General features: G+C 42.6%; 4 protein-coding genes and 2 pseudogenes across 11 annotated transcripts; all 6 read right to left on the bottom strand.

Moving 5' to 3' along the window:
* Nucleotides 1-20,579: 20,579 nt before the first annotated feature.
* On the bottom strand, nucleotides 20,580-35,416 carry LOC114839783 (zinc finger protein OZF-like). 3 transcript variants are annotated; one of them, XM_034294541.1, is made up of 3 exons: nucleotides 35,184-35,416; nucleotides 34,418-34,625; nucleotides 20,580-22,303 (listed from the first exon to the last, which is right to left on the bottom strand). In XM_034294541.1, exons 2-3 carry the CDS (start codon nucleotides 34,620-34,622, stop codon nucleotides 21,138-21,140), a joined length of 1,371 nt encoding a protein of 456 aa, XP_034150432.1. In that variant the 5' UTR covers nucleotides 34,623-34,625; nucleotides 35,184-35,416; the 3' UTR covers nucleotides 20,580-21,137. The 3 variants fall into 3 exon arrangements, with proteins under 3 accessions (XP_034150432.1, XP_028977963.2, XP_028977962.2); XM_029122130.2 differs by lacking the exons at nucleotides 34,418-34,625; nucleotides 35,184-35,416 and adding exons at nucleotides 23,948-24,155; nucleotides 24,957-25,098; XM_029122129.2 differs by lacking the exons at nucleotides 34,418-34,625; nucleotides 35,184-35,416 and adding exons at nucleotides 23,948-24,155; nucleotides 24,710-25,097.
* A 13,223-nt stretch (nucleotides 35,417-48,639) lies between these two features.
* Nucleotides 48,640-52,499, bottom strand: LOC114839780 (zinc finger protein 345-like). Its single transcript, XM_029122099.2, has 3 exons — nucleotides 51,795-52,499; nucleotides 51,031-51,238; nucleotides 48,640-50,357 (listed from the first exon to the last, which is right to left on the bottom strand). The coding sequence occupies exons 2-3, from the start codon at nucleotides 51,233-51,235 to the stop codon at nucleotides 48,781-48,783; spliced, it is 1,782 nt and encodes a 593-aa protein (XP_028977932.2). The 5' UTR covers nucleotides 51,236-51,238; nucleotides 51,795-52,499; the 3' UTR covers nucleotides 48,640-48,780.
* A 5,978-nt stretch (nucleotides 52,500-58,477) lies between these two features.
* On the bottom strand, nucleotides 58,478-64,603 carry LOC105009847 (annotated as a pseudogene).
* A 3,416-nt stretch (nucleotides 64,604-68,019) lies between these two features.
* On the bottom strand, nucleotides 68,020-72,339 carry LOC117592756 (annotated as a pseudogene).
* Nucleotides 72,340-76,246: 3,907 nt separating this feature from the next.
* LOC105009211 (zinc finger protein OZF-like) lies at nucleotides 76,247-104,899 on the bottom strand. 5 transcript variants are annotated; one of them, XM_029122118.2, is made up of 3 exons: nucleotides 81,720-82,142; nucleotides 80,965-81,166; nucleotides 76,247-78,734 (listed from the first exon to the last, which is right to left on the bottom strand). In XM_029122118.2, exons 1-3 carry the CDS (start codon nucleotides 81,756-81,758, stop codon nucleotides 77,647-77,649), a joined length of 1,329 nt encoding a protein of 442 aa, XP_028977951.2. In that variant the 5' UTR covers nucleotides 81,759-82,142; the 3' UTR covers nucleotides 76,247-77,646. The 5 variants fall into 5 exon arrangements, with proteins under 5 accessions (XP_028977951.2, XP_019905144.2, XP_019905145.1 ...); XM_020049585.3 differs by having other exon boundaries at nucleotides 80,965-81,163; XM_020049586.2 differs by lacking the exons at nucleotides 76,247-78,734; nucleotides 80,965-81,166; nucleotides 81,720-82,142 and adding exons at nucleotides 95,438-95,508; nucleotides 104,041-104,248; nucleotides 104,713-104,899.
* Nucleotides 104,900-108,886: 3,987 nt separating this feature from the next.
* Nucleotides 108,887-128,402, bottom strand: LOC105007772 (pre-B-cell leukemia transcription factor 1). Of its 2 annotated transcripts, XM_010866823.5 has the most exons (8): nucleotides 127,081-128,401; nucleotides 120,856-120,929; nucleotides 113,273-113,517; nucleotides 112,973-113,163; nucleotides 112,708-112,843; nucleotides 111,775-111,931; nucleotides 110,739-110,823; nucleotides 108,887-110,566 (listed from the first exon to the last, which is right to left on the bottom strand). In XM_010866823.5, the coding sequence occupies exons 1-7, from the start codon at nucleotides 127,263-127,265 to the stop codon at nucleotides 110,780-110,782; spliced, it is 1,032 nt and encodes a 343-aa protein (XP_010865125.3). In that variant the 5' UTR covers nucleotides 127,266-128,401; the 3' UTR covers nucleotides 108,887-110,566; nucleotides 110,739-110,779. The 2 variants fall into 2 exon arrangements, with proteins under 2 accessions (XP_010865125.3, XP_028977990.1); XM_029122157.2 differs by lacking the exon at nucleotides 110,739-110,823 and having other exon boundaries at nucleotides 127,081-128,402.
* Between the last annotated feature and the right edge of the window lie 5,942 nt (nucleotides 128,403-134,344).

Raw genomic sequence — 134,344 nt, 5'->3', positions numbered from 1 at the left:
AACCAAGGATTTGAAAGGTGAGCAGCAGGGGTGAAAATATGATATACATTTTGGGGAGGACAATTACAAAAAAAAAATCTCAAGAGGTATTCTTGAGGGGACACCAAAAGTAGTGCTGTGATACTGTTTTAGTTTGCTTGCTACCGTTACTCTGCAAATTCAGCTAGTGTGTGTGAACCCTACCAACATAAAACAAACTTACTGGATTCTAGCAATGTGCACGGAGACACTACACACATTGCATTGCAAACTTCTCTCATTGACACAGATTCAAACAGCTGCAAACACTGGTTGATGTTACTGTAGCTAGCTAGCAAACGTCAGCTAACCGTTAGCTAACGAAGTGTGACCTGTATTCAATGCAATGAAAATGAAGGCTGGTGACGGTTATAAATGTGTTTTATTGTATTGAGTGGTAGAAGTTAAGAAATGTCTAGCATATCCTTTGTTTGAACTTCTTACTGAAAGTCTGTCACCAACGACAGACTGTCAGAGTTAATACACAATTTATAATTTGTTTTTACAACCACCTCTGACAGTGTTTTAGACCACTCAGAGTTATCTTTGAAATAAGGACATTTGCGTTATGAAATACATGAATAAACCCTAATCTATAGTGTAATAGGAAGTAACTAGCCCACAAGGTGTGACCCGATTTTTTGCCCAACACTTTCCCTGGCTGCCACTGATCTTGCTTAACCAAAAATGTTCTGTGTCGTCACAACTTTTGGACATATTTCCATAAAACAATCTTTTTTTTTTATGTCTAAAGATTTCCAGATATGTTTCAATTGAGTTAGATCTATGCATTATATGATGATATAATCCCCTTGTTTAGAGAGAAAATAAAGTAGTAATATGTTGGATAAGTGTGTTGAGGATAACTGGCCCCCTTCTACAAGAGCTAACTGGTTAGTGGGGTAGTTACCCCAGTAGGGTTTTACACATGTACTAAAATCCATCTCATCTGTTTTATGCATACACATTTTGTAATTAATACTAATTACAGTTAGCAAGCACAAACTGAGCTTGTGATTGTACAAATGACATGCTTAACCATAAAGAGGGTAAATAGCCACCTTTATGTACATATTTGTGATGTTAAGTGAATGTTACTGAAAATAAGTCTCTCATCAGGTTCAGAAGTAAATACGAGAGGGCAGTCGAGAGGGCAGAAACACAGGCTGCGCGTGCAGAGGACCAAACTCGCGCTCACGCCGGTGCCACTTGGAGAAGAAAAAAGAGAGAACAGACTGTGACGTTGAGAGAGCAGACACACAAGCCGTGTGAGCGAAGGACTAGTCGCGTGAGAGGATAAGCATTGTGAGAGCACAGAGGGGTTTTGAATTTCTCCACGACTTCTCAAAATTATCCTGCGCCTTCTCGAAACGTTGAACAAAAATATAATTCTAAAGGAATAGCCTGAACTGTGAATCTATTAAGACGTCCCTTGACCGAAGTTGCAATTGGCCAATGACGGAGTTCGATAGGATATTCATAAATGCACATATACACTTTAATAATATTTGGGGGGAAAACTCAAACACTTTTTTAAATTGTTATTTCGTATTACCATCTTGTAATATACACATTCTGTGAATGCGTTCAATTATCGATTTTTTTAATATAGCCTATATTTAAAAAGAAACTGCGTGGCACCTGCGAAAAGACTCAGGAGCTAGGATGCTAACATGAGTGACACTCCTAAAAGATCTCATATTTGGACACATTTTCTTACAAAAAAATTGGAGTATGCAGTATTTGCAAAGCGTCACTTTTAATTCGTTCAAGCTCCACCAACAATCTCCACAGGCACGTAAAAACGAAACATCCAACAGTCCCATTGACACAGCTGAAACTTGCCGTTATTGTATTACCTGATGCTAGCGATGCCTCTACCACAGCTGAATCAGGGACCACTGCCACAACAAGTGCATACAGTTATCAGACAAAAACAAATCTGCCACCCAGACCTCCAGTACATGCCAAAGGCCATTACCTCATCAAAGAAGATGCTAGATGATAAATTGTCTAATATGGATACCAGAGATTTCCAACCACATCATTGTTGAGGACAAGGGATTCAGATACTGTCCAGCTTATGTTCTTTCAAGCAGGACAACCCTTTCTAACACAATAGTTCCTTGTCTGTTTGAGGAATTACCGGCAGCACTAAAAAGTGAAAGGCATCAGCAGTTTGCCTCACTACAGACTGCTGGACTTCTAGAACAACGTGTAGTTTCATGTCTGTAACATGCCCTTTTGTAGAGGACTAAAAGATGGCGTCCTGCCTGCTTGATTGTTTTGAATTCAATGACCGGCACACTGCTGATAACCTAGCAGAAGAACTAGCCAGAATTACAACAGAATGGAAGGTCATGGAGAAAGTGGTGTGTTGTGTCAGTGACAATGCAAGCAACATAACCGCTGCAAGAAGATTCCATGGGCACTCCATTCATGTCTGGCACATACCATTAACCTGGTAGTTAAAGATGCTCTGGCAGAAATTAAACCAACTGTGGACAAAGTTTCTCTCTCTTGCAGCTATGTAACAGCATCTAAAATCATCATTCTTGCCAAGGGTCTGCAGTGAGTCACCGCCAACTTCCAGAGAACCACAACAACCACTGAACAAATAACAAAAATGTTTAACTCTGTGCATCGATGGGACACAGGTGCCACAGGACAGAATACAACCACCTCCTATCAGAGGCAGCTGGACCCCAGATTAAAAAAGCAAGCCTTTGTTGAGGACAGAGCTGTTGACGAGGCCTTACAATGCATTGCTGTAGCAGCAGGGACAGTCAACCTCAGCAACCAGCAGTCAGATCAGAGAGCAGCGGATCCAGTGGATCCACAGCAGAGGTCTACAATTTGGAGCATGTTTGAATAAGAGGTATTGCAAGAAGAAATCCTGGAGGTGAGGTCTTATCTGGAGGAGCCCAGAGATCTTCAGACCCGTTTGAGTGGTGGGACAGTCAGGCTTTGGTTTACCCCCAGGCTATCCAGAGTGAACTGGTCCAAGTGAGCTGGATCACTAAAAAGACTCAAAATTCCCATCACTGCCCTAATGGCCAGTGATAGTTCAGTCACGTTGTATAGGTCCCGGGCTTTTAAATTAGCCAATCAACGGCACTGTAACAAAAAGAAGATCTGTGATTAAGCAGTAATTCTACCAATCATGTTTGAGGTACTACATACTGTTTGTGAGCGCAAACACGTGTCAAGTTAGAGGGGGGGGGGGTCCAAGAAGGCGCAGGTGAATTCTGAGAGGTCGCAGAGAAATTCCACTTCACAATGTCTGTGCGCTTACAATGGTTATACTCTCGCGCGACTGGTCCTTCTTCTCACGCAGGTTTTGTTTCTGCTCTCTCAACATCACTTTCTGCTCTCGACTCAATTTATTCTTCTCCAAGTGCGTGCACGTGAGTTTTGAGACTGATGTGACGCCCATAAGTATCCAGACCAAAACTCTGTTACTTCACCTTTACACACTTGGTAGTCACTGTGTTCTTTAATGTTGGGCTTGCCAAGTCAAGTAACACTTATTCCTCCCAACAATGAGTCAACACAAGTCCATAACCACGTCATTACTCTAGAATTAGAAAATGTACTTGTTCCAGGCACCTCTGGAGAAATTAATATTTCTGTAAACAGATGTTGACCTGACCTCTCCATGGTATAAACATGGGGGGAGGGTCGTGGGTCTAGGGCCCCCCCCCCACAAGAAAAAAAGTATTTATAAGAGTCTTAAACATCAATATTTGCACAATCTTATATCTCCGTGTTGATGTTGTTGCTACGACATCATAATTAATGTTGCTCCAAGACCATCATAACAACTGACCTGTAGTTAGTTTGTTACCCCGGTCCAAAACAGAATGTTCCACTGCCCCCTACCTTTGATGTAAACCTAACCTCACATATAACTGGAGTTACATACCCAGTAACTACCGTTATATGTCGTGGAGCCCCCTAAAAAGGTATATTTGTTTGCCCCCTAAAAAGGTATCGCCCCTAGTGGTTAACAGCTGAGCAAGCGAGCCAGAGATGCACTCCCTGCCGGACACAAATAAAGAATATACGGGCCCTGGTTTTAACAGGGGCTGAACTAGTCTCGAAACACTGTGACGCACAAACAGCTGGGGAGACAATGTGATTCTCCTTGTGCGTTCCACATAATGCGCCAAAGCACGAACAGGGCACAATTTATGATGCTTCTCCTCCACAGCAACCTTGTGTGGGGGAGGACAGAAGGAATGCAATTTGATCACAAGAGACTTGTAGGAGCTCGTAATGATCTTGGGCACGAACGTAGGATTCGGCCGTAACACCGCCCTGCTTAAATCACTATTGAAGAACCAGCAATCCAGGCGAGCGGAGAGAGCGCAATGGGTGGATCACGCGCTTGGCAAAACAGAATGCCAATTGTAATGTTGTCTTCATGAAGAGGAGTTTCAAGGAGCTTTGCCCCAACGGCTCAAAAGCACAGAGTGCCACTGAGGCGCACCGATTCTGACCAAAGGGTGCAGACGTCGGGTGCCAATGACAAAATGTTTGACTAGGGGATGACCGAACACAGTTTTACCTTCTAGGCCTTCATGGCAAGCAGAATTCGCCAATACGCATCCTTTAATCGTCAAAGGCGACCGCTGCATATTAAAGATACTGTAAAAAAAAAAATTCTGCTCTTTTCCACAGGGGCAGCAGACAAGATCAAGAGATATTCTGCGGCACCAACTTGTGAACATAGACCAACAAGTGGCATATAGTTTGGAAGTACAGCTGGCTCTTGCACCCTGAATAGTGTGGATGATGTCAGCAGATAGCCGACGGCGAGCTAGCCTGTCCCTTTCAGGAGTCAAGCCGTCAAGGGGCCGTTCAGCACCAGAGGCCGTTTGAGCATTCCTCCCACCTGAGACAGTGTGTTCATTTAGACCTGACGAGCAACTGTATCAACTCCGGATACAACACCGTTGCTGGGTGATTAGGATGACACACAGTCGATCCCCCTTCACGCGTGCCAACAGACGCACTATGCACGACTGTGGTGGGAATGCATAAAGGAGACCTGGAGGCCAGGGGTGGTGCATGAATGCATCTGCCCCAGTGGTGGGCCATCCTGGTCCCTCAGAGAGAACCAAAGGTGACAGTGTGCAAAAAGGTCTACTTGAGCCTCTCCAAATCTCTCCCAGATGAGGGAGATGATGTCGTGGTGAGGGCCTCCTTAAGACATCAGATCTGCTCCCACATTCAGGGGGCCCACAATGTGTACCGCTGATAGGGAATGAAGATATCTGTGTGCCCAGAGCCATAGGCGCGTAGCCGACAGGTGAAATGCAGGAGACCTGACTCCCCCTTGTTGGTGGATGTAAGAAACCGTTGTCCAATTGGATCAGGACATCTTCGGTGACTACACAGGTGACGTGTGTGTCTGCACCAAGAGAACTGTCAAGTTCTAGCAGATCGATGCAGCGTGCGCTATGAGGCCACACGCCCCTCACTCCTTGACCTTGGCAAACGCCTCCCCAACCCATCAGAGAAGCGTCTGTGAATACTTGAACAATGGCGCTTAAGCCCTATTGTGTTTCTTGGTGTTCTATATTATTATTAGGCAGTGGGGAACCGTCAGGGCCCTCTATGCACTCATGGAGGGCCTACGGATTGATACAAATCTACATATTTTTTATATACTATAATTGGCAATTTTGTTTAAATTGATTTGATTGTTTTTTTGTCTTAATAAACAGCGCAGTAGTACCAAACAGCAGGCTAACGTTAGCTGACTTTCGCTAACTTAACCATAATGTTAGTTTGATCGAAAAATGAGAGAAATAAGCCATGTCCCTGTATAAAATAATGAAATGAGGTGGTTATCTGGCTGCGTAGGGATTGTTGAGCTAAGTAGCTACTTGGCCCCTTAATTACTTATACATCAATACATTTGAAACCTAGCTTGACGTTACAGTACTTATCCGTATTGACAACACATTTTGCAAGAACACGTGGTTCTGAACGTACTGCATGAGCTGAGGCAAATAATGATAACTTCATTTTTATAGTGCTTCTCTAGACCAAAGCACAAAGCGCTTCACACAGCAGTAAAACAGCAAAAGTAGGTAATAAGATGATAGCAGGTCCCTCATATACATGTAATGAACATGCATTTTGGTTACTTTTTAGTTACGTTCTCCTTTTCTACAAATGTTCTTAAGGTTACATATATTCTCATCATTCCAAGGATATACTTTAAAAGCAGACCTTGACCTAAATTTTAAAGGATACATTTAATCAAGAATACTCTGGCATACACAGTAGTCTTTTTATTGATTCAACAGTAGTATATGTGGCCTCATATATGTAGCCTAAAAACGTTTTCCCATATCTAATTGGTGAAATAAGGTGAGTATCATGTCATTGTGTCAATATGCTGTACTTTTTGTTTCATGAAAATTATTCTATTTATACCAAACTAGTTTTTAATGTAAAATATATTTAGCTAAAACACAGAAAATGATACTGACATATTCAGTCTCAAGTTTGGTTTTTACTGTATGGCATTATGGCATTGTTATTGTACCAGCTTGTTTACAGTTACATTACAAAATCCACATTTTGCCTATAATATTGCATATTAACTTTTTTGTCCACTTTCACTTGATTTTCACTTGAGAGTTTTATTTGCTCTCATGATCGTGATAAAAAACGACCAAGTTTTTTAGAGGACGACCACAATCATTGCTCATTGCTTGGATCGCATAATCTGGTCCCTGTCAGCGTGTGTGATGGGGAAGGGGTGAGCTGACAGTGAAGCCCAGCCACGGGGAAGGGGTGAGCTGGCAGTGAGGCCCAGCCATGGGGAAGGGATGAGCTGGCAGTGAGGCCCAGCCATGGGGAAGGGATGAGCTGGAAGTGAGGCCCAGCCATGGGGAAGGGGTGAGCTGGCAGTGAGGCCCAGCCATGGGGAAGGGGTGAGCTGGCACTAGACAGAAGGCCTTATGTAGGTGCAATGATCAGTGGGAATGGAAAACAGGTATATGTGATGAACAGGGACAGTCCGGGGTGAAGGTGATTAGCCTGTACAGTCATGCCTAGTAGGCCAGAGACGTAGTCCGTGAGCTGGTGCACCAGGGGGATTTGTGACACAGCAGTCAAACCATCTTTCTTTTCTGATTGGAAGGTGTTGTCTCAGGAAACAAGACACCATAAAACAGGTCAAACATGATCTTTAATTAAGCAGGTTTTGCATGAGCGCAGTTTCAAATGTTCTTTTAATAATCTTAATAATAATAAGTTTTATATCACTTTTGGTTTAAAATCAAACAATTGCTGTTTGGTTTAAGTGCAAACTGCCAGCTTTAATTTCATGTAATTGTATCCACATTAGATGAATCATTTAGAAATTGCAGCAAGTTTTGAATAAAGTGACACAATTTTACGTTATTTGGCTTCAATTGTTCATCCATAAGAGAGCTTTCATTGACGAGTCTTGAGTCTAGGCTTTGCATTTGGAGTCTGATGTCGGTGTCTTGAAACATGAGGACCAAAATAAATGTCAGTCTAAGTAAACCTGTCAATCTTGAAGTAAATCTGAATAAATCAGACACATTGCCAAGGCATTAGAAAGTCCAAAATCACATATGGTACATTAAGAAGAAGATAGTAAGCACTGGTGAGCTTAGTAATGGCACAAATAATGAAGCCAAAAGAACTTGAACATTCTACAGGTGGTTGGAACAGATATGTGAAGGTTTACAGTATGCACAGGAGAAACACCAGCAAAACATTAGATGTGGCAGGACCCAAGGTAATATATTTTTTGTAATTGTTTTATAAGTTTGTTAGGTGGTAACCAGTAGGGGGTGAATGATTATGTGTATTATGTATTGAATTGTATTCTACATGTTGTTTAAGTTTCTATAGTCATGTGAGAATATGGTGAGAACACCTACTCGCTGAACCATTCAATTTAGTAGACCGGGAACACAGTATAAAGGGCGCCAGTTTCCAGCTGCCTGTGTTGTTGGTTACGTCTCACTTCCTTGGTTGCTACCTATCGGTATGTACAATTGATGTTTGAATAAAAATCAGCATGATTTGGTATACCACACCATTGCTTTGGCCTCTTTGTTTACTGCATCATCCAGCCGCTAAAGGGTCATTCTAACAGTAACTAATGTTATTCTGTCCAAATACATTTGTACTTTAACATGGGGTATAATTGCATGTCACTTTGGGGACAAAAATGTATACTAAATTTGAGCGTCAATACCCAAGAGGATAGTATTTGGCCAAAATACCATTGCTAAGGGCTTTTCTTAGGCACAATGAATGCACATCACTTTGTGATGCATGAGACTTAAGGCTCACCTCTTTCTGCTAAACGGGCCGAGAAGATAAATATCTGCAGATCAGTGTCTGATGAGAGACCTTTTCTTGTAAACAAGTTCCTCTTTCATTGAATAAGATGATGTTTACTGTAGTAGCTCTTAGGTCAAAAGGGTGAGCAAAACCACACTTAAAAAACCACAACTGAGCCAAAAAAGGGATGTGGGCGACATCTGAAAACTTTCCCAACAGAGAGAGATCAGGGTGGTTACAATGAGAGTTGTTATTGCTCTCACGATAGAGAGAATAAATGACCAAGTGTATTGTTGTTTAAATAAAATATGCAATATAATAATGTTTCATGTAGAAAAGTAAAACTAAATTAGTCAGTGCTGCAGCAAAATGTGTGATAAGCCAGAGACACATCTTGTCCAGTTTGCTAGGTACCATTCATTGCAATGGACCCCATTCAGGTGCTGGAGACCCTTCTGCAGTGCATGGGTCCAATCTGCAGGGCATGGATCCCTTCTGCAGGGCATGGATCCCTTTTGCAGGGCACAGTCCCCTGATGTAGTGCCTGAATCCCTTCTGCAGGGCATGGATCCCTGCCCAAAGTCAGATGACAACCAGGAACCACGGAGTCATGTGCTTATAGAGGATGACCACAATCATTGCTCATTGCTTGGATCGCATAATCTGGTCCCTGTCAGCGTGTGTGATGGGGAAGTGGTGAGCTGACAGTGAAGCCCAGCCACGGGGAAGGGGTGAGCTGGCAGTGAGGCCCAGCCATGGGGAAGGGATGAGCTGGCACTGAGGCCCAGCCATGGGGAAGGGTTGAGCTGACGGTGAAGCCCAGCCATGGGGAAGGGTTGAGCTGACGGTGAAGCCCAGCCATGGGGAAGGGTTGAGCTGACGGTGAAGCCCAGCCATGGGGAAGGGTTGAGCTGACGGTGAAGCCCAGCCATGGGGAAGGGTTGAGCTGACGGTGAAGCCCAGCCATGGGGAGGTGGGGAGCTGGCAGTTCAATTAAAATATGTTGAACTGGTTCAAATCGTTCACTCATAAGTGTAATGATTGTTGTGGGAAATACCTCTAGTGGACCCAAGCAACTAAACTCAGGGTGTAATGCAGGTATCAGGACTGAGGCAAGGCCGGGGGGGGTGAGGGCTGGGCTGGTAGGCGGGGTAGTAGGGTTGGCCAGAGGGGTAAGGCAGACAGGGCGGCGGGGATGGCAGGCAGCATGGGCAGAGCAGGTAGGCTGGCGGGCAGGCAGGAGGACGAGGTTGTAGGCATGATGTGGTGGATCTCTGAACAGAGGAGAATAACATTAGCAAGGACAATCACTCAAACAGGTTGACTCTGAAATAAAGCGCAGATCGGCCGCAAGCGTTACTATCAGGTAGTGAATAAGCTAAGAACTATTAAGCAAATTAGCAGTAATTTACTTAACAGTAAATTAGCTTATTCACTCAGTATAGCCTAGTGTACACTTTATACAGTCGACAAGAACTCCTGGAAATTGCACAGAAAGAGTTTTTGACAACTTCCAACTTCCACCGGAGATTAAGAAGATGCTCCAGGAGATGCCATTTGCATCGCTGACTGGAAGTGTCTGGAGGTGGCATCGAAATCGTAACAAAGGCGTGGGAAGCGTGGAGGCATCCCAGCTAGGCTAATGCTAGCCCCCCAACAGCCTTCACTACCTAGCCTTTTCCTCGTTAACGTACAGTCACTGGTGAACAAAATGGATGAAATACGACAGAATCATCTAACAAAAATGTATTTTGGATTGCAGCATCATGATTTTCTTGGAAATGTGGCTTAACAACAACATACTCAACAACGTAATTGAGCTGGAAGGGCGCGATGTCTTCAGAGCAGATCGGACTGAAGTGGACTCCGGTAAGACCGGAGTAGGTAGGCTGGGCATTTATGTAAACAAAACATGGTGTACAAACACTAACTTAACTGGAGTCACTGCTCAACCAGTCTGGAGTACCTGATGATTAGTTGCAGGCCTTTTTACTTGCCTCAGGACTTTACATCAATTGTTGGTACGGCAGTCTACATACCCCCAGATGCTAATGCTACACTAGCAATGAATGAACTGCATGCAGCTATTAGCAAACAGCAGACAGAAGACCCGGATGGGGTTTTTCTGATTGCAGGGGATTTCAACCATTCAAATCTGAAAAATGTTTTTCCCAAATTCCACCAAAATGTCTCCTGCCCCACCAGAGGAGCCAATACACTTACACATTTAGCTTGGGTGTCTTAGGCAAACAGGACACAGATGGACAACGCACACACATACTGAGGAACTTCAAACCTGAAGACATAAGGGCAAATATGACACTTGTGCTGCATGTACACATATAAATTCAACACTGCTGTTGTTTGCTCCTTGGGGTTTAAGGCCGGGTGTCTCTGTAAAGCACTTTGTGACAACTGCTGTTGTAAAAAGCGCTTTATAAATAAATTTTGATTGATTGATTGATTGATTGATATAAGGTATAGAACATAAATTGAACCAAACGCAGACTTGTTTAGGCTACCTCAACCCCCCCATTATTAGGCGTGTTTGAATTATAAATAATGCTGTTATGACAATACATGTTCAGACATTGTGCGGCTACACTTGTCTCCAAAAGCTTTTGTAATAAACGGAATATGCGGTACGGTAATTGACCTGACTCCTGGTGTTTTATTCTCCTTTCCAACAAACCAACTTGGGGAAGTGTTAGACTTCAACACTACCTAGACTCCAATCTATCAAACTCCAGTCCGGATATTCCATAAGACCCACCAAGTGAGCCCTCTGATTAAAACCACGCACACAAGAACTTGTCGACCGAAGGAAAATGTGTCTCAAAAATGTGTAAATATAAAATTCAGATCCGTAAATAAACTTAAGATTTGTAAATGTAAGTCAACACTTGTAAATGTTTTATTTGTGAAATATGTTTTTACAAATTCACAAATTGTATTCATATTTGTGATTTTTTAAAATATATTAACAAATAATATTTTTATTTACAAAATATATTGACAAATCCTATTTTTATTTGAGTTGTGATGAATATACACACATTTTCTATATATATTTACGAATATTGAGATATCACATCTAACATATTTAGCAAGCTAACTAGCTAGCACCCTGCAACTATAAAGTAGGCTACAACGTACAGCAGACACATACAGTTGTCATCACATACAGTTCACATGCACATACACAAATGTACTGATTATCGATGCATCACACTATTATTAGTGTGAGCCCAGTGCACCAAATATTGACACGTTTCGAATTGGGATTATTATGACGATAATCACTTCAGGGAAGTGAATTTTCAGAATATTCAATGTACTGCCTTTTCAATGCAGCATCAACATTCACTTCTTTGACTTTTAATATTAGAACTGTTGACTACTTGAGAAACTTCTGACATGAACTGCCCTGTGATGAAGTGTTTGCCACAGACATACACTGGACGGGTCCCATAGTTGACCATTGTCACCCTCTCTTGGGATGGCATGAAGCCACCAATCTGTTTTTGTTGTCCTTTGCTTTTTTGGGAAGTAAAGAAAAGCGTAAACTAGGGTTTTTTCTCTTATTCGAAATGCAAAACATAACGCAGCAGGTTTTAGGCATGGTACCAGTAATATTTCCAATATGTTGCAAGGTTGTCTTCTATATTTTTACAGCATTGGCTGTCCCCCTAAAGGGGGCGTGGTCGTTCGGACGAGAGGAAAGTGACAGCTTCTCTCATCTATGATTCGGTGGTCACCCAAAGAAATATCCTCCAGGAGTTATCCTTTGGAGCACGTAAGCAAGTGTCAGGATCGTGAAAGCAGCTGTAAGGGAGTACAGGTGGCTTGGGCATCTGTTTCGGATGCCTCCGGAACGCCTTCCTGGGAGACCCCGGGGAAGACCTAGGACACGCTGGAGGGACTATGTCTCTCGGCTGGCCTGGGAACGCCTCTGTGACCCCCCGGAAGAGCTGGAGGAAGTGTCTGGGGAGAGGGAAGTCTGGGCATCTCTGCTTAGACTGCTGCCCCCGCGACCCGGCCCCGGATAAGCGGAAGAAAATGATGATGATGAGAAATGAACAACAAAACAAAATTGGGTGCATGGGTTCCAACAAACATGCAGGTACTGACAAATCAAACAAAAAAAACAGCCAGCCAGGCAGCATATCAGTCATCCAGCATGTCAGCCAGCCAGTCAGTCAGCCTTGTCCATAAGCAGGTCAGAAGCTGTCGCTCTCCCTCTTCAGGCCATGTAGTGGATTACCATAACAACCACCATGAGCTCCATTTTATGGCATTAATATTAATGGTATTACCATAACAACCACCATGAGCTCCATTATATGGCATTGCACCACCTATAGAGTAATCAGCCAGACACACAACACACACACACACACACACACAAGAAAATGCCTCCTACAACACTTTCTAAGAAAAGTCAAACCTGGAAGCGGCTCGCCTTTGACATAAGAGGCCTTGTCTTGCTTGGTAATTATAATTCTTTGTTGCCAAATACATTAATGTAAAATAATTAAATGTTGCAATTTTCCAGTAATTATAAACATCATATTACGTGAAGAACGAATTTGGATGATTTTATTATTGTAACCCGACACTGATCTTACCTAATTAGACAATTGCTGCGTTCCAGTTGTACACAGGTCGGAATTTCCGAGTTCCAAGTCGGAAGTTTCAACTGGAATGCCCCCACAAGTATAGTTAATAACACACTAGAGAAGGGATAACGTTAATAACACACTAGAGAAGGGACAGAGTTCATAACAGACTGGAGGATGGACAGAGTTAATAACACACTGGAGAAGGGATAGAGTTAATAACACACTAGAGAAGGGACAGAGCTAATAACACACTGGAGAAGGGATAGCATTAATAACAGACTGGAGGATGGACAGAGTTAATAACACACTGGAAAAGGGATAGAGTTAATAACACACTAGAGAAGGGACAGAGCTAATAACACACTGGAGAACGGATAGAGTTAATAACACACTAGAGAATGGACAGAGTTAATAACACACTAGAGAAGGGACAGAGCTAATAACACACTGGAGAAGGGAGAGTTAATAACACACTAGAGAATGGACAGAGTTAATAACACACTAGAGAAGGGATAAAGTTAATAACACACTAGAGAAGGGACGGAGTTAATAAAACACTGGAGAAGGGATAGAGTTAATAACAGACTGGAGGATGAACAGAGTTAATAAATCACTGGAGAAGGGATAGAGTTAATAACTCAATAACCTGGGGGGAACTGTTTGATGCATTTTTCCAAGATTGGGGGTGGGGGGTAATTTCAGCAGACAGGAAAATGACCTGGCCAAAATGTGCCCCCCTCCAAACTAAAAATGTGACTAGAGTCAAATACTTTTTGTGGGATACTCAGGTGGTCAACATGAGCTACCAAAATGATGAGCTACCTAATTTGTTTGGTCTTATCCTAATTTGATTTTATAGTTGCAGTAGGAGCACATTATAAATATATATTTTATTAAATGAAATATAATCATGGCTTAATTATTATCCTTACACTTTAGAAAATACTAGTCGAATAAGAAATGGAAGATATGACCGATTTTGCCAACGATTTGTTTATAGTAATACACTTGAAACAAATAGCCAACCGAAAACTGCAGACAGTGCCTTCCCACGCGATCAACCTGCCTTCAAAAATCGAATGAAACGCAGCCTAACGTGGTCATCGATTGGTGCCTTGATGTACACAATTAAAGCTTTTTGCTACGAAGAACAGTGAAATATCTAGGATAAACTGTCCTCTCAACAAGGAAACAAATCGAGAGAGTGCGTGTTCACGAGAAGGTGGTGGGGGGATTTTCGGCAGGGGGGGGGGGGTCATTTCGGCACAACCCCGGCAACGAAAACAATCACAATTCGCTCGTGGCCCCGCGAGTATATTATAAATTATACGAATTATCGTTAGACGAAAAACTGGGTATGTTGTACTTCGTTGTTACCTCTAGTTAATAATTGTTTCACAACAAACGTCTTTTAATATACAATAGCCTAAACTTGGTTTTCGATTCATTTTCATTATCCAGAAACATGTAAGTGCGAGATTGATTCGGCCAAAATGTTTTATTTACAATGATCTAAATGGATATAACGGCGAAAAACAAATGTTTTAAGTTCTAGATGTAAATGTATATGTAATAAGATTGTTATGAACCAAATTCAAAGGACTGAACAAGGCCGGGTTAGACGCTCCGCAGCGAATTTGTTCACAGTAAAAACCCTTGGATAATAGCATATTAGGTATGATCTGGTAGGGAGTTTTTTCAAAATATCACACTTTTACTTTTTATAAAGACGTATTTTAAGTATTCCACATTACTTAGAGGCACCGTGGTCAGATGTACACTTTCCAAAGGGAAATGAAAACGCCCGGTTCATTTCCCAGATTCATCCTGCTTTCCAGCTAGCATTTTTCAACTATACATCCTTTCAAATGTTTTGATTTATTAAGGCATTAAAGTGTCATAAGAAACACTAAATAAAACAAATTATTTAAACAACAATAAACTATATATTTTGCACTCAAATAGTTAAGCATTATCTGGATTAAATCTTGCACCACAACAATTAAATGATTGAGAGTTGGTGATGCTACCAACAGCGCCCTTGTCAGACTTGCGAACCAGTAGAGGTCGGTGTTTGAAAGTCGCAGGCACTGACCAACCATAGAAGTTTGTACTTTACAAGAGGCTTTAGATAAAGCATGTGATCAAACCAGGCTTTGGATGTCATCAATCACGTGGTATTACATGGATACAAGCCTCTGCCCTTTTGTATGGATTCGAATTAGTTGAACTCTCAAAGCAGGGATCATAGAAGATTTTTGTTCAATATCCTGATCAACTGTAACTGAAAAACGTTTGCATCCTTGGTATTGGTTGTTAAAGTCTTGACAATTAGGCTGTAGACTAATTTAGTTTCACATGTTTTAAAGCACTGTTGGAAACGGCCATGTCTTGAAAAACTCCATTAGATGGTTGCATGACGTCCAAATCTTCAAACTTTCTCAGTCACCTGATACTGTTGCACAGAAGCAAGCCTCGAAGCATCAATTTTTGTGTGTCCCATTACTAGAGGTCAGAAAGAAAATAATAGACAAGCATGGTAAAGGCTACAAGACCATCTCCAAGTAGTTTGAAGTTCCTGTGACAAACAGTGGCAAATATTATTAAGAAGTTTAAGGTCCATTAAAACTCTAGACCACCTAATTGGGCGCGGCCGCAAGAAGAAAATCAACCCTAGCCAACACTCTTGCCTTTATAATCTGAAAACATTTGAGCGGATGCACAGTTTAAAAAAAAAAGCTATCCGGAACGACAAGATGAATGTGGGACACCACCGTGCTGTTTAATTTCCCTTCCCAATGCACACCTCTAACCACTGCACCAGGAAGTCATGTAGGATACTATGGAAGAGGTCGATATGAACATTAAAAACGATATATTCCTCTCCAGCAGGTGTCACCACTGTGCAGTGATTTCAAAAGCCTTGAGAGAAGGAACTGTTTTTCAACCCAATTAGACGAAAGCCATATGTCTTATTACTAAAGTTCAAACGCCACATTGTAAACAAACTGAGCATGACGTTATCGTTTATTTTCCTACCCGAAAAATCTCACCTTTTATTTTTTGTAAACAAAAAATGAAATTGTGTTGATAGTTTACTCCTCCCTTCCCACCTGAGCCCATCCTTAGTACCAAATATATAGTCGAAACAGGAAGGTTTAGAGCCAATATTCGCATAAATCACCGGTGTTGCCCTGGTACCGAGGTGAAGCGCCAGAGGAAATGTGGCAAAGGAGAGGACAGTGGAGAAGACAGAGTGGGAGGGTCCTGGTAAGAGATGTGACTGGGCCAGGCCAGTGTCAATACACAAAACGAACCAATGGGCCGCTGTCCCTGCTTTATGGGCTGGTTGTTGGACAAAAGAAAAAATATATTACATATAGGGTGGCTCCAAAAGTGCCTCTGCCCACCGGACATTTCCCTGTATGCCAGATTACCAGTCCAGCCATATTCCTGGGCCTACAACAGTGCCTCAAAAGGCAGCCTCTCATCAGTCAAGTACATAAATCAATTGATTGTGTAACAATCTAGGACTCAGGGATTCAAAAGTCTGGTCATTTCTTAAGTATCTGTGTGTAATGAACAGTATCTCTATGAACACAGGTTTGGGTTATTATTCCACCAGAGTGATTGGAGATCAGTGCTGCTCAAGCCTGTTCCTTAAGATCTACTGTCCTGTAGGTACTTTCCAACCCTAATTTAGCACACCTACAAATTAGCTGGATGAAAAGCTAAATCAGGTTGGTCACAAATGGGGATAAATAGAAAACCTGCAGGACAGTAGATCTCCAGGAACTGGGTTGGGCAACCTTGTTGTAGATTAACAAGGAATTACATCATAATCTATATTTCAAAGTAACACAATTTATTTGGATCAAGTAATAAAGTTACAATCCATTTCATAGTTACATACCAGCAATTTTCAATGTCCTCCTAAATTGTATAAACATCCACAAAGTATACCATAAGTATCTAAAACACACTATAGCAAAAAACATGTGCTATGAGTATCTGTTAACAACATATTCCTAAATGGTACAAAAACACAATGTGTCAGGACTCTTTTTACACAGATCAGACTCCAATAACTGTTGGAGACATTACTATTCATCCTAATAGCAGTCATTTCTAAAACACACCCAAAATATTAATTAGCATTACATTACCTTGGCAAACACAATGAACACAAAGGATCTATCCCACTTAACCAATATCTAATGGATTGGGTGTTGCTGCCTGTTGTTGTCAGCCTGGCAACACAAACATTCTACAACAATCTGGTGAAGTTTAATCTATAACCTGTACAGTAAAATAAAGCATATTAGAATATTCACCCTTCTATGTGGAACAAGCGAAATCCAAACACTGCAGATAAAAGTCCACAATATAATTGATTTCTTTACATTCCAGTTTACTCAGAGTTTCACCCCCCTCCAGGTGAGCTGGGGGGGGGGGGGGGCTGATGGCCCACACCTGGGCCCAGTTGTTCAGAAGTAATCTGAGCAAATGTTGGCTTTCCGATTGGATCAAATCTTGAAAATGGGTTGTTCAAAAGAAAAAAAGGATATCGGATTAGATAATTTATTCCAATCTTGGTCCTGATCTGGATCTAACCTCCAGTATGTGTTGTTCAAAACATTTCAGTAGGATTGGGATCCCTTTGATCCATGATATCTGGATCCTCCTGATCCCTGTAGGAGGGTGGGTTCAGGGTGGATTTAATGAACAAAATGTAATAAAACTTTTGGAATTCGTAAGATAATTCAACATTTGCATCATGCAGTACACAGTATATACACTGATTCATATTTTGCACTTGATCTGTTACAATCAGAAAGTAGATAAAGTAGACATTAAGACACCTATTCCGTCAGAACTCTAAAGTGAAATAAATGTGTTATTGTCCCCATAACATAATCCCCCAAACAGTTGTCAATATCTTACAAAAGTAATACATTTAGCACTGTATATTAATTACAATGACACAATCATCAGAGATGAACCAGTAATTGAGGAAGTCTATAAGTCACTTCTTAAACAAGAAACCAAAAGAGCAGAAGTACCGATAAATCTGGCAGAGGAACAAATCACTTTTACCCAACTACAGTACACCAAAGCCCGACTGGATATCCACCTCTTAAAAGCAGGGCTTCAAAAAGATGGTTTCTCCACAAATGAACATTCCTTATTCCGTTAACTATTGGACATTTTGCCTTTTTATGATTTCAAACACCTGTTCTCAATATCCACAACGCATTTCTGAATAACGTATATTTGTTAGTTATTATTTATTTGTTGGGGGTCCAATGAGAGGTCTGACTGTTTAAAATAAATAAAAAATGGGTTGATTGTAGTATTCCATTTAGTGCCGTTTTCAGTGTCTTCATATAAAAACACTTGAATTGACCTCACACTGGCTATTCTACCTGTTGTTCTTTGCATAGCTGGTAGCCTATATTGTGATGTTTAGTCCCATTTAGAGCACAGGAAATCCAGATTTGGTCATCTTGAACAGTTTGTATCTGGATAACTGTGATCCAATCCAATGTGGCTTTGAAAAAGCGGCATGAAAACAAGATGGATTACCTGATCTTGAATAGCAAAAGATGGGAAAGAACTTTTTGAACAACTGGGCCCTGGTGTTCCAGATCTTTAGAGAAGCAAATGTAATGCAGGACAGCTGTTAAACATAACCAAAGGTCAGTAGGAAACTTGTGTCCAGACACTCCTCTCTATTGAAAACACTTTATTCATATAAAATACCAATTATTTCTATTTAAAGAGCACTTTTTACAATGACATGCACAATGTTAAAGGACAAGTCAGAGCCTTAAGTAATTTGCCATTAATTTATGTTTGTATATCATTTAATATGACACATTTTAGTTAGATTTGTGTGAGCACTTGTCAGTTGACCCACAATCCCCATCTCTGTGAAGGATCTTTCATTACTGTCGTTCATCCCAGATTACACATTTCCTTCAATATTTCAGTCTTGTAAGATTCTAGTGAACCCAGAGGATTCATCTTCACTTCACCCCTTGTTTTGTTAGTACTGAATTCAAACGTCCCTCAAGTCACCTTGTCCATTCAAGTTACTACCATCTGATAGTAGCCCAAATAGTCTCAAAAGACCCTCTTTGATTCCCCACTGATGAAGGATGTGTGCATCTGTGTAAATGTGAACTTGTGATTCAGTGTGTCTGTGTGATGTTCTCCAACTGCAAAGAGCTTGTTAGTGAGTGGGATTTATAGTTCATAGTCTCCTCCTGTACAGTAACTGACTGTCTCCAAAGAATTTAATCTCTTTCCAACACATTTTACGTTATTTAAGAGAAATTCTTTCCAAAGGCAAAACATGAGAGTACTCTCTTCTGTAAGTACTGATGGAACTGGATTTTGACCTGTTTTATATATTTCCAAAGAGTCAATAGATGAATGTGACATGTAAATGTAATAGTTAAAAGGAGTACCCAATATCAATACAAGTATCAAAGACAGAAAATCTCCAGAGATTTAAGTTTGTGAGAGCTAAGATGCATGCATAGAGGCAGGAAAGAAAGCCAGAAGACAGCGTTCGTAAAACAATCTGTTATAGTCCATCATGAGGGTTTGGGGGATGTGTTATGACCACTTAACCCACTATGTCATCAGTGGACACATTCCAGTCTATAGGAAGTGTCTGTTTAAAGCATCTAACCTACACATCTAATGCATTACATTTGGACTAGGACACAGAAAGAACAGCAGCAACAAATATTATTCAAATGACACCATATAAGACTCATACAGTACATTTAGATGATCAACAGGATATACACTACTGCTTAAAAAGTTTATATGTACTTGTTTTTGTTATTAAAATAAAGAACCCTGTCCAAAAAAGTTGGGACACTATAAAATGTAAATAAAAAAATGCAATGATGTGCTAATCATTTAAACCCTATATTTAATTGAAAACGGTACAAAGACAACATATCAAACGTAGAAACAGAAATGTTTATGTTCATTGAAAAATATGCCTACTTTGAATATGAGGCCAGCAAAATATTTGTAAAAAGCTGGAATGGGTGCAAAAAATTTAAATGTTGAGAAATGCAAAAAAACCTGGTGGAACATCTATCTACTAATTAGGTTAAATGGCAACAGGTCAGTAACATGATTGGGTATAAAAAGAGCATCCCAGAGAAAATTAATCTTTCAGAAGTATATATAGGGAGGGGTTCACCACTCCGTGAAAGACTGTGCAGGCAAATAGTGCAAAAATTTAAGAATAAAGTTTCTCAATGTAAAATTGCTAATATTTTGGCGATCTCATGTAGGGTACATGATATCAATAATAGAGTCAGAGAATCAGGAACAATCTCTGTACCCAAGAGACAAGGTTGAAAACCAGTACTGGTTTCAACATTTGACATATCTATGTATTATTGTCTATTCAATATAGGTATTAGAATGATTTACACATTTTTGTATTTGGTTTTTATTTACATTTTACACAGCATCCCAACTTTTGGAAATGGGATTGTAACATCAAATTGAAATACAGTGTACATGAGAATGACTATTGTAGCTGGAAACGGCAAAAAGATAAATTATTATTAAAATCATTATTTCTAGCTTCGTCACTGACTATATTTCCTATTAATTTTACTATATTTCCTACTCAATATAATTTCATGTGTATTCTTGGAAAACAAGGACATTTCAAATTTACCCCAAACTTTTGAACAGCAGTGTACTTCTGAAAGGATAAACTACAAAATAAAGGCTCATTGAACAGGTAGGGGGAAAAAATCTAGAATTTAAATTTCTCTCTTCTTTCAGTTTTATGTGATGAAGAATAAGTTAGGGCTTTTTGACAATATCCTTTCTAAAATCAAAAGTTGTGTAATCCTATAGAACTGATCCTGATATATTTTGAGGCAACGAGTTGATTGACACTCTTCCCATAGTCAGAACAGGAGTAAGGCTTCTCTCCAGCATGCAGGCACTGTTGAGTTTCAAGGCTACATGTTTGAGAGAAACCCTTCCCACAGTCAGAACAAGAGTATGGCTTCTGTTCTGAGAGCAATCTTTGATGACTAGTAAGGCAAGATGATGTAATGAAAATCACACTCAGAACAGGGTTAAGGTTTTTTCTCCAGGGTATGGTTATGGCTTCTCTCCAGCATGTATTCTCTCCTGTCTAGTTAGTGTTTGTGATGAAATGAAACTGTTCCCACAGTCAGAGGAGGAGTATTTCTTCACTCCAGTGTGTATGCGCTGGTGAGTTTTAAGGTTGCCTGAATTAGAGAACATTTTCCCACAGTCAGAACAGGAGTATGGCTTCTCTCCAGTGTGTATACGCCAGTGAATATTAAGGTGGCTTGAATGAGAGAAAGTCTTTCCACAGTCAGAACAGGAGTATGGTTTCTCTCCCGTGTGTATGCGCTGGTGAATATTAAGGCTGCTTAATTTAGAGAAACTCTTTCCACAGTCAGAACAGGAGTATGGCTTCTCTCCTGTGTGTGATCTTCGATGAATAGTAAGGCAAGATGATCTAATGAAACTCTTCTCACAGTCAGAACAGGTGTATGGCTTCTCTCCAGTGTGTAAACGCCAGTGTATTTTAAGGTGGCTTAAATGAGAGAAACTCTTCCCACAGTCAGAACAGGAGTACGGTTTCTCTCCTGTGTGCGTTCTCTGATGTACTGTTAGTCTGTTTGATGAAATGAAACCCTTCCCACAGTCAGAACAGGAGTATGGCTTCTCTCCAGTGTGTATGCGCTGGTGAGTTGCTAGGTTGCCAAATTGTGAGAAACTCTTCCCACAGTCAGAACAGGAGTAGGGTTTCTCTCCTGTGTGCGTTCTCTGATGTCTAGTTAGTTTATATGATGAAATGAAACTCTTCTCACAGTCAGAACAGGAGTAAGGCTTCTCTCCAGTGTGTATGCGCTGGTGAATATTAAGGTGGGCTGATTGAGAAAAACTCTTCCCACAGTCAGAACAGGAGTAAGGCTTCTCTCCAGTGTGTATACGCTGGTGAATATTAAGGTTGCCTGAATTAGAGAAACACTTCCCACAGTCAAAACAGGAGTATGGTTTCTCTCCTGTGTGCATTCTTTGATGAGTTGTTAGTTCATATGATGAAATGAAACTCTTCCCACAGTCAGAACAGGAGTTGGGCTTCTCTCCAGAGTGTATATTAATATGTCTTTTTAGCAGTGATATAGAAAGGAAATGTTTTCCACAATGGGGGCAGAGGTGAGACTTATCTTCACAATCATCCTGCTGTTGCTCTCCAGGTGTAGGCAATGTAAGAATTTCAGCAAACTCATCTGTGTGATTAATATCAGAAAAGTTCATTAGTGCAGTGACACTATGTCAATGCAGTTAGTTGAATACATTAAAGATCAATAGAACTATTCCAAGAGTTAAGAGTGATAAACATAAACATTTTCTGAAAACAGTTCCCCCAGGCATAACAATAAATTGCCAACATTTTAATTCATTCAGTGCCCTCCAAAAATGGTGTCACCCAGGGTAAGAAAACACTTTAAATGTCATTGTTGTTTATCAACCTGATCAGGAAAACAATTGTCAGGATAGGGCTACAAAGATAGTTACACTCCTGAAAACACTCATTTGCAATATGAGGGCAATAATTAGGAAATGTAAATCAACACACAGTCTGGGTAGATCAGATGGAAGGCAAACGATCAGTTCTAGTCAACTTGTTGGATTCAGGGAAAATGGGCAAGAGTAAAGACCTGATTGACTTTGATAAGGGCTAAATTCTTATTGCCAGACGACTGGGACAGAGTTTCTCTTAAACGACAAGGCTTGAGGGGTACTCCTGGTCAGCTGTGGTGAGTACCTACCAAAAGTGGTCAAAGGAGGGACAAGAATTATCCTGTGACAGGGTGTTGAGCCCCCAAGGCTATCCCGTCTGGTCTGAAGCCTGTGGAAGGAATGTGATGCTCTGGGCAATGTTCTGCTGGGAAACCCTAGATCCAGGCATTCATGTGGATGTCTATTTGACACCTGCCCCCTCCCCAAACAGCATTGAAGACCAGATACACCTCTTCATGACAGTTGTATTCTTTGATCGCAGTGGCCTCTTTCAGCAGGATAATGCATGCGGAGGACCAACAGCATATTAGGCAGGTGGTCAGAATGTTTTGGCTCATCAGTGTATACTTCATCAGATAGATTTTACTCAAGAAGAATATCAAGGGATTTTAATAATTCTGGAACAGATTTTGGAAATTAAAAATTATTTTCAATAAATTACCAAAAGTATTTTTTTTTCTAAGTACACAGCCCATTTTGCACATATCCCAAAATGATTGGAGGGCATTGTATAGTGGTGGACCTTTTACGTTGTGAGGCTGTTTTACTTCCCTGGGAACATTGTTAAAACAAATGATTATATGAACTCCAAGTACCAGAAGCTTTGTCTACATAGTTTCAAGTGATCAGAGATGGTGGATAGAACAGAAGACAAAACCCAACACTGCAATGGACCCTTAAACCACAGAGTCCATTTACAGACCAGGTCCAAGCAAACTAGATGCTTATAGTCCAGAGGAAAAGTAAGATGTCTGTGAGAAATAGAGGCATTTATCATCTCATTAGTTCCAAGCCTTTTATTCTGATCAATGGGATATGTAACATAGACCAGGGGGAAATATGGCCCACAAAGGCCTGGTGTGTATAATAGATTGGGGTATAATAAAGTGGGTAGTTGAAATGAGCCCAATATGGAGCCTGTGGAGAAACCCACCATTTCAGTCCAATGTAGTTCCCATGTAGCACCACATAAAGCTTGAAGATGGGACTCACATGGGTCTTGCATATGTTGCACAGTTGGGGACCACCTAACACCCAATGTAATCCTGAATCAAACCCATGTGGGCCATTATGGGCCCCACATACAAATGTTGGCTGGGATTAAACCCTCTTCATAAACCAGTCCTTACCTTGATTAGTAAAATCCCCAATCTTCTTCTCCTCTTCATATTTAATATCATTCGTCCCCAGTGTTTGACTGCAGTCTTCCAGCTTCTCTGATTTCATCTCTGAATCCACCAACGAACACTGAGTTCCACTGTCCCAATAAGGATCCAGTGACTCTTCTTTAGGCTCAGTGTGGAAGGAGAGCAGCAGGCTGGGTTTGTCCTCCATCTGCTAAAATAAAGACCAAACCAGACCCACATAAGACTGATGAACATGTCTGATGGGAATACAATGCAACACAATGGAGGAAAAATGACAAACAATCACAATATCAAAACAACAGATCTGGGTAAAATACTTAAAGTGTACTTGACTGTATCGAGTACAAAGACGACAACAACAAAACACTCATTTTTAACTGCAAGGGATGTGACCCAAAATGAACATTTTCTTTACTGTTTAACTAGCAGTTTATGGTTTTTCGGTAGACACTGCCAGATAATCAGGCTACAGTCTCCCTGTTGCAAGGTATTATGAGAAACCGGAGGAATGAATTTGCAATTACAGAATTAGGATTTCTATCTAATCAGAAGGACAGTCTACAACACCAACAGCTAGCAGACTAGGCTAGCGAATTAGCCTGTTAACCAAATGGAGTTGGAGCCTACAAAAAGCTGTTATATGCTATGTTTTTTCATCACTTAGCTTAATTGACTTCTACTGATTTAACTATGTGAAGACACAGTAAATAGTAAATATAAATAAAAAGCAATATCTTCATTTACCAACGTAAGCAGATTTATTTTCCTAGTACCGTCTCCTATTCCTCGCCAGCCTCAACGATTCGATCCGTGTACGACTCGTTCAACGGTCATTCCACGGTGAACAGGGTGACTGAGAACCAGTTAAGAGCTAGTTCTCCGTTTTTCTGTTATTTCAAGCTAGGGGGTTTAAATAAATTAGCGGGTCCGTGTATGGTGTGGACAATCGTTATTCTTCCCTAAACAGGCAAACGAATCATAATTTTCTTACTCTTTCTGCAAGGTATCTCCTTTCGTGTAAGGAGCCTCTTAAACCAGACCTAGAAGCTTGACGAGATCAAAGAAGAAAATGCAAAACCTCTATGCTTTTTCTTCTTCTTCGTTGTCGAATCGCAATCATGTGAAAGGTGCATATACTGCCACCTACTGTACCGGAGTGTGAGGCCTATCTACATCATATTCTTCTACTAAAACCTGACTCCCTGAGAAATTGAAACACAGATACAAGTAAAAATGGATAGATGAGATACAGGTGATAATTGAGGGATGAGATACAGACGATAAGAGGGATGAGATAAAGGTGATTATAGGGGGATGAGATACAGGTGATAATAGAAAGATGAGATATAGTTGATTATAGAGGGATGAGATACAGGTGATAATAGAAGGATGAGATACAGGTGATAATAGAAGGATGAGATACAGGTGATAATAGAAGGATGAGTACAAACTGCTGCAATATGCTGCGATATTTCTTGATATTTGTTTGGCGAAATTGCTAGCCGATTTGCATCATTATATTTGTAAAATAAATACATTTTTAAAAACATGTTATTATCTGGGGTCCAAAAGACCCAAAAGACCCCGAGTGTCACTACAAATGAAGACCATCAGAGGGTTATAATGTAGGCCGTAAATGAGCTTCCCCTCTTTGAAAGACCAGCAGTAATAGAGGGATGAAATACAGGTGATAATAGAGAGATGAGATACAGGTGATAATAGAGGGATGAGATACAGGTGATAATAGAGGGATGAGATACAGGTGATAATAGAGGGATGAAATAAAAGTAGTTAGTTCAGAATCAGCTACAGGTCGGCTGACTCGATTTTCTTCTCATACAATCCCGCAGTGTCACAGTGCATTTCCCTGTTGAAGCCGAGCGTCCATTGACTTCAATGGGGCTGCTTAGAACAGTTTTTTTTCAGTGCTCCGAAAGTAGACGGTGATTGGATAAATGCTGTGATTATGTCCCGCCCATGGACGCTCAGCGTCTCTGGGGGTGAATGAGGAGTGGGCTGGCCTGGACTCCGGGCTTCCGCGTGATGATTGGAGGATATGACGATCTGTCAAACTGCATCTCCTTTTGACTGACAGTGTACTATAGTGTACTCTGTGCTATAAGAAGTCACTGAAGCTATTTCGCGCTCAGTCCCATCGCGGAAGTGTATACGAAAGACAAACTGATGCAATATTTCTTGATATTTGATATTGCTAGCCAATTTGCATTTATATATTTGTGTAAAAAATAAATAAAAAAATGTATTATCTGGAGTCCAAAAGACCCCAAAGACCCCGAGTGTCACTACAAATGAAGACTATCGGAGGGTTATAATGTAGGCCAAAAATGAGCTTTTTTGAAAGACTAGCAGTAATAGAGGGATGAGATACAGGTGATAATAGAGGGATGAGATACAGGTGATAATAGAGGGATGAGATACAGGTGAAAGTAGAGGGATGAGATACAGGTGATAATAGAGGGATGAGATACAGGTGATAATAGAGGGATGAGATACAGGTGATAATAGAGGGATGAGATACAGGTGATAATAGAGGGATGAGATACAGGTGATAATAGAGGGATGAGATACAGGTGATAATAGAGGGATGAGATACAGGTGATAATAGAGGGATGAGATAGAGGTACAGTGCGTGGTGTTGTTATGAGGGAGAGGAAGTGGTGTTAGAGTGTTTCATGCCAAATAGTTTCCCATGTTGCATTGCAAGGGAGGATGTCTGGTGTGGTCTGGAGGAAATGTCGTGGTCAGACAGGGGGGAGATTAGATGACCCATGGGGTTGATTAAGTTGCAGCATCTTATTTATTTTACAAAGTGTGATGTACATAATATACATCATTTTGTTGTTGTTTTTCACCTTCTGTTTGCTGTAAAAAGTTAGCTACAATAATGAGAACTGTATGAAGATTTATTTTTTTTGACAGCCATAGTAGGCTATTTAGACAATAATAGCAATTTCACAGTGTTTTCTAGTGGGTTTTCGTTGCACTTTAAGAGTACACGGTCATTTGACGATATATGTCTTAGCATTTTGACTGTCTTGGTTTAAGCAATATAAAGGAACCTTTTATTAATGTAAACAAATTCATTAATAAATAAACATTTGAAACATGAGTAAATCCTTTTGATTGAGTTATCACCTTTTGCAGGTGAAACAGAGTGTTGTGCTAAATGTTCACATGTGAGGATTGCCTTAACCTCTAACAAAAAATGTTTTACTGCACAAACAAAAAGTTGAGTATAGTATACCTTTTGGTGAATTTAAGTACTAAATTAAACCCATTGAATGTGCTGGCGAGGGAGAGGATAAATATCTCAATTAAATTGGTCAATTTAGGTACTATATTTACGTCACACAACCTTCTGATACGATTTTGAAAGACATTGCTCCAACCATGCTTTAAATCATATGAAATCAAATTACTCTACAACATAATTATCAAGTCTTGAACTCATATAAAATCACAAATTAACTGGTGAATTTCAATGTTTGTGCTACACCTTATTCATTATCAATAACCGGTGATTATCAAATCAGTGTAGCCTATTGTTAGAATTCTCATTCAAATTTCGATAAGACATCAGCGGGCTGATAGCTCAGTGTGTAGAACTGTGGCCAGATGCGTAACTATTTTGAAAGTCCGGTTCGAGTCGAGATGTGGCAACACTGCATTTGTAATTTCTACTTCAGGAATCTGTGCTCGTAAGTTTTTACTACTACTTTGGAGCCACTGTATTTTATGTATCATTCAGACATATACAAAATGTTTTTCAACCCAGTCTGATTCGTGTGAAAGGCCCGCGGCCGGCTGAGGATAGCATCGTTGTAACAAAACTGACTGATGTAGTCGAAGCCTCGTTTGATCACGTGCTTTCTCCAAAGCCTCCTATAAAATGTTGGTTTCTTTGGTTGTTCGATGCTTGAGACTTTCCTACACCGTCCTCGACTGGTCACCTTGTTTAGTCATTTAAAGAAATAAAGTTGCCAGCATTTTCATTCCAACAAAGTCGTAAACGGTAGTGTTGTGGACTCAATCATTAATGTAGTAGTGCGAGATCGATTCCGTCTGAGCTTTAGCAAACGTTTTGAGTTCAAACAATCCTGCTATTGTTGTTCATATTACTCGTTACATTTAGTGCATCTTTTGACACCTTCATAATCCGATAACATTCGAGCGGATGCAGTTTAAAAAAAAATCTGGAAAGGCAAGATGAATGAGGGATACGAACCGCTGTTTAATTCCCCTTCCCAATGCACACGTCTAACCACTGCACCAGGAAGTCATGTAGGGTACTATGGAAGAAGATATGAACATTAAACATGATATTTTCCTCTCCAGCAGGTGTCACCACTCTGCAGTGAGTTCAAAAGTCTTGAGAGAAGGAGCCGTTTTTCAACAATTCCTTAGATGAAAACCTTGAATGCTTCAGAAAGAGCAGAAGGGCAATGTCCCTAGGAAGAGATGTGACTGGGCTAGCCTTGTGTCAATATAGAAAATGAACCAATGTGCCGCTGTCCCTGCTTTATGGGCCGGTTGTTGCACAATTAAAAAAAGATTACATTAATTTTGGCTCGGCCTACTGGACATTTCCCTGTATGCCAGTTTACCAGTCCAGGTATATTCCTGGGCCTACAACAATGCCTCAAAAGGCAGCTTCTCATCAGTCTAGTACAAAAAACCAATTGTTTGTGTAACAATCCAGGACTCAGGTATATGCAAATCTGGTCATTTCTTAAGTATGTGTGTGTGTAATTACCAGTATCACAGGTTTGGGTTATTAATCCACCAGAGTAATTGGAGATCAGTGCTGCCCAGCCCTGTTCCTTGTGATCTATTGTCCTGTAGGTTCTTTCCAACCCTAATTTAGCACACCTAAAAATTTGCTAGATGACACGCTAAATCATGGTGGAATAGAAAACCTGCAGGACAGTAGATCAGGAACAAGGTGGACAGCCCTGTTGTAGATTAATTAGGAATGATGTCATAATCTATATATCAAAGTAACACCATTTATTTGGATCAAGTAATATAGTTGCAATACATTTCATAGTTACATACCAGCAATATTCAATGTCCCCCTAAACTGCATAAACATCTAGAAAGTATAACATAAGTATCTAAAACACATGATAGCAATAAAACACAATCCGTCGGGAGGATTCTTTACACAGAACAGACTCAAATAACTGTTGGAGACATTACTATTCATCCTAATAGCAGTCATTTCTAAAACACACCCCAAAATATTTATTAGCATAACTTTACCTTGGCAAACACAATGAACACAAAGGACAGGATCTATCCCACTTAACCAATGTCTAATGGATTGGGTGTTGCCGCCTGCAGTCTAAGCAGGGATGCCCAGACTTCCCTCTCCCCAGACACTTCCTCTAGCTCTCCCGGGGGGACACCGAGGCGTTCCCAGGCCAGCCGGGAGACATAGTCCCTCCAGCGTGTCCTAAGTCTTCCCCGGGGTCTCCTCCCAGTGGGACGGGACCGGAACACCTTCCCAGGAAGGCGTTCCGGAGGCATCCGAAAAAGATGCCCAAGTCACCTCAGCTGACCCCTGTCGATGTGGAGGAGCAGCGGCTCTACTCTGAGCTCCTCCCGGGTGACCGAGCTTCTCACCCTATCTCTAAAGGATCGCCCGGCCACCCTGCGGAGAAAGCTCATTTCGGCCGCCTGTATCCGGGATCTTGTCCTTTCGGTCATGACCCAAAGCTCATGACCATAGGTGAGAGTCGGAACGTAGATTGACTGGTAAATCGAGAGCTTCGCCTTGCGGCTCAGCTCTTTCTTCACCACGACAGACTGATACATCGACTGCATTACTGCAGAAGCTGCACCGATCCATCTGTCAATCTCCCGTTCCATCCTTCCCTCACTCGTGAACAAGACCCCTAGATACTTAAACTCCTCCACTTGAGACAGGCACTCTCCACCAACCTGAAGTGGGCAAGCCACCCTTTTCCGACTGAGGACCATGGCCTCGGATTTGGAGGTACAGATTTTCATCCCCACCGCTTCACACTCGGCTGCAAACCGTCCCAGCGCATGCTGAAGGTCCTGGTTAGAAGGGGCCAACACGACAACATCATCTGCAAAGAGCAGAGACGAAATTGTGTGGTCCCCAAACCTGACACCCTCCAACAAGTGAAATCACTACGGATAAATGTCCACAATATCATTGATTTCTTTACATTCCAGTTTACACAGAGTTTCACACCTCTCCAAGTGAGCTGGGGGGGGGGGGGCGGGGGGGGGGCTGATGGCCCACAACTGGTGTTCCAGACCTTTAGAGAAAGAATGCAATGCAGGACACCTGATAAACAAGGGTCTGTTGGAGAGTTTTTGTTTCTTGTTTGCGGCCCGAGTCCTGCCTCATATTAGTTACGTCTCAAATTTTATACCTGTGCAGTTTATAGCCTTCATTCTCAAAGAATCTCTCTCTTATAAGCAATATTGCTATGGAAATGAACACTATATCTGAATTAAATCAACATTAAACTGAATGGAATCAGGACCTTGTGAATCAAATACAAATCAGGTGATCAGTGCCGACACCTCTTCCTAAAGGGATGTAATGTTTATTACCTTTACTGGAGGGGCTAGACTGAGATAATCAGAGAGACCGTAAAATGTTTTTTAAAAAGTGATACAAATGACATTAATAATCCAAGAAAGCATGAGTATAATATGTAATCCATACAGATTACACACCGGTCTCCCACAGAACAATGAACATCCTCCCCTCTCACACACTTGTCATTTTATACCAAACATTTATTTAGTTATATGTGTGAGAGCACTAATTGCCCCTTCCCGGGGGAGGCCCCGGGCAGGGCCCAACAGGCAGGAAATCAATCCAACCACATTGCCAGGCATCAACCAAAGGGACACCCTGAATGAGGGCAGAGTATTGCCAGCAGAGTACAGCCCAATTGCACAAGTGTGCAACAGAGAGACAACAACAAGCCAGTGACTCTAGCCCCGAAAGGCATTGGAGGGAGGGCATCCCAGTGGCGACGAGAGCCCACCTGGCAAGCATCAGTCCATACTTGTTCTGAGAAATGAAGGCCATTCCTAGCAGGAAACTGGTTCTCAACTGGTAGCTTCATTAAATATTACCCCAAAAACACAAGTCTCAACATCATCAGTGAAGAGGTGACCCTGGGATGCTGCCCTTCCAGGCACAGTTGCAAATATAAAGACATGGCTCAGACTGGCCAATACAAAGAAAATGTTAAGATGGGAAAAAGAACAGACACCATATGCCATTTCCTGTGGACAATGCTGGATTGGAGTTCATTTCCACCTACAAAGGGACAATGACCCAAAGAACTATTTAGGGAAGAAGCAGTCATCTGTTATACTGTCTATAATGGAGGGGCCAACACAGTCACTGGACTCACTGAATGGCTAAGTAAATATATCTAGTGACCCTGGTGCCATTTTTGTGGATGTTGACTATTCTCAAACACTTGCATGGGAGTTAGTCGCCGTAATAGCTATGTTTTTTCAAAACTTTGCACACTTTGTGGTATAAAGGTTTTGGTGTCCCGGTGGCGGTACTCCCTGTGAGAACAGGTTTTAAGTATTTCAGTTACTTCAGTTCTATGACGTATGTCAGTTAAGACAAGGTATACAATTTTGACAATATGTTAAGAGAGTCGAAAAGCACATCCCACATTTAAAAGTAGTGTTAGCCTGTACTATGGGCCCTCTGATGCGTTTTGAGGGAAACAATATGCTTGAATCTCTTCCCTTAGTCAGAACAGGAGTAAGGCTTCTACCTAGCATGCACGTGCGGGTGAGCTGTAAGGTTACATAGTTGAGAGAAACCCTTCCCAAAGTCAGAACAAGAGTATGGCTTCTCTCCTGTGCGAAATCTTTGATGACAAGTTAGTTCATATGACGAAATGAAACTCTTCCCACAGTCAGAACAAGGTTAAGCTTCCTCTCTTGTGTCTATGCGCTAGTGAGAAACTCATCCCACAGTCAGGACAGGAGTATGGCCTCTATCCAGTGTGCCTGCACTGGTGAATATTAGGTTGCCTAATTGAGAGGAAGTCTTCTCACAGTCAGAACAGAAGTATGACTTCTCTTAAGTGTGTATGCGCTGGTGAGTTTTAACACCGCTTAAACTAGAGAAAATTTTCCCACAGTCAGAACAGGAGTATGCCTTCTCTCTAGTGTGTATGCGCTTGTGATATTTAAGGGTGCCTTCACGAGAGAAACTCTTCCCACAGTCAGAACATGAGTATGGCTTCTCTCCAGTGTGTACGCGCTGATGGATTGTAACGCCACTTAACCTAGAGAATCCTTTCCCACAGTCAGAACAGAAGTATGGCTTCTCTCCAGTGTGTATGCGCTGGTGATTTCTAAGGGTGCCTGTATGAGAGAAACTCTTCCCACAGTGAGAACAAGAGTAAGGCTTCTCTCTAGTGTGTATGCGCTGGTGATCTTTAAGGCTGCCTAAACGAGAGAAACTATTTCCACAGACAGGACAGGAGTATGGTTTCTCTCTAGTGTGTATGCGCTGGTGATCTTTAAGGCTGCCTAAGTAAGAAAAACTTTTCCCACAGTCAGGACAGGAGTATGGCTTCTCTCCAGTGTGTATGCGCTGGTGAATAGTAAGGATGCTTATGTGAGAGAAACTCTTCCCACAGTCAGGACAGGAGTATAGGTTCTCTCCAGTGTGTATGCGCATGTGACCTTTAAGGCCGCCTGAACTTGAGAAACTCTTCCCACAATCAGGACAGGAGTATGGGTTCTCTCCAGTGTGTATGCGCAGATGACCTTTAAGGCTGCGTGAACTTGAGAAACTCTTCCCACAGTCAGGACAGGAGTATGGGTTTTCTCCAGTGTGTATGCGCAGATGACCTTTAAGGCTGCCTGAACTTGAGAAACTCTTCCCACAGTCACAACAGGAGTAGGGCTTCTCTCCTGTGTGCGTTCTCCGATGTCTAGTTAGTTTATATGATGAAATGAAACTCTTCTCACAGTCAGAACAGGAGTAAGGCTTCTCTCCAGTGTGTATGCGCTGGTGATTATTAAGGTGGGCTGATTGAGAGAAACTCTTCCCACAGTCAGAACAGGAGTAAGGCTTCTCTCCAGTGTGTATGCGCTGGTGAATAGTAAGGATGCTTATGTGAGAGAAACTCTTCCCACAGTCAGGACAGGAGTATAGGTTCTCTCCAGTGTGTATGCGCATGTGACCTTTAAGGCCGCCTGAACTTGAGAAACTCTTCCCACAGTCAGAACAGGAGTAAGGCTTCTCTCCAGTGTGTATGCGCTGGTGATTATTAAGGTGGGCTGATTGAGAGAAACTCTTCCCACAGTCAGAACAGGAGTAAGGCTTCTCTCCAGTGTGTATGCGCTGGTGAATAGTACGGATGCTTATGTGAGAGAAACTCTTCCCACAGTCAGGACAGGAGTATAGGTTCTCTCCAGTGTGTATGCGCAGATGACCTTTAAGGCCGCCTGAACTTGAGAAACTCTTCCCACAGTCACAACAGGAGTATGGGTTCTCTCCAGTGTGTATGCGCTGGTGATTATTAAGGTGGGCTGATTGAGAGAAACTCTTCCCCCAGTCAAAACAGGAGTATGGTTTCTCTCCAGAGTGTATATTAATATGTCTTTTTAGCAGTGATATAGAAAGGAAATGTTTTCCACAATGGGGGCAGAGGTGGGACTTTTCTTCACAATCATCCTGCTGTTGCTCTCCAGGTGTAGGCAATGTAAGAACTTCAGCAAACTCATCTGTGTGATTAATATCAGAAAAGTTCATTAGTGCAGTGACACTATGTCAATGCAGTTAGTTGAATACATTAAAGTTCAATGGAACTATTCCAAGAGTTAAGAGTGATAAACGTAAACATTTTCTGAAAACAGTTCCCCCAGGCATAACAAAAACTTGCCAACATTTTAATTCATTCAGTGCCCTCCAAAAATGGTGTCACCCAGGGTAAGAAAATGTCATTGTTGTTTATCAACCTGATCAGGAAAACAATTGTCAGGATAGGGCTACAAAGATAGTTACACTCCTGAAAACATGTCTGTGAGAAATAGAGGCATTTATCATCTCATTAGTTCCAAGCCTTTTATTCTGATCAATGGGATATGTAACATAGACCAGGGTGCAATATGGCCCACAAAGGCCTGGTGTGTATAATAGATTGGGGTATAATAAAGTGGGTAGTTGAAATGAGCCCAATATGGAGCCTGTGGAGAAACCCACCATTTCAGTCCAATGTAGTTCCCATGTAGCACCACAAAGCTTGAAGATGGGACTCACATGGGTCTTGCATATGTTTCACAGTTGGGGACCACCTAACACCCAATGTAATCCTGAATCAAACCCATGTGGGCCATTATGGGCCCCACATACAAATGTTGGCTGGGATTAAACCCTCTTCATAAACCAGTCCTTACCTTGATTAGTAAAATGCCCAATCTTCTTCTCCTCTTCATATTTAATATCATTCGTCCCCAGTGTTTGACTGCAGTCTTCCAGCTTCTCTGATTTCATCTCTGAATCCACCAACGAACACTGAGTTCCACTGTCCCAATAAGGATCCAGTGACTCTTCTTTAGGCTCAGTGTGGAAGGAGAGCAGCAGGCTGGGTTTGTCCTCCATCTGCTAAAATAAAGACCAAACCAGCCCCACATATGACTGATGAACATGTCTGATGGGAATACAATGCAACACAATGGAGGAAAAACAACAAACAATCACAATATCAAAACAACAGATCTGGGTAAAATACTTAAAGTGTACTTGACTGTATCGAGTACAAAGACGACAACAACAAAACACTCATTTTTAACTGCAAGGGATGTGACCCAAAATGAACATTTTCTTTACTGTTTAACTAGCAGTTTATGGTTTTTCGGTAGACACTGCAAGATAATCAGGCTACAGTCTCCCTGTTGCAAGGTATTATGAGAAACCGGAGGAATGAATGAATTTGCAATTACAGAACTAGGATTTATATCTAATCAGAAGGACAGTCTACAACACCAACAGGTAGCAGACTAGGCTAGCGAATTAGCCTGTTAACCAAATGGGGTTGGAGCCTACAAAAAGCTGTTATATGCTATGTTTTTTCATCACTTAGCTTAATTGACTTCTACTGATTTAACTATGTGAAGACACAGTAAATAGTAAATATAAATAAAAAGCAATATCTTCATTTACCAACGTAAGCAGATTTATTTTCCTAGTACCGTCTCCTATTCCTCGCCAGCCTCAACGATTCGATCCGTGTACGACTCGTTCAACGGTCATTCCACCGTGAACAGGGTGACTGAGAACCAGTTAAGAGCTAGTTCTCCGTTTTTCTGTTATTTCAAGCTAGGGGGTTTAAATAAATTAGCGGGTCCGTGTATGGTGTGGACAATCTTTATTCTTCCCTAAACAGGCAAATTAATCATAATTTTCTTACTCTTTCTGCAAGGTATCTCCTTTCGGTTAAGGAGCCTCTTAAACCAGACCTAGAAGCTTGACGAGATCAAAGAAAAAGAAAATGCAAAACCTCTATGCTTTTTCTTCTTCTTCGTTGTCGAATCGCAATCATGTGAAAGGTGCATATACTGCCACCTACTGTACCGGAGTGTGAGGCCTATCTACATCATATTCTTCTACTAAAACCTGACTCCCTGAGAAATTGAAACACAGATACAAGTAAAAATGGATGGATGAGATACAGGTGATAATTGAGGGATGAGATACAGACGATAAGAGGGATGAGATAAAGGTGATTATAGGAGGATGAGATACAGGTGATAATAGAAAGATGAGATATAGTTGATTATAGAGGGATGAGATATAGGTGATAATAGAAGGATGAGATACAGGTGATAATAGAAGGATGAGATACAGGTGATAATAGAAGGATGAGTACAAACTGCTGCAATATGCTGCGATATTTCTTGATATTTGTTTGCCGAAATTGCTAGCCGATTTGCATCATTATATTTGTAAAATAAATACATTTTAAAAAACATGTTATTATCTGGGGTCCAAAAGACCCCAAAGACCCCGAGTGTCACTACAAATGAAGACCATCAGAGGGTTATAATATAGGCCGTAAATGAGCTTCCCCTCTTTGAAAGACCAGCAGTAATAGAGGGATGAAATACAGGTGATTATAGAGAGATGAGATACAGGTGATAATAGAGGGATGAGATACAGGTGATAATAGAGGGATGAGATACAGGTGATAATAGAGGGATGAAATACAGGTGATAATAGAGGGATGAAATAAAAGTAGTTAGTTCAGAATCAGCTACAGGTCGGCTGACTCGATTTTCTTCTCATACAATCCCGCAGTGTCACAGTGCATTTCCCTGTTGAAGCAGAGCGTCCATTGACTTCAATGGGGCTGCTTAGAACAGTTTTTTTTCAGTGCTCCGAAAGTAGACGGTGATTGGATAAATGCTGTGATTATGTCCCGCCCATGGACGCTCAGCGTCTCTGGGGGTGAATGAGGAGTGGGCTGGCCCAGACTCCGGGCTTCCACGTGATGATTGGAGGATCTGACGATCTGTCAAACTGCATCTCCTTTTGACTGACAGTGTACTATAGTGTACTCTGTGCTATAAGAAGTCACTGAAGCTATTTCGCGCTCAGTCCCATCGCAGAAGTGTATACGAAAGACAAACTGCTGCAATATTTCTTGATATTTGTTTGGCGAAATTGCTAGCCAATTTGCATTTATATATTTGTGTAAAAAAAATAATATATAATGTCTGGGGTCCAAAAGACCCCGAGTGTCACTACAAATGAAGACCATCAGAGGGTTATAATGTAGGCCGTAAATGAGCTTCCCCTCTTTGAAAGACCAGCAGTAATAGAGGGATGAAATACAGGTGATTATAGAGAGATGAGATACAGGTGATGAAAAACAAAGGCAAAATGAAGGTAAGAGGAATTATGTTTTCTTATTTATTTTTTGTCCGTTTGACTTCCGGGGAGAGTATCTGCTGGCGTTGTTTCTGAATTGCCGCTTTTCCTTAGAAACTGTCCTTGTAACGTATTGTTTGTCTTTTGTTTTTATGAGTTTGCTTTATGTTATTGTCTTTACCCTCTGGCTATTCTAGATGTGAAGTTGGACTTCAGTCGGCTGCCTTGTTTTGGAAAATCACTAACATCATAAAGCTAGTAGCTAATCTTGGCGTGGTTTGTGAGCTGGGTAGCCGAAACGCTAATGTTACAACCGCGTTGAAATGTGTTGAAGGACTTCCGATTTTATTCCACTTCAATGGACACCTCTGCATTTTGATAACATCAACATCACACCGGATTTCACCTGAAACACGTTTTAAACTTGATTGGCTCATACTTTCCTCCAGACTACCACATTGCTGGCTGGCTAGCTCTACAGTTCATATATCCCTCTTTGGCCTGCGTTGTGTCATCCTGGTCTTCACCTGTTTGTTGTGACCTGGGCTCCAGCAGACGACTTACTCTGAGTAAGTCACCACTGTCTTTTTGTCTGTTGTCTACTGGTGAGGGCTGTGTGTGCTGTGGGGTCTTTTAGCAGCCAGGGTCTGGTACTGGCTAGGTTGGTTTTATAGTCTGTCTTGTGTTTCCGTGTGATTGTTCTGTCAACTCAACTGGATCCATAATCTTTGCCATGTATCAGCAACCATACCTCCACCTGCTTCTGCTGTTGACATTGTACCCTGGATTATTAAGGCTCACATCCAACATTCGTCCTCCTACAATATTCTACTCCCGTTTGGATCTACTAGCTTTGAATAACAACTACCCACCTCCTCCTGTTGTAACCCAGCGTGCCCGTGCGTCTGCCATTTTCTGTAGACGTCTCTATCAACATCGAGGCTCCCGACGTAACTGGTCTACCAACTCTAACACCTATAGCAACATAATCTCCATATGGTCTCAGTCCCGTCCTCCTAGATACCCTCCATATCGAACTATAAATAATTTTTTTCTTCGCCCCCTCCAACCTATGACCATCTGCACCCCCACTGCACCCTGTCGAACTACCAATCTTGCTCTCCTCAACACCCGTTCTATTAACAATAAAGCTCCACTGCTACATGAATTAATACTGGATAACAAACTGGACTTCCTTTTTCTCACGGAAACCTGGCAACTGACAGATGATTTTTTATCACTCAATTTAGCTACTCCCCCTGGTTACAATTATCTGTGCCACCCCCGTCTCACTGGTCGTGGTGGTGGCCTAGCTGTATTATACAATTCCACTAACAAATTAACTGAACTGTCATTTACCTCATTCTCCTCATTTGAATACATTGCTTTCAAAGCATCATGCTCCCTGACCACCATTCTTGTATATCGTCCCCCAAAACACAACGAATCATTTGTATCTGATCTAGCAGACCTACTCACAATCATTACTCCTTCCTCACCCCACCTACTCCTGCTCGGTGATATGAATATTCATGTTGACACACCAAACTCCAAACTTGCCTCTGATTTTATTGCTGTATTGGACTGTTTTAATATCACCCAGCACGTCCATTTCCCCACTCACATTAAGGGCCACACACTCGACCTTGTCTGCTCTGTCGGCCTTAACCTCTCAGATATTTCCCCTTCTGTTTTCCCCCCTGTCTGATCACAAGATTTTACATTTTTCTTTCTCCTCCAAAATACCCCACAACACTGATAAGCGTCTAATCTCCTTCCGTAATATCAAAGCTGTCGACCCTCTCCATCTCTCCACTGCCATTTGCTCTGCACTACCCCTGGAACATGCTCCCAACAACCTTGATGATCTGGCAAATAAGTTCAACAGCGCTCTCTCTTCCTCCCTTAACACTCTGGCACCACTTAGAGCTAAGCATGTTTCATTCACCACCTCATCTCGGTTTACTCCTGAGCTCCGTTCTCTGAAGCAGGTTGGCAGACGCCTGGAACGCCTGGCTAGATCAACGGGGCTCACTATTCACACCGAAGCATACAAACATCACTTCTCTACATACAGAGATGCCCTCAGTACTGCTCGGTCCTCCTACTTCTGCAACATTATCAGTAGCTCTAATATGAACTCACATACCTTATTCTCAACAGTCAACAAGCTACTTCAGCCTCGCCATAACAACCATACCTCACATACTCTCCCTGCCAGCACTTTCCTTTCATTCTACAAAGACAAAATCAAAAAAATCAATGCATCACTGTTAGGTCAGTTTCCCTGTTCCCTTTCTCCAACCGCTGATTACTCACTCTGTCCACCGCCTGTCCTTCGCACTCACCTTCATACATTCTCCCCCATTGACTCTGACTATATCACCAAAATTATACTCTCGTCCAAATCAACTTCCTGTTCCCTTGATCCCATTCCAGCCTCTCTCATTAAAGCCTGCCTGCCTGCACTCTGTCCCTACATCACACGCATCATTAACCTATCCCTCACCCATGGCATTGTCCCGTCCATCTATAAAACTGCTGCTGTCACTCCCATCTTAAAGAAGCCTGGACTAGATACCACCATCCTGAACAATTTCCGCCCGATATCCAACCTCCCCTTCCTTGCCAAAACCCTGGAAAGGACGGTTGCCTCTCAACTCCAACAACACCTGCTTCACAATGACCTGTTTGAACCCCTCCAGTCTGGTTTCCGCCCACTCCACAGCACAGAGACTGCACTACTCAAAGTTGTCAATGACCTCCTCATCTCTGCTGATGCTGGTTCCCTCAACATCCTGATTCTCCTGGATCTGAGTGCCGCATTTGACACCGTGAGCCACCAGATCCTCCTCACCAGGCTCAGGGGTCTGGGTGTTGAGGGAACCGCACTCTCCTGGCTACAAACCTACCTCACAAATCGAACCCATTACATCTCCCTCAGTCACCAAAAATCTGAAATATCTACAGTCACGCAGGGGGTCCCCCAGGGCTCTGTTCTGGGTCCCTTACTCTTCATTATTTACATCCTCCCCCTTGGTCAGATCCTCCGCCACTTCAACCTTAATTTCCACTGCTATGCTGATGACACACAGATTTATCTCAGCAACAAATCTCTCACCAACCCACCTCTGGCCCATATTGAATCATGTCTCTCTGAAATAAAAATATGGATGCATCACAACTTCCTCAAACTCAACAGTGAAAAAACAGAACTTCTTCTCATTGGCACCAAATCCACCCTTAGTAAAACTGGCACATTCTCTCTCACCATTGACAACACTGTAGTTTCTCCTTCCCCCTGTGCTCGCAACCTTGGGGTCATCCTTGACTCCACCCTCTGTTTCGAGCAACACATTAAACAGACTGTCAAATCATCTTTCTTTCATCTTCGTAACATTGTAAAACTCAAATCCTCCCTCCCCCCACCTGCAGCTGAAACTCTGATTCATGCATTCATCTCCTCCCGTCTTGACTATTGTAACTCCCTCTTGTCCGGCATCAACTCCTCATACCTCCATAAGCTCCAAATGGTTCAAAACTCTGCTGCGAGGCTTCTTACTCATTCAAAGTCCTGGCAGCACATCACCCCCATCCTCTGTGAGCTTCACTGGCTCCCTGTCAAACAGCGCATTGAATACAAAATACTCCTCCTGACTTACAAAGCCCTCCACAAACTTGCTCCCCCCTACCTCTCGGACCTTCTTCAACACTATCAACCTTCACGCTCACTCCGCTCTTGTACAGCAGGCCACCTCATCATCCCCAGATCCAAGCTACAGAGCTTTGGTGATAGGGCATTCTCCAGGGTTGCTCCCCGGCTCTGGAACTCACTGCCACAATCCATCCTTGACTCTGACTCTCTTAACACCTTCCGCCTCCGCCTTAAGCCATTTCTGTTTAAACAAGCCTTCCCATAGCCCCTTTGTTGTTGTATATTTTATTTCTCAGTGTTCTTTGTTTTGCTTGTTTTTGTGAAGCGTCTTTGGGTCATTGAAAAGCGCTATATAAATCCCATGTATTATTATTATTATTATTATAGGTGATAATAGAGGCCGAAAATGAGCTTTTTTGAAAGACCAGCAGTAATAGAGGGATGAGATACAGGTGATAATAGAGAGATGAGATACAGGTGATAATAGAGAGATGAGATACAGGTGATAATAGAGGGATGAGATACAGGTGATAATAGAGGGATGAGATACAGGTGATAATAGAGGGATGAGATACAGGTGATAATAGAGGGATGAGATACAGGTGATAATAGAGGGATGAGATAGAGGTGATAATAGAGGGATGAGATAGAGGTACAGTGCGTGGTGTTGTTATGAGGGAGAGGAAGTGGTGTTAGAGTGTTTCATGCCAAAATAGTTTCCCATGTTGCATTGCAAGGGAGGATGTCTGGTGTGGTCTGGAGGAAATGTCGTGGTCAGACAGGGGGGAGATTAGATGACCCATGGGGTTGATTAAGTTGCAGCATCTTATTTATTTTACAAAGTGTGATGTACATAATATACATCATTTTGTTGTTGTTTTTCACCTTCTGTTTGCTGTAAAAAGTTAGCTACAATAATGAGAACTGTATGAAGATTTATTTTTTTGACAGCCATAGTCTATTTAGACAATAATAGCAATTTTACAGTGTTTTCTAGTGGGTTTTCGTTGCACTTTAAGAGTACACGGTCATTTGACGATATATGTCTTAGCATTTTGACTATCCTGGTTTAAGCAATATAAAGGAACATTTTATTAATGTAAACAAATTCATTAATAAATAAACATTTGAAACATGAGTAAATCCTTTTGATTGAGTTATCACCTTTTGCAGGTGAAACAGAGTGTTGTGCTAAATGTTCACATGTGAGGATTGCCTTAACCTCTAACAAAAATGTTTTTACTGCACAAACAAAAAGTTGAGTATAGTATACCTTTTGGTGAATTTAAGTACTAAATTAAACCCATTGAATGTGTTGGCGAGGGAGAGGATAAATATCTAAATTAAATTGGTCAATTTAGGTACTATATTTTTCGATTGACAGGGGGATGAATTTTGCCGGTGCCTGGTGGAAATTGTGCACCACTTGAATTAAATGAATGAAAATGTACTCTTAAAGACGTCATTCTATATTTATAGAAGGCACCTAATTAAATATCGTGTGTTTCTATGCTGTTATCACAGTTCTACGTCAGCTTTTGGGTGAATTTACAGCAGGATCGGCTTTACATGCGATTAGACCGCTTCTTCATTTTTCATCCCGTAAGGACAGCTAGCACCCCGGTCCGGTGTCACAACGCTATGCCAGAGAATACTTAATATGTTAACACCCACACAATATATTTGCTGTCTGTTGCTGTTTAAAGACACAAGCGTATTTTGCAGAGGAAAAAAAGTTTAGGTAACCAGACGCTTATTGGAACCCTTTTAGAAGCGAGACAGTTGAGAGCCAGAAGCAACAATTGCGTGACAAATCACATGCTCCCGTTGATAGAATGTAATATTCAACAGTACAACAACAAGCGACTCCATGTTTACCACTTCAACTTCCTTACTCCTGCACACTCTGTCCCCCCTCGGCTTCCAGGTCACACACCTCCTCCTCTGCCTGGCAGTGGATATGGCCAGCCAACTCTCCTTCCACAATCACCTACTGCTGCACAATATCGGGGAGTGTTGGGATGCAGGAAGCCCACGCTTCGAGGTTTGCTGTGAAATGTCAACCCAATCTGCGCCAAGCGGTCAAGGAGTGTATCCACTTGTATCCGAGAAACATTATCACGTGATTGATGACATTTGAAGCTTCGGACGTCACACAACCGTCTGATAAGATTTTGAAAGACATGGCTCCAACCATGCTTTAAATCATATGAAATCAAATTACTCTACAACATAATTATCAAGTCTTGAACTCATAAAAAATCACAAATTAACTGGTGAATTTCAATGTTTGTGCTACACCTTATTAATTATCAATAACTGGTGATTATCAAATTAGTGTAGCCTATTGTTAGAATTCTCATTCAAATTTCGATAAGACATCAGCTGGCTGATAGCTGTTGAGAATTTTACGTGTATCAGAGTTTCTGAAGAAGGACGAGGCTCCGGTCCAAATTGAAATTTAGCACAAAGATTTATTAATATGAATTGATAAGTCAAAATACATGAAATACACTGCAGCGGTCAAATATTTGCTCAACCCTCGAGCTTCCACAAAATATTTGCCCAGAATAAAGATCGAAAATCGGTTTTGATACTCCTGCCACAGGGGCGGTTACTTTTCACTCTCTTGAGTAAAACCCATCCTTATTGGCTCTTTGTTGGCATGGTGACATGTTGGACGAATCTCTTTGTTTTCGCTTTACCATGAAGAAGGGCATGCTCTTACTCTCGGTCATAGATCAACAGGTTATTTGCATACAGGTGTGAAATCTTAACCAGGTTACAGTCATTTACATTCTATTGTCCTAACCTAGACTATAACATCAGGGGGCTGGAGACAGAAGGTCTCTTTGTGCTGTATAGGGGGCAGTTTCATTTGTATGTTAATTGTGGGTTTTTAATCCTGTCTCTCTATCTGAGCCAGGTGTAAAGTCTGAGTGAGTGTGGCTGAGTGTAATGTAAACTTTTAATGGTTATTGTATTCAATCATATTTCCCTAACCTGGCTGCAGCATACAATTTAATAAAACAAAAACATAAGAATACATGGTTATTAAATCAGCATTATTTAAACTACATTTATCTCAACATAGCTCAGTGTGTATAATTGTGGCCAGATGCGTAACTATTTTGAAAGTCTGGTTCGAGTCGAGATGTTCATATATTGATTTGTTGAAACCCTGGCAACACTGCATTTATAATTTCTACTTCAGGAATATTTGCTCGTAAGTTAATACTACATCTTAAATCAAGCATCGGAGCCACTGTATTTTATGTATCATTCAGACATATACAAAATGTTTTTCAACCCAGTCTGATCCATGTGAAAGGCCCGCGGCCGGCTGAGGATAGCATCATTGTAACAATACTGAATGATGTCGTCGAAGCCTCGTTTGATCACGTGCTTTCTCCAAAGCCTCTTATAAAATGTTGGTTTCTTTGTTTGTTCGATGTGTTAAGAATTTTACGTGTATCAGAATTTCTGAAGAAGGACGAGGCTCCGGTCCAAATGGAAATTTAGTACAAAGATTTATTAATATGAATTGATAAGTCAAAATACATGAAATACACTGCAGCGGTCAAATATTTGCTCAACCCTCGAGCTTCCACAAAATATTTGCCCAGAATAAAGATCGAAAATCGGTTTTGATACTCCTGCCACAGGGGCGGTTTCTTTTCACTCTCGTGAGTAAAACCCATCCTTATTGGCTCTTTGTTGGCATGGTGACATGTTGGACGAATCTCTTTGTTTTCGCTTTACCATGAAGAAGGGCATGCTCTAAACTCTTCCCATTTGGGGGTTACTCTCGGTCATAGATCAACAGGTTCTTTGCATACAGGTGTGAAATCTTAACCAGGTTACAGTAATTTACATTCTATTGTCCTAACCTAGACTAGAACATCAGGGGGCTGGAGACAGAAGGTCTCTTTGTGCTGTATAGGGGGCAGTTTCATTTGTATGTTAATTGTGGGTTTTTAATCCTGTCTCTCTATCTGAGCCAGGTGTAAAGTCTGAGTGAGTGTGGCTGAGTGTAATGTAAACTTTTTATGGTTATTGTATTCAATCATATTTCCCTAACCTGGCTGCAGCATACAATTTAATAAAAAAAAAACATAAGAATACATGGTTATTAAATCAGCATTATTTAAACTTCATTATTTAAACTACATCGTCCTCGACTGGTCACCTTATTTAGTCATTTAAAGAAATTAAGCAAACGTTTTGTTTTCAAACAATCCTGTTATTGTTGTTCATATTACTCGTTACATTTAGTGCATCTTTTGACACCTTCATAATCCGATAACATTCGAGCGGATGCACAGTTTAAAAAAAAAAAAGTAATCTGGAAAGGCAAGATGAATGAGGGATACGAACCGCTGTTTAATTCCCCTTCCCAATGCACACGTCTAACCACTGCACCAGGAAGTCATGTAGGATACTATGGAAGAAGATATGAACATTAAACATGATATTTTCCTCTCAAGCAGGTGTCACCACTCTGCAGTGGGTTCAAAAGTCTTGAGAGAAGGAGCCGTTTTTCAACAATTCCTTAGATAAAAACCTTGAATGCTTCAGAAAGAGCAGAAGGGCAATGGCCCTAGGAAGAGATGTGACTGGGCTAGCCTTGTGTCAATATAGAAAATGAACCAATGTGCCGCTGTCCCTGCTTTATAGGCCGGTTGTTGCACAATTAAAAAAAGATTACATTAATTTTGGCTCGGCCTACTGGACATTTCCCTGTATGCCAGTTTACCAGTCCAGGTATATTCCTGGGCCTACAACAATGCCTCAAAAGGCAGCTTCTCATCAGTCTAGTACAGAAACCAATTGTTTGTGTAACAATCCAGGACTCAGGTATATGCAAATCTGGTCATTTCTTAAGTATGTGTGTGTGTAATTACCAGTATCACAGGTTTGGGTTATTAATCCACCAGAGTGATTGGAGATCAGTGCTGCCTAACCCTGTTCCTTGAGATCTATTGTCCTGTAGGTTCTTTCCAACCCTAATTTAGCACACCTAAAAATTTGCTAGATGACAAGCTAAATCAGGGTGGAATAGAAAACCTGCAGGACAGTAGATCAGGAACAAGGTGGACAGACCTGTTGTAGATTAATTAGGAATGATGTCATAATCTATATATCAAAGTAACACCATTTATTTGGATCAAGTAATATAGTTGCAATACATTTCATAGTTACATACCAGCAATATTCAATGTCCCCCTAAACTGCATAAACATCTAGAAAGTATAACATAAGTATCTAAAACACATGATAGCAATAAAACACAATCCGTCGGGAGGATTCTTTACACAGAACAGACTCAAATAACTGTTGGAGACATTACTATTCATCCTAATAGCAGTCATTTCTAAAACACACCCCAAAATATTTATTAGCATAACTTTACCTTGGCAAACACAATGAACACAAAGGACAGGATCTATCCCACTTAACCAATGTCTAATGGATTGGGTGTTGCCGCCTGTTGTTGTCAGCCTGGCAACACAATCATTCTACAACAATCTGGTGAAGTTTAATCTATAACCTGTACAGTTAAATAAAGCATATTAGAATATTCACCCTTTTATGGGGAACAAGTGAAATCACTACGGATAAATGTCCACAATATCATTGATTTCTTTACATTCCAGTTTACACAGAGTTTCACACCTCTCCAAGTGAGCTGGGGGGGGGGGGGGGCTGATGGCCCACACCTGGTGTTCCAGACCTTTAGAGAAAGAATGCAATGCAGGACACCTGATAAACAAGGGTCTGTTGGAGAGTTTTTGTTTCTTGTTTGCGGCCCGAGTCCTGCCTCCTAATAGTTACGTCTCAAATTTTATACCTGTGCAGTTTATAGCCTTCATTCTCAAAGAATCTCTCTCTTATAAGCAATATTGCTATGGAAATGAACACTATATCTGAATTAAATCAACATTAAACTGAATGGAATCAGGACCTTGTGAATCAAATACAAATCAGGAGATCAGTGCCGACACCTATTCCTAAAGGGATGTAATGTTTATTACCTTTACTGGAGGGGCTAGACTGAGATAATCAGAGAGACCGTAAAATGTTTTTTAAAAAGTGATACAAATGACATTAATAATCCAAGAAAGCATGAGTATAATATGTAATCCATACAGATTACACACCGGTCTCCCACAGAACAATGAACATCCTCCCCTCTTACACACCTGTCATTTTATACCAAACATTTATTTAGTTAAATGTGTGAGAGCACTAATTGCCCCTTCCCGGGGGAGGCCCCGGACAGGGCCCAACAGGCAGGAAATCAATCCAACCACATTGCCAGGCATCAACCAAAGGGACACCCTGAATGAGGGCCGAGTATTGCCAGCAGAGTACAGCCCAATTGCACAAGTGTGCAACAGAGAGACAACAACAAGCCAGTGACTCTAGCCCCGAAAGGCATTGGAGGGAGGGCATCCCAGTGGCGACGAGAGCCCACCTGGCAAGCATCAGTCCATACTTGTTCTGAGAAATGAAGGCCATTCCTAGCAGGAAACTGGTTCTTAACTGGTAGCTTCATTAAATATTACCCCAAAAACACAAGTCTCAACATCATCAGTGAAGAGGTGACCCTGGGATGCTGCCCTTACAGGCACAGTTGCAAATATAAAGACATGTCTCAGACTGGCCAATACAAAGAAAATGTTAAGATGGGAAAAAGAACAGACACCATATGCCATTTCCTGTGGACAATGCTGGATTGGAGTTCATTTCCACCTACAAAGGGACAATGACCCAAAGAACTATTTAGGGAAGAAGCAGTCATCTGTTATACTGTCTATAATGGAGGGGCCAACACAGTCACTGGACTCACTGAATGGCTAAGTAAATATATCTAGTGACCCTGGTGCCATTTTTCTGGATGTTGACTATACTCAAACACTTGCATAGGAGTTAGTTGCCATAATAGCTAAGTTTTTCAAAAATGTGCACACTTTGTGGTATAAAGGTTTTGGTGTCCCGGCGGCGGTACTCCCTGTGAGAACAGGTTTTAAGTATTTCAGTTCCTTCAGTACTCTATGACGTATGTCAGTTAAGAGAAGGTATACAGTTTTGACACTATGTTAAGAGAGTAAAAAAGCACTTCCCACATTTAAAAGTAGTGTTAGCTGTACTATGTGCCCTCTGATGTGTTTTGAGGGAAACAATATGCTTGAATCTCTTCCCTTAGTCAGAACAGGAGTAAGGCTTCTACCTAGCATGCATGTGCGGGTGAGCTGTAAGGTTACATAGTTGAGAGAAACCCTTCCCAAAGTCAGAACAAGAGTATGGCTTCTCTCCAGTGCGAAATCTTTGATAACAAGTTAGTTCATATGACGAAATGAAACTCTTCCCACAGTCAGAACAAGGTTAAGCTTCCTCTTCTGTGTCTATGCGCTAGTGAGTTTTAAGGCTGCCTGAATGAGAAACTCTTCCCACAGTCAGGACAGGAGCATGGCCTCTATCCAGTGTGCCTGCACTGGTGAATATTAGGTTGCCTAATTGAGAGGAAGTCTTCTCACAGTCAGAACAGAAGTATGGCTTTTCTTAAGTGTGTATGCGCTGGTGAGTTTTAACACCGCTTAAACTAGAGACATTTTTCCCACAGTCAGAACAGGAGTATGCCTTCTCGCTATTGTGTATGCGCTTGTGATATTTAAGGGTGCCTTCACGAGAGAAACTCTACCCACAGTCAGAACATGAGTATGGCTTCTCTCCAGTGTGTACGCGCTGATGGGTTGTAACGCCACTTAACCTAGAGAATCCTTTCCCACAGTCAGAACAGAAGTATGGCTTCTCTCCAGTGTGTATGCGCTTGTGATTACTAAGGGTGCCTGTATGGGAGAAACTCTTCCCACAGTGAGAACAAGAGTAAGGCTTCTCTCTAGTGTGTATGCGCTGGTGATCTTTAAGGCTGCCTAAATAAGAAAAACTCTTCCCACAGTCAGGACAGGAGTATGGCTTCTCTCCAGTGTGTATGCGCTGGTGAATAGTAAGGATGCATATGTGAGAGAAACTCTTCCCACAGTCAGGACAGGAGTATGGCTTCTCTCCAGTGTGTATGCGCTGGTGAATAGTAAGGATGCATATGTGAGAGAAACTCTTCCCACAGTCAGGACAGGAGTATGGCTTATCTCCAGTGTGTATGCGCAGATGACCTTTAAGGCTGCGTGAACTTGAGAAACTCTTCCCACAGTCAGGACAGGAGTATGGGTTCTATCCAGTGTGTATGCGCAGATGACCTTTAAGGCTGCCTGAACTTGAGAAACTCTTCCCACAGTCACAACAGGAGTAGGGCTTCTCTCCTGTGTGCGTTCTCCGATGTCTAGTTAGTTTATATGATGAAATGAAACTCTTCTCACAGTCAGAACAGGAGTAAGGCTTCTCTCCAGTTTGTATGCGCTGGTGATTATTAAGGTGGGCTGATTGAGAGAAACTCTTCCCACAGTCAGAACAGGAGTAAGGCTTCTCTCCAGTGTGTATGCGCTGGTGAATAGTAAGGATGCTTATGTGAGAGAAACTCTTCCCACAGTCAGGACAGGAGTATAGGTTCTCTCCAGTGTGTATGCGCATGTGACCTTTAAGGCCGCCTGAACTTGAGAAACTCTTCCCACAGTCAGGACAGGAGTATGGGTTCTCTCCAGTGTGTATGCGCAGATGATCTTTAAGGCTGCCTGAACCTGAGAAACTCTTCCCACAGTCACAACAGGAGTAGGGCTTCTCTCCTGTGTGCGTTCTCTGATGTCTAGTTAGTGTATATGATGAAATGAAACTCTTCCCACAGTCAGAACAGGAGTAAGGCTTCTCTCCAGTGTGTATGCGCTGGTGAATATTAAGGTGGGCTGATTGAGAGAAACTCTTCCCACAGTCAGAACAGGAGTAAGGCTTCTCTCCAGTGTGTATGCGCTGGTGAATAGTAAGGGTGCTTATGTGAGAGAAACTCTTCCCACAGGCAGAACAGGAGTATGGCTTCTCTCCAGTGTGTATGCGCTGGTGAATAGTAAGGTTGCTTATGTGAGAGAAACTCTTCCCACAGTCAGGACAGGAGTATAGGTTCTCTCCAGTGTGTATGCGCATGTGACCTTTAAGGCTGCGTGCACTTGAGAAACTCTTCCCACAGTCAGGACGGGAGTATGGGTTCTCTCCAGTGTGTATGCACAGATGACCTTTAAGGCTGCCTGAACTTGAGAAACTCTTCCCACAGTCACAACAGGAGTAGGGCTTCTCTCCTGTGTGCGTTCTCTGATGTCTAGTTAGTTTATATGATGAAATGAAACTCTTCTCACAGTCAGAACAGGAGTAAGGCTTCTCTCCAGTGTGTATGCGCTGGTGAATATTAAGGTGGGCTGATTGAGAGAAACTCTTCCCACAGTCAGAACAGGAGTAAGGCTTCTCTCCAGTGTGTATGCGCTGGTGAATAGTAAGGGTGCTTATGTAAGAGAAACTCTTCCCACAGTCAGGACAGGAGTATAGGTTCTCTCCAGTGTGTATGCGCATGTGACCTTTAAGGCTGCGTGAACTTGAGAAACTCTTCCCACAGTCAGGACGGGAGTATGGGTTCTCTCCAGTGTGTATGCGCAGATGACCTTTAAGGCTGCCTGAACTTGAGAAACTCTTCCCACAGTCAAAACAGGAGTATGGTTTCTCTCCAGAGTGTATATTAATATGTCTTTTTAGCAGTGATATAGAAAGGAAATGTTTTCCACAATGGGGGCAGAGGTGAGACTTTTCTTCACAATCATCCTGCTGTTGCTCTCCAGGTGTAGGCAATGTAAGAACTTCAGCAAACTCATCTGTGTGATTAATATCAGAAAAGTTCATTAGTGCAGTGACACTATGTCAATGCAGTTAGTTGAATACATTAAAGTTCAATGGAACTATTCCAAGAGTTAAGAGTGATAAACGTAAACATTTTCTGAAAACAGTTCCCCCAGGCATAACAATAAATTGCCAACATTTTAATTCATTCAGTGCCCTCCAAAAATGGTGTCACCCAGGGTAAGAAAACACTTTAAATGTCATTGTTGTTTATCAACCTGATCAGGAAAACAATTGTCAGGATAGGGCTACAAAGATAGTTACACTCCTGAAAACATGTATGTGAGAAATAGAGGCATTTATCATCTCATTAGTTCCAAGCCTTTTATTCTGATCAATGGGATATGTAACATAGACCAGGGGGAAATATGGCCCACAAAGGCCTGGTGTGTATAATAGATTGGGGTATAATAAAGTGGGTAGTTGAAATGAGCCCAATATGGAGCCTGTGGAGAAACCCGCCATTTCAGTCCAATGTAGTTCCCATGTAGCACCACATAAAGCTTGAAGATGGGACTCACATGGGTCTTGCATAGGTTGCACAGTTGGGGACCACCTAACACCCAATGTAATCCTGAATCAAACCCATATGGGCCCCACATACAAATGTTGGCTGGGATTAAACCCTCTTCATAAACCAGTCCTTACCTTGATTAGTAAAATCCCCAATCTTCTTCTCCTCTTCATATTTAATATCATTCGTCCCCAGTGTTTGACTGCAGTCTTCCAGCTTCTCTGATTTCATCTCTGAATCCACCAACGAACACTGAGTTCCACTGTCCCAATAAGGATCCAGTGACTCTTCTTTAGGCTCAGTGTGGAAGGAGAGCAGCAGGCTGGGTTTGTCCTCCATCTGCTAAAATAAAGACCAAACCAGACCCACATAAGACTGATGAACATGTCTGATGGGAATACAATGCAACACAATGGAGGAAAAACAACAAACAATCACAATATCAAAACAACAGATCTGGGTAAAATACTTAGTGTACTTGACTGTATCGAGTACAAAGACGACAACAACAAAACACTCATTTTTAACTGCAAGGGATGTGACCCAAAATGAACATTTTCTTTACTGTTTAACTAGCAGTTTATGGTTTTTCGGTAGACACTGCCAGATAATCAGGCTACAGTCTCCCTGTTGCAAGGTATTATGAGAAACCGGAGGAATGAATGAATTTGCAATTACAGAATTAAGATTTCTATCTAATCAGAAGGACAGTCTACAACACCAACAGGTAGCAGACTAGGCTAGCGAATTAGCCTGTTAACCAAATGGGGTTGGAGCCTACAAAAAGCTGTTATATGCTATGTTTTTTCATCACTTAGCTTAATTGACTTCTACTGATTTAACTATGTGAAGACACAGTAAATAGTAAATATAAATAAAAAGCAATATCTTCATTTACCAACGTAAGCAGATTATTTTCCTAGTACCGTCTCCTATTCCTCGCCAGCCTCAACGATTCGATCCGTGTACGACTCGTTCAACGGTCATTCCACCGTGAACAGGGTGACTGAGAACCAGTTAAGAGCTAGTTCTCCGTTTTTCTGTTATTTCAAGCTAGGGGGTTTAAATAAATTAGCGGGTCCGTGTATGGTGTGGACAATCGTTATTCTTCCCTAAACAGGCAAACGAATCATAATTTTCTTACTCTTTCTGCAAGGTATCTCCTTTCGGTTAAGGAGCCTCTTAAACCAGACCTAGAAGCTTGACGAGATCAAAGAAGAAAATGCAAAACCTCTATGCTTTTTCTTCTTCTTCGTTGTCGAATCGCAATCATGTGAAAAGTGCATATACTGCCACCTACTGTACCGGAGTGTGAGGCCTATCTACATCATATTCTTCTACTAAAACCTGCCTCCCTGAGAAATTGAAACACAGATACAAGTAAAAATGGATGGATGAGATACAGAGATAATAGAGGGATGAGATACAGGTGATAATTGAGGAATGAGATACAGACGATAAGAGGGATGAGATAAAGGTGATTATAGGGGGATGAGATACAGGTGATAATAGAAAGATGAGATATAGTTGATTATAGAGGGATGAGATACAGGTGATAATAGAGGGATGAAATAAAAGTAGTTAGTTCAGAATCAGCTACAGGTCGGCTGACTCGATTTTCTTCTCATACAATCCCGCAGTGTCACAGTGCATTTCCCTGTTGAAGCAGAGCGTCCATTGACTTCAATGGGGCTGCTTAGAACAGTTTTTTTTCAGTGCTCCGAAAGTAGACGGTGATTGGATAAATGCTGTGATTATGTCCCGCCCATGGACGCGTCTCTGGGGGTGAATGAGGAGTGGGCTGGCCCGGACTCCGGGCTTCCGCGTGATGATTGGAGGATATGACGATCTGTCAAACTGCATCTCCTTTTGACTGACAGTGTACTATAGTGTACTCTGTGCTATAAGAAGTCACTGAAGCTATTTTGCGCTCAGTCCCATCGCAGAAGTGTATACGAAAGACAAACTGCTGCAATATTTCTTGATATTTGTTTGGCGAAATTGCTAGCCAATTTGCATTTATATATTTGTGTAAAAAATAAATAAAAAATGTTATTTTCTGGAGTCCAAAAGACCCCGAGTTTCACTACAAATGAAGACCATCGGAGGGTTATAATGTAGGCCGAAAAAGAGCTTTTTTGAAAGACCAGCAGTAATAGAGGGATGAGATACAGGTGATAATAGAGGGATGAGATACAGGTGATAATAGAGGGATGAGATACAGGTGATAATAGAGGGATGAGATACAGGTGATAATAGAGGCATGAGATACAGGTGATAATAGAGAGATGAGATACAGGTGATAATAGAGGGATGAGATGCAGGTGATAATAGAGGGATGAGATGCAGGTGATAATAGAGGGATGAGATACAGGTGATAATAGAGGGATGAGATACAGGTGATAATAGAGGGATGAGATACAGGTGATAATAGAGGGATGAGATAGAGGTACAGTGCGTGGTGTTGTTATGAGGGAGAGGAAGTGGTGTTAGAGTGTTTCATGCCAAAATAGTTTCCCATGTTGCATTGCAAGGGAGGATGTCTGGTGTGGTCTGGAGGAAATGTTGTGGTCAGACAGGGGGGAGATTAGATGACCCATGGGGTTGATTAAGTTGCAGCATCTTATTTATTTTACAAAGTGTGATGTACATAATATACATCATTTTGTTGTTGTTTTTCACCTTCTGTTTGCTGTAAAAAGCTAGCTACAATAATGAGAACTGTATGAAGAATTTTTTTTTGACAGCCATAGTAGGCTATTTAGACAATAATAGCAATTTCACAGTGTTTTCTAGTGGGTTTTCGTTGCACTTTAAGAGTACACGGTCATTTGACGATATATGTCTTAGCATTTTGACTGTCTTGGTTTAAGCAATATAAAGGAACCTTTTCTTTATTTTGGTGAAAATTGTAAACAAATTCATTAATAAATAAACATTTGAAACATGAGTAAATCCTTTTGATTGAGTTATCACCTTTTGCAGGTGAAACAGAGTGTTGTGCTAAATGTTCACATGTGAGGATTGCCTTAACCTCTAACAAAAATTTTTTTACTGCACAAACAAAAAGTTGAGTATAGTATACCTTTTGGTGAATTTAAGTACTAAATTAAACCCATTGAATGTGTTGGCGAGGGAAAGGATAAATATCTCAATGAAATTGGTCAATTTAGGTACTATATTTTTTGATTGACAGGGGGACGAATTTTGCCGGTGCCTGGTGGAAATTGTGCCCCACTTGAATTAAATGAATGAAAATGTACTCTTAAAGACGTCATTCTATATTTATAGAAAGCACCTAATTAAATATCGTGTGTTTCTATGCTGTTATCACAGTTCTACGTCAGCTTTTGGGTGAATTTACAGCAGGATCGGCTTTACATGCGATTAGACCGCTTTTTCATTTTTCATCCCGTAAGGACAGCTAGCACCCCGGTCCGGCGTCACAACGCTATGCCAGAGAATACTTAATATGTTAACACCCACACAATATATTTGCTGTCTGTTGCGGTTTAAAGACACAAGCGTATATTGCAGAGGAAAAAAAGTTGAGGTAACCAGACGCATTGGAACCCTTTTAGAAGCGAGACAGTTGAGAGCCAGAAGCAACAATTGCGTGACAAATCACATGCTCCCGTTGATAGAATGTAATATTCAACAGTACAACAACAAGCGACTCCATGTTTACCACTTCAACTTCCTTACTCCTGCACACTCTGTCCCCCCTCGGCTTCCAGGTCACACACCTCCTCCTCTGCCTGGCAGTGGATATGGCCAGCCAACTCTCCTCCTTCCACAATCACCTACTGCTGCACAATATCGGGGAGTGTTGGGATGCAGGAAGCCCACGCTTCGAGGTTTGCTTTGAAATGTCAACCCAATCTGCACCAAGCGGTCAAGGAGTGTATCCACTTGTATCCGAGAAACATTATCACGTGATTGATGACATTTGAAGCTTCGGACGTCACACAACCGTCTGATAAGATTTTGAAAGACATGGCTCCAACCATGCTTTAAATCATATTAAATCAAATTACTCTACAACATAATTATCAAGTCTTGAACTCATAAAAATCACAAATTAACTGGTGAATTTCACTGTTTGTGCTACACCTTATTCATTATCAATAACCGGTGATTATCAAATTAGTGTAGCCTATTGTTAGAATTCTCATTCAAATTTCGATAACACATCAGCTGGCTGATAGCTCAGTGTGTATAATTGTGGCCAGATGCGTAACTATTTTGAAAGTCTGGTTCGAGTCGAGATGTTCATATATTGATTTGTTGAAACCCTGGCAACACTGCATTTATAATTTCTACTTCAGGAATATTTGCTCGTAAGTTAATACTACATCTTAAATCAAGCATCGGAGCCACTGTATTTTATGTATCATTCAGACATATACAAAATGTTTTTCAACCCAGTCTGATCCATGTGAAAGGCCCGCGGCCGGCTGAGGATAGCATCATTGTAACAATACTGAATGATGTCGTCGAAGCCTCGTTTGATCACGTGCTTTCTCCAAAGCCTATTATAAAAGGTTGGTTTCTTTGTTTGTTCGATGTGTTAAGAATTTTACGTGTATCAGAATTTCTGAAGAAGGACGAGGCTCCGGTCCAAATGGAAATTTAGTACAAAGATTTATTAATATGAATTGATAAGTCAAAATACATGAAATACACTGCAGCGGTCAAATATTTGCTCAACTCTCAAGCTTCCACAAAATATTCGCCCCGAATAAAGATCGAACATCGGTTTTGATACTCCCGCCACAGGGGCGGTTTCTTTTCACTCTCGTGAGTAAAACCCATCCTTATTGGCTCTTTGTTGGCATGGTGACATGTTGGACGAATCTCTTTGTTTTCGCTGTCCAATGAAGAAGGGCATGCTCTAAACTCTTCCCATTTGGGGGTTACTCTCGGTCATAGATCAACAGGTTCTTTGCATACAGGTGTGAAATCTTAACCAGGTTACAGTAATTTACATTCTATTGTCCTAACCTAAACTAGAACATCAGGGGGCTGGAGACAGAAGGTCTCTTTGTGCTGTATAGGGGGCAGTTTCATTTGTATGTTAATTGTGGGGTTTTAATCCTGTCTCTCTATCTGAGCCAGGTGTAAAGTCTGAGTGAGTGTGGCTGAGTGTAATGTATGGAGTTCTAAACTTTTTATGGTTATTGTATTCAATCATATTTCCCTAACCTGGCTGTAGCATACAATTTAATAAAAAAAAAACATAAGAATACATGGTTATTAAATCAGCATTATTTAAACTTCATTTATCTCAACAGATGCCCGAGACTTTCCTACATCGTCCTCGACTGGTCACCTTATTTAGTCATTTAAAGAAATTAAGCAAACGTTTTGTTTTCAAACAATCCTGTTATTGTTGTTCATATTACTCGTTACATTTAGTGCATCTTTTGACACCTTCATAATCCGATAACATTCGAGCGGATGCACAGTTTAAAATAAAAAAGTAATCTGGAAAGGCAAGATGAATGAGGGATACGAACCGCTGTTTAATTCCCCTTCCCAATGCACACGTCTAACCACTGCACCAGGAAGTCATGTAGGATACTATGGAAGAAGATATGAACATTAAACATGATATTTTCCGCTCCAGCGGGTGTCACCACTGCAGTGAGTTCAAAAGTCTTGAGAGAAGGAGCCGTTTTTCAACAATTCCTTAGATGAAAACCTTGAATGCTTCAGAAAGAGCAGAAGGGCAATGGCCCTAGGAAGAGATGTGACTGGGCTAGCCTTGTGTCAATAAAGAAAATGAACCAATGTGCCGCTGTCCCTGCTTTATGGGCCAGTTGTTGCACAATTAAAAAAAGATTACATTAATTTTGGCTCGGCCTACTGGACATTTCCCTGTATGCCAGTTTACCAGTCCAGGTATATTCCTGGGCCTACAACAATGCCTCAAAAGGCAGCTTCTCAGTCTAGTACAGAAACCAATTGTTTGTGTAACAATCCAGGACTCAGGTATATGCAAATCTGGTCATTTCTTAAGTATGTGTGTGTGTAATTACCAGTATCACAGGTTTGGGTTATTAATCCACCAGAGTGATTGGAGATCAGTGCTGCCTAACCCTGTTCCTTGTGATCTATTGTCCTGTAGGTTCTTTCCAACCCTAATTTAGCACACCTAAAAATTTGCTAGATGACAAGCTAAATCAGGGTGGAATAGAAAACCTGCAGGACAGTAGATCAGGAACAAGGTGGACAGCCCTGTTGTAGATTAATTAGGAATGATGTCATAATCTATATATCAAAGTAACACCATTTATTTGGATCAAGTAATATAGTTGCAATACATTTCATAGTTACATACCAGCAATATTCAATGTCCCCCTAAACTGCATAAACATCTAGAAAGTATAACATAAGTATCTAAAACTCATGAAAGCAATAAAACACAATGTGTCGGGAGGATTCTTTACACAGAACAGACTCAAATAACTGTTGGAGACATTACTATTCATCCTAATAGCAGTCATTTCTAAAACACACCCCAAAATATTTATTAGCATAACTTTACCTTGGCAAACACAATGAACACAAAGGACAGGATCTATCCCACTTAACCAATGTCTAATGGATTGGGTGTTGCCGCCTGTTGTTGTCAGCCTGGCAACACAAACATTCTACAACAATCTGGTGAAGTTTAATCTATAATCTGTACAGTTAAATAAAGCATATTAGAATATTCACCCTTTTATGGGGAACAAGTTAAATCACTACGGATAAATGTCCACAATATCATTGATTTCTTTACATTCCAGTTTACACAGAGTTTCACACCTCTCCAAGTGAGCTGGGGGGGGGGGGGGCTGATGGCCCACACCTGGTGTTCCAGACCTTTAGAGAAAGAATGCAATGCAGGACACCTGATAAACAAGGGTCTGTTGGAGAGTTTTTGTTTCTTGTTTGCGGCCTGAGTCCTGCCTCCTATTAGTTACGTCTCAAATTTTATACCTGTGCAGTTTATAGCCTTCATTCTCAAAGAATCTCTCTCTTATAAGCAATATTGCTATGGAAATGAACACTATATCTGAATTAAATCAACATTAAACTGAATGGAATCAGGACCTTGTGAATCAAATACAAATCAGGAGATCAGTGCCGACACCTCTTCCTAAAGGGATGTAATGTTTATTACCTTTACTGGAGGGGCTAGACTGAGATAATCAGAGAGACCGTAAAATGTTTTTTAAAAAGTGATACAAATGACATTAATAATCCAAGAAAGCATGAGTATAATATGTAATCCATACAGATTACACACCGGTCTCCCACAGAACAATGAACATCCTCCCCTCTCACACACCTGTCATTTTATACCAAACATTTATTTAGTTATATGTGTGAGAGCACTAATTGCCCCTTCCCGGGGGAGGCCCCGGACAGGGCCCAACAGGCAGGAAATCAATCCAACCACATTGCCAGGCATCAACCAAAGGGACACCCTGAATGAGGGCAGAGTATTGCCAGCAGAGTACAGCCCAATTGCACAAGTGAGCAACAGAGAGACAACAACAAGCCAGTGACTCTAGCCCCGAAAGGCATTGGAGGGAGGGCATCCCAGTGGCGACGAGAGCCCACCTGGCAAGCATCAGTCCATACTTGTTCTGAGAAATGAAGGCCATTCCTAGCAGGAAACTGGTTCTCAACTGGTAGCTTCATTAAATATGACCCCAAAAACACAAGTCTCAACATCATCAGTGAAGAGGTGACCCTGGGATGCTGCCCTTACAGGCACAGTTTCAAATATAAAGACATGTCTCAGACTGGCCAATACAAAGAAAATGTTAAGATGGGAAAAAGAACAGACACCATATGCCATTTCCTGTGGACAATGCTGGATTGGAGTTCATTTCCACCTACAAAGGGACAATGACCCAAAGAACTATTTAGGGAAGAAGCAGTCATCTGTTATACTGTCTATAATGGAGGGGCCAACACTCCCACAGGTACTCCCTGTGAGAACAGGTTTTAAGTATTTCAGTTCCTTCAGTACTCTATGACGTATGTCAGTTAAGACAAGGTATACAGTTTTGACAATATGTTAAGAGAGTCAAAAAGCACTTCCCACATTTAAAAGTAGTGTTAGCCTGTACTATGTGCCCTCTGATGCGTTTTGAGGGAAACAATATGATTGAATCTCTTCCCTTAGTCAGAACAGGAGTAAGGCTTCTACCTAGCATGCATGTGCGGGTGAGCTGTAAGGTTACATAGTTGAGAGAAACCCTTCCCAAAGTCAGAACAAGAGTATGGCTTCTCTCCTGTGCGAAATCTTTGATGACAAGTTAGTTCATATGACGAAATGAAACTCTTCCCACAGTCAGAACAAGGTTAAGCTTCCTCTCCTGTGTCTATGCCCTAGTGAGAAACTCTTCCCACAGTCAGGACTGGAGTATGGCCTCTATCCAGTGTGCCTGCGCTGGTGAATATTAGGTTGCCTAATTGAGAGGAAGACTTCTCACAGTCAGAACAGAAGTATGGCTTCTCTTAAGTGTGTATGCGCTGGTGAGTTTTAACACCACTTAAACTAGAGAAATTTTTCCCACAGTCAGAACAGGAGTATGCCTTCTTTCTAGTGTGTATGCGCTTGTGATATATAAGGGTGCCTTTATGAGAGAAACTCTTCCCACAGTCAGAACATGAGTATGGCTTCTCTCCAGTGTGTACGCGCTGATGAGTTATAACGCCGCTTAAACTAGAGAATCTTTTCCCACAGTCAGAACAGGAGTATGGCTTCTCTCCAGTGTGTATGCGCTTGTGATTTCTAAGGGTGCCTGTATGAGAGAAACTCTTCCCACAGTGAGAACAAGAGTACGGCTTCTCTCTAGTGTGTATGCGCTGGTGATCTTTAAGGCTGCCTAAACGAGAGAAACTATTTCCACAGTCAGGACAGGAGTATGGTTTCTCTCTAGTGTGTATGCGCTGGTGATCTTTAAGGCTGCCTAAACGAGAAAAACTCTTCTCACAGTCAGGACAGGAGTATGGCTTCTCTCCAGTGTGTATGCGCTGGTGAATAGTAAGGATGCTTATGTGAGAGAAACTCTTCCCACAGTCAGGACAGGAGTATAGGTTCTCTCCAGTGTGTATGCGCATGTGACCTTTAAGGCCGCCTGAACTTGAGAAACTCTTCCCACAGTCAGGACAGGAGTATGGGTTCTCTCCGGTGTGTATGCGCAGATGACCTTTAAGGCTGCGTGAACTTGAGAAACTCTTCCCACAGTCAGGACAGGAGTATGGGTTCTCTCCAGTGTGTATGCGCAGATGACCTTTAAGGCCGCCTGAACTTGAGAAACTCTTCCCACAGTCAGGACAGGAGTATGGCTTCGATCCATTGTGTATGCACAGGTGACGTTTAAGGCAGCCTGAATAAGAGAAACTCTTCCCACAGTCAGAACAGAGGTAAGGTTTCTCCCCTGTATGCATTCTCTTATGTCTAGTTAGTCCATATGATGAAATGAAGCTTTTCCCACACTCAGAACAGGAGTATGGCTTCTCTCCAGTGTGTATGCGTTTGTGACTTGTAAGGTGGCATAATTGTGAAAAACCCTTCCCACAGTCAGAACAGGAGTATGGCTTCTCTCCTGAGTTAGGGTTAATATGCCTATTAAGCAATGATATAGAAAGGAAATTTATTCCACAGTGGGGGCAGGGGTGAGACTTATCTCCGTAATCTTCCTGTTCTTGATCTCCACACGTAGGGAATGTATCAACTTCAGCAAGCTCATCTGTGTGATTAATACCAGAAAGGTTCATTAGTGCAGTCACTCGGAATAGTTACATTGATCTTCACTGTAATCGATACAAAGAGTTTTAAGAGTGATGAACATTTTCTGAAAACAGTTTCACATTTTCCCCAGGCATAACAATATATTGCCAACATTTTAATCAATTCAGTGCCCTCCAAAAACGGTGTCACCCAGAGAAAGAAAACGCTTTAGAAATGTAATTGTAGTCTATCAACTTGAACAATAAAGATAGTTACATGCTTGAAAAAACTTATTAGGGCAATAATTATATTAGGGCAATAATTACGAAAAGTAAATAAACTGAAGCTCAGAAGACTTTATATGGGAGAGGATGAATGTATTTCCCCCCACACAGTGAGGACAGTTCCAAAACTACTATCAGACCCCACCTGCCTTCAAACAAGTTATTTGGAAGGATTGTCAGAAGAAAGACTCTGCTGCCACCAAATCATAAACATAAGCGCCTGTGATACACTAATGTACAGCCACACGTTTGTGTGTATTTTGTACTTGAAGTAGGCTACTGGAGGTCATCAGGAACCCCTCGTCTCATGAAACCAGTAAGAAGACCTAACGAACAAGACCAATGTGTTTGGGGAGAAGGCCCACCACCTAAATGCTCCTAATCAATCAGGTGAACTTAAAAACATAAAATATGAATGGACATACACTGATGAGCCAAAACATTATGACCACTCACAGGTGAAGTGAATATTGTTGATCATCTCTTAACAAGAGCACATGACGAGGTCTGGGTAGATTAGATGGTAGGCAAACAAACACTTATTGTAGTCAACTTGTTGGATACAGGTAAAATGGGCAAGAGTAAAAACCTGATCAACTTTGATAAGGGCCAAATTCTGATGGCCAGACGACTAACCCTAACCCTAACCATCTCTAAAACGACAAGGCTTGAGTGGTACTCCTGGTCAGCAGTGGTGAGTACTTACCAAAAGTGGTCAGAGGAGGGACAAGAATTAACCTGTGACAGGGTGTTTGGCTATCACGTTTGGTCTGAACCGACAGAAGGTCTACTGTGGCACAAGTCACAGAACATTTTAATTATGGTTACGGGAGGAATGTGTCACAACACACAGTGCATCACACCCTGCTGTGTGTGGGGCTTGGGTGACAAAGTGGTCAGTACCCCTGTTCACCATCAAAAGTGCCTACAACAGGCACACAAGCATCAGAACTGAACCTTGGAGCAGTGGAAGAAGGCTGCCTGGTCTGAGGAGCCCCAAGGTCGTTCACATCACACAGACAGCCGTTTATGTGCACAGTTTACCTGGGGAAGTGATGGCACCAGGATGCACTGTGGGAAGACAAGCCTGTGGAGGGATTGTGATGCTCTGGGCAATGTTCTGCTGGGAAACCCTGGGTCCAGGCTTTCACGTGGATGTCAATTTGACACCTGCCCCCTCCCTAAACATGGTTACAGACCAGGTACACCTCTTTATGACAATGGTATTCCCTGATGGCAGTGGCCTCTTTCAGCAGGATAATGCACCCTGCCAGACTTCACACATTGTTTGGGTATGGTTTGAGGAACATGAAGAATTCAAGGTGTTGCCCTGGCCTCCAAATTCCTCCAAAATGTTGTGAGGAATGTGTCACAACACAGAGTGCATCACACCCTGCTGTGTGTGGGGGCTGCGTCGCCACAAACTGGTCAGTGTCCAAGATGACCCCTGTTCACTGTCAAAGGTGCATCCAATGGGCTTGCGAGGGCAATGCACACATTGTTTGGGAACGGTTTGAGGAACACGAAGAATTAACGGTGTTGCCCTGGCCTCCAAATTCCACAGATCTCACTCCCATTGAGCATCTATGGGAAGTGCTGGACCAACAAGTCCGATCCATGGCAGCTCCACGTCGCAACTTACAGGACTTGGACAATCTGCTGCTAATGTCTGGGTTCCCGACACCACAGGACACCTTCAGGGGTCTTGTAGAGTCCATGCCTCAGTGGGTCGGTGCTGTTTTGGTGGCACATGGAGGACCAACAGCATATCAGGTCAGAATGTTTTGGCTCAGCAGTGTATACTACATCAGATAGATTTTACTCATGAAATGAAAAGTATATTTTTCAATCATTTACCAAAGGATAATAAAAAATAAAAAAAGTTCACCGCCCTTTTTGCGCATTTTCCCCACGAGTCCCAAAATTTGTGGAGGGCATTGTATAGTAATGGATCTGTCATGTTGTGAGGCTGTTTTACTTCCCTGGGAACCTTGTTATACCAAATGACTATATGAACTCCAGAAGTACCAGAAGCTTTGTCTACATAGTTTCAAGTGATCAGAGATGGTGGATAGAACAGAAGACAAAACCCAACACTGCAATGGACCCTTAAACCACAGAGTCCATTTACAGACCAGGTCCAAGCAAACTAGATGCATATAGTCCAGAGGAAAAGTAGGATGTCTGTGAGAGGAGGAGGCATTTATCATCTTATTAGTTCCAAGCCTTTTATTCTGATCAATGGGATATGTAACATAGACCAGGGGGCAATATGGCCCACAAAGGCCTGGTGTGTATAATAGATTGGGGTATAATAAAGACCATGTAGTACCACATAAAGCTTCAAGATGGGGCCCATGTGGGTCTTGCATTTGTTGCCCAGGTGGGGCCCACCTAACACCCAGTGTAATCCTGAATGAAACCCATGTGGGCAATCATGGAACAAGATGGGGCCATTATGGAACCCATGGACCCATTTACTACCCATATGGGCCCCACATACAAATGTTGGCTGGGATTAAACCCTCTTCATAAATCAGTTCTTACCTTGATTAGTTAAACCCCCAATCTTCTTCTCTTCATATTTAATATCATTTGGCCCCAGTGTTTGACCGCCGTCTTTCAGCTTCTCTGATTTCATCTCTGAATCCACCAACGAACACTGAGCTCGACTGTCCAAATTAGAATCCAGTGACTCTTCTTTAGGCTCAGTGGGGAAGGAGAGCAGCAGGCTGGGTTTGTCCTCCATCTGCTACAATAAAGACCAAACCAGAGCCACATATGACTGATGAACATGTTTTATGGGAATACAATACAACACAATGCAGGAAAAACAACAATCACAACATCAGAATAACAGATCTGGGTAAAATAACTAAGGTGTACATTATTTAATAGCAGTTTATGGTATTCCATTAGTCACAGCACGATAATCAGGCTACAGTCTCCCTGTCGCAAGGTATAATGAGAAACCTGACCAATCAATGGATTTCTAATTACAGAACTAGGATTTATCTAATCAGGACAGGCTACAACACCAACAGATAGCAGACTAGGCTAACTAATTAGCAAGTAATCTGAACTGAGTTGGAGCCTACAAATCGCAGTTAAATGCTTTGTTTTTTCATTACTTTGTTTAATTAACTTATATACAGACACTGAAATTAGTAAATATAAATAATTTGTATAAATAAAAGCAATAACTTGATTTACCAACAAACGTTGAAAACGTTCCCAAGTACCGTCTCCCACTCCTCGCGTGCCTCAACGATCCGATCCGTGTACGATTCGTTCAATGGTTTAACAGGGTGACGGAGAACCAGGTCAGCGCTAGTTGTACGTTTGAAGCTAGGGGAAATGTACAGAAATATATAGAGGCCAATCGGTATTCTACCCTGAACCATAGGGATAGAAGGAATGAACACGAAATACCATTCACTTTTCCGAGCTCCACTGTTTCGACGCAGTGTACCAGAAGCACGTTGTATTGTTGGTTTTCTTTCTCTCTCTCTTTCTTTCTTTCTTTCTCGCTTTCCTTCTTCTTCTAAAATAAATGGCTGATCGCTTCCATTGAAGGTGCATATACTGCCACCTACTGTACCGGAGTGTGAGGCCGCTAACAGCCTACCTTCATCATATCCTCCCACTCAAACCTGGCGCCCTGAGAAATCGACATAAAGCCTTAGCAACCATCCCACTCCCATTCCCGCCCCCCAGCAACCCCTCTACATCCCACTTCCTCCCCTCCCCTCTAACCTTCTAATACAACCTTTCCCTCTCAACATCATACTGTTCACAATACATCAACATGTTCAATCGTTTCCTCCACTCGACACCCATCACACAGCCCTGTTTCATGCTTACCTATGACCTTCAATGATGCGTTCAGTCCTGTATGTCCTAACCATAGTCGACACCACATCACCTCTTCTCTCCTACACCCCATATTCCTCACCTCCTACCCTCACTGTCCACTGGACCCCATAATACCCTCTCCCCTTCCTGCTACCATCCCACTTCCTCTGCCAACATTCATAACCCACCCCCTTTATCAACATTTTAATTTACCACATCCTAACGGTACCTGAACACCCACCCCCTCCTTCCTTCTCCCACTCAAAGTCAACCTATCAGCCACTTCATTACCCTCCACACCAACATTAACCCAGCAGAACAGACGGAACCCAGCAGAACAGAACCACCATCCCCATCCTCTATAACCCCATCAACACGATCCTCACCAACAACCCCAAAAACAACACCATCACCTCCACCAACAACCCTAACAAAAACAGTCTCCTCCACCAACAACCCCAACAACAACACCACCATCTCCACCAACAACCCCAACAACAACACCATCACCTCCACCAACAACCCCAACAAAAACACCATCACCTCCACCAACAACCCCAACAAAAACACCATCACCTCCACCAACAACCCCAACAAAAACACCATCACCTCCACCAACAACCCCAAAAACAACACCATCACCTCCACCACTTAATGTCCTGTCATAATGTTTAGGATTTCTTTTGTTATAGTTGTAGTTCTTTTATTAAATAAGCATGTGTCCTGCCTCCTATTAGTTACATCTTTACCATGTTATACAAGCTAGAGGTTACCTGTGCAGTTTGTAGCCTTCATTCTCAGAGAATCTGTATCTTATTAGCAATATTGGTATGGAAATTATCACTATATCCAAATAAAATCTCTATCAAATTGAATGGAATCAGGACCTTGTGAATTGAATACAGATCAGGAGATCAGTGTTGACACCACTTTCTAAAGGGATGTAATGTTTATTACCTTTACTGGAGGGGCTAGACTGAAATAATCTGAGTGGTTGGCCACTAAGTGAATTGGGTATTATATGCAAATGGAAAACAAATAAAAAAATAGATAATGAAACTATAATTAAAAGCATTTATTCATTCCTAACACAGATTTATTTAATAAGACTGTAATTGTATTTTTTTTAAGTTATACAAGTGACAATAGTAATCTAAGAAAGCATGAGTATAATACGAAATCCATACAGATCAATCAGCACTGTCTCCCACAGAACAATGAACATCCTCCCCTCTCACACATTCCTGTCATTTTATACCAAACATTTATTTAGTTACATTTGTGTGAGCACTTATTCCCCAAAATGTCACTTAAACCACAATCCCCATCTCTGTGAAGGATGTTTCATTACTATCGTTCATCCCAGATTACACATTTCCTTCAATGTTTCAGCCTTGTAAGACTCTAGTGGACCCAGAGTATTCATCTTCACTTCACCCCTTGTTTTGTTAGTACTGAACTAAAATGTCCCTCACGAGCCACTCTATCCATTCAAGTTACTACCATCTGATAGTAGCCCAAATAGTCTCAAAAGACCCTCTTTGATTCCCCACTGATGAAGGATGTGTGCATCTGTGTAAATGTGAACTTGTGATTCAGTGTGTCTGTGTGATGTTCTCCAACTGCAAAGAGCTTGTTAGTGAGTGGGATTTATAGTTCATAGTCTCCTCCTGTACAGTAACTGACTGTCTCCAAAGAATGTAATCTCTTTCCAACACATTTTACGTTATTTAAGAGAAACTCTTTCCAAAGGCAAAACATGAGAGTACTCTCTTCTGTAAGTACTGATGGAACTGTATTTTGACCCGTTTCATATATTTCCAAAGAGTCAATAGATGAATGTGACATGTTAATGTAATAGTTAAAAGGAGTACCCAATATCAATACAAGTGTCAAAGACAGAAAATCTCCAGAGATTTAAGTTTGTGAGAGCTAAGATGCATGCATAGAGGCAGGAAAGAACAGCAGAAGACAGCGTTTCTAAAACAATCTGTTATAATCCATCATGAGGGTTTGGGGGATGTGTTATGAACACTTAGCCCACTATGTCATCAGTGGACACATTCCAGTCTATAGGTAGTGTCGTCAATACAGTTTGTCACTGCATTCACAAATACAAGTTAAACTGTACATTCAAAACTACAGCAATTGGGCTCCTCAGATCCCAAACGCTTATAGAGTGTTGTAAAAAGAAGAGGTGATAGTGATGGCAATTTCTAAAGGTAAGACAGAGGAAAACTCAATTGCACAATAAACAGTTTTATTCTTGCAAGGAGAGAGTACACAGGTTACAGAGTAACAGTGAATAATCTCTAAATTAATACAGGACAATTGTCAGTAGTTAAAGGGGAAAAAGGGGTGTGGTAAGATGCAAGTCAATAAAAAACATTCCCCTTATTCCATCACATATCCTGGGCTTCACACAAGGGACAGGCTGTCCTCCCCCACATGGGTAACCTTCTCAACTCCTGAGGAGTCACAATGTCTGGACAAACAGCAGATAGACACTAAAGGGTTATAGAGATTTACGAGTAACCCTCTAATCTGCTGGTGCCGGTCAAGGATGCCCCCTAGGCAAACACAAGATCACTCTCTACCACGTTCCTTTTCTCATCCAAACATGGGAACTCAGTCCTTTAATCAGTAGGAATACATCAATTCAAGAAATGTCCCTGACATGATGCAACACAGTGGTAAACATGAACCTGTTCCAACTTTTTTACAAAGCCATGTATTATCACATAGCTGTTTGGGGCTCCTTTAAAAATCATAGTGATAACAGAAATCACTCAAATGGCCCTTATCAAAAGTTTACATACCATTGAATGTTTGGCCTTATTACAGACACACAAGGTGACACACAGGTTAAAATGGCAATTACATGTTAATTTTAATCAGTCAATGAGCAATAGTTTCAGTCAATTAGTTAGTTAGCTCTCACGTGGATGCACGGAGCAGGCTAGATACTGAGCCATGGGGAGCAGAAAAGAACTGTCAAAAGACCTGTTTAACAAGGTAATGGAACTTTATAAAGATGGAAAAGGATATAAAAATATATCCAAAGCCTTGCAAATACCAGTCAGTACCGTTCAATCACTCTTCCAGAAGTGGAAAATTCGGGGATCTCTTGATACAAAGCCATGGTCAGGTATACCAAGAAAGATTTCAGCCAAAACTGCCAGGAAAATTGCTTGGGAAACAAAGAAAAACCACAGGAGAAATACAGCTCTGGAAAAAGACGGTGTGGTAATTTCAAGTAGCACAATACAACGATTCTTGAACAGAAATGAGCTGCATGGTCGAGTTGCCAGAAAGAAGATTGTTGCGCCCCCACTTTGGACTAAGACAACTTCTGGAAGCATTAGGTGATTTTAGTCAGAGGGTCAGGAGAGGGGGGGTGGATACTCTTCCTATGAGTATTGCCCCACATGCTTATCTCGTTTGGAAATGTCATTCCAAGAGCTTGACGTATGTTGGCACCAAGCAGCCGGCATCCCATGATGTTTGGATGAACCCCATCAGGTCTAAAGTGTTCTTTACAGTTCCAAAAAATATTGAAATGATCAATAAACTTAATCCCGAGGCTGAGGCACGCCAATTACAGCCACGTATTCAGCCCAAAGAGTCTGCTAAAAGATTCAATTAATTTCCCCAAGGTTGGAATATGGCCTGAGAAGAAAACATGATGAAATTGAAAGCTGCTTATTTTCTCCAGCAGCATAGCAAAATCTCTTTCAGGATCTCAGCTATATTTCCTTTGTAAAATGTCAAAAGACCCAGCGTAGATAATAATCTGCATGTTGCTTGGATGTGTAGAGAGAATAACTGGAAACATTTCCAAGCGGTTGATCCATTCCTCAAACAGCTGTCTTAGCTACTTTTTAGATGAAAATAAATTAAAAAAGTTAGTTGAGGGGAAAATGGCTGGCAAAAGGGAGGAAGCAGGAGAGTTGTATGGTGCGATTAACAGGCATGAAAGCATGATGAATAGAATCGGAGGACTTGTTAGTTTAAAGGACCAAATGAAACTCTTCCCACAGTCAGAACAGGGTTAAGCTTTCTCTCCAGTGTGTATGTGCTGGTGAATACTAAGGCTGCGTAAATTAGAGAAACTCTTCCCACAGTCAGGACAGGAGTATGGCTTCCCTCCTGTGTGTATGCGCTTGTGAATATTAAGGTTAGCTAATTGAGAGAAACTCTTCCCACAGTCAGGACAGAAGTATGGCTTCTCTCCAGAGTGCATTCTCTGATGTCTAGTTAGCCTAAATGATGAAATGAAACTCTTCCCACAGTCAGAACAGGAGTATGGCTTCTCTCCAGTGTGTATGCGCTTGTGATTATTAAAGGCGCCTATATGAGAGAAACTCTTCCCACAGTCAGAACATGAGTATGGCTTCTCTCCTGTGTGTAATCTTTGATGACAAGTAAGGTGAGATGCTGAAATGAAACAATTCCCACAATCAGAACAGGAGTATGGCTTCTCTCCAATGTGTATGCGTTTGTGAACATTAAGGGTGTCTAAACGAGAGAAACTCTTCCCACAGTCAGAACATGAGTATGGCTTCTCTCCAGTGTGTATGCGCTTGTGATTATTAAGGGTGCCTGTATGAGAGAAACTCTTCCCACAGTCAGAACAGGAGTATGGCTTCTCCCCAGTATGTATTCGCTGGTGAGCTTTAAGACTACCTAGATTAGTGAAGCCTTTTCCACAGTCAGAACAGGAGTATGGCTTCTCTCCTGAATGTATGATAATATGTCTTTTTAGCAGTGATATAAATTGGCATTTTTTTCCACAATGGGGGCAAGGGTGAGACTTCTCATCTTTGTAATCTTCCTGTTGTTGCTCTCCAGGTGTAGGAAATGTATCTACTTCAGCCATCTCATCTGTGTGATTAATATCAGAAAAGTTCATTAGCGCAGTGACAATATTCCAAAAGTTTAAAGGGTGATAAACATGAACAATTTGAACAGAAAACAGTTTCACATTTTCCCCAGGCATAATAATATAAGTGCAAACTTTAAATACCTTCAATGCCCTCCAAAAATCATGCCACCCAGGTTAACAAAACATTTAAAAGTGTTGTTTATCAACTGGATCAAAAAAACTAACATTCAGGATAGGGCTATAAAGATAGTTTGATGCCTAAAAAATATTATACACTAGGGCAATAATTAAGAAATGTAAATCAACTGAAGCTCAGATCATTTTGTCAGGAAGAGGACGAATGTGAATTGTCCCCCACACACAGTGAGAAGGACAGTTCAAAAACAAAAAAAACAGTCTCCAAAACTACTATAATATGCTACCTGCCTTCCAGAAGACCCTGCTGCCACCAATTCACAAACATACACGCTTGTTGGACACAAATGTACAGCCACAAGTGTTTATTTTGTACATAAAGTATGCTAAATAATTCCAAGTCCCAAACTCTACTGGAGGTCAACAGGAACCAGTAACCTCATCCAACCAGTTAGGGGACCTAACGAACACAAGACCAATGTGTTTGGAGAGTAGACTTATGTTATGGAAATACCAGCAATAATTTACATGCAAGAAGAGAAGAGTCAAAAGCCTACTAAATAAACCTGCGAGGAACCTCTGAAGAAAACAAAGAACAGTCACCAGTATTTATACAATGAAGAGCCAAAAACTCTCCTGGAGGTCATCAGGGACCAGTAACCTCAAGATGTGTTTGGGGAGTAGACTTACCACCTAAATGTTCCTAATCAATCAGGTGAACTTAAAAACATGGCCAAATGACTGGGTCAGAGAATCTCTGAAATGACAAGGCTTGTGGGGTAATCCCGGTCAGCAGTGGTGAGTTCCTACCAAAAGGTGGTCAGAGGGATAAACCACAAACTGGTGACATGGTTTTGGGCACCCACGGCCAATCAACATGAGAGGGCAAAAAAAAGGCTATCCTGTCTTGTCCAACTGACAGAAGGTCTACTGTGGCACAATTCACAGAATATTTAAATTATGGTTAAGGGAGGGATGTGTCACAACACACAGTGCATCACACCCCACTGTGTATGGGGCTGCTTTGCCGCTAACTGGTCAGAGTGCCCATGATGACCCGGTCCACCGTCAAAAGTGCTTCCAATGGGCACGTGGGCATCAGAACTGAACTTTGGAGGAGTGGAAGAAGGCTGCCTTGTCTGAGGAGTCCCACAGTCTTTTTCCATGGATTCTATTTTGCCTTAGCCATATAGGCCCCACATGCAAATGTTGGCTGGGATTAAACACTTAATTAACCAGTTAATTAACCGTGGGACCCAGGTGAGTCTTGCATATGTTGCCCAGTTGGGACCCACCTAACACCCAGTGTAATCCTGAATGAAACATGTGGGCCATTATGGAACCCATGGACCCATTTACTACACATATGGGCCCCACATACAAATGTTGGCTGGGACAAAACCCTCTTCATAAACCAGTTCTTACCTTGATTAGTTAAACCCCCAATCTTCTCCTCTTCATATTTAATATCATTTGGTCCCAGTGATTGACTACAGTTTTCTAGCTTCTCTATTTTCATCTCTGAATACACCAATGAAGTCTGAGCTCCACTGTCCCAATAAGAATCCAGTGACTCTTCTTTAGGTTCAGTGTGGAAGGAGAGCAGCAGGCTGGGTTTGTCCTCCATCTGCTAAAATAAAGACCAAACCAGACCCCCATATGACTGATGAACATGTTTGATGGGAATACAATACAACACAATGGAGGAAAAACGACAAACAATCACAATATCAAAACAATAGAACTGGGTAAAATACTTAAGGTGAATGTTATTTAACTTGACCTCTGTACTGTACAAAGATAACAACAAACAAAACAAGTATTTAATTTTAGGGATGTGACACAAATTGAACATTTTCTTAGTTGTTTAAACCACATTTTATGGTTTTCTGTTATTGACTCCACTAAACAGGCAAACAAAGTCATAATATTCTTACCTTTTCTGCTCCTTACCCGTTTTCGGTTTGGGAGCCTCTTAAAAATGGCCTGATTGACGAGATTAGAGGTTTAGCCTCACGTTAAAGCTGAGGTTTGTACGTTTTTGTATTAAAACATCCCTGTTCTATTCATCTGGATCGAGGATGATTTCCTACTATATCTGATGGTCCCAGGAACGCATGTGAAAAACATTCGTGTTCCTCCGCTACGAAACAAATTTTAGACCCTTCTCTGCCACTGCGCGAACCTATCTGCCGCCCGGGAAGCTGCGCCCATTATGGAACAAACTCCCCTTCTTCCAATTGGCTCCTCAAAGCTGGCGGCACCTGGTTTCAAGTACCCGGAAGTGCAGTGTGCAGTGATACCTCCCGGAGTATGTAACCTTTTGAGCGAAGGTTACGCTCTGCTGCACCGTTCCATGTCTTTCCCATCGCTCTGCTCAAAACAGCTATTCGTTATCAGGAAAAATAACTGCCACTCCAAATTCGCTCCATTCATTTTTTAAATGCTGTTTTCATTTTTTCCATTACTTAGCTTAATTAACTTCTATTGGTTTACATATATATACTTTGTATTAATAAAAGCAATAACTTAATTTGCTGACAAAAGTTAGTAAGTACCGTCTCCCACACCTGGCGTGCCTAAACGATCCGATTGGTGTACGGTTCGCTCAATGGTTATGGAGAACCAGTTCAGCGCACAAAGCACCGTTCGGTTATCCGAGGCTCCACTGTTTCGATGCAGTGAACCAGAAGCACGTTTCAAACTGCAACACCACGTGACCAATGATTGTACGACGCCTGATCTATGTGAAAGGCCGGTGGTTGCCTAAGTCCTGCATCCGTGTAACAATACTGATTGATGTCGTCAAAGCCTCGTTGGATCACGTGCTTTCTCCAAAGCCTCTTATAATACAGGCTTCTTTGGTTGTTCAATTCCTGAGACTTTCCTACACCGTCCTCTAATGGTCACCTTATTTAGCAATTTAAAGAAATACAGTAGGCAGCATTTTAATTCCAGCGATGGCGTAACCGGTAGCGTTGTGGACTCATAATCACTAATGTAACGTTTTTTTTTTTTACTTTCTTCGCGGCCATGTGCCATCTCAAATCCTTGTTAATGTAGGCCTAGTGTAGTTGTGTACTTGAACGTTCTTTTTTCTTCTCTTTTAAAGCGGGTTTTCCGGCATTCTTTCCTTCCCCTGCCCTCGCGAACATTTGACAGTGGGACAGCCCTAAGCACTCAAAGACTTAGCGGAACACGCTTTAAAGTCTGTGAGTGTGGACATTGGGATTGGGCTGTAGATATGAACATTAAACGTGATATGTTCCATACCCAAGCCTGATCATTTCTTAAGTATGTGTGTGTAATTACCAGTATCTCTATGAACACAAGTTTGGGTTATTAATCCACCAGAGTGATTGGAGATCAGTGCTGCCCAACCCTGTTCCGTGAGATCTACTGTCCTGTATGTTTTCATTCCTACCCTAATTTAGCACACCTAAAAATTTGCTGGATGACAAGCTAAATCAGGTTGATCACAAATGGGGTTGAAAAGAAAACCTGCAGGACAGTTGAGGTCCATGAACAGGATTGGCCAGCCCTGGTGTAGATTAATTAAGAATGACTATGTAATCAATCTTTCAAAGTAACAATTTATTCAGATCAAGTAATAAAGTTACAATACATTTCAGTTACATACCAGCAATATTCAATGTCCTCCTAAATTGCACAAACATCCACAGAGTATACCATACTTGTCAAAAACACTATAGCAAAAACGTGTTATGAGTATCTGTACAGTCAATATATATTTCTAAATTCTAATAAAACACAATGTGTCGGGAGGATTCAGTACACAGAAGGGACTCAAAGAACTGTTTGAGACATTACTATTAGCATCCAAATAGCAGACATTTGTAAAACACATCCCAAAATATTAATTAGCATAACTTTACCTTGGCAAACACAATGAACACAAAGGACAGGATCTATCCCACTTAACCAATGTCTAATGGATTGGGTGTTGCTGCCTGTTGTCAGCCTGGCAACACAAATATTCTACAACGTCCTGGTGAAGTTTAATCTATAGTTCGTACAGTAAAATAAAACATTAGAATATTCACCCTTCTATGGGGAACAAGGGAAATCCAAACACTACAGATAAATGTCCACAATCTCATTGATTTCTATACATTCCAGTTATTTTATTTTATTAAATGTGTTTGTGTCCTGCCTCCTAATCGTTACATCTTTAATTAATCCACAGTGTTATAGCAGCTAGAGGTTCCTTGGGCAGTTTATAGCCTTCATTCACAAATAATCTGTAATTTAAGCAGAAATTCACTATATCCAAATTAAATCAACATCAAACTGAATGGAATCAGGAACTTGTGAATCCAACACAAATCATGAGATCAGTGCCAACACCTCTTCCTAAAGGGATGTAATGTTTATCACCTTTACTAGAGGGGTTAGACTGAGCTAACAATCCGAGTGATTGGCTAAAAAAGTTAATTGGGTCTCACACAAAAATGTAGAATGGGAAAAACGTAATATATTAATAAATATAGAACAAAAAAAATTAATAAACGCATTATCATTCCTAACAAAGATTTACTTAAAAAACTAACTTACTAAATATACAAATGTAATCTAAAAAACAGAATATGATATAATATGTATAATACAAAATCCATACAGATCAAACACTGCTCTCCCCCGTCATTTTATGGGGAAAATGTATTTAGATGTGTCAGCACTGATCCCCAAAATGTCACTTAAACCACAATCCCCATCTCTGTGAAGGATGTTTCATTACTGTTGGTCATCCCAGATTACACATTTCCCTCAATGTTTCAGCCTTGTAAGACTCTAGTGGACCCAGAGGATTCATCTTCACTTCACTTGTTTTGTTAGTACTGAACTCAAACGTCCCTCAAGTCACCTTGTCCATTCAAGTTACTACCATCTGATTTTGAGTAGCCCAAATAGTCTCAAAAGTCCCTCTTTGATTCCCCACTGATGAAGGATGTGTGTAATTCCGTGTGTGTCCGTGTGATGTTCTCCAAATGCAAAGAGCTTGTTAATGAGCGGGATTTATAGTTCAGTGGTTCCCAACCAGGGGTACTAGGACCCCTGGGGGTACTTGGCCTCCCCATAGGGGGTACTTAAACACTCATGACACCAGAGACTTACTAGTGAAATTAACATGAGAGGGTACTTCAGGGGTACTCCAAGCAGCGCAAAATATTTTGAGGGGTACAGGGGGCCACTGTTATAGTTCATAGCATCTCCTCCTGTACAGGACCTGACTCTCTCCAAATAATTGAATCTCTTTCCAACACCTTTTACCTTATTAAAGCAAAACTCTTGAAAAGCATTTATCTTAACTACACATCTAAAGCATTACATTTGGACAAGGACACAGAAAAAACAGCAGCAACAAATAGTATTCAAATGACATCATATAAGACTCAAAGTACATGTCATAGGATTTAGATGATCAATAGGATATACACTACTGTTTAAATGTTTATATGTTCTTGTTTTTGTTATTAAAATGAAACATCCTGTCCAAAATTTGGGATGCTGTGTAAAATGTAAATAAAACAAAATGGAATGATGTGCAGATCATTAAATATTAATAATATACTAATATTTAACAGAAAACAGTAGAAACACAAAATATCAAATGTTGAAAGATTTTATTGTTACTTGAATTGAAATTGAATTGAAAAATATGCCCACTTGGAATTTGATGCCAGCAACACATTTAACCAAAAAAGCTGGGACAGGGGCAAATTTCATGTAAAAGAAAAAAAAACCTGAGGGTACCTCTCACTAATAATTAGGTTTATGGGCAACAGGTCAGTAACATGATTGGGTATAAAAAGAGCATCCTATTGTATGACTATTGTAGCTGGAAACAGCAGATTTTTCATGGAATATGTACATAGATGTACAGAAGCCCATTATCAGCAACCATGAGTCCTGTGTTCCAATGGCACGTTGTGTTTACTAATCCAGCTTTCAAATTTCAAAAGGCTAATTGATCATTATAAAACCCTTTTGCAATTATGTAAAGCACAGCTGAAAACTTGTGTTGATTAAAGAAGCAATAGAACTGGCCTTTAAACTAGAGTATCTGGAACATCAGGAATTGTGGGTTCAATTATAGGCTCAAAATGTCCAGAAACAAATAGCTTTATTCTAAAACTCATCACTCTATTCTTGTTCTGAGAAATGAAGGCTATTCCATGCGGGAAACTGAAAATATTGTACAAGGTTTAGTTTGAGAAACAGATGCCTCACAGGTGCTCAACCTGTTCTCATTAAATATTACCCCCAAAATACCATATATATGGAGTGGCCAGCACAGTCACTGGATCTCAACCCTATTGAACTGTTGTGGGAGCAGCATGACAGTATGGTAAGGTACATAAGAAGTGCCCAACAAGCCAATCCAACTAGTGGGAGGAGCTTCAGGAAGCATGGGGTGGAATCTCTTCAGATTACCTCACCGAACTGACAACTAGAAAGCCAAAGGTCTGCAAGGCTGTAATTTCTGCAAATGAAGGATTCTTTGACAAAGGCAAATTCTGAAGGACAATTGTTATTTCAACTAAGAATCATTATTTCTAACCATGTCAATGACTATAGATCCTATTCATTTTGCTGTATTTCCCACTCAAACTCAATTCATGTATGTTTCCTTGGAAAACAAGGACATTTCTAAGTGACCCCAAAACTTTTTAACAGCAGAGCACTTCTGAATGGATACACTACAAAATAAAGGCTTATTGAGGGGGTAGTAAATGTATCCAGAATTGACATTTTTCCGTTCCCTCTGTACTCTACGACAGAAAGTTAAGATGGTCAAAAAGCACTTCCTACATTTAAAAGTAGTGTTATCCAGTACTATGAATCCTCTGATGTGTTCTGAGGGAGACAAGACGATTGAAACTCTTCCCAAATTCAGAACAGGAATAAGGCTTCTCTCTAGCATGTATGTGCCGCTGATTTTTAAGGCTACATCAACTCCTCCCACAGTCAGAAGAGGGTTAAGCTTTCTCTCCAGGCCCTAAAAACCAGGGGCCTAGTGCGTATTATTGGTGTTCTGATAGAATGCTGTTTTGGTGAACGCTTTGATATGACAGTTGAATGTGAGATCTGAGTCTATCATCTGAAATATATATCCAGAATCAAGGGTTTGATGACTCAAAAAGACCAAGAGACGCTCATCAATGCTTTTATCTCTAGTTGGGTTGACTACTGTAATGGCCTCTTAACTGGACTCCCCAAAAGACTGTAAAACAGCTGCAGCTCTTTCAGAATGCTGCTGCTAGAATGTTAACCAGGACCAAGAGAACAGAGCACATCATTCCGTTTCTTTTCTTGTGCTACCAGAGGAATAACCACTGTAAATGTAACGATCTGTGGATGATGGATAATGCAAGTTATTCAGAGGAATAACCTCTGTGTAAATGTAACAATCTGCTAAGGCAAGTTCTCGTGCTGCTGTTTAGACATCGATGCAGGGTATCATCTCACAAAAGGACTGACGACTTTATCCAAGTGCTGGAGCGCAAGGATAGAGATACCAGGGTGGTGCGGTAAACATTTCTGGAAACAGTTACTCATCGAGTATGAATATAAAATATAATACACAGACATGGCATAAATATTTCCCTGGAGACAGCCGGGTAAGACATCGATGTAGATTTCACAAAAGACTGACGGGTTCATTCTAGCGCTGGAGTGCAAAGACTGAGATACCGGGTTGGAGAGTCCCCCTGGAGGGTGGTTAGAGAATCGAAGAATCTGACTTTTTTTGTTTTATTCCATTGCATTTTAATGTTTATTTTTCATTTTAAAGGACATTGTATTGACTCTATGTATGAACTGTGCTATATCAATGAAGAGGCTTCTCTCCAGTATGTATGCGCTGGTGAATTTTAAGGCTACCTAGTCGAGAGAAACTCTTCCCACAGTCAGAACAGGAGTAAGGCTTCTCTCCAGTATGTATACGCTGGTGAATATTAAGGCTACCTAGTTGAGAGAAACTCTTCCCACAGCCAGGACAGGAGAAAGGCTTCTCTCCAGTATGAATGCGCTGGTGATTTCTAAGGGTACCTGGTTGAGTGAAACTCTTCCCACAGTCAGGACAGGAGTAAGGCTTCTCTCCAGTATGGATGCGCTGGTGAGCTTTAAGCATACTTAATTGAGAGAAACCCTTCCCACAGTCAGAACAGGAGTATGGCTTCTCTCCTGTGTGAATGCGCTGGTGAGTTTTAAGACTATCTAGCTGAGAGAAACTCTTCCCACACTCAGAACAGGAGTAAGGTTTCTCTCCGGTATGTTTGCTCTGGTGAACAATACGGCTACCTCGACTGGAGAAACTCTTCCCACAGTCAGGACAGGAGTATGGCTTCTCTCCAGTGTGTATTAGTTGGTGAGCTTTAAGCATACTTAATTGAGAAAAACTCTTCCCACAGTAACGACAGGAGTAAGGCTTCACTCCAGTATGTATGCGCTGGTGACATTTAAGGCTACCTGGTAAAGAGAAACTCTTCCCACAGTCAGGACAGGAGTAAGGCTTCTGGCCAGTATGTACACGCTGGTGACTATTAAGACTACCTAATTGAGAGAAACTCATCCCACAGTCACTACAAGAGAATGGCTTCTCTCCAGTGTGCACACGCTGGTGAATATTAAGGCTGCCTGAATGAGAGAAACACTTCCCACACTCAGAACACAAGTAAGGCTTCTCTCCTGTGTGCAATCTCTGATGTCTAATTAAATTATATGATGAAATGAAACTCATCCCACAGTCAGAACAGGAGTTGGGCTTCTCTCCGGAGTGTATGTTAATATGTCTTTTTAGCAGTGATATAGAAAGAAAATGTTTTCCACAGTGGGTGCAGAAATGAGACTTATCTCTGCAATCTTCCTGTTGTTGCTCTCCATGTGTAGGAAATGTATCAACTTCAGCCATCTCATCTGTGTGATTAATATCAGAAAAGGTCATTAGTGCAGCGACACTATCAATGCAGTTAGTCGATTACATTAAAGATCAATGAAACCATTACTAGAGTTTTAAGAGAGAAAAACATGAACATTTTCTGAAAACAATTTAATATTTTCCCCAGGCATAACAATATATTTCCAAAATGTTATTCATTCAGTGCCCTCCAAAAATTGTGACACCCAGGGTAACAAAACGCTTTAAAAATGTCACAGGGTGTTGGGCGCCCAAGGCTATACTGTCTGGTCCAAACCGACAACTGGATCACAAAAAGAGAGTCAGGACAGACATGCCTGAAAATACTTGTCTGCACTATTTGGGCAATAATTAAGAAATGTAAATCAACTGAAGCTCAGATGATATTGTTTGGAAGAGGACAAGTGTGTATTTTCCCCCACACACAATGAGAAGGACAGTTCAAGAAGTAGAGGAACAACCAGTTTACCATCAGACACCACCTGCCATCCAAAAGGTTATTTGTCAGAAGAATCTGCAGCCACCAAATCACAGACATAAGCACATGTGAGTGACTAACGTATGGCGACAATTATTTATTTTGTGCATAAAGTATGCAAAATAATTGCAAGTCAGAAACTCTCCTGGAGGTCATCAGGGACCCCTCACCTCATGCAACCGGTAAGGGGACCCAACCAACACAAGACCAATGTGTTTGGGGAGTAGACTTACCAACTAAATGTTCCTAATCAATCAGGTGAACTTAAAAACATAAAATATGAACGGGCCTACACTGATGAGCCAAAACATTATGACCACTCACAGGTGAAGAAAATAATGGTGATCATCTCTTAACAATGGCACATGACAAGGTCTGGGTAGATTAGATGGTAGGTAAACAATCAGTTCTTGTAAACATGTTGGATACAGGAAAAACGAGCAGGAGCAGGCTTGTGGGGTACTCCCAGTCAGCTGCCAAAAGTGGTCCGAGGAGGGGCAAAGAATAAACCTGTGACAGGGTGTTGGACGCCCAAGGCTATCCCGTCTCGTCTGAACCGACAGAAGGTCTACTGTAGCACAAGACACAGAACATTTTAATTATGGTTACGGGAGGAATGTGTCACAACACACAGTGCATCACACCCTGCTGTGTGTGGGGCTATTAACCACAAACAGGTCAGAGTGCCCATGATGACCCCGGAACTGAACCTTGGAGCAGTGGAAGAAGGCTGCCTGGTCTGAGGAGTCCCGTGGTCTTTCACATGACGTAGATGGCCGTTTATGTACACAGTTCACCTGGGGAAGTGATGGCACCAGGATGCACTGAGGGAAGACAAGCCGGTGGAGGGAATGTGATGGTCTGGGCAATGTTCTGCTGGGAAACCCTGGATCCAGGCATTTATGTGGATGTCAATTTGACACCTGTCACCTACCTAAACATGGTTACAGACCAGGTACACCTCTTTATGACAATGGTATTCCCTGATGGCAGTGGCCTCTTTCAGCAGGATAATGCACCCTGCCAGACTTCACACATTTCTTGGGAATGGTTTGAGGAACATGAAGAACTCAAGGTGTTGCCCTGGCCTCCAAATTCCACACTGAGCATCTGTGGGATGTGCTGGACCAACAAGTCTGATCCATGGCAGCTCCACATCGCAACTTATAGGACTTGGAGAATCTGCTGCTAATGTCTTGGTGCCAGATACCACAGGACACTTTCTGGGGTCTTGTAGAGTCCATGCCTCGGGGGGTCGGCTCGGTTTTGGTGGCATGCGGAGGACCAACAGCATATTAGGCAGGCGGTCAGAATGTTTTGGCTCATCAGATAGATATTACTCATAGGTATTTCTAGGGATGCCAATAATTGTGGCACAGATGTCAAAAATTTATATTTCAATTATTTGACATTTATCGCAATAATTTACCTTTTCATATTTCAAATAAATGACAAAAATAATTAAAAAAATAAAGGTTCACAGCCCGTTTTGCACATTTATACCACGAGTCCCAAAATTATTGGAGGGCTTTGTATAGTGGTGGACCTGTTATGTTGTGAGGCTGTTTTACTTCCCTGGGAACCTTGTTAAAACAAATTACTCTATGAACTCCAAGTACCAAAAGCTTTGTCTACTCAGTTTCAAGTGATCAGAGATGGTGGATAGAACAGAAGACGGAACCCAACACTGCAATGGACCCTTAAACCACATACAAATGTTGGTTGGGACAAAACCCTCTTCATGAACTTACCTTGATTAGTTAAATCCCCAATCTTCTCTTCATATTTAATGTCATTTGGCCCCAGTGTTTGACTGCAGTTTTCTAGCTTCTCTGATTTCATTTCTGAATCCACCAATGAACACTGAGCTCCACTGTCCCAATAAGAATCTAGTGACTCTTCTTTAGGCTCAGTGTGGAAGGAGAGTAGCAGGCTGGGTTTGTCCTCCATCTGCTAAAATAAAGACCAAACCAGACCCACATATGACTGATGAACATGTTTGATGGGAATACAATACAACACAATGGAGGAAAAACAAAAATCACAACATCAGAACAACAGATCTGGGAAAAATACCTAAGGTGTACATTATTTAACTTGACCGCTGTATAGAGTACAAAGACAACAACAAAATATTTAACTGTAGGGATGAGACAAATGAGAAACCGGACAAATCAATGGATTTGCAATTACAGAACTAGGCTTTATATCCAATCCAAAGGACAGGCTACAACACCAACATGTAGCAATTGTTACTACGTACATGTCGGGTGCCATGTCACATTAATTTCATAGTGCAGGATGACGCTGTGTACTGGGTACATATGACAAATAAACTTGAAACTAGCAGGCTAGGCTAGCTAATCATATTGTAATCTGAATAGCCAGAGCCAACAAAACGCTGTTAAATGCTTTGTTTTTTTATAACTTGCCTTAAGTAACTTATAACTATGTGAAAACAGACACGGTAATAAGTTAATATAAATAAAAAGAAACATTGATTTACCAACGTAAGCAGATTTCTTTCCCAAGTGCCGTCTCCCATTCTTCGCGTGCCTCAACGATCTTTCAGTGTAGGATTCGTTCAATTATTCCAAGGTAAACAGGGTGACGGCGAACCAGTTCAGCGCTAGTTCTCCGTTTTTCTGTTATTTCAAGATAAGGAGAATTTACAGAAATTGGCGGGTCAGTGTATAGAGTGGCTAATCCTTATTCTACAATAAACAGGCAAACGAAATTATAATTTTCTTACTTTTTCTACTCGTTTTCGGTTAGGGAGCCTCTTAAACCAGGCCTGACGAGAGGTTTAGCCTCGCGAGACTAGTTGTAGGTTAAAGCGGAAGTACGTAGTTTTTTTGTATTAATTAAAACATCGCTATTCCACTTATCTGAATCGTGGATGAATTCCAATTATATCAGATGGTCAAGCTTTTACCTTTGCTAAGGAGTTAAATTTCCAGCTCCCTCAGTGTTGGAGAAGGGTCTATCTGCGTCCCGCGGCAGGGAAGCTCCGCCCATATAGAACACCCTCCCTCTCTTCCAATTGGTTCCTCATAGCTTGCAGCATTGAGTTGTTAATTTTCTTTTAGATGAAATATAATAGTCGAAAAAACATATATTGCTATATTGATTGTAAAAACATGGATATAGATTTCGGGCAAGTTCATGAAATATCTAATATAAATGAGTGATTTACTCAGTGATGGAATTCAAACTGAATAAAAGCTTGTTTTATTATTAAAGCTTATAATATTATTATTTATTATTATTAAATTACAGAAGTGCACAGTCAATATGATGAGACGTAATTTTGAGTTTGTAAACATTCTATATTCAATTCTATATTCTACAGTTTATTATGAGTTGCAGAAGGCAACACTGGAAAGGTGCCCTGTAATGACAGGTGTGAGATGAACTGTTATTGTAACAACGACGTTGGAATACAAGGAGAGGCGTGCGGTGACATGGGCACAAATAACGCAATTAATAACAAATAAAAATTCTGATGCTAAAACGTTGTTTTATATGGAGCTCCCTAAACATTCAAAGGTAAGCGAATATTTCAGTACTTTATGTAAGGAGTAGACTAAAACAGCCACTAGGCGGCACACCACCATTTCCAGTATTAAACAGTTTTTAAGATTCATTTTTGGCCAGGTGCAGCTACTGTTTGGGATATTATTTTCCTTTACTGTTGGAAGGTAGGAATAAACTCATAGAATTTGCTAATCTGTTAAAAGAATATGAATATTAAGATGTTTATCTTTACCAACAGGTAAAGGTTTGTTAATTAGTTGATTCAGGTGTGCTAGCTCTGGGATTCATCTACTAGATGGAATGGCTTGGGGGCACCAGGAGAGGTTTGGGAAGCACTGCTCTAGTGCCCCTTTCTCTTCACCAAGTTCCACTCACAAGATTAAAATAAAACACAACGCAGGTTACTTGTGGAAGAGGACTTTTGTATTAGCAACCAAGAACAAGGGTTACATACAGTGGGGAGAACAAGTATTTGATATACTGCCAATTTTGCAGGTTTTTCTACTTACAAAGCATGTAGAGGTCTGTAATTATTAACATAGGTACACTTCAACTGTGAGAGACTGAATCTAAAACAAAAATCCAGAAAATCACATTGTATGATTTTTAAATAATAAATTGTATTGCATGACATAAGTATTTGATCACCTACCAACCAGTAAGAATTCCGGCTCTCACAGACCTGTTCGTTTTTCTTTAAGAAGCCCTCCTGTTCTCCACTCATTACCTGTATTAACTGCACCTGTTTGAACTTGTTACCTGTATAAAAGACACCTGTCCACACACTCAAACAGACTCCAACCTCTCCACAATGGCCAAGGCCAGAGAGCTGTGTAAAGACATCAGGGATAGAATTGTAGACCTATACGAGACAACTGTTGGCGCAGTTATTAGAAAATGGAAGAAGTTCAAGATGATGGTCAATCTCCCTCAGTCTGGGGCTTCATGCAAGATCTCACCTTGTGTGTCATCAATGACCATGAGGAAGGTGAGGGATCAGCCCAGAACCTGGTCAATGACCTGAAGAGAGCTGGGACCACAGTCTCAAAGAAAACCATTAGTAACACACTACGCGGTCATGGATTAAAAGAAGCATCTCAAGGTCCTGGAGTGGCCTAGCCAGTCTCCAGACCTGAACCCAATAGAAAATATTTGGAGGGAGCTGAAAGTCTGTATTGCCCAGCGACAGCCCCAAAACCTGAAGGATCTGGAGAAAGTCTGTATGGAGGAGTGGGCCAAAATCCCTGCTGCAATGTGTGCAAACCTGGTCAAGAACTACAGGAAACGTATGATCTCTGTAATTGCAAACAAAGGTTTCTGTATCAAATATTAAGTTCTGCTTTTCTGATGTATCAAATCCTTATGTCATGCAATACAATGCTAATTAATTCCTTTAATATCATACAATGTGATTTTCCGGATTATTGTTTTAGATTCCGTCACTTACAGTTGAAGAGTACCTATGATAAAAATTAAAGACTTCTACATGCTTTGTACAGTGGGTATTTAAAATAATCACATTGTTACTTTGCAGCCTGAAATGAAGACAGACAGTTTTTGTTTCGTTCAGCTGTATTTACTCAGTGCAACTTATAACATCCAAGTGAGAGATATAACACCAACATGTCAGGAAAAAAAAAAAATCACTGAGTTGGAAAAAGGATCAGTATTTTGTTGAAGCACCTTTTACTTTAATTACAGCCTTTAGTCTGTTGGGATATGTCTCTACTAACTTTGCACATCTAGACATTGCAATATTTGACCACTCTTCTTTGAAGAACTGCTCAAGTTCAGTTTAATTTGATGGTGATCGTTTGTGGACTGCGGTCTTCAAGTCATTCCACCGATTTTCAATGGGGTTTAAGTCCGGGCTCTGACTAGGCCATGCAAGGACATTCACCTTTTTCTCCTTCAACCACTGTGTGGTCAGTTTTGTTGTATGCTTTGGGTCATTGTCATGTTGGAAGGTAAATCTTCTTCCCATTGACAACTTTCTGGCAGAGAACAGCAGATTTTCCTCAAGAACTTGACAGTATTTTGCCCCATCCATTTTTCCTTCTATCCTGACAAGTGCTCCAGTCCCTGCTACAGAAAAACAACCCTATAACATGATACTACCACCTCCATGCTTTACTGTAGGAATGTTGGTATTTGGATGGTGAGCTGTATTGGATTTTCGCCAGACATATCGTTTGGCGTTGAGGCTAAATAATTCAATTTTAGTCTCATCTGACCATAACACCTTTTTCCACCTGGCCTTAGAATCTTCAAGGTGTGTTTTGGCAAAGCTCAGTCATCACTGCATGTGGTCTTTCTTGAGGAGTGGCTTTTTTCTTGCAACCCTCCCATACAAGTCACATTTGTGGAGAATTTGTGATATTGTTGTCACATGCACACAATGACCACTCTTTGTCATGAATTCCTGCAACTGCTTCAGAGTTGCTGTAGGCCTCTTGGTAGCCTCTCTGACCAGTCTCCTCCTGGCTCTTTCATCCAGTTTGGAGCGACGACCTGACCCAGGGAGGGTCTGTGTTGTACCAAATATCTTCCACTTCTTAATAATAGACTTCACTGTGCTTCTAGGCACTGATAAAGCCTTTGAAATTTTTTTGTATCCATCTCCTGACTTGTGCCTGTCCACAACTTTATCCCGAAGATCTTTTGACAATGCCTTGCCACCCTTTGATTCAGAAAGCTCATCTGTGTGATTAAGATCAGAAAAGGTCATTAGTGCAGTGACACTATCAATGTACTTAGAGTTCCAAGAGTTTTAAGAGGGATAAACATGAACAATTTCTGAAATTTTTTTCACATTTTCCCTAGGCTTAACAATATATTTCCAACATTTTAATTCATTCAGTGCCCTCTAAAAATGGTGTCACCCAGGGTAACAAAACACTTCAGTGTTGTCTATCACTGATACATGTCAGTGTTGTCCATCAACTTGATCATGAAAAAAAAAAAAAATAATAAATCAAGATAGGTCCATTAAGACGTATATGCCTGAAAATACTTGTCTGCACTATTTGGGCAATAATGAAGAAATGTAAATCAACTCAAGCTCATATGATTTTGCCTGGAAGAGGACAAGTGTGTATTTTCCCCCACACACAGTGAGAAGGACAGTTCAAGAAGAGAACGTTTCCAAAAATACTATCAGACGCCACCTGCTTTCCAACAAGTTATTTGGAAGGATTGCCAGAAGAAAGACTTCTGCCACAAATCACAGACATAAGCGCCTGTGAGAGACTAATGTACGGCCACATTTATGTGTTTATTTTGTACATAAATTATGCCAGTCAATAACTATGAATGGGCATATACTGATGAGCCAAAACATTATGACCACTCATAGGTGAAAATAATAATGTTGATCATCTCCTAAAAAGGGCACATGACAAGGTCTGGGTAGACTAGATGATAGGCAAACAATCAGTTCTTGCAGTCAACTTGTTGGATACAGGACAAGTGGGCAGGAGTAAAGACCTGAGCGACTTTGAAAAGGGCCAAATTCTAATGGCCAGACGACTGGGTCAGAGCATCTCAAACTGCAAGGCTTGTGGGGTACTCCCGGTCAGCTGTGGTGAGTACCTACCAAAAGTGCAAACCTGTGACAGGGTGTTGGGTGTCAAATTTTCTGATAAATGTTATGTTTCTCGCCAAAACGTGCCTATGTTGTAGGACATTATAATGCAATTAACCAAGAAAGATTTGTTGGCGAAAGACCTGATATTAAGTAAAGCCAGCATAATACACTGAACAAAAATAAAAACGCAACACTTTTGTTTTTGCCCCCTTTTATCATGAGCTGAACTGAAAGATCTAAGACTTTCTCTATGCATACAAAAGGCCTATTTCTCTCAAATATTGTTCACAAGTCTGTGTTAGTGAGCACTTCTCCTTTGCTGAGATAAGCCATCCACCTCAAAGGTGTGGCATATCAAGATGCTGATTAGACAGCATGATTATTGCACAGGTGTGCCTTAGGCTGGCCACAATAAAAGGCCACTCTAAAATGTGCAGTTTCACTGTATTGGGGGAGTCCGAAAACCAGTCAGAATCTGGTGTGACCACCATTTGCCTCACGCAGTGCAACACATCTCCTTGTTCAGGTTGTTGATTGTGGCCTGTGGAATGTTAGTCCACTCCACTTCAATGGCTGTGCAAAGTTGCTAGATATTGGCAGGACCTGGAACACGCTGTCGTATAAGCCGATCCAGAGCATCCCAAACATGCTCAATGGGTGACATGTCCAGTGAGTATGTTGGCCATGCAAGAACTGGGATGTTTTCAGCTTCCAGGAATTGTGTACAAATACTTGCAACATGGGGCCGTGCATTATCATGCTGCAACATGAGGTGATGGTCGTGGATGAACGGCACAACAATGGGCCTCAGGATCCCGTCACGGAATCTCTGTGTATTCAAAATGCCATCAATAAAATGCACCTGTGTTCATTGTCCATAACACACGCCTGCCCATACCATAACCCCACCGCCACCATGGGCCACTCGATCCACAATGTTGACATCAGCAAACTGCTCACCCACACAACGCCATACACGCTGTCTGCCATCTGCCCTGTACAGTGAAAACCAGGATTCATCTGTGAAGAGAACACCTCTCCAAAGTGCCAGACGTCATCGAATGTGAGCATTTGCCCACTCAAGTCGGTTACGACAACGAACTGCAGTCAGGTCGAGACCCCAACGAAGACAACAAGCATGCAGATGAGCTTCCCTGAGACGGTTTCTGACAGTTTGTGCAGAAATTCTTTGGTTATGCAAACCGATTGTTGCAGCAGCTGTCCGGGTGGCTGGTCTCAGACGATCTTGGAGGTGAAGATGCTGGATGTGGAGGTCCTGGGCTGGTGTGGTTACACATGGTCTGCGGTTGTGAGGCTGGTTGGATGTACTGCGAAATTCTCTGAAACGCCTTTGGAGACGGCTTATGGTAGAGAAATGAACATTCAATTCACGGACAACAGCTCTGGTGGACATTCCTGCAGTCAGCATGCCAATTGCACGCTCCCTCAAAATTTGCGACATCTGAGGCATTGTGCTTTGTGACCGAACTGCACATTTTAGAGTGGCCTTTTATTGTGGCCAGCCTAAGGCACACCTGTGCAATAATTGATATGCCACACATTTGAGGTGGATGGCATATCTCAGCAAAGGAGAAGAGCTCACTAACACATATTCAGAAAGATTTGTGAACAACATTTGAGGGAAATATGCCTTTTGTGTGCATACAGAAAGTCTTTGAGTTCAGCTAATGATAAAGGGGAGCAAAAACAGAAGTGGTGTTTATAATTTTGTTCAGTGTTAAATATAATAGGGGTTCCTGGACTAGTAGGTTGACGTGTTACAGTTAACAGATTAGACAAGTTTACTTTATGGGTTGCATGCTCACGGTTCCTTCTATTTGTAATCAACACAGGAATAGAGATACTGGGTCCTAGCTTGTACTCAAAACAGTCACAGACATTTTCACAATAGCAGGGACCCAAAGCACATCACCAACTATATTCTGTGCTCTGTGGAAATAAAGGACAAGGTTGTTGACGATGTGGCAGTTGTCAAAGCAATCGTTTTAAACGGGGGGAGGAGTGGGACAGAGGGAAAGATGATCTCTGCTCTCTTAGGTTAGAACTAACTCCCTGATTGGTGAGTGTGGTGGAGAGGGGGGTGACTGTGGTAGAGGGGGAGTGTGATAGAGGGGGAGAGGGTGGGTGTTTTGGAGGGGGGGGGGGTTGGAGTTGTTGGACAACTTGCGGAAGCATTGGGTGATTTTAGTTAGAGTCAGGAGAGGGGGGGGGGTGGATACTCTGCCTATGAGTACTGTCCTTCATGCTAATCTTGTTTGGGAATGGCGTTCCAAGAGTTCCATGTAGTACCATATAAAGTTTCAAAATGGGGCCCACGTGGGTCTTGCATTTGTTGCCAAGGTGGGGCCCACCTAACACCCAGTGTAATCCTGAATGAAACCCATGTGGGCAATTATGAAACCAAATGGGGCCATTATGAAACCCATGGACCCATTAACTACCCATTTGGGCCCCACATACAAATGTTGTCTGGGATTAAACCCTCATCATAAACCAGTTCTTACCTTGATTAGTTAAACCCCCAATCTTCTCTTCATATTTAATATCATTTGGCCCCAGTGTTTGACTGCAGTCTTCCAGCTTCTCTGATTTAATCTCTGAATCCACCAACAAACACTGTGCTCCACTGTCCCAATAAGGATCCAGTGACTCTTCTTTAGGCTCAGTGTGGAAGGAGAGCAGCAGGCTGGGTTTGTCCTCCATCTGCTAAAATAAAGACCAAACCAGACCCACATATGACTGATGAACATGTCTGATGGGAATAAAATACAACACAGTGGAGGAAAAACTACAAACAATCACAATATCAGAACAAATGATTTCCCCCCGATCTGTTGAAGGTGTACTTTATTTAACAGCATCTTATGGTTTTCCGTTAGTCACTGTACGCTAATCAGTCTCACTGTCGCAAGGTATTATGAAAAACCTGACCAATCAATGGATTTCCAATAACAGAACTACGATTTACATCTAATCAGGATAGGCTACAACACCAACAGGTAGCAGGCTAGGCGAGCTAATTAGCTTGTAATGTAAATGGATTTGGAGCCTACAAAACGCAGTTTTATGTTTAGTTTTTTCTTTACTTAGCTTAAGTAACTTCTAATAGTTTAACTGTGTGAAGACAGACAGTAATTAGTCAATATAAATAAAAAGCAAAAACGTCATTTACCAACGTTAGACGATTGCTTTTCCAAGAACCGTCTCCAATTCCTCGGACACCAGCAAAGCTCAGCAGTCCGCCGCAGGGAAGCTCAACCCATAAATAACACCCTCCCCCTTTTCCAATTGGTTCCTCAAAGGTTGCGGCGATTGGTGTATTTTTTCTTCTGCTTACTTATTTCCGTGAAGATGAATAACGATCTCCGTATCTAACGATTTTATCGGGAGTAAACGAGCGAAAATATAATGCCTTGCTTTTTTTTACTATAAAAACTATGTATATGTATATAGATTGAGGGCGATTTTTATGCATTTTTTATTTTATTTTTAAACAACAGTTGATGGAATTCAAACTGAATGACGCCTGGCATTTTTAGAAGAAAAAGCGTTTTTGGTTATTAATACTTTTGTCGTTCAAGAGGGTATCAAAGTATGTGTGTGTGTGGAGCAATCCAAGACTGAGGGATTCACAAGACTGGTCATTTTTACTTAAATATGTGTGTGTAATTACCAGTATCTCTGTGAACACAGGTTTGGGTTATTAATCCACCAGAGTGATTGGAGATCAGTGCTGCCAAACCCTGTTCCTTGAGATCTACTGTCCTGTATGTTTTCATTCCTACCCTAATTTAGTACACCTAAAAAATTACCTGGATGAAAAGCTAAATCAGGTTAGTTAGAAATGGGGATAAATAGAAAACCAGCAGGACAGTAGATCTCCAGGAACAGGGTTGGGCAACCCTGAAGTAGATGAATGAGGAGTAACGTCATAATCTATACTTCAAAGTAACAACATTTATTTGGATCATGTTATAAAGTTACAATACATTTCATAGTTACATACCAGCAATTTTTTATGTCCTCCTAAATTGTATAAACATCTACAAAGTATAACATTATCTAAAACACACGATAGTAAAAAATGTGTGCTAGAAGTATCTGTTAACAATATATTCCTGAATTGTAATACAACACAATGATTCGGGAGGATTCTGATGCGGTCAAACCTCACTGTCCGCTACTTTGGGTTCGTTGGCGAGTTCTCCCAGAAATGTAGTGAATCTATAAACAATAATTAAACTATTCAGGAAACCAATATCATTTACTCAAGATAATTTATTACAAGCTTGTAGGTGATACAACAGTTGTTACACATAGTGTGTTTGGCATCGTATGAAATCAGTGTATGACAACCAAATACAGTTTAGGAATACATTTGTAAGGAAACATGAACCAACTCCCCAAGTTACCTCCCCTGACTATGGGTGTGTCTAGTATTGGCTTAGGGCCTATCTGACCAGTCTAATTCAGGTCCTCCATACCTGCTTAATCTCCATCCTGTGTGTCTGATCACATGCCACCAATAAACTGTCAATACTACAGAGACACAAAATAATATAGGAGTATAATAATAATCACAACGATAAGATTACATTTGATATGAAAAATAACAAAAATAGTAATGTAACATTTACTAAATCTTCTATAATTTTCTACACAGAACAGACTCAAATGACTGTTTGAGACATTACAATTCATCCAAACTTCAGACATTTCTAAAACACATCCCAAATATTAATTAGCATTACTTTACCTTGGCAAAGACAATGAACACAAAGGACAATCTATCCCACTTAACCAATGGTCGTTGCCGCCTGTTGTTGTCAGCCTGGCAACACAAACATTCTACAACGTCCTGGTGAAGTTTAATCTATAACCTGTACAGTAAAATAATGCATAATAGAACATTCACCCTTATATGGGGAACAAGGGAAATCCGAACACTACAGATAAATGTCCACAATGTCATTGATTTCTATACATTCCCGTTTACTCAGAGTTATTTTATTAAATGTGCATGTGCCCTGCCTACAAATCAACACATCTTTAATTAATCTGCCATGTCATATAAGTTAGAGGTTCCCTGTGCAGTTTATAGCCTTCTTTCTCAAATCTCTATTTTAAGCAAAACTGGCGTAACAATTATCACTATATGCAAATTAAATCAACATGAAATTGAATTGGGACCTTGTGAATCGAATAAAAATCAGGAAGACAGGGATGACACCTCTTCCTAAAGGGATGTAATGTTTATTACCTTTACTGGAGGGGCGAGACTGAGAATCATCTGAGTGATTGGATACAGAAAGTGAATTGGGTCTTTATATATTTCCAAAGAGTCAATAAATGAATGCGACATGTGAATTTAATAGTTAAAGTTCAATGTCATTACAAGTGTCAAAGACAGAAGATCTCCAGAGATTTAATTTTGTGAGAGCTAAGATGCATGCATAGAGGCAGGAAAGAACGCCAGAAGACAGTGTTTCTAAAACGATCTGTTATAATCCATTATGAGGGTTTGGGGGATGTGTTATGACCACTTAACCCACTATGTCATCAGTGGACACATTCCAGTCTATAGTTAGTGTCTGTTTAAAGCATCTAACCTACACATCTAATGCATTACATTTGGGCTAGGACACAGAAAGAAAAGCAGCAACAAATAGTATTCAAATGACACCATACAAGACCCATACAGTACATTTAGATGCCTGTGCCCCAACCTTTTTGACATTTGTTGTTGGCATTAAATTCAAAATGGGAATGCATTCATCCAAGAACAATAACATGCCCAAAACAAGAAAGCCAAAAGGTCTGCAAGGCTGTAAACTCTTCCCCCAGTTAAGACGGAGTTAAGGCTTCTCTCCAGTATGTATGCGCTGGTGAGCTATGCGGCTACCTCGACTAGAGAAACTCTTCCCACAGTCAGGACATGAGTAAGGTTTCACTCCAGTATGTATGCGCTGGTGAGTATTAAGGCTATCTCGTTGAGAGAAACTCTTCCCACAGTCAGGACAGGAGTAGGGCTTCTCTCCTGTGTGGATTCTTTGATGACAAGTTAGTACATATGACGAAATGAAACTCTTCCCACAGTCAGGACAGAAGTAAGGTTTCACTCCAGTATGTATGCGCTGGTGATTTTTAAGGCCACCTAGTTGAGAGAAACTCTTCCCACAGTCAGGACAGGAGTATGGCTTCTCTCCAGTGTGATGTAGTTGGTGAACTTTAAGCTGACCTAGTTGAGAAAAACTCTTCTCACAGTCAGCACAGGAGTATGGCTTCTCTCCAGTATGTATGCGCTGGTGAATATTAAGGTTGCCTAAATGAGAAAAACTGTTCCCACAGTGAGAACAGGAGTAAGGCTTCTCTCCAGTGTGTATGCGCTGGTGATTATTAAAGTTGGCTAAACGAGAAAAACTGTTCCCACAGTCAGAACAGGAGTAAGGCTTCTCTCCAGTGTGTATGCGCTGGTGAATATTTAGGTTACCTACATGAGAGAAACTCTTCCCACAGTCAGAACAGGAGTATGGCTTCTCTCCTGAGTGTATGTTACTATGTCTTTTTAGCTGTGATATAAAAAGGAAATGTTTTCCACAATGGGGGCAGGGGTGAGACTTCTCTTCATAATCTTTCTGTTGTTTCTCTCCACGTGTAGGAAATGTATCAACTTCAGCCATCGCACCTGTGTGATTAATATCAGAAAAGTTGATTAGTGCAGTGACACTATTGATGTAGTTAGTTGATTACATTAAAGATAAAACTCTTGCAATAGTTTCATTTAAGAGTGATAAACATGAACAATTTCTGTAAACAGTTTCACATTTCCCCAGGGATAACATATTTCCAAAATTATAAAATATTGTCAGCCAGTTTAACAAAACACTTTAAATGTCACTGTTGTTTATCAACTTGATCATAATAATAATAATAACCAAAATGGGGCCATAAAGATAGTAACATGCCTGAAAATAATCTGCACTATTTGGGCAATAATTAAGAAATGTAAATCAACTGAAGCTCAGATGATTTTGTCTGGAAGAGGACACATTTGTATTTTCCCCCACACACAATGAGAAGTGCAGTTCAAGAAGAGAACAAAAACAACCAGTTTCCAAAACAATCAGATGCCACCTGCCATCCAACAAATTATTTGGAAGAAATGCGAGAAGCAACACACTGCTGCCACCAAATCACAGATATAAGCGCCTGTGATACACTATTGTACAGCCACATGTTTGTGTTTATTTTGTACATAAAGAATGCAAAACAATTGCAAGTCAGAAACTCTACTGGAGGTCATCGGGAAACCCTCGCCTCATGCAACCAGTAAGAGGACATAACGAACAAGACCAATGTGATTAGGGAGTAGGCTCGCCACCCAAATGTTCCTAATCAATCAGGTGAACTTAAAAAATTTAAAATATGAATGGGCATACACTGATGAGCCAAAATATTATGGCCACAGATAAAGCGAATAATGTTGATCATCTCCAAACAAGGGCACATGTTGGCACATTGTTGGATGCAGGAAAAATGGACAGGAGTCAAGACCTGAGCTACTTTGAAAAAGGGCCAAATTCTTATGGCCAGGCGACTGGGTCAGAGCCTCTCTGATACGACAAGGCTTGTGGGGTAGTGATGTAAGGAAGGGATGGCACGGTTTGAGGAACATGAAGAATTATGTGTGTACAGATCTCACTCTGATTGAGCATCTGTGGGAAGTGCTGGACCAACAAGTCTGATCCATGGCAGCTCCATGTAGCAACTTACAGGACAGCTAAGGTCTTGGCGCCAGATACCACAGTACACCTTCAGGGGTCTTGTAGAGTCTATGCCTCAGCGGGTTGGCGCTGTTTTGTCAGCACACGGAGGACCAACAGCATATTAGGCAGGTGGTCAGAATATTTTGGTTCATCAGTGTATACTACATCAGATAAATTTCACTGAGAAGTATTTCTAGGGACGCCAATAATTGTGGCACAGAATTTTGAAATAAATGTTTCAATAATTTACCTTTCATATTTTCAAAAAAAATCCAAAATGTTTACATTTCACAGCCCGTTTTGTACATATTTATCATAAGATCCTAAAATAATTGGAGGGCATTGTATAGTGGTGGACCTGTTAGGTTGTGAGGCTGTTTTACTTCCCTGGGAACCTTGTTAAACCAAATGACTATATGAACTCCAAGCACCAGAAGCTTTGTCTACTCAGTTTCAAGTGATCAGAGATGGTGGATAGAACAAAAGACAAAACCCAACACTGCAATGGACCCTTGAACCACAGAGTCCTTTTACATACCAGGTCCAAGCAAACTAGATGCTTATAGTCCAGAGGAAAAGTAGGATGTCTGTGAGAGGAGGAGGCATTTATCATCTTTTATTCTGATCAATGGGATATGTAGCATAGACCAGGGGGCAATATGGCCCACAAAGGCCTGGTGTGTATAATAGATTGGGGTATAATAAAGTGGGTAATTGAAATGGGCCCATTATGGAACCTGTGGAGAAACCCACCATTTCAGACCATGTAGTTCCCATGTAGCACCACATTAAGCTTGAAGATGGGACCCACGTGGGTCTTGCATTTGTTGCCCAGTTGGGGCCCACCTAACACCTAGTGTAATCCTGGATGAAACCCATGTGGGCAATTATGGAACCAAATGGGGCCATTATGGAACCCATGGACCAATTTACTACCCATATGGGCCCCACATACAAATGTTGACTGGGAATAAACCTTCATAAACCAGTTCTTACCTTGATTAGTTAAACCTCCAATCTTCTTCTCTTCATATTTAATATCATTCGGCCAATCATCTGACCAATCAATGGATTTCCAATCACAGAACTAGGATTGATATCTAATCAGGATAGGCTACAACACCAACAGGTAGCAGACTAGGCGAGCTAATTAACTTGTAATCTGAATGGAGTTGGAGCCTACAAAACGCAGTTTTATGTTTAGTTTTTTCTTTACTTAGCTTAAGTAACTTCTAATAGTTTAACTTTGTGAAGACAGACAGCAATTAGTAAATATAAAAAGTAAAAACGTCATTTACCAACGTAAGTCTATTGCTTTTCCAAGAACCGTCTCCCATTCCTCCGGAGCCTCAGCGATTCGCTCAGTGTACGATTCGTTCAATGGTCTTCCACAATAAACAGGGAGAAGGAGAACCAGTTCAGCTCAAGTTATCCGTTTTTCTGTTATTTCAAGCTAGTAGGAATTTACAGAAATTGGCGAGTCGTTATTCTTCCCTAAACAGGCAAACGAAATAAAACTTTCCTACTTTTTCTGCTTGCAACCATAGAGTGTAAAAAAAAAAAAAAAAAAGAAGAAGAAACTTTCCGGTTGGGGTACCTCGTAAACCGGCAAGGCTCAGCAGCCCGCCGCAGGGCTGTTAAATCCCGAAGAAAAAGAAGAATGGGTTGTGTGGCCACTTCTTCTGTCGGGTTTAATGGCGGTTGGCATCCAACGCTATTCGTGCATTACCGCCACCTACTGTAAAGGAGTGTCGGTCAGCTCCAGGTAGGACCTAAATTCTCCCTGCCAACCCAGTTTCCCTGTCCACATTCCACTGGTCCTGCCACACCTTCCTCACCTCATTCCACACCACCACCTTAGCCTCTGCCCTGCACAAGGACACCACCACTTCCACCACCCCCCTCAACAGGGCCTGTTTCACTAATTTATCAGCTGCTTCGTTTCCCGCCCCCCCAGCATGAGCCGGAACCCACATGAATGAGACCTCCATCTCTTCTAACTCTATCCTGTGCTTCCACCACCCTGTTTAAAATGTCCCGTCTCCTAGAGGACTTGAAAGACTGCAACCTAACCAACACCTCACACGAATCAGAGCAAATAACCACCCTATCCGGCTTCGTGTCCTCCACCCACCTCAATGCAAACTGCACCGCCAGAAGCCCAGCCATGTAAACTGTCAAGTGATCCGTAACCTTTTTAGTGACACTCACACCCGCTCCTCTAACTACAAAAGCTGCCCCCGTCCGACCCGTCCCTGGGTCCTTTGAACCATCCGTGAACACCACAACCCTCTCCGGGTACCCACCCTCCAGACGCCTCTTAACCACCTCGGCAAAGCAGGCCAGGGCACCCCCCACCCACCTAAAGCTCCTGATCTCCCTCCCACCGTGTTCCCAGCACCCCAACAGCACCTCTTTTGTAGGGTGCAAACCCCCATGTCCCTGCAAATTAACCCAGTAATTAATCAACAATTGCCTTCTCCTCAAGTGTAATGGCATCTCCCCCACCTCCACCTGCAGTGCTGATACCGGAGATGTCTGAAATGCCCCACCACAGACTCGAAGCCCCTGTGCCTCCACTCTATCCAACCTTTCCAGAGTGCTCACTGCTGCTGAGCCATAAGCTATCCTTCCCTCCCCCGTTGTTCATCCCTAGTTAAGTTAGACGAGCTATGTACCCGTACAAACACCTTAGCCAGCATTTCTGCCTTTTCTACATCCGACACTGCAACCTCATCCCCATCACTGGATAATTCCACTCCCTCCTCACCCCACTCATCCTCAACCTCATCCCCATGACCCAGCACTGGATAATCCCATTCCCTCCTCAACCCACTCATCCTCAACCTCATCCCCAACACCCAGCACTGGATAATCCCACTCCCTCCTCAACCTCACCCCCATCACGTTAGCAGTTGTAACACCTCAAAGGCTTGGCCACATACGGCCTCAGAATAACCCATATCCCCATGGTAACCTTACTAGGCAGCACACTGTCCTCAGAATACAACAGAACAGACGTACTGTCCACCCTGACACCATCCCTCGCTGCTTGCAGCCTTTGCACTTTCATAAGCCGCCTCCCCTCAAATTACCTTCAATTTCTCTACAATCAACACTCAAAGCCACCCCAGTTATCACCCCTTTACCCATCGCTTCCCTGTCTGAGTCTCCAACCGGAAAGAAAGCCAGAAGACAGCGTTCGTAAAACGATCTGTTATAATCCATTATGAGGGTTTGGGGGATGTGTTATGACCACTTAACCCACTATGTCATCAGTGGACACATTCCAGTCTATAGGAAGTCTGTTTAAAGCATCTAACCTACACATCTAATGCATTACATTTGGACTAGGACACAGAAAGAACAGCAGCATCAAATAGTATTCAAATGACATCATAAGACCCATACAGTACATGTCATAGGATTTAGGTGATCAATAGGATATACACTACTGGTTAAATGTTTATATGTACTTGTTTTTGTTATTAAAATGAAACATCCTGTCCAAAGAATGTGGGATGCTGTATAAAACGTAACTAAAACAAAATGCAAAAATCAACCCTGTATTTAATAGAAAATAGAAACAACTCATCAAATGTTGAAACAGAGACTTTATTGTTCATTTAAAAATATGCCCCCTTTGAATATGATGCCAGCAACACATAAAAAAAAAAAAAATGGGACAGGGGCAAATAACATTCAAAAGAAAGGTGGTAACTCTCACTAATAATTAGGTTTATCGGTAACAGGTCAGTAACATGATTGGGTATAAAAAGAGCATCCTATTGTATGACTATTGTAGCTGGAAAAGGCTGATTTATCAGCAACCATCAGTCCTGTGTTCCAATGGCACGTTGTGTTTACTAATCCAGGTTAATCCTTTCAAAAGGCTAATTGAACATTATAAAACCCTTTTGCAATTATGTTAGCACAGCTGAAAACTGTTGTGCTGATTAAAGCAATAAAATTGGTCTTTAGACTAGTTGAGTATCTGGAGCATCAGCAATTATGGGTTCAATTACAGGCTCAAAGGATCCAGAAACAAATAGCTTTCTTCTGAAACTCATCAGTCTATAATTGTTCTGATAAATTAAGGCTATTCCATGTGGGAAACTGAAAATCTTGTACAAGGATTAGTTCGAGAAACAGATGCCTCACAGGTACTCAACTGTTAGCTTCATTAAATATTACCCGCAAAACACCAGTTTCAACATCAACAGTGTTGCAAGATAAAGACATGTCTCAGACTGCCCAATAAAAATAAAAGGTTAAGATGGGAAAAAGAACAGACACCATATGCCATTTCCTGTGGACAATGCTTGATTGGATGCAATTTCCTCCTATAACAGGACAATGACCCAAAACACAGCTCCAAACTATTCAAGAACTTTAAAGAGAAGAAGCAGTCAGCTGGTATACTGTCTATAATGGAGTGGCCAGCACAGTCACTGGATCTCAACCCTATTGAGCTGTTGTGGGAGCAGCTTGACTGTATGATACGTAAGATGTGGTAAGGTACATAAGTGCCCATCAAGCCAATCCAACTAGTGGGAAGTGCTTCAGGAAGCATGGGGTGAAATCTCTTCAGATTCTCAAATAGACAACTAGATTGCCAAAGGTCTGCAAGGCTGTAATTGCAGCAAATAAAGGATTCTTTGACAAAAAGTTTGAAGGACAATAGTTATTTCAATATATTATTATATTCATTCATTACACACAGACTGATATATTTCAAATGTTTATTTCTTTTAATTGTGATGATTATAACTGAAAACTAATGAAAACCCCAAATTCAGAATCTCAGAAAATTAGAATATTATGAAAAGGTTCAATACGGAAGACACCTGGTGCCACAATCTAATCAGCTAATTAACCCAAAACACCTGCAAAGGCCTTTAAATGGTCTCTCAGTCTAGTTCTGTAGGCTACACAATCATGGGGAAGACTGCTGACTTGACAGTGTCCAAAAGACGACCAGTGACACCTTGCACATGGAGGGCAAGACACAAAAGGTCATAGCTAAAGAGGCTGGCTGTTCACAGAGCTCTGTGTCCAAGCACATTAATAGAGAGGCGAAGGGAAGGAAATGTGGTAGAAAGAAAAGTGTACAAGCAATAGGGATAACCGCACCCTGGAGAGGATTGTGAAACAAAACCAATTAAAAAATGTGGGGGAGCTTCACAAAGAGTGGACTGCAGCTGGAGTCAGTGCTTCAAGAACCACCACGCACAGACATGCAAGACATGGATTTCAGCTGTCGCATTCCTTGTGTCAAGCCACTCTTGAACAAGACAGAGCGTCAGAAGCGTCTCGCCTTCTGAGGTTCAAGGTCAACGCCGCCGTCTACCAGGAAGTGTTAGAGCACTTCATGCTTCCTGCTGCTGACCAACTTTATGGAGATGCAGATTTCATTTTCCAACAGGACTTGGCAACTGCACACAGTGCCAAAGCTACCAGTACCTGGTTTAAGGACCATGGTATCCCTGTTCTTAATTGGCCAGCAAATTGGCCAGCAAATTGGCCTGACCTTAACCCTGTAGAAAATCTATGGGGTATTGTGAAGAGGAAGATGCGATACGCCAGACCCAACAATGCAGAAGAGCTGAAGGCCACTATCAGAGCAACCTGGGCTCTCATAACACCTGAGCAGTGCCACAGACTGATCGACTCCATGCCATGCCGCATTGCTGCAGTAATTCAGGCAAAAGGAGCCCCAACTAAGTATTGAGTGCTGTACATGCTCATACTTTTCAGTTGGCCAACATTTCTAAAAATCAATAACATTTTTGTATTGGTCTTAAGTTATATTCTAATTTTTAGAGATACTGAATTTGGGATTTTCATTAGTTGTCAGTTATAATCATCACAATTAAAAGAAATAAACATTTGAAATATATCAGTCTGTGTGTAATGAATGAATATAATATACAAGTTTCACTTTCTGAATGGAATTACTGAAATAAATCAACTTTTTGATGATATTCTAATTGTATGACCAGCACCTGTATTTCCTACTCAAACTCAATTCATGTATGTTTCCTTGGAAAAATAGGACCTTTCTAAGTGACCCCAAAACATTTAACAGCAGAGCACTTCTGAATGGATACACTAAAAAATAAAGGCTCATGGAATGGGTAGCAAATATGTCTAGAATTGACATTTTTCAGTTCCTTCGGTACTCTATGATGAATAATAATTGATATATTGTCAAAAAGCACTTCCTACATTCAAAAGTAGTGTTATCCAGTACTATGAATCCTCTGATGTGTTTGGAGAGAGACAAGACGATGGAAACTCCTCCCAGAAGTCAGAACAGGAATAAGGCTTCTCTCTAGCATGCATGTGCTGGTGAGTTTTAAGGCTACATAACAGAGATAAATTCTTCCCACAGTCAGGACAGGACTATAGCTCCTATGGACTGAAGGGTTCATTCTAACGCTGGAGTGCAAGGACTGAGATACCAAGTGGAGAGTCCCCCTGGAGAGTGGTTACAGAATTGTAAGAATCTGACTGTTTTTATTCTATTGCGTTTTTATGTTTCTCTTCATTTTAAAAAGAGCATTGAATTGCTTCTATGTATGTTGTGCTTACTGTGCTATATCAATGAAGTTGCTTGCTTGCAGTGTGTATGCGCTGGTGATTTTTAAAGTGGCCTAATTGAGAGAAACTCTTCCCACAGTCAGAACAGGAATAAGGTTTCTCTCCAGTATGTATGCGCTGGTGATTTTGAAAGCTACCTAGTTGAGAGAAACTCTTCCCACAGTCAGAACAGGAATAAGGCTTCACTCCAGTGTGTAGTAGTTGGTGAGTTTTAAGGTTACCTAATTTAGAGAAACACTTCCCACAGTCAGAACAGGAATACGGCTTCTCTGTAGTATGTATGCGCCGGTGATTTTTAAGGCTACCTAGTTGAGAGAAAGTCTTCCTACAGTCAGGACAGGAGTAAGGCTTCTCTCCAGTATGTATGCGCCGGTGATTTTTAAGGCTACCTGGATGAGAGAAACTCTTCCCACAGTCAGAACAGGAGTAAGGCTTCTCTCCAGTGTGTTGTAGTTGGTGAGCTTTTAGGCTACCTAATTGAGAGAAACTGTTCCCACAGTCAGGACAGGAGTAAGGCTTCTCTCCAGTATGTATGCGCTGGTGATTTTTAAGGCTACCCAGTTGAGAGAAACTCTTCCCACAGTCAGGACAGGAGTAAGGCTTCTCACCAGTGTGTATGCGCTGGTGAATATTAAGGTTGCCTAATTTAGAGAAACACATCCCACAGTCACAACAGGAGTATGACTTCTCTCCAGTATGTATGCGCTGGTGAATATTAAGGTCACCTGATTTAGAGAAACACTTTCCACAGTCAGAACACGGGTATGGCTTCTCTCCTGTGTGTCGTAGCTGGTGAGCTTTTAGGCTACCTAGTTGAGAGAAACTGTTCCCACAGTCAGGACAGGAGTAAGGCTTCTCTCCAGTATGTATGCGCTGGTGACTTTTAAGGCTACTTAGTTGAGAGAAACTCTTCCCGCAGTCAGGACAGGAGTAAGGCTTCTCTCCAGTGTGTATGCGCTGGTGAATATTAAGGTTGCCTAATTTAGAGAAACACTTCCCACAGTCAGAACACGAGTATGGCTTCTCTCCAGTATGTATGCGCTGGTGAGATTTAAGTTTACCTAATTCAGAGAAACACTTCCCACAGTCAGAACATGAGTATGGCTTCTCTCCTGAGTGTATGTTAATATGTCTTTTTAACAGTGATATAAAAAGGAAATGTTTTCCACAATGGGGGCAGGGGTGAGACTTATCTTCATAATCTTTCTGTTGTTTCTCTCCACGTGTAGGAAATGTATCAGCTTCAGCCATCACATCTGTGTGATTAAAATCAGAAAAGTTAATTAGTGCAGTAACACAATGTAGTTAGTATATTAGATTAAAGATAAATGAAATTATTCCAAGAGTTTTAAGAGTGATAAACAAGAACAATTTCAGAAAACCGTTGCACATTTAACCCAGGCATAACAATATATTTCAAAAAAATGTATTCATTCAGTGCCCGCCTTAAATGGTGTCACCCAGGGTAACCAAACACTTTAAAAATGTCACTGTTGTTTATCAACTTCATCATGAAAGATAAGGCCATTAAGACCGTTACATGCCTGAAAATACTCGTCTGCACTAATTGGGCAATAAATAAGAAAAATATATCAAAAGAAGTATATCAAGGCTTGTGGGGTACTCCCGGTCAGCAGTGGTAAGTACCTACCAAAAGTGGTCAGAGGAGGGACAAAGAATAAACCGCCGACAAGGTGTTGGGCGCCCAAGGCTCATTGACGCACGAGGGCAGCAATGGCAAAGCCATCTGGTCTGAACCGACAGAAGGTCTACTGTGTCACAACACACAGTGCATCACACCCTGCGGTGTTTGGGGCTGCGTAGCCATAAACTGGTCATGAGTGTCCATGATGACCCGGTCCACCGTCAAAAGTGCTTCCAACGGACATGAGCGTCAGAACTGAACCTTGGAGCAGGGGAAGAAGGGTGCTTGGTCTGAGGAGTCCCGTGGTCTTTCACATCACATAAACTGTGTGTGCGCACAGTTTACCTGGGGTAGTGATGGCACCAGGATGCACCAGGATGACAAGCCTGTCACCTCTCTACATGGTTACAGACTAGGTACAACTCTTCATAGCAACGGTGATGGCACTGCTGATGGCAGTGGCCTCTTTCTGCAGGATAATGCACCCTGTCACACTGTACACATTGTTTGGGAATGGTTTGAGGAACATGAATTCAAGGTGTTGCCCTGGCCTCCAAATTCCACAGATCTCTTTTACGATCAAGCATCTTTGGGATGTGCTGTACCAACAAGTCCGATCCATGGCAGCTCCACATCGCAACTTACAGGACTTGGAGGATCTGCTGCTAATGTCTGGGTTCCAGACACCACAGGACACCCTCAGGGGTCCATGTCTCAGCGGGTCGGAGTAGTTTTAGCACCAACAGGATATTAGGCAGGTGGTCAGAATGATTTGACTCATCAGTGTTTACCTCATCAGATAGAGTTCACTCAGAAGAATTTCTAGGGATGCCAATAAGAATTTGGAATATGGAAAACAATATTTAAACACTTTATTTTGCATTTTTTCCTTTTTCTCAATCATGTACCTTTCATATTTAAAATAAATTACCAAAAGAAAAAAATAATTTAGTTCACAGCCTGTTTTGCACATATTCACCATGAGTCCTACAATTATTGGAGGGCACTGTATAGTGGTGGACCTGTTATGTTGTGAGGCTGTTTTACTTCCCTGGGAACCTTGCTAAAACAAATGACTATATGAACTCCAAGTACCAGAAGCTTTGTCTACTCAGTTTCAAGTGATCAGAGATGGTGGATAGAACAGAAGACAGAACCCAACACTGCAATGGTCCCTTAAACCGCATAGTCCATTTACAGACCAGGTCCAAGCAAACTAGATCCATATAGAAAAGTAGGATGTCTGTGAGAGAAGGAGGCATTTATCATCTTATTAGTTCCAAGCCTTTTATTCTGATCAATGGGATATGTAACATAGACCAGGGGGCAATATGGCCCACAAAGGCCTGGTGTGTATAATAGATTGGGGTATAATAGTGGGTAATTGAAATGGGCCCAATATGGAACCTGTGGAGAAACCCACCATTTTAGCACATGTAGTTCCCATGTAGCACCACATAAAGCTTGAAGATGGGATCCACGTGGGTCTTGCATATGTTGCCCAGGTGATTCCCACCTAAAACCCAGTGTAATCCTGATTGAAACCCATGTGGGCAATTATGGAATCAAATGGGGCCATTATTGAACCCACTGACCCATTTACAAACCATATGGGCCCCACATACAAATGTTGGCTGGGATTAAACCCGATTCATAAACCAGTTCTTACCTTGATTAGTTAAATCCCCAATCTTCTTCTCCTCTTCATATTTAATATCATTCGTCCCCAGTGTTTGACTGCAGTCTTCCAGCTTCTCTGATTTCATCTCTGAATCCACCAATGAACACTGAGCTCCACTGTCCCAATAAGGATCCAGTGACTCTTCTTTAGGCTCATTGTGGAAGGAGAGATGCAGGCTGGGTTTGTCCTCCATCTGCTAAAATAAAGATCAAATCAGAACCATATATGATTGATTAACATGTCTGATAAATATAAATAAAATACAATGGAAGAAAAATGACAGAATCACTATATAAAAGAACAGACCTGCGAAAAATACTTATAAGGTGTACTTTATTTAACAGCATCTTATGGTTTTCCATTAGTCACTGTACGATAATCAGGCTACAGTCTCCCGGTATTATGAGAAACCTGACCAATCAATGGATTTCTCATTACAGAATTAGGATTGATATCTAATCAGGAGGACAGGATACAACACCAAAAGGTAGCAGGCTAGGCTAGCTAATTAGCATGTAATCTGAATGGAGTTGGAGCCCACAAAACGCAGTTAAATGCTTTGTTTTTTCTTTACTTAGCTGAAGTAACTTCTAATATTTTAACTTTGTGAAGACAGACAATAATTAGTCAATATAAATAAAAAGCAAAAACTTCATTTACCAACGTAAGTCGATTGCTTTTTCCGTCTCCCATTCCTCGCGAGCCTCGTTCAATGGTTATTCCACGATAAACAGGGAGAAGGAGAACCAATTCGGTCCGGGTAGGTCCAGGTGCAAATGGATAATTCCTTATTCGATTAATTTTTTTATGTAGATAACGACCAAAACTGTTTGGTTTAAAGCGGTTATGTCCCAAAATCCACTGCGGTGAAGTTAGTTTTATATTGGAAATTCGACAGACATTCGGCTCTTCAAATCTTAATTGCTCTTTAACGAAGTATTCATGTTATCCAATATTGGTCTCATTGTGATTACAAAAGTGTATACGATGTTGCACAGCCCTTATTTACCCATATTTTAACCGAGCATAACATCACAATGAGACCAATATTGGATTACATATATACTTCATTAAAGAGCTATTGAGATTTGATGAGCCGAATGTCCAACCCAAAACTAACTTCACCTTGCAGAAAGAGTAAGACAATTATGATTTCATTTGCTTGTTTAGGGAAGAATAACTATTGGCAACTGCATACACGGAGTCGCTTGTTTATGTTAACTCTCCTAGCTCGAAATAACAGAAACACTGAGAATTAGTGCTTAACTGGTTCTCCGTCACCCTGTTTACCGTGGAATGACCATATCACGAATTGTACACGGATCGAATCGTTGAGGCCGGCGAGGAATGTGAGACGGTACTTGCAAAATAAATCTGCTTACGTTAGTAAATAAAGATATTGCTTTTTATTTATATTTACTATTTAATGTATGTCTTCACATAGTTAAACCAATAGTAAATTAAGCGAAGTCATGAAAAAACAACTAAATTCGCTGCCTAGCCTGCCACCTGACCTTCTGATTAAATATAAATCCTAGCTCTGTAATTGCAAATCCATTAATTGCTACGTTTAGTCAATCAAATTTATTTATAAAGCCCTTTTTACAACAGCAGTTGTCACAAAGTGCTTTTACAGAGACATCCGGCCTTAAACCCCAAGGAGCAAACAACAGTAGTGTTGAATTTCAGTGGCTAGGAAAAACTCCCTAAGAAGGCCGAATTTTTGGAAGAAACCTAGGGAGGACCCAGGCTCAGAGGGGTGACCAGTCCTCTTCTGGCTGTGCCGAGTGAGATATTAAGAGTCCAATTGGAATAATTAATACATTTATCTGGGCTAAATCCAGAGTCTAATTAATTTGGACTAGGTCAGAAGTATGACCAGATGGACAAGGACAGGGACAGCAACGGGCCCCCCAAACCAGGTACTCCGCAGGTGTGGACCAGGACCTCATGTCCTCCCTAAAGTTTAAAAAGGAGAGGAGATGGGGAAAATTCAGAAAATACATTCCTCATATCAACAATGATTTATAGTGGAGAAGGAGAACTTAGTGGGGAAGGAGAACTGACCCAATCCCCCAGCACAATCGTACAGCAGCGTAAGACCTTGGATCTGAGACGATGTAAGCATTTGGAAATTGAGGAAAACTATTTCTGTAATTTTTAAAGTGATATGTTTTCCCAATATTGCTTGATAAAAGATTCCAGTTGCTCAACAGTTCGGGGTCTCCTTTGTTGTATTTCTTTCATTTCATAATGCGCCAAATGCTTTCAATGGGTGACATAACGGGACTGCATGCAGGCCAGTTTAGCTGCCAGACTCTTTTACTATGGAGCAATGCTGTTGTAATACGTGCAGAATGTGGTTTGGCATTGTCTTACTGAAAATAAGCAAAGCTTTCTCTGAAAAAGACGTTGTCTGGATGGCGCCATATGTTGCTCCAAAACCTGTATTGGTCAGCATTAATGGTGCCTTCACAGATGTGCACATCACCAAGGCCACGTGCACTAATGCACCCCCCCCGTTCGGGTCCATCGTGGCAGTCAACTTCACTGGTTGCTGCCACTCCACCTCCTTCCAGGCACCGGCGTTCAACGCCCCCGGAATATTGGGCACACGAATCAAACGCACCCTTCACTTAACGTCTGGTTATCCCTCACGCCGGTCACTAATCAGGGTTTAATCAAGGGTATGCGTAGGGCTTCCTTTTCCGTTATTCCGTTATTTCGTTTGAGTTCCGTCCTCAACATTCTTTTATTAAGAGGCTATTGCTCTGTTTCCATTTGTTTGTTTTTACAAGTGCCAAGATTGCACACCTTTGTTTCCTAGGCCGGATTTTGCCCGTGTACTTAAGTTCCCTTTTTCATTAATTCATTCATTTGATTTCAACTCTTGCAACTGGTTCCGTGCTCATCTCTTGTCATGAGGAGTGTCCCGCAACCATTACACCCGCATACCATCACAGATGCTGGCTTTTGCACTGTGTGCTGATAACAAGCCAGAGGGTCCCTCTGCTCTTTAGCCCATCTTTTTTTAAACGTGTTGCTGGCATCAAATTCAAAATGGGCGTGTATTGTTCCAAAAACAATTGGATTTCTCAGTGATGCAATTGATAATGGAGGGATGAGATACAGGTGATATTGGAGGGGGGAGATACAGGTGATATTGGAGAGGGGAGATACAGTTAGAGTGTGCAGGGATGTGATGAGGGTGAGAGGAAAGGGTGTTACAGTGTGTCATGCCAAAACCGTTTTCCCACGTTGCATTGCAAGGGAGGATGTCTGGTGTGGTCTGGAGGAAATGTTGTGGTCAGACAGGGGGGAGATTAGATGACCCATGAGGTTGATTAAGTTGCAGCATCTTATTTATTTTACAAAGTCTGATGTACATAATATACATTTTGTTGTTGTATTTCTGTTTTTGCTGTGCAAGCGATTTCACCTTCTGTTTGCTGTAAAAAGGTAGCTTCAGTAATCAGAAATGTATGAATAAATGTTTTATTGAAAGGACAGTGTGTGCAATGACTTTTTGACAGCCATGGTAGGCTATTTAGACAATAATAGCAATTTGTTTTCTAGTATGCTTCTATTACATTGTAAGAGTACACATTTCATGATGTCTTAGCATTTTGACTATCTTGGTTTAAGCAATTATAAAGGAACCTTTTATTTTGGTGACAATGATTTATTAAATAACAGATTTATGTACATTTGAAACATGAGTTAATCCTGCTAAATGATCACATGATGTGAGGATGATGCGTATTGTTAACATGTAATAAAAAGATTTCACTGCAGAAAACAAAATAGTTGAGCATAGTATACTTTCTATAGAAGGCACCTACTTAACAGGTAAACCTTTCCTCAAACTCTTCAACATGAATGTCGAGATGCAGTATAACCATAACAAGCTAGCTAGTTTATTGAGAAGTCCAGCAAATTGAAGTGGCTAGCTAATGTTAGCAATCACCAGTTACTTGACTGGCTGTGCTAGCTAATGCAAAATTTGTAATTGAAACAATACAACCACTAGTGTAACTATCGGGGGTGCAGCAGGTGTGGTTGCACCAGGGATTCGTTTTTGCCCCATTTGTCATTGGCTGAACTCAAAGATCTAAGACTTTTTTTCTATGTACACAAAAGGCCTATTTCTCTCAAATATTGTTCACAAATCTGTCTAAATCTGTGTTAGTGAGCTCTTCTCCTTTGCCGAGATAATGCATCCACCTCACTTGGTAACACGTCTAAAAGAAAGACCAGAGGGGCGAAGACTTGGTAACACGTCTAAAAGAAAGACCAGAGGGGCGAAGACTTGGTAACAGGTCTAAAAGAAAGACCAGAGAGGCGAAGAGTTGGTAACACATCTAAAAGAAAGACCAGAGGGGCGAAGACTTGGTAACACATCTAAAAGAAAGACCAGAGGGGCGAAGACTTAGTAACAGGTCTGAAAGAAAGACCCGAGGGGCGAAGCTCATTAGGATTACAGCAGTAAAGGAGGCCAACACGTCCTCAAGTCGAGCAGCCAACCTAAAATGACATGGTCCTTAGATTACCCGGTCCGAAGATGACATGGTCCGCTCAAATCATTCAACTTTAAAATACTGGAAATGGAACACTTCGTTTCTGTAGCGTGGCGGGGGTGGAGCCAGCGGTGGGCGTGGCAGGGGTGGAGCCCGCGGTGGGCGTGGCTGGGGTAGAGCCCGCGGTGGGCGTGGCTGGGGTCGAGCGTGGCTGGTGGGCGTGACTGGGGTCTAGCCAGAGGTGGGCGTGGCTGGGTCACAGGACTGTCAATTCTGATCATCAACATTTCGAATTAAAGTGAAACAAGAGACTGAGCTTAATAATTGACATACAATGTGTTTATTCATTTTTGGTTATTTTCTGCCATTTAGAAGTTTTTGTTGTATACATTTTTCTCTGTAGCAACTTTTTTTTTAAAAAGTCAAAAAACAAAAACGAAAAAATACAATCATTGCTAAACACCTAAAAAGAACTACATGCATGGAAGACAAGTAACATATTCTGTTTTTTTTATTACTTTTTTGTTATACATTTTTTATTTCGTTCTTCTTTTTGAGTAACATGATGAGTCCACGTCGGGCTCCAACACACTCGGCTGGTGCGTCTTTGTGAAACAGTATTAGAAAAAACCTCTCTACATTTGTGACTAAATTATCTTTTTAAAAAACGAGAGAAAAATAAAGGAGTGAATATAAAAAGAAAGAAAAAGAGACTGTGATGTCAGACAACGTGTGAACGGGGGAGAGGGGAGGAGAGATGGGAAGGGATGATGTGTTGGGGTCGTAGGTCAGGGATTGAAGTCAAGGTGTCGGGGTCGTAAGAGAGAAGGGATTACGTCACGGAGGGCATTGGGGTCGTAGGTTAGAGGATGACGTCAGGAAGGTGTTGGGGTGGTAGGATAGGTGAGAATGCCATGAAGGTTTGCTGGGGAGTTAGGATAGTGGATGATGCCATGGAGGGTTGCTGGGTAGTTAGGATAGTGGATGATGTCATGGAGGGTTGCTGGGGAGTTAGGATAGTGGATGATGTCATGGAGGGTTGCTGGGGAGTTAGGATAGTGGATGATGTAATGAAGGGCTTTGTGGTAGTAGGATAGTGGATGATGTCATGGAGGCTCTAGAGGGTGGTAGGCGGTGTAGGAGAAGGGATAGATGAGGGAGGGAAGCAGATTACTCAGTTTGAGGTCCAACTGAACGTATGTGAGGTGGGTGGGACTTATTAAGGACTGGATTTAGTTTAAGGGAAGGGGGGCAGGGGATATCCAGGTGGGTGATTATGGGTGGAGGGGGGCAGTTGGAGGTGTACAGGGGATATCCAGGTGGGTGATTATGGGTGGAGGGGTACAGGGGATATCCAGCTGGGTGATTATAGGTAAAGCCGGGCAGGTGGAGGGGTACAGGGGATATCCAGGTGGGTGATTATGGGTGGAGGGGTACAGGGGATATCCAGGTGGGTGATTATGGGTGGAGGGGTACAGGGGTTATCCAGGTGGGTGATTATGGGTGAAGCTGGGCAGGTGGAGGGGTACAGGGGATATCCAGGTGGGTGATTATGGGTGGAGGGGTACAGGGGATATCCAGGTGGGTGATTATGGGTGGAGGGGTACAGGGGATATCCAGGTGGGTGATTATGGGTGGAGGGGTACAGGGGATATCCAGGTGGGTGATTATGGGTGAAGCTGGGCAGGTGGAGGGGTACAGGGGATATCCAGGTGGGTGATTATGGGTGGAGGGGTACAGGGGATATCCAGGTGGGTGATTATGGGTGGAGGGGTACAGGGGATATCCAGGTGGGTGATTATGGGTGAAGCTGGGCAGGTGGAGGGGTACAGGGGATATCCAGGTGGGTGATTATGGGTGGAGGGGTACAGGGGATATCCAGGTGGGTGATTATGGGTGGAGGGGGGCACTTCTCAGTCTGAAGTGTCTGAGTGTACACTGCTCTGTGCCTTGGTGGGAGGGTGGGGGTCCGGGCCGTCCTGCCTTCCACTGTTAACCTGGAAAAGACAAAATGGGGGAGGGAGTGAGAGAGGAGACCAAGACTTCACCAAGGTCTGGGTGGGGGGGGGCGGGTACTGTACCGTACCGTGATTTGGGTAAAAGGCGTCGTGACCAACTCCATCCAAAAATAGAATTCTAGTAGGAAACCCCCCTGAATAACAGACTCACATGGAGACAATGGGGGGGGCAGAGTTCCTCCAGGCTGCTCCTCATAACCTCCCGTCAGGGGTGTAGCACGGCGCTGGGTATCCACCTGGAGGAACAGCAGGGGTCGCCGGGTCAAAGGTCAGAATGGGTCTGCCAGTGTAAAACGCAGTCTGGTGCGGGCGGGGTGGAATGAGGACTGAGGCAACATCCAGCGGGGTGGGTGGGACTCACTGGGTTTTGGGGAGGGTGAACCTATCCCCACAGGGTTTCTCAGGGGATTCTAAACCCCACCCACAGGGTTTCTCAGGGGATTCTAAACCCCACCCACAGGGTTTCTCAGGGGATTCTAAACCACACCCACAGGGTTTCTCAGGGGATTCTAAACCCCACCCACAGGGTTTCTCAGGGGATTCTAAACCCACCCACAGGGTTTCTCAGGGGATTCTAAACCCCACCCACAGGGTTTCTCAGGGGATTCTAAACCCCACCCACAGGGTTTCTCAGGGGATTCTAAACCCACCCACACAGGGTTTCTCAGGGGATTTTAAATCAACATACAGGGTTTCCCAGGGGATTCTGGGGAGGAAAAACTGCGAAGGGCTGTGACATAACAATTCCCCATTGGTCTGTAGCAAATAGAAGTGGGTGTGGCCTTGCGTTGGGCTGACTACAACCCTAACTAGCCTGCAGAGTGTAATGACCGGCCAATCGGGAGGGACGATGTCATGTCAAGGGGGCCAGTGATTGGTAGGTCAGGGATAAAGGGGCAGGCTAGCATTAAGATTCGTAAAAGTAAAAACGTTATGTGCGAAGTGCGAAGAAGACCGTTTTTATATGAGCGTTTGTGTGTCATCCACTTGTGAGTTTGTGCCCGCGTATGTCCGTGACATCTGTGTGTGTGGTGTCAAAGTGAGTGTGTGAGTTGGTGGCGGTGTGTGTGCGTGACATCTGTGTGTGTGGTGTCAAAGTGAGTGTGTGAGTTGGGGGCGGTGTGTGTGCGTGACATCTGTGTGTGTGGTGTCAAAGTGAGTGTGTGAGTTGGGGGCGGTGTGTGTACCCGAGTTTGGCGTGGCGGGGGAGTTTGCCTGGCTGGCCTGTGAGGAGACACTGGCCGCGTCCACAGCTGTTTTCACTGCGTACAGGTTGGCCTCTTCCTGGAACTTCCCAATGTTCTTCTTGTACCTGATCCGCTTGTTACCAAACCAGTTAGACACCTGGGAGGGAGGAGGAGGGAGTCAAACCAGTTAGACACCTGGGAGGGAGGAGGAGGGAGTCAAACCAGTTAGACACCTGGGAGGGAGGAGGAGGGAGTCAAACCAGTTAGACACCTGGGAGGGAGGAGGAGGGAGTCAAACCAGTTAGACACCTGGGAGGGAGGAGGAGGGAGTCAAACCAGTTAGACACCTGGGAGGGAGGAGGAGGGAGTCAAACCAGTTAGACACCTGGGAGGGAGGAGGAGGGAGTCAAACCAGTTAGACACCTGGGAGGGAGGAGGAGGGAGTCAAACCAGTTAGACACCTGGGAGGGAGGAGGAGGGAGTCAAACCAGTTAGACACCTGGGAGGGAGGAGGAGGAGTCAAACCAGTTAGACACCTGGGAGGGAGGAGGAGGGAGTCAAACCAGTTAGACACCTGGGAGGGAGGAGGGGGAGTCAAACCAGTTAGACACCTGGGAGGGAGGAGGAGGGAGTCAAACCAGTTAGACACCTGGGAGGGAGGAGGAGGGAGTCAAACCAGTTAGACACCTGGGAGGGAGGAGGGGGAGGGAGTCAAACCAGTTAGACACCTGGGAGGGAGGAGGGGGGAGTCAAACCGTGGCCTTTTTATGGGAACGGACAAACTCCCTTAAAAACACCCAAATAACCAAAATACCGTTATATTTTATTAAATACTATTATGTGGATAGAATCCATATTCTTGGAGGGTGTCCAAGGCCTTAACTCATCGTGACCCCATTGTGAACCGCGTTTGACCCCAGTTTGACCTCTGACCTGAGAGACGGTGATGGCACACTTCTTGGCCAGCTCCTCCTTGGCCTCCTCGCTGGGGTATGGGTTAGACAGGTGGGAGTAGAAGTACTCATTCAGCACCTCCGTCGCCTGCTTGTTGAAGTTACGCCTCTTCCGTCTGACCAGAGGAGAAAGGGGTGAGTTAGTGATACGCTGGGGCGGGGTGATAACATGCACACAGACACAGAGGAACCCCGTGTGAAAGTGTCGCGTGCCCCCCCCCAGCCCCACCCCCACCCGGTCTCACCTGGCGTCCAGGAACCTGGATCGGAGGATCATGACGGCCTCGCAGGTGCTCTGCTTCAGCTGCATCTGGATGGAGCTGAACTTGCGGTGGATGATGCCCACCATGCGCTCGATCTCCTTGGGAGAGATGGGCCGCGTGCGGCTCTGCTCCCGCAGCAGGTTCATCACGTGGTTGGTGAACTCACTGCACGCCTGTACGGAGAGAAGACACCCCTCTGTATGCGCGTGTTGACCCACTACATGTGCGCACAATTATGCGTGCGTGCGTGCGCGCCCGCGCGCGCTCCCGGTTCCCGCCTACCTGCTCGTACTTCTCCAGCTCGGAGTGGTAGATCTGTCTGATCTGGGCCAGCTTGGCCCGGTAGTCTGAATGCTCTATGCTGCCGTCGTTCGGGGACCCGCCTGCAGCCGCCGCAGCCGCAGCCGCTGCCGCCGAGGCCCCACCCTTCTCCGGGCCAGACACGCCCTCTGCCAGCAGCATGTTGTCCAGTCGCATGATCTGAGGATCCGGGGGGTCCTCGTCCTGGATCCCGCGAATACTGAGGACTGGAGAGGAGACACGCGGATTACTGACTGACTGAATAAGACAGAAGAGAAATAAAGACAGAAAGAATCACAAACTTGAGTGTTACTAAATTCTGAATATAGAAATGGAAACAGCACAACAGCTTGCTAAGACAACAACAGTGCACAGACTCAGTGACCATAGCCTGGCTATAGAGACAAGATGTCATAAAAACTAAATCACACAAATGGTCAGAGAAGAAACACTGTAAACACTGTAGGTCAGGAAAAGCTGAAAATGAACACAATTAAATGAAAAAAATGAAAACTATTAAAAAAGAATGTCCAGATCTGCTTAGTCCAAAGTGTGTATTTTCTTAGGGCGAAAACAGAGATAGTAGATCTCACAGCTAATTGTGTCATACTCTGTCCTTATAAAAGACAGGCAACACCACCCACATAAACCCTGTCCTTATAAAAGACAGGCAACACCACCCACACAAAGCCTGTCCTTATAAAAGACAGGCAACACCACCAACATAAACCCTGTCCTTATAAAAGACAGGCAACACCACCCACATAAAGCCTGTCCTTATAAAAGACAGGCAACACCACCAACATAAACCCTGTCCTTATAAAAGACAGGCAACACCACCAACATAAACCCTGTCCTTATAAAAGACAGGCAACCCCACCCACATATGAAAGCTTGCTTTGGCAATGGTGGAAACAATCCATTCATGACAATAAAGAACCTTCTGAACCAAGATGAGATAAACAGAGTGAGAGACAGGCAGAGAGTGAGACACAGAGTGACAGACAGACAGTGTGAGAGACAGACAGAGATTGACAGACAGACAGACAGTGGGAGAACAGTATTCAGTTGTTCCAGTAATGACCAGGAGAGGGCACTCTTCCTTCAGTTATCCCGGTAGGTGTCATCTCATCCTCCAATTCTACCAGGCCTAGAGACCGGTCTCTGTTCTACCAGGCCTAGTGACCGGTCTCTGTTCTACCAGGCCTAGTGACCGGTCTCTGTTCTACCAGGCCTAGAGACCGGTCTCTGTTCTACCAGGCCTAGAGACCGGTCTCTGTTCTACCAGGCCTAGAGACCGGTCTCTGTTCTACCAGGCCTAGTGACCGGTCTCTGTTCTACCAGGCCTAGTGACCGGTCTCTGTTCTACCAGGCCTAGAGACCGGTCTCTGTTCTACCAGGCCTAGAGACCGGTCTCTGTTCTACCAGGCCTAGTTAGTATTTTATTAGGACGAGCATCCTCATTCATTTCAATATAAAGGCCTTATTGTTATGGAAACCTCTGTTCTAACTGCCAAAGTAACTGGAAAATAATAATAACTGTGACAACAAAAATAACAAGCAAATCAAAATTCTAAGCAGACATTACACACAATTTAAAAACCTTGTTCTAAACATTCACACTTAGTTAAATACCTTTTCCTTCAACCCTCAAATTAAGGAAAGCCTGGTACCAAACAATGAGACTCTACCTTTGAAAACCCCTGATTTGCACTGAGTGCGCTGGTCAGCTGTTTAAATGTGAGAGAATATACATTAACAAGTTCACTGGAGGTCTGAATGTGTCTTACAATGACCTAAAGTGCTGATTGGCAATTTAAATGTGTTTAACAGTATGTCTCAGAAAAATATGTCTGATAGATTATGTAAAATAGATAAATGTGTCAGGTAATATAAATATTTCAGTGTGATGGTGTAATACAGGTCAGTTGTCTTAATAAGTCAGATTACTTAAATGTCTGTCTGATTTCGTAATACAGGATAGTTGTATAAATGTCAGAGTATTTATTTATGTCTATCTGATGGCGTAATACAGGATAGTTGTATATGTCTGATGGCATAATACAGGATAGTTGTATAAATGTCAGAGTATTTAAATATGTCTACCTGATGGCGTAATACAGGACAGTTGTATAAATGTCAGAGTATTTAAATATGTCTGTCTGATGGCGTAATATGCCTTAGGTGTCTAAATGTGCCAGATTACATAAATGTCTGTCTGATGGCGTAATACAAGAAAATGTCCTAAACATGTCCAGGAAGAAGTGTTTCTGGGAACCAGGCTAATAAGGTTAATGGTTAAGGGAGAATGGGCCCAACACAGGATGACATGAGACACGTAACTACAGTACGGCCTTCTTCAAAGTGTGTGTGTGTGTGTCCTTGGTTGTAAGTAGATCAGGTTTAAGTAGCGTCTGTTAGTGTGTTTACTGAAGACTGACACGCACACCTCCTAATCAGAGAGAGACAGAGGGATGGAGGGATGAGAGAGAGAGAGAGAGAGAGAGAGAGAGAGGTTGGAAGAGAGCAGGGCTAGTGGGACGGGAGAGAGGGGGATGGAGGGATGAGAGAGAGAGAGAGAGGTTGGAAGAGAGCAGGGCTAGTGGGATGGGAGAGAGGGGGATGGAGGGATGAGAGAGAGAGAGAGAGAGAGGTTGGAAGAGAGCAGGGCTAGTGGGACAGGAGAGAGGGGGATGGAGGGATGAGAGAGAGAGAGAGAGGTTTGAAGAGAGCAGTGCTAGTGGGATGGGAGAGAGGGGGATGGAGGGATGAGAGAGAGAGAGTAGCATAGGGTAGCGGAGGGCTTGTGTGGCGGTTGCCATGTAAGCAGTGCCAGCTTTCCTTGGCATCTCCCTACTGCCAAACACACACACACACACACACACACACACATTAATTAAGGCGGCTCTTAAGGAGCTACTAAAGACCCTGTGAAAAATGAACGCTCATTTGAGAGGTCATTAATTTGCACAGTTATGCAAATTAGGTGGCAATTACAGCGTAGTTCCCGGGATCAGCTCACATTTATAATCGCACAACGAGGAATATGACAGCATTCACATCTGGCAACCGGCCACAGTCTACGACACACACACACACACACACACTCACTACTAATGCGTGGCCCCTCCCACACTGGAATTAAACAAAACGTCGACCTTTTCAGCAACTGGCAACAAAACAAAACATAATTGAGTAAAAATAACTAAATAATAAATATCTAAAATAAATACCTAAAACTACATACCTAAAGGTGTATGTTTTTATGCAACTAGTTATTGTATCTTTCTCGTAGGAACAGGTGTCCCCTCGTCACACGGATGATGTCAGCGCCATCCGCTCACTCATCCAGGGACACCCAAGGACATATTTACATATTATTGTTGAGCGGTTCTTATTTTTTCAGATGCGCCGACAGAGAGCACATTGTCTTTTGCAGCAACGACCTGGGGATGAGGTATGTTTGGGGGGGGTGGGGGGGGGTGGCCTGATGGGGGGCGGTGACGATAGTAGGACTAGATTTGAAATGTAGCCCGAACAACAGGGTCGTCAACCTCGTTTTGACCGCACTGGGTCTTTAAAGTGTTAAAAAACAAAAATTAAAAGTTGCCTTCAAGTTCGCTTGTGCCAAAACACAGACCGGACCACACCACACAGTCCCTAGGGCCACACAATTAATTGAAATATAATTGAATTTGCGATTTCCAAATCACCAACTTACAGGATTTTTTGCTCCAGGAAAGGTGAATGAAGAGAGCTTCACGCGAGGCAGCTGGCATGCATCGTACGTCTGTAACAGTTTTTCTTGCGGGTGCTGTAGGTACTTTTGTAGATTACTTAAATAAGTTGACTAATTGTTTTAAATACTTAATGGTTCTTCAGTGTTGGTTTGAGTTAACACTGCGACTGCTAGCCAAGACGCCGGCTTCAAGTTAGCGAGTGGCACCAAGATATTGTCCCACATACACAACAGCATGTTTATTAAAATGCTCAGCTTCACTGTCGCTACCTCAAGGGTTGAGAAATTCTGCCTAACCAGCTATGGCAACGACACAGATACAGTTAACACTGCAGACGCCACTGCACTAAATGAGCAGTTCAAACGAATAGCTTGATACAGGCCGCACCTTCAAATTGGTAATAAGTGTAAAATAGAAAACACTGAACTTCAACTTGATTTCATGTAGGCGATTACCTCTATTGATAAGTGAGATTATCTATGCTGTTTACATCCATGTTTGAAAATTGCAAATCATAAATGTAATTGTAAAAATTTGTCAAAGAAATCCCGATTCTGTATTTTATCCAAATCGTGCAGCCCTACACGGACCACACATGGACCACGCAACACGGACCGCACCACACAGACCGCCGCAAAGCCTGGACCGCACCACACAATATGGACCTCACCACACGCACCACACAACACAACATAAACCTCACCACACGGACCGCACCACACAGACCGCACCACACAGACCGCACCACACGGACCGCACCACACGGACCGCACCACACAGACTGGACCGCACCACACAACACGGACCTCACCACACGCACCAATGACTGATCGGTCAGAGCTGTCTCGTTTCACGCGTGCGCAGTCTCACACGTGCACTAAAATGAATGTGTGCGCACATGCTTCATCTCTGTGTGTGTGTTTTTTGAATGTGTGTTTTGTGAATGTGTGTTTGTGTGCATGCAGTGTGTGTGTGTGTGTGTCTCACATGGCTCCACTTAACAGAGCGTAAAGAGGATTCCCCATGTTTCTTGGGAGAGCGGAAGGAGAGGGGAAGAATTAACTGAGATTACAGTTTACACAATCCCCCTTGTCCACCCGCCCCGCCTCTTTCCACCCCTTTATCTCATCTCATGTCTGTCAGTCAGATCATTCCATCACTTGGTTCATAATGATTAAACACTGATATTAAAGGAGGAAGAAAGGCAGGCAGAGAGAGAAGCAGACAGAGAGACAGTAAGAGAGAGAGACAGACAGAGAGGCAGACAGAGAGACAGTAAGAGAGAGAGACAGTAAGAGAGAGAGGCAGACAGAGAGACAGGAAGAGAGAGAGAGAAAGAGACAGTAAGAGAGAGAGACAGGCAGAGAGAGAGAGACAGGCAGAGAGAGACAAACAGTAAGAGAGAAAGTAAGAAAGAGAGAGAGAGACAGGCAGAGAGAGACAAACAGTAAGAGAGAAAGTAAGAAAGAGAGAGACAGGCAGAGAGAGACAAACAGTAAGAGAGAAAGTAAGAAAGAGAGACAGGCAGAGAGAGCGAGAGAGAGACAGGCAGAGAGAGAGATCAACCAGTAGTCTGTGTAAAAACAAGAGCGAGGAGAGAGAGGAAAACAAGGAATGAGAGAGAGAGGGGAGGATGGAGCCAGGTCCCATTAGTTTTAATTAATCCTTAATTAGTCTGGTTTATGGGCCAGCCTCCCAGACTGCCCACAACCACACACACACACACACACACACACACACACACAGCTCACCCCATGCAGTGTGACACTCACATTCACACACACGGCGCACTTCTACTTCTCACATACACAGGCTGTACCAGACAGGCCGACATGGTTAGCAGCTACACTGTATTATTTTCCTTATGAAACCAGCTCCATGCCACTGTGATTACCAGCTACCACCAGGGCCCACACAGTGTAGGCCGAAGCCAGGGCAGCGGGTGAGGGCGTCCCCCCAGCGAGACTGAGTTCTGGTGGGGAGGAGGCCAGGCTGACAAGGCCAGGGGTCTGGAGCGCATCAGCCGTCTGCCAATCCATAGACACAGTCATTACAGCCTCTCTCTCCATCTCATCAATCAATCTGTCGCTTTCTCTTCCTTTTTTTTTCATACTTTTTCTTCCTCACACCCTCTCTCTCTTTCCATTCGCAAATCCTCCTCTCGCTCTGCTCCGCTTTGTTTCTTTCTCTCTAAATCCAAATGCCTTTCCTTTTTTTCTCCTCCTTTCGCCAATTCTCTCTCTCTCTCTCTCGACACGTTGTATTAATCTCTTTCTAGTTGCCTCTTTCTCCCCCGAATCACACAGGCCCAGGGGAGGGATTGTTCTAGCGACCGAAAAACTCTGAAAAAGAGAGGAAGAGGAGGATAAAAAGGCAGAGGAAAATATGGGGGTGAAAGAAATTTAGAGAGGAAGAGGGGCGATTAAAAATAGAGAGAAATAGGGATAGTGTGACAAAAGGGTCAGGCTGAGGACAAAGACGGATGGAGAGAAAAGGACAGGAAAACAGATACAGTTGGAGAGAGGGTGAGAGAGGGGGAGAGAGAGGGGGAGCAAGGGAGGGGAAGTAAAGAAAGAGTGAGAACAACAGCGTCTCTGTTATGGGAAAGTTATTTTGATCCCAGTTCTAACTTGGGACAGGAAGGAGAACAAGGTGGGAGAGACAGACGCAGCAGAGCAACACTGACAGGGGACAAAGAGATGGCTGAGTAAAGAGGAGATAATAATCCCCCCTGATGGACCATGTGAAGTAGGTAAGAGAACGTAAGAGAATGTTTGACAGAAGAAGATGGAGACGGGGGGGAGGGGTTGGGGGCGGGGCAGAGGAGAGATTTAGAACCTGCCTAGCATGTGTTTCTGATGATAATGACTACACCGTGACAACACCCCCACTAACACCATCATTAGCCACATCTACCCCCTCCCTGCCTGTCTCTATCCTTCCCCCACACCCCCCCGACCTCCCTCCCTCCCTCCCTCCGTCTCTCCCCCTCCTCCCTCCCTCGCCCTCTCTCAGAGTGTAAATGTGAAAATCAAAGTGAATGACATTAGGTAAATAAGACAGCTAGTTGCCTTGGCAACCGTAACCCCCCCACTCCGCCTGGGGCCTCCCCCTTGCCCCTCTTGGCCAATGGGAAGCTAGCAACTCCGGGTGACTGACATATCGCCATGGCAGCCAGCGCAGGATGCCTCTCATTATGTATTCCATCAAAAGAAAAGAGCGAGAGTGCGAGGGGGGGGGGGGGGGGTAAATGAAAGAAGGTGACATTAAAAGCTAAGAGGACAGAGAAGATGGAGGGAGTCAGATGATGTGGAAGTACGGTAGTCCTGTTTGTGTATCCCGCACGCACGCACACACACGCACACGTCCGGGTCAGTCCCATCGAGGTCTAATGGCTGTTGCTGATATGGAGCAGGCTGAGAAGACAGACCGATGAGCAGTGGTCAGGCAGGCCCTCAACCGATCTACCTCACGGAAACCCGTGACCCTTCTCCAGGGGTACTAGTGCTTGACGAGACCCGCATGGTCATAGGTGTAAAGATGAAATCACATGACGGCGTACAACAGCAACATGGCAAGGGGAGCTGACGTAGAGCGATGTGTAGAAATGTACAACGTAGAGCGATGTGTAGAAATGTACAACGTAGAGCGGGTGTGATTCTCTTTTGTATGGGGGAAAAGCTCATCGCATTGCATTTCTGTCGTGCTGATGTTCAAATCCTCTCTCCACTGTAACTCAGGTAGGGGATTGGCCCACCGAGGGTGAAGAGAGACATTGTAATAGGCCATTTGCAGAGGAAGTCGGGAGCTGATTGGCCGGCTCACCTGTCTTTTCTTTGATCTCACACAGCACGCTGAAGAGGGCAGGCTTCATTCTGTGGCAGTTTAATGCATGTTTCCTGTTACAGAGAGAGAGAGAGAGACAGAGAGAGAGAGACAGAGAGAGAGAGAGACAGAGAGAGACAGAGAGAGAGAGATTGATTAGCTATAGGACTAATACTATGAAAGCAAGGACACATAACTCTGTCCACCCTCTGCTAGCGCTGGGTTAAAAAGGCACATTCAACACACACAAAATTCCTATTGACGTGACGACGAACAAGGACCATTGTTTTTCTTCAACTCTGTGAGACGTCTTACATGACAGGCCTGATTACAAAGCTGTAACACTGAGCCAAACACCCTTCAAAACCTAGCCATAGCCACCGCTAAACACACACACCCAGCCACACGCAGATGTCTTTCACCACAAAGGTAAAGCTCCTGTCTCGAGTTGTCATTTCACAAGTCTCAGTGTGCATATTGTCCATCACAGTAGTCACAGATTGTCCATCACAGTAGTCACAGATTGTCCATCACAGTAGTCACAGATTGTCCATCACAGTAGTCACAGATTGTCCATCACAGTAGTCACAGATTGTCCATCACAGTAGTCACAGATTGTCCATCACAGTAGTCACAGACTGTCCATCACAGTAGTCACAGACTGTCCATCACAGTAGTCACAGACTGTCCATCACAGTAGTCACAGATTGTAATAACATTCCTGGTTCCACTGTAATAACATTCCTGGTTCCACTGTAACAACATTCCTGGTTCCACTGTAACAACATTCCTGGTTCCACTGTAATAACATTCATGGTTCCACTGTAACAACATTCCTGGTTCCACTGTAATAACATTCATGGTTCCACTGTAACAACATTCCTGGTTCCACTGTAATAACATTCCTGGTTCAACGGTAATAACATTCCTGGTTCCCTCTATGCGGCATGGGATGGCGTGTAACTTAACCAGGACAAAACAGAAGGAAAAACAGGTTACACATGCGAATGAACTTGTCTAGACGTTCACTATTTCCCCAATTAGTTTATACTAACTCCTCACTGGTTCTCCCCTTTCTCCCCAGGCCTCCAGACACTCCACCGGTTCCGGAGACCGTGGTGCTGTATGCTGTCAGCTAACTTACTAAAACGTAAGTTAGTTAGCCACAGGGGAGATAAATGTGTTGTACTCCAAAAGAGTAGTGCACCAGTGTCTCTTTCAAATCTCCTTTAATTGACCTGAAACCAATGGACAAGCACCTGAAAAACTGCCGGATTGTCTTATTATTACTACTACTACTACTTCAGAGAATAACATAGCAACAACAATAATAACAACAATAATAAAAGTAACCATAACAACGACAACAAGAATAGTAATAATAACAAGAATAACAATAACAACTGGTAAGGGAATAATAATACACTTTGTGTTGTCAAGTGGTTTCTTTCATCCAACCACAACATGTTAATTCACCTCGTCCAAAAGGACCAGCGGCTGAACACACATTCTCAAGTTTAAAAGGGCTCACGGAACGTATACCTACACTGAACAAGCCATTTCACTGTAAAAGCCGTTTGCACCTTTTCCTCCGAAGTGATTTATATTTAACCGTAGGTCCAATGTGGGACGTCCTTAGCAAAGGTGTCACATTGGTGTCGTGACATCGATCACTCAGTTGGCCTGCGCCCAGTGGGTGGTGTGGCTGTGGAGAAGGTCAAAGGGCGGTGTGCATAACGTATATGAAATGGCTAGTCAGTTAGCAGTTGACGCTGATAGCATCGGCTGCAATCGGTTACGTCACTCTCTCAGAGACCTTGAAGTAGGTGTTGCTGTGGCTTTAGTGGGGCGATGCTCGTGACAGGCTGGTATTTCTGGAAGGCTACGTTATGATCAACTGGCTGTCAAGCGAGGCTTCAAGACTCTCTGTGACCTAGCATCAGCAGAGCAGGATCACCAGGCATCATCAGTACAGCCTCATTGTATACAGGAAGTGTGCAGAGGAAAATGCACATCGTTTTCAGCACGTTTACACCACATTTTGGCTCAGAAAACCTGAAATGTACTCAGCTCAGAAAAAGTGGAGGGAACATTAAAAGCAAGCATCAGGGGTCAGTGTGATAATCTTTCACAGTGTTGTTTCTCTAAAGTCAGTGTCTGTGTATGGTCTTTCCCCAACAGTGTGTGTGTATGGTCTTTCCCCAACAGTGTCAGTGTATGGTCTTTCCCCAACAGTGTGTGTGTATGGTCTTTCCCCAACAGTGTCAGTGTATGGTCTTTCCCCAACAGTGTGTGTGTATGGTCTTTCCCCAACAGTGTCTGTGTATGGTCTTTCCCCAACAGTGTCAGTGTATGGTCTTTCCCCAACAGTGTCTGTGTATGGTCTTTCCCCAACAGTGTCTGTGTATGGTCTTTCCCCAACAGTGTGTGTGTATGGTCTTTCCCCAACAGTGTCTGTGTATGGTCTTTCCCCAACAGTGTCAGTGTATGGTCTTTCCCCAACAGTGTCTGTGTATGGTCTTTCCCCAACAGTTTGTGTGTATGGTCTTTCCCCAACAGTGTGTGTGTATGGTCTTTCCCCAACAGTGTCTGTGTATGGTCTTTCCCCAACAGTGTCAGTGTATGGTCTTTCCCCAACAGTGTGTGTGTATGGTCTTTCCCCAACAGTGTCAGTGTATGGTCTTTCCCCAACAGTGTCTGTGTATGGTCTTTCCCCAACAGTGTCAGTGTATGGTCTTTCCCCAACAGTGTCTGTGTATGGTCTTTCCCCAACAGTGTGTGTGTATGGTCTTTCCCCAACAGTGTGTGTGTATGGTCTTTCCCCAACAGTGTCTGTGTATGGTCTTTCCCCAACAGTGTCAGTGTATGGTCTTTCCCCAACAGTTTGTGTGTATGGTCTTTCCCCAACAGTTTGTGTGTATGGTCTTTCCCCAACAGTGTCTGTGTATGGTCTTTCCCCAATAGTGGGTGTGTATTAGTCTATCACCATGTGTGTGTCAGTTTGGCCCGTTACAGTGAGTTAAAACAAAATTAAGATAGTTAACACTCCCAATCAATTTTTTTTCACACTGTGCTGTGTAATTACAAAACATTTTCCTGTTTGTCCTATTACGATTGTTCTATTACAGCCTAACCAGACGATAGTCTATTAAGGCCTGGGGGAAGTTCATTTAAATAAAACCAGAGAAGATGAGGCTAGCTTAATTTTGGAAAAGCCACAGACAGTAAGAATGTTCTATTAACAGACAATAAAGCAGAGCTGCTTTAATGGAATTGAAAGTAATTGTGAAGTGCAGATTTTGGTTGCTGATAGGTTATCAGTGCTCAATACTGACTTAGCCTGCCTGGTACCGGATCTGTCGGTACTGGATCTGTCGGTACCGGATCTGTCGGTACTGGATCTGTCGGTACCATCCCTGTTAGCTGGCTAATAAAGATCTGGAAAGAGACTATCCTTTTTTTGTTTTCGGAAAGGCGTCTTATTTGTCTCTTGTACTGCTAAAACAGTCCTGTATAACTGTTGAGATGTGAAATTGAAATATTGTGTTATGGGCAAACAGCTCAAACTTCTGAACGGGACTAACAGAGAGACCTGAACTGAGGGCAGCCGCAGCCAGTTTCTTGTAGATCTACACATGTTGATCTGACTCAACTGTCATTTTAAATATTTTGTGCTGTAGACCTGACTCAACTGTCATTTTACATCTTTCGTGCTGTAGACCTGACTCAACTGTCATTTTACATCTTTCGTGCTGTAGACCTCACTCAACTGTCATTTTACATCTTTCGTGCTGTAGACCTGACTCAACTGTCATTTTACATCTTTCGTGCTGTGGACCTGACTCAACTGTCATTTTACATCTTTCGTGCTGTGGACCTGACTCAACTGTCATTTTACATCTATCGTGCTGTAGACCTGACTCAACTGTCATTTTACATCTTTCGTGCTGTAGACCTGACTCAACTGTCATTTTACATCTTTCGTGCTGTAGACCTGACTAAACTGTCATTTTACATCTTTCGTGCTGTAGACCTGACTCAACTGTCATTTTACATCTTTCGTGCTGTAGACCTCATTCAACTGTCATTTTACATCGTTCACAGGAAATGCGTGTACATTCTCTCACATTTTGTATCTCTATGCGGTAACAAACAAACTAACACACCCCTGACAATCCCATAACCGGATTTGCCACCCTGAAAGTGTTTACATATAAAGTATGAAGAAAGACCAGTTAGAGGTCTCAGCCTACCTATATAATCCATACGTCTACATCTCTACAGACGGACAGAGAGCGAGAGGGAGAGACCGCAGTGAGGATTCAGGGATAAGGGGAGAGAGGGGCCTACATACATAGACATTAGAGGTGGGAGGAAGCCTAGCATTGGAGTCTCTGGACAGTAACTGAAAGGTTCGCTGGTTCAAATCCCAGAGCCTGAAAAATCTATCATTCTATCCCGTAGAAAGAGAGTTGACTCCAGGGCTCCAAGCTAAAACAGACATTTCCCCTTTTCCCTGCCATAACTTGAACAGAGATGGTGAGAGAAATCTACAGTCTGAAGCATCTAATGCAAATGAGGCGGAGAGGGAGAAGAGAGGAGAGAGAGATCAGAAGATGGACATGGATGAGAGGTATAGAAAGTGAAGAAATAGAACTGAAAAGATTAGACAGACCACATCACAAATCTCAGGACGATATATGATCACAACACACAACACACAAACCATCCCCACACACATTAAAGCAAAAAAAAAAACATCACCATAGATTAATAGTGTCACTCATGTCATTAATGAATAGTACATTAGGTAGCTAAGTATAAGGTAACTGTTTAATGCATAGTCAAGACACCACCACTGGTTGATTGCTTTGGCCTAGTTTAGTACATATATTTGTAATGCTAAGGAGTATTTCGGCCTGTTAAGCTAAAGATTCATTGTAAATTCCAGTCTTTGTGGTAATGGTCTGCAAGAAAAACGAATAAACCAACGAGTAGACTATTAATTGCAGTCTAGAATTCTTAACACGTTAGACAAATGTGAGTTAGAAATGCCAGGTCTTAAAGTAACAGATTAACTGCAATGAGAATGTTAATATAAATGTTTTCGCAATGCCACCCGCTGGGCAGCGACATGGAAACAGGCGGCTCGCGGCCTCACGCCACCAGGGTCACCATCAACCGCCTATTTACAGCCGCCGAGGTCAAGCGGTGTGAAATTCGATCCACGTTTCCCCTCACCAATACGCCGATAACCAAGCTCACACCAACCGCTGACTAAAACACCACCCCCGCCCCCAACACCAGACCCCAAACGGCCATCTCCATTTCAAATGGGAGGGGGGGCACCCCCTCTTCTCTTCTCCAGTCGCGGTAGGATCCTTTGTCATTATTCCACGTTAATGACGTGATGACCGATCAATCATGGCGGCCCCAGCAAACTGATTCCAGTTAATTAGTCCGTGGGGCGATCGTCAAAGTTAAGAGTATTTATACAAAGGGGGGGAGAGTAAAACATACGGAGGGTAGAACAGAGGGATAGATGGAGGGAAAGAAAACTGAATAGAATAACAACAGAAAGAGATAGGTGGGTTACAGAAGGGTAGTGAGAATGAACAGAGTGTGAAAACCAGGCAGATGAAAATGTAATGTGCTCAAGATGTAGGTTTTGAAACGAGGCGAATGGAGTGTAAATTACAAGGCCAAAGCGTGGAACTCCAGGTTACGTCACGGAGCAGTAAAGTATTGCAAACATAAACACGAGGTCTGTCTGTCTGAAATACACACACACACAACTACCATAACGACTTGAGACTATTAATTAACCAGCTTGAATTAATGGCCACTGGTTTAACCGACCACCGCGCTGGGACTAGTGTGTTACATAGTCTCTGTGTGTCTGTGTGTACCTGATCTGAAATCACTTGTTATATCAGAAAGTCGTCATTCAGAGCCCTCTCTTCACGAGAACAATATCGCCCTTATCCACTTCATGGACAAATAAATTATCAATCTTTATTTCTGATTAGGTCAGCTTTATCGTTACACAACATAACGAACATTATGGGTATGCATGAGGGGGTATTGGTTTAAAATATAATATCCCGATCCTGGACAGAAGTGGTAATTCACCCGGGATTCTTCAGTCTCCATGGATTCAAACCATCTGCCCAAGCCCTACTCTCCCCAACACCACCCGGTCCTATTCCCCCAGAAAAATGTTACCTAGCCTGGGCCTCGTCGAGACTCTCGTCCGTGATGGCCATGATCTGCTGGAGGATATCCCCGATGTCCTGCTGCGGCTGACCGAGGGAGTGCTGCTTCCGCACCGCGTCATGGTCCCCCACGTCGGCCTGAGATAGTCCGGACAGCCCGACGAGACCCGACATCATGCGGGCCTGGTCCTCCATGCCTTTTAGAAAAATGTCGCCGTTTTTGCGACAAAACTAGGGAGGGAAAAAGTGACAGTTGTCCGAGGAAGGAGGGAAAAGGTAGAATCCTTTCTTCAGAGGTAGTTTCCTTGCCTTTAACAGACGAATTTCCCTGTCTTAACACTCAATAGTGTTTCGAAGTTGCAAATAAAAAAAGGTAGAAACAAAGATATTTACAAAATTGAAACTATATATGCAACAAACGCATTGCCCGTTCAAATGAACAACAGTGTGAAGAAGCAAGCTGTAAACATTTACAAAGTAAAAAAAAGCAAGTAAACGGTCAATCGGGGCCTACACAGTATATGTAAACAAATAAAAAACTATTTTCTTTGGCATAACACGGCCACGATTCGACGGATCTGTTTTATATTCCGAGTCGAACGCGTGTCGTGGGTTTTTGTTCCACAGTTGAGACGGCGAGAAGCGAGGAGGCCACGATAAGGAAAAAAGAATGCCTGGAAAGGTAGAACTGCCTTTGAAATGCTCAGCTAGGCGAACGACAAAGAGGGGGAGGGAGAACCAATGGAGCCGCGGTCGCTGCGAGGGAGAAAATGGCAACAATTAGCAGACTACCTTGCCCCAAATGTAACTCTTGCGTTCGACAAAATACCCAACTCCAGCCTGTATCCCAACGCTGTTTAGATGAAAGCAACGGGAAATACGGGCGAACCAGTCAGGAATCGAACAACCATGTAGCCGTTTTTTTTTTTTTTTTTTTTTTACAATGAGAAAGAATAGTAGCTCCACTAGCCTAACAACAGCTCGGCCAGGCGACTGAAATCCCCAACGTGTCCGTTTTCTTTGCCTTGTTTTCCCCAGGAAGCCCGCACGGTCGTGGAAGAAGTGTGTGTAGGTAGTAACCTACAGGATCAAATAAAACGACTGGGGAAAAAATACATCTTTTAATAAAGTCCACTCCGTCTGACCAGCCAGTCGTGGCTGGCCTTGTCCTATTCGTTGGGCGAATAGAGCTGCTTGCTCTCTTGTTTTTTTTCCCCTCTCCGCTTAGGTCTTTTTTTTCCTTTAGCCGTCTCTCTCTCCGTTCTCCCACTCCCAGCACACACACTGATCTCTCTACACACACAATATCGCGCACGCAGCACGGTCCTCGCTGCTACGTCAGCGGGCCCCGGGTGGAATGTGCAGTTCCTCGCCTCGCCGCTGGGAGCTGGTTCATCTTACTCTGTTTTCTTCATCATCGTGAGCGGCGCCATGGAAACCAGCAGCGATGTAGACAACTGTGTTGCTGTTCTTGATGATGATGAAGATGCTGTCTTGGAGGTCCATCTCCTATTGCTGTCGCGTCACCAGCCCCATGGCGGATACTCAAACCACCTAGATAAGATGAACCCCTATGACAGGATGCTGTCTATAGAGTGAAGCTTTCAACACCCCGGTGCCCTCGAAATGTTTTATTTAACTACCCAAAGATGGCTACAAGCTGTCTTTCCCACTTGGAGGCAAGTAAAGCAGAGTGGGCAGAACCTAGATAATCAGATGTGCCGAGAAAAGGAGAGGCTAGAGAGATCCTGTTAACTTAATTCTCCCTGCACTCCTTCTAAACAGTGCCATGGTTTTGCTCTGTTTGCTCTAGCAATGAGAAAGGTCCACAAAACCTAGAACGTTCCATGTGTCAAACACATCCTGCCCGTGGAAAGCATAAAACTGTATTGAGGTCCTCTGACTGTGGAACCGGTTCCTTTTAATCTCGCCGTACGCCTTCCGGTTCCGAGCCCGCCGCGGTTCCTGTCTCTCGGTGAGTGGTCTAAAGGACAGCCTCGTGCTTCAGATCCGATGGGCCGTGTGTGTCTCCCTGCAGACCCATCGGGAAGCCGGTTGACCCGGGCAAGCCAGAGCCTGTCGGGCAGTCCCCAGGTGGCGCGGACGGGCAACAGCGCCTTCCTTCTCCACGCTGACCCTCGACCCCCCCCCCCCACTCTCCCCTGCCCCAACACCCCTTCGAAAATGTATTGGACCTCATGGTTTAGGAACGTTTGTCTAGGGAACACGTTCCTATTGAAAGGCGTTGGGCCATCAGCAGGCATGAGTTCACGTTTCTCAGAAGAAGCACTTATATAGTGAGTGACCCTGGTTCATAAGATGTTCTCTGACACTTAAGCACCAATGAGGGCACCATTAAAACAACACTCGTCAAGGCCGATTGGCTAACAGTCTTATAGCCTGTCAGGCGTCCGTTAGTAGACTGGTTACACACACACACACACACTCCCCATGGACACAGTTTCTCTTCACTCAATCTTACACTCACACTCAGTGCACACACTCGCTGTCTTACACACACACACACATTTAACCAAGCACATACACACACACATTTAACCATGCACATACACTCTCACACATTTAACCAAGCACACACACACACACACACACATTTAACCATGCACACACACACACACATTTAACCAAGCACATACACACACACACACTCACACATTTAACCATGCACACACACACACACACATTTAACCATGCACACACACACACACATTTAACCATGCACATACACACACATTTAACCATTCACACACACACACACACACACATTTAACCATGCACATACACACACACACACATTTAACCATGCACACACACACACACATTTAACCATGCACACACACACACATTTAACCATGCACATACACCCACACACACATTTAACCATGCACACACACACATACACACACACATTTAACCATGCACATACACACACACACATTTAACCAAGCACATACACACACACACACACATTTAACCATGCACACACACACACACATTTAACCAAGCACATACACACCAGTATTACTGTCCCGTGTCGAGTGACTGTATTGTTTTGGGAGATGAGACAGGACTAATCCAGCTGTGAAACTTTGACCGAGGCTTCCTGTTTCAAGGCCTCCAGTCACTCAGGGACCTTGGTAAACAAGAGCTATAGGAATACCCTCAGGGCCACAGCCCTCGCCGTGACGGCAGGCAGACACGACTCATTCTGCAGACACTGCCCGTGTCATACCCCACCCGTCACCCGTGTCATACCCCACCCGTCACCCGTGTCATACCCCACCTGTCACCCGTGTCATACCCCACCTGTCACCCGTGTCATATCCCACCCCCGTCACCCGTGTCATACCCCACCCGTCACCCGTGTCATACCCCACCCGTCACCCGTGTCATACCCCACCTGTCACCCGTGTCATATTCCACCCCCGTCATACCCCACCCCTGTTGCCCGTGTCATACCCCACCCCTGTCACCCGTGTCATACCCCACCCGTCACCAGTGTCATACCCCACCCCTGTCACCCGTGTCATACCCCACCCGTCACCAGTGTCATACCCCACCCCTGTCACCCGTGTCATACCCCACCCGTCACCCGTGTCATACCCCACCCGTCACCCGTGTCATATACCACCCCCGTCACCCGTGTCATACCCCACCCGTCACCCGTGTCATATCCCACCCCCGTCACCCCCGTCATACCCCACCCCTGTTGCCCGTGTCATACCCCACCCCTGTCACCCGTGTCATACCCCACCCGTCACCAGTGTCATACCCCACCCCTGTCACCCGTGTCATACCCCACCCGTCACCAGTGTCATACCCCACCCCTGTCACCCGTGTCATACCCCACCCGTCACCCGTGTCATACCCCACCCGTCACCCGTGTCATACCCCACCCCTGTCACCCGTGTCATACCCCACCCGTCACCCGTGTCATATCCCACCCCCGTCACCCGTGTCATACCCCACCCGTCACCCGTGTCATATCCCACCCCCATCACCCCCGTCATACCCCACCCCTGTTGCCCGTGTCATACCCCACCCCTGTCACCCATGTCATACCCCACCCGTCACCAGTGTCATACCCCACCCCTGTCACCCGTGTCATACCCCACCCCTGTCACCCGTGTCATACCCCACCCGTCACCAGTGTCATACCCCACCCCTGTCATCCGTGTCATACCCCACCCCTGTCACCCGTGTCATACCCCACCCGTCACCCGTGTCATACCCCACCCCCGTCACCCGTGTCATACCCCACCCGTCACCCGTGTCATATCCCACCCCCGTCACCCCCGTCATACCCCACCCCTGTTGCCCGTGTCATACCCCACCCCTGTCACCCGTGTCATACCCCACCCGTCACCAGTGTCATACCCCACCCCTGTCACCCGTGTCATACCAGACCTCTGTCACCTGTGGTAGCCGAAGACGGACTGGCCTTGACCCCGGCAACCACCTGTGCCAGTGGCACAGTCACTTGATTCCGACCTGTAACCAAAAGAAGGGCAAATTCCCTGAGGGGGGAACCTCCTCGGTCTGGCCAGCTAACCTTAACTGTTACTGTACGTTGTCCTGTTCTTTGACACGTGAACACAGCCTGGGCAAAACTAATCTGCTGTTTTCTTTTCCTAGTTGCATCAGATTAACTTCACTCATTCAGCTCATTTCCAGTGCGGATGTCGTAGGCTATATGTTCAGATGCAAACAGGTCATTTACAGAGGTCATAAACAGGTAAAAGGTCATAAACAGGTAAAAGGTCATAAACTGGTAAAACAGATGAAGTCATAAACAGGTAAGAGTTCGTAAATAGGTAAGAGGTCATAAACAGGTGATTGGTTATAAACAGGAAAAGGGTAGATGTCACAAACAGGTAAGAGGTCATAAACAGGTAAGAGGTAAAAAAAAACAATGAGGTCATAAACAGGAGAAGAAGAGAGGTCACAGCAGGCCTGAACATTGGGCACATCCCAACTGGAAGACAATTCACCACAGCATTCCACCTTTTTAGGACCGAGAAACCCATTGGGGGAATATTTGAGATTAGTACTGCGAACGTATGACGTGGTGTCCAATTAAACGTCACGGCTCATCACCACCCACCAATCACAATCGCCCCTCAAATTTGATCCTACGGTTACTAGGCATTATGCTACTTAGGTATTTCAGACAGACCAACTAAATATTATGAAATGTAGTGTTGTTGTTTAGATGTAAAGGAGCTCTATGGCATCAGCCAATCTATGGTCCTATATCTATGGTTGTTTAGATGTATAGGGGCTCTATGGCATCAGCCTATCTATGATCCTATATCTATGGTTGTTTTGATGTATAGGGGCTCTATGGCATCAGCCAATCTATGGTCCTATATCTATGGTTGTTTAGATGTATAGGGGCTCTATGGCATCAGCCTATCTATGATCCTATATCTATGGTTGTTTTGATGTATAGGGGCTCTATGGCATCAGCCTATCTATGATCCTATATCTATGGTTGTTTTGATGTATAGGGGCTCTATGGCATCAGCCTATCTATGGTCCTATATCTATGGTTGTTTAGATGTATTGGGGCTCTATGGCATCAGCCTATCTATGATCCTATATCTATGGTTGTTTTGATGTATAGGGGCTTAATAAGGTGTATAAGTCTAACATGTTATCGACAAACATTATGAGCAATCAGTCTGACAGTCTGTCTGTCAATCAGTCAGTGAGTCTGTCTGTCTGCATTAATGGTGCAGTTTATTCAGGTGTCATACACTTGTTACATTATCTGAAAAAATATTGCACAGCAAGAAATTCTAGGTTTAAAAAAAATTAACTCCGGAAGTTAAATGCTTCCTATTTAAAATTTCTGAATTGATTCTCCTCATCTTTAAATGCGGCCTGTCTATCCCTGCGACACCAGAGATATGATTTACTGTTATAACGCCTTAAAAGATGGAATTGTGTCTGCTTAAACTCAGGCCCTTAGGACATACAACAGCCACACAAACCCTGACACAATTATTTGTTAAGTGTTAACCACAAAATCCTTAGATAATCAGAACCTTTCTATCTAACATAACAGGTTTATATTTATCAATTCTATATATTGGTTGAAAAGAAATCATGCGTGTAGTAGAAAAACTAAATGAGAAGGGAATTCGTCCAGGTGCACAAATAAATACGTTGAATTGGTTAAATTGAGTAAGTAGAAACAGGTGGGTAAATAACTGGGTACAAAATGAAACAATTGAAGGAGGGATCATTAGGAAAGATCTGTTTCCCCAAGAGCCAAAAGAAAAACTATAAATCAGGTAAACGCCAACCCAACAATAACATGTAGACATTAGCAGAACTCCCTTGCTGCATCTCAGGTTGCTGTGCTTCAACAATGAAAAGAACACTTAATTGAAATGGCCTTCATGGACGTGTCGCCAGGAAGAAGCCTTGCAGAAGTCCATTCTCTGGACAGATGAGTGCCTGTATATTAAATATTGTTGTGTATATTTATTTGATATTGAGTGGCTCTATGTGGTTATCACAGGTTGCAACATGGCCCAGTGTCATCACACTACGCCACTGTCACTACGTTTTGGCGAAAGCCCAACACTGCCCATCACCAGAAGACCCTTATCCCAACAGTCAATCCTGGTGATGGGAATGTCTGGGACTGATTTTCCTGGTTGGGACCTGGTTCACTGTACATCATTAAGGGAACCATGACGTCTGACTCATACCAGGAGATTCTTGAACAGGCTGTCAGTCAAGGAACTAAAGCTGGGCCAACGACGAGTCTTCCAATAAGACAACAACCCAAAGAATTCAAGGAAATCTACCAGAAATAAGTGTTTTGATTGGCCAAGTCAAAGTCCTGACCTTAATCCAATCAAATGCTGTGGCAGGACCTGACGTGGGCAGTACATGTCAGACACCCCTCAAACCTCAAGCAATTGGCTGAGTTTGGTTCTGAGCAGAAATCGAGACTCATCAGACCAGGCAACATTCTTCCAGTCTTCAACTGTCCAATTTTAACTGTAAACACCTGACATTATAGTACAGAAGGAGAACTGTGGTTCTGTGAGGGTTCCACCCTATGGGACCATTACAGGACAGAGGAAGAACTATGGTTCTGTGAGGGTTCCACTCTATGGGACCAATGCAGGACAGAAGGAGAACTGTGGTTCTGTGAGGGTTCCACTCTATGGGACCATTACAGGACAGAAGGAGAACTGTGGTTCTGAGAGTGTTCCACCCTATGGGACCATTAC

Source organism: Esox lucius, chromosome 9, assembly GCF_011004845.1.
Source record: "Esox lucius isolate fEsoLuc1 chromosome 9, fEsoLuc1.pri, whole genome shotgun sequence".
NCBI lineage: Eukaryota > Metazoa > Chordata > Actinopteri > Esociformes > Esocidae > Esox > Esox lucius.
Note: the sequence above shows the minus strand (reverse complement) of the source record. Positions and strands in the feature narration are given on the sequence as shown.

Excerpts from the sequence above, each read along its gene's own strand:
- LOC114839783 (XM_034294541.1), bottom strand. The coding sequence starts at position 34,622 with ATGGAGGACAAACCCAGCCTGCTGCTCTCCTTCCACACTGAGCCTAAA. Across the intron at positions 22,304-34,417 it reads TGGGCATTTTACTAATCAAG|ATGAGTTTGCTGAAATTCTT; the intron begins GTAAGGACTGGT and ends TTAATCACACAG.
- LOC114839780 (XM_029122099.2), bottom strand. The coding sequence starts at position 51,235 with ATGGAGGACAAACCCAGCCTGCTGCTCTCCTTCCACACTGAGCCTAAA. Across the intron at positions 50,358-51,030 it reads TGGGGATTTTACTAATCAAG|ATGAGTTTGCTGAAGTTCTT; the intron begins GTAAGGACTGGT and ends TTAATCACACAG.
- LOC105009211 (XM_010866815.3), bottom strand. The coding sequence starts at position 104,745 with ATGGGAGACGGAAAAAGCAATCGACTTACGTTG. Across the intron at positions 104,249-104,712 it reads AAAGCAATCGACTTACGTTG|CAGATGGAGGACAAACCCAG; the intron begins GTAAATGAAGTT and ends TCTTTATTTTAG. Across the intron at positions 101,983-104,040 it reads TGGGGATTTAACTAATCAAG|ATGTGATGGCTGAAGCTGAT; the intron begins GTAAGAACTGGT and ends TTAATCACACAG.
- LOC105007772 (XM_010866823.5), bottom strand. The coding sequence starts at position 127,265 with ATGGAGGACCAGGCCCGCATGATGTCGGGTCTCGTCGGGCTGTCCGGA. Across the intron at positions 113,518-120,855 it reads TGAGATCAAAGAAAAGACAG|TCCTCAGTATTCGCGGGATC; the intron begins GTGAGCCGGCCA and ends TCTCCTCTCCAG. Across the intron at positions 110,824-111,774 it reads CCCCGCCACGCCAAACTCGG|GTGGATACCCAGCGCCGTGC; the intron begins GTACACACACCG and ends CTGTTCCTCCAG.